Below are 137,461 nucleotides of genomic sequence, written 5' to 3'. Positions count from 1 at the left end.
GGCCAATCCCCGGTTTTGAAAGGATATTTAGGAAGCCACACTGCTCACTTTTAGCAATTCTTTTCTTTTAAATGCTTTCGTTTTAATTTTTTTTTTCCTTTACACCCTCTTCAATGTTTTTATTTGAAATGGGGAGAGCTCAGAGGGATTTGGGACACGGGATGGAGGGACAGGAGACAGGGAACAGGTTTGGGCTGGGTAAAGTCAGGATTAGGAGGGAAACTGGGAGGAAATTGTTCCTTTTGAGGGTGGATTTGGCAAAGCTGAGGGGGTGTATGAGGACAGGGAGAGCTCAGAGCCCTTCCAGGGCCTAAAAGAGCTTCGGGAGAGGGACTGGGACAAGGAATAACACAGTGGGAAAGGTCTGGTGTGGACAAGGTCAGGTTCAGATGGAATATTCAAAGGAAACGGGGGGAAATTGGGAGGAAATTGTTCCTTGTGAGGGCAGCGAGGCTTTGGAGAGGATTTGGGAAAGTTTAAGGGGTGCAGGAGGAGGGGGAGAGCTCAGAGCCTGAAGAGGCTCCAGGAGAGGCACTGGGGACTAGGAATAAAATAGTGGGAATGGTTTGGTGTGCAATGAGGGCAGGTTTAGGTGGGAAATTGGGATGAAATTTTTCCTTATGAGGCCAGTGAGGCCTCAGCCTGAGAATCTGGAAGTGTCCATGGCCGGTTTGGAGCACCCTGAGGTGGTGGAAGGTGCCCCCCACATCCTGGGCTGTCCCTGGATCTCCAATGTCCCTTCCAGGGAATGGTTTGGTGTGGGATGAGGCTGGGATTACATGAGAAATAGGGAGGAAATTGGGAAGAAAATGAAGGTGGGATTACATGAGAAATCGGGAGGAAATTGGGAAGAAAATGAGGGTGGTATTACATGAGAAATTGGGAGGAAATTGGGAAGAAAATGAGGGTGGTATTACATGAGAAATTGTGAGGAAATTGGGAAGAAAATGAGGGTGGGATTACATGAGAAACTGGGAGGAAATTGGGAAGAAAATGAGGGTGGGATTACATGAGAAATCAGGAGGAAATTGAGGGCGGCAAGGTCTCCAGCTGCAGATCTGGAGGTGCCCAAGGCCACTGGGAGCAGCCCGGGCCGGCGGGAGCTCCGTCCCCACCCCGGGGTGACCCCGGGTCCCCAAGGTGCGTTCCACGCCCGCAGCGGGGACCAGCCGCCCTTTGTTAGGCCGGGCGCCGCTCCCCGGGCAGGACACACCTGTCGGCCGCGGGCGCGGGATTGGCTGGCGCCGGTGCACCTGCGCGGGGAGGGCCCAGGCTCCACGTAAGACGAGCCTTGGCCTCGCTCCCCAACCATCCCTCCTCGATTCCAGCTCCAACACGCAGCTCCCGCGAGCGCCCGGCCGCCCAGCCCTCCCGGGCCTGCTTGTGTCCCATTGAAAGCTGGGTTTATTGGTTTCTTAAGCTCCGTTTCAGCTGCCTAACGAGGTGTAGCCGTGTTGTTTTTCCAGGTCTGCCTGAGGTTTTGTCACCGTTGGCTCCGGCTCCCGGTTCCTCGAGAAACCCAAGGTCGCCTTTTCCGGCACGCGGAAAACTCTCCTGGGCTCCTCATCCTCCCGAAACTCCTTCCCCACCTGGAGGCCGAGCTGGATTTGGGAGAAGCTCCCAGCACTGAAGTTTTTCCCTGGATTTCGTGCTGGTCCTGGTAAGATCCAAAGTATCCAGGTAGAGCGGGTAGGGAGAAAAAATGGGATTGACGGCGCACGAGAACAACTCCTTGGAGGGCTTTCCCCACTTTTTCCATGGATATTCCCTCTCTCCGCTCCACTTTCTCCGGGATTCCGCCCTTTTTTCTCTTCCTCCTTCTCCCCCTGGGTGGATTGGAGAGGGTTTTGTTGGACAGATCAGGTTTTGTGTGCGCTGGGGGAGGGGAGGGCAGCGCATGAATCCAAACGTTCATTTTACAACCAGTCCAACCAGTCAGGGCAGCTCCGAGCAGATCCAGGGCCAGGAGGAGGAGGAGGAGGAGGAGGGAGACGAGGGGGAAAAGCTGCCGGCAGCCAGGTGTCAGGGAGAGGTGGGGACAAAGGGAAATCCCATTCAAATCCCAGTAAAATCCATAGGGAACCAGCGCGGGACTGAAGAAGGCTCTTCCAATATTCCTGGATTTTGGAATCCTTGGCTGTAAGGGAGGGTTTCCCAGTTTTCGACGAAGAGTGAGGATTCAAAATCTGGGTTTGCTGCTCGCTCTGAAAAAAAAAAAGAGCTATTGGGAAAATCCCATTAATATCCCAATAAAATCCCAATACAATCCAGGAAACCAGCGCGGAATTGAAGGAGGTTCTTCCAATATTCCTGGATTTCGGAATCTTTGGGTTTAAGGGAGGATTCCCCAGTTTTCGACTTAGAGTGAGGATTCAAAATCTGGGTTTGCTGCTGACTCTGAAAAAAAAAAAAGAATATTGGGATAATCTCATTAAAATCCCAATAAAATCCATAGGAAACCAGCATGGAATTGAAGGAAGTTCTTCCAATATTCCTGGATTTCGGCATCTTTGGGTTTAAGGCAGGATCTCCCAGTTTTGGGAGTTAAAGGCGCAATTCGAGTTTGCTGCTGGCTCTGAAGAAACAGGAATATTGGGAAAATCCCATTTCAATCCCAACAAAATTTATATAAAACAGGGACAGAATTGAAGGGGGTTCTTCCAATATCTTTGGATTTTGGAATATTTGGATTTTAGGGAGGATTCCCCAGTTTTGGGAGTTAAAGTCACGATTCAGGTTTGCTGCTGCCCCTGAAAGAAAGGAATATTGGGAAAATTCCATTAAAATTCAATTCATATCCCAGTAAAATTTCTATCAAAGGAGCATGAAATGGAAGGGCGCTCTTCCAACGCTTGGAGTATTTTGGAATATTTGGATTTCAGGCAGGAATTCCCAGTTTTGGACTCAGAGGGAGGATTCCAATCCCGGCTCGAGTAACGAGTGCCACGTTTTAATGAGCTCTTTAATTACGCAGCGCTTTAATGAGCTCGTCTGCCCCTCCTGGAGCCCCGGGCTCGTTCTCCCTCGTCCCAGCCGAGCTCCTGGGCTCGGAGGGGATGGGACTGGCGATTCGGGCAGCAGAGGAAAAGTTGGGAATTGCGCTCGGATCCGAGCGGAGCCGCAGAGAATTCCGGCTGCGGCGGGAGGAGCCGGGAGCCATTTTGGGTTGGGCTCCGCAGCCCTTCCGCACCTCGGCCTTCCCTGCCTTCTCCTGGAAAACCCAAAGATTCCCAGCTGGAATCCCCTGCTGGAGCCAACCGGGATTGGCTTCTCCTCAGCTTTGAGTTTTCCTGAATTTTACAGGAATTTCCTGGTTTTCCCTGAATTTTCGAGGAATTTCCTGAATCTTGGAGAAATCTCCTGGTTTCTCCTGAATTTTAGAGGAATTTCCTGGTTTCTCCTGAATTTTGGAGAAATTTCCTGGCATTTCCTGAATCTTGGAGAAATTTATTGAATTTTAGAGAAATTTCCTGGTTTCTCCAGAATCTTGGAGAAATTTCCTGGTTTCTCCAGAATCTTGGAGGAATTTCCTGGTTTCTCCTGAATTTTACAGGAATTTCCTGGTTTCTCCTGAATTTTACAGGAATTTCCTGGTTTTCCCTGAATTTTCAAGGAATTTCCTGAATCTTGGAGAAATCTCCTGGTTTCTCCTGAATTTTAGAGAAATTTCCTGGTTTTCCCTGAACCTTGGAGAAATCTCCTGGTTTCTCCCAAATTTTGGACAAATTTCCTGGTTTCTCCTGAATTTTCAAGGAATTTCCTGGTTTTCCCTGAATCTTGGAGAAATTTCCTGGTTTCTCCTGAACTTTGGAGAATTTTCCTGCTTTCTCCTGAATTTTGGAGAAATTTCCTGGCTTTTCCTGAATCTTGGAGAAATTTATTGAATTTTAGAGAAATTTCCTGGTTTCTCCAGAATCTTGGAGAAATTTCCTGGTTTCTCCAGAATCTTGGAGGAATTTCCTGGTTTCTCCTGAATTTTACAGGAATTTCCTGGTTTTCCCTGAATTTTCGAGGAATTTCCTGAATCTTGGAGAAATTTCCTGGTTTCTCCTGAATTTTCAAGGAATTTCCTGGTTTCTCCTGAATTTTAGAGGAATTTCCTGGTAACATTACTGTTACTACTACATTTATTCTTATTTTATTTTTTATCACATTATTTTTACTCTATCATTTTTTATTCTATTTTATTTTTTTATCACATTTAAATATTCTATGTATTTTTGGAAATAGATTAGTGTTAGTATTATTTTCATTATTATTATTCATTATTATTATTCAGTATCATAATTATTATATTTTTTCTTTTCATTATTAATATTTTAATTGCCAATTATTTGTTCCTATCACTACTAAATTTATTCTTGTTTTATATCATTAGTTCTACTCTATTATTTTTATTTATTCTTCTATTTTTATCACATTAATCTATTTTATTTTTTTTATTCTATTATTTTCAGCCATAACCCACAGACACCAGAGCTGGGCCCCGCTTAACGCAGCTGCGTTTAAACCTTCCGGAATCCTTTTGGAAGCAGACCACGGAATTCGGGGCTGATTTTTTCACATTTCGCACCAAAACCCGACAGAAAACCATTCCGGGCTGGATTTTTCCCCAAATTTTTTTGTTTTTTGGTCGAAAAGATTCCGAATTTGGGCCGTGCTGAGATGTCCTCAGCATCTTACTGGGCAGCATTGGATGATCCACGCCGCTCTAATACTGCCTGGTAATGATGATGAAGGCTCTTCCCGAGCGCCGCGCCCGCAGCCGCCCCGCCCGCCCAAGCCCGGCCTAAACCCGGCTAAACCTGGGCTAAACCCGGGCTAAACCCACCTAAACCCGGCCTAAACCCGCCTAAACCCGGGCTAAACCCAGCTAAACCCGGGCTAAACCCGCCTAAACCCAGGCTAAACCCGGCCTAAACCCAGGCTAAACTCGGGCTAAACTAAACCCGGGCTAAACCCGGCCTAAACCCACCTAAACCCGGGCTAAACTAAACCCGGGCTAAACCCGCCTAAACCCAGGTTAAACCCGGGCTAAACTAAACCCGGGCTAAACCCGCCTAAACCCGCCTAAGCAACCCCGCCTTGCACTGCCGAGGTGAGCCCGGATCAACGCCCGAGCTCTGAGCTCCAGGCCGGGTTTAACATTGGGACATCCGAGTTCTCACGGAGGAAATCCCCGCCTGGGATAAGCCCGGTTTAGGAAAAAGCCTGCGGGTGGGGTGCAGCAAAAAATGCAAAAATCGTCCCAAAAATCCGATAATATCCCATGGGAAGAGGCTTTGGGAGCGAGGGAAATGCGGGAATTCTGTCCCAAAAATGGGGTTTTGTGCCTTTAACGCACCGGGAATTCCCAGGGAAGATTTGATTGGAATGGGATTGCCTTGGTCGTTTGTGTTAAGTCAGGCTTTCATGTCTTAAATCAGGCTTAACCTCCTGTTTCTCTTCATGCCTTAAACCAGCCTACCTTCAGGTTTCATTCTGGATGCGTATTAGAGCAGGCTTCCTTTCATCCTTCTCTTTTAGAGCTCTATTAAGCCAAGTTTAACCTCATCTGTCTCTTTCTGATTTTTCTTAAGTAAGGCTGAACCTCCTGGTTCTCATTTAGACCTGTCTTAGCCCCTTGCTAAATCAGGCTTGACTGCAGATTTCTTTTTTAAATCGGTATTAAATCAGGCTTAACTTTCACTTTCTCTTGTAGACCCGTATTAAGTCAGATTTAACCTCCTATTTCTTTTTTAAATCTGCCTTAAACCAGGCTTGACCTCTCTGTTTCAAGCTCTCCTAAACCAGTTTTAACCTCCCATTCCTCTTCTTGTCCTGCCTCAAGCCCTTATTTCCACTTTAAACCTCAACTAAATCCCTTTTTATGCTCTGTTCCCCCCAAACCCGCCACAATTTCAATCCCTCCTTCCCCAGAGCCCGTTTTTTTTGTGTACCCGTGGCAAATTCCCGGGGAATTTGGGTTTTTCCTGGAATTCCGGCCCCGCGAAGAGCCCGGAATTGCCGATTCCCGCCGCTGCCGGACTCGCTGGTCCTCTGTGGGCATCTTACTAGACAGTGCTGGATTTGCTGCCTCTACTCTAACACTGTCTGGTAACGATGTTTAAAGGGTGATCCAAACCGCTCCGGCCCGAAATTCCAGCCAGGCCGGGATTCTCTGGGATTTGCCGGCATTTTCCACAGGGTAAGGATGGAGCTGGGGACAACGGGGAGGGCCCAGCCAGGGAAAATCGGAATTAAAATCAAAATATTCCCTGGGAATTGGTGGAGGCGATGCTGGGTATTAGACTGGGTCTAACGTCCCAAATCCAGAATTTTCCCATCACAATTCCAGGGTTTTTCCCATCCCAAATCCAGGGGTTTTTCCAGAATTTCTGGGATTTTCCACAGGGTACAGATGGATTTGGGGACAATGAGGAGGGCCCAGCCAGGGAAAATTGGAACTGGAATCAAAATATTCCCTGGGAATTTCCATCCCAAAATTCCTTCTGATTCCCATTTTCCATCCCCAAATTCCTCCTGATTCCCATTTGCCATGCCAAAATTCCCCCCAGTTCCTTTCTGGCAGTTCCCACATTCTGGAGCCCGGAACTTTCTGTGGCATTCCAAGGATTTGTTCTGGGATTAAATCTGGGATTAAATCCCAGCCCCATGAGCTTTTCCCTTCCCTCACTCCAAATTCCAAATTAAGCTGGGTCTAGCGCCCCAAAAATGTTGGGAATTAAAGGATTTTCCAAATCCCTCCCAACCCAAACCAGTCTGGAATTCTTCTCCCTCATCCCTGGAAAACTTCAACCCCTTTCCCTGCTAAAGCCAGTGGATAATCAAGGGAAAATGGAATTAATTGCTCCGTAATTAAAACTAAAAATGGCTCATCCTTAAAAATATTCCAAATTAAAATGGTAATTCCAAAAGAATTCCCCCAATGTGGAGAGCTTGGGAGGAGCTGCCCCACATCCGCCTGGAGCGAGCCTGGGAGGATGAAATTCCCAGGAAAAGGAGGAAGCAGAGTGGGGATTAATTAAAACTCGGTGATTAATTAAGGCTTGGTGTTAATGAGTGACTACTCCAGGAGGCCCAGGAGGAAATGGGGGAGGAATTCTGGGAATTGGACTGGAACAAGGCCATAAATCCCTGGAATTGGGCCCATCCCCCCCATAATTCCCTGGAATTGGGGCCCATCTTTTGGTTGGAAGTAAAGCTGATCTTTAGATGGAAATAAAGCTGAGATTTGGGTGGAAATTGAGCCCAGCTTTGGGTGGAATAAAGCCGAGCTTTGGTGGAATTCCGTGGCTTTTTTTGGGGTGTTTTTCCCATTCCCAGATCCGGATCTCTGCTCCTGGAGGGAGGAATTTCAATTCCCCAAAACCAGGATTCCCTTTTTTTCCTTTCCCAGTCGTTGTCCAGGGGAACATTCCCAGAACTCCCAGCCCAAAATCCAGGGATCATCCAGGAGAGGTTGAAATCCATGGGCAATTCCTCTGAAATTCCGGGAATTTCTACAGATTTCCAGGAGCAGCCGTCCTGGATTATCCACAATTATCCATAATTATCAATAAGATGTTGGCACTGCCATCTCCACAGGGGGTCAGCCCAAAAAACTTCCCAAACCTGCTGGAATTCCATTAAAAATCTTGGAATATCTGAAGCGGGAAGGGCCCCAGAGGGATCAAAAGTGCCCAAATCCCACCTCAGAGCCTTCTCCAGGATTTTTGCCCATTCCCTTCATTTTCCCAGAGCTCTGAGCATTCCCTGGATGAGCTTCCCTCCCTTTTTCCCCCGATTTTCCTCGGAAGGAAAATCCCTGCTGGCACAGCAGGAGCTTCCCAAGGGAATCTTGGGGTGGGAGCAGGAATGGGGTTGGGAGAGGCTGGGATGGGGTCGGGAATGACCCAAGCGGGGCTGCTGGAAAATCCAGGGAAAAGCAGGAATGTGGGAAAAGCAGGAACATGGGAAAAGCAAATGTGGGAAAAGGAAACGTGGGAAAAACAGGAAATCTGGGAAAAGGAGATGTGGGGAAAGCAGGAATGTGGGAAAAGGAGCTGAGGAAAAGCAAATGTGGGAAAAGCAGGAATGTGGGAAATCTGGAGATTTGGGAATTCAGGAGCTCTGGGAAAAGAAAATGTGGGAAATCAGGAGCTGTGGGAAATTCAGGAAATGTGGGAATTCAGGAGTTGTGCTCACCACTCCCACTCCTGGAAATCAGGATATCCCAGGAAATCCCTGCTCCCGTCCTCCTGCAGCTACACCAGCAGGATTTATCCCGAAATCCCAGCTTTGTTTAGAGAAAACCAAATCCAGGGGCGTTCCTCGGGAGGAACGCCGCCGCCCCATCCGTGGTTTTTTGGGAATTCCAGCCCCGCATTACCGGCGATCCCGGAGCCGCTATCGGAGCTCGCTATAGATTTTCAGGGAGAGGATGGAAAGCTTTTCCTGGGATTTGTCACCGTGCTCCTCCTCCGGGAATTGGATGCTGTAGGATTCCTCCCCCTGGGGCCGCAGGAACGTGGGGTCGGGATCGGCGTCTGGGAATGAGGAAAACTCAGGAAAACTCAGCCGGGAATTCCGGGAATTCCGGCCAGAGGGTGGGGAAACCCCCCTTCCCCCCCCACCCCAGGCTGTGGGATTTAGGGATGATCCCGTTCTGCCCCATCCCAATTCCCACCATTCCAGCGAGCTCCAAGGATAATTCCAGGGGTCCAGAACCACTCTGGGAAAGCCATTCCAGGAATTCCATCCCAAATCCCACTGCACCCTGCCCTGGGCCAGGAATGTAGGCCGGGATGTGATCCCAGGAACCTGCCCCAAATCCCGCAGGAAATCCGGATTGATCCCACCGATCCCCTCCTTTATCCCACTCAGATTTTATCCCATCATTCCCAGACTTTATCCTATACACTCCCAGATTTTATCCCATCCACTCCCAGATTTTATCCCACCCACTCCCAGATTTTTCCCAACCAATCTCGGATTTTTCCCCAGCCATTGCCAGATTGTATCCCGTCCATGGCCAGGTTTCTCCCGCCCAGCTGCCGTGTTTCTCCCACCCAATCCTGGATTTTTTATGCCAGCCATGCCCAGGTTTCTCCCGCCCAGCTCCCGTGTTTCTCCCATCCAATCCCGGATTTTTTATGCCAGCCATGCCCAGGTTTCTCCCGCCCAGCTCCCGTGTTTCTCCCATCCAATCCCGGATTTTTTATGCCAGCCATGCCCAGGTTTCTCCCACCCAGCTGCCGTGTTTCTCCCATCCAATCCCGGGTTTTTTATGCCAGCCATGCCCAGGTTTCTCCCGCCCAGCTGCCGTATTTCTCCCATCCAATCCCGGATTTTTTATGCCAGCCATGCCCAGGTTTCTCCCGCCCAGCTGCCGTGTTTCTCCCATCCAATCCCGGGTTTTTCCCACCTGCGGGCGGGCGCTTCCCGCGTCCGTGCAGGCTCCAGATGCAGAAGTGCAGCAGCAGCGTCAGCAGCAGCAGCGCGAACACGGCCGCGGCCGCCAGCGCCGCCAGCGCCGGGCTGGAGCGCGGCCCCGGGCCCGGCCCGCCTGCAATTAACGGGGTGCCATTCGTTGGCGTTAATTAAAACCGAGCCAGGCCGCGGCTGGGGTCCACAGCCGGGGAGGGCAGGAGGGATTTTGGGCTTCTGCGGGAAACACGGGAGGTGGGAGAGGCCCGGAGGGGAGGGAATTGGGGAGCGGGGTGGGAACAGGGGAATGGGAAAAGGGAAAGGGAGAAGGAAAAGGGAAAAGGGAAAAGGGAGGAGGGAAAGGGGAGAGGGAAAATGGAAGAGGGAAAGGGGGAAAGGGAAAACGTTAGAGGGAAAGGGAGGAGGGAAAGGGGAAAAGGGGAAATGGGAAAGGGAAGAAGGGACAAGGGAAAAGGGGGAAAGGGGAAAAGGGAGGAGGGAAAAGGAGAAAAGGGAAAAGAAAGGGAGCAGGGAAGGAACTGAAAAGAGAGGAGGAGGAGAAGAAGGTAAAGGAGGAAAAGGAAAAGAGAGGGAAGAGGAAAAGGAAAGAGGAAATGGGATGAGGAAGAGGAAAGGGAAGATGGATGGGAAAGAGGAAAAGGAGAAAAGAGGGAAGAGAGAAAAGGAAATGGGAAAGGAAGGGAAAGGGAAGACGAAAAGGAAGAGGAAACAGAAGGAGAAGGAAAAGGAGAAAGCAACAATGTTTTTGGGAGCAGCCCCCACTTCCCAGGCGGATTTCCTGGGCAGGCAGGGAGGGTGAGGAAGGTGAGGAGGAGCAGGAGAAGGGAATTTTGGGGACTGGGGTACCTGGCTGCGGGGCCGTGCCCGGGACGCTGCACTCGGAGTCCTGGCTGCTGTTCCCCAGCCGCAGCGTGACGAGGCCTCTGCTCCCACAGCTGCAAGGGACAGAGTTCGGAATTCCTGCAATTCCCGCAATTCCAGGAATTTCCACCTGCCTTCCTCCCTCTCCTCCCCCTGAGGTTTTGCCCCTCTCATGGGAGCTTTGCGGGCTTTGAGTCCTTTAGGTTTTCCATGGATTTCCCTGCTTGGAATAATTTTTCCAGCACTTTAGGCAAGTTTAAGGTGGGCTTAAACTCTGCCTCAAGACTGAGAAATGCCAGGTTTTGCTCAATTAAAAACTCATCAATTAATCTCATGGTGATCCTCTTGGATTCAAGTTGAATTTTAATGGCAGTATTGAATATCTTCACTGATATTTCAATATTAATTGGTTCATTATTATTATTGTTATTATTATCATAATTATTATATGCTTCTTCATTTTATTCCTAATTTAAAATGGGGAAAACAAACCCAAATTTTATTACTATTATTATTATTATTATTATTATTATTATTATTATTATTATTATTTTCAAATTAGGGGAATACCAATAAACCCATATTCAGGCTATTATTATTCTTAGTAGTAGTAGTAGTAGTATTATCATCATGTCTGTTTTCAAAGCAGGGAAGCACATTCCCAACAATAATTACTGATAATTGGTTATTGATTACTGATGAGTGATTATTGGTTATTGATGATCGGTTATTGGCTGCTCCGTACTCAGTCCAGCTGCGGCACCAGCCGCCCCTGCTGCTGGAGTAGGTGCCGTTCTCGCAGGGTTTGCACTCAAAGTGGAAATTCACGGATCCTGCGGGAAAAGGGATGGGAATGGCTGAGATCCCAAATTCCGGGACAGCTGCTGGCAGCAGGGCCAGGGCCGCTCCCGTTCCCTGCCCCATTCCATGTCCTGTTCCCTGCCCCATTCCGTGTCCTGTTCCCTGCCCCATTCCCGTTCCCTGCCCCATTCCTGTTCCCTGCCTCATTCCATGTCCTGTTCCCTGCCCCATTCCCATTCCCTGCCCCATTCCGTGTCCTGTTCCCTGTTCCCTGCCCCATTCCCGTTCCCTGCCCCATTCCCATTCCCTGCCCCAATCCCATTCCCTGCCCCAATCCCATTCCCTGCCCCATTCCCGATCCCAAATCCCAAATCCCGATCCCGAATCCCGGTTACCGATGCGGGCGGGCTCGCGGCCGGGCGGGCAGCGTGGCAGTGCCCGGCAGAACTGGCAGTGCCTGCCCCAGTCCCATTCCCTGCCCCAATCCCATTCCCTGCCCCATTCCCGATCCCAAATCCCAAATCCCGATCCCAAATCCCGGTTACCGATGCGGGCGGGCTCGCGGCCGGGCGGGCAGCGTGGCAGTGCCCGGCAGAACTGGCAGTGCCTGCCCCAATCCCATTCCCTGCCCCATTCCCTGCCCCATTCCCGATCCCAAATCCCAAATCCCGATCCCGAATCCCGGTTACCGATGCGGGCGGGCTCGCGGCCGGGCGGGCAGCGTGGCAGTGCCCGGCAGAACTGGCAGGGCTCGCCGGCACAGCCGTGCCCCGGGGGACATTTGCAGTCGGGGTCCTGCGCCGCCCCGCAGGGCGCCGGGCTTCCTGTGGGAATTCCAGAGGGGTTCCCGTTCCAGAGGGGTTCCCGTTCCAGAGGGACTCCCCTTCCAAAGGGATTCCCATTCCAAAGAGATTCCAGTTCCAAAGGGATTCCCCTTCCCCTTCCAAAGGGATTCCTGTTCCCCCTTCCAGAGGGATTCCTCTTCCAAAGGGATTCCCCTTCCCCTTCCAAAGGGATTCCCCTTCCCCTTCCAGAGGGATTCCCGTTCCCCAGGAATTCCCATTCCCAGGGAAAGGCAGAGCAGGAGGTGGTGCTTCCAGACACGGGGAAGGTTCTGGAGTAGCGGGATCCCAAAATTCTCCCTCCCATCCCCAGGAACAAGAGCCTTCCTGGAAAAGGGATCCCAAAATTCTCCCATCTCCAGGAAAGAGAGACACAATTTACACTCAATTTACACTCAATTTATACACATTTACACACAGTTTGCACAGAATTCACTCCCATTTACACTCAAGTTACACAGAATTACCCACATTTACACACAATCCCCCCCTATTTACACACAATTATCTCCATTTACACACAATTATCTCCATTTACCCACAATTTACACACATCACATACCATTACACACAATTCACCCCCATTTCCACACAGGTTGCAAACAGGTTACCCACAATTTGCACACAGCACATACCATTACACACAATTCACCCCATTTCCCTACACTTGACTCTCAATTTCCACACATCACGTACAATTACACAGAAGTTACACACAATTCACACACATCAGACACAACTACATACGATTACCCACACTTTACACACAATTTACCCCCATTTACCCACAGCACACACAATTACCCACACTTTACACACAATTTGCCCCCATTTACCCACAGCACACACAATTACCCACACTTTACACACAATTTACCCACATCCCATACAATTTACCCCCACTTACCCCCACTTTGCCCACACCACACAGAATTACCCACACTTTACACACAAATTACCCACAATTTACACACGTCACATACAATTACCCACACTTTACACACAAATTACCCACATCTCATACAATTTACCCCCATTTGCCCACACCACACACAATTACCCACACTTTACACACTATTTGCCCCCATTTACCCACACCACACACAATTACCCACACTTTACACACAATTTACCCACATCCCATACAATTTGCCCCCACTTACCCCCACTTTGCCCACAGCACACACAATTACTCACACTTTACCCCACGTCACCCCCGCTGCCCCGTTCCCGCACTCACGTCCCTTCCAGGTGCACCTGGGGCAGCACTTGGTGCCACCTCCCCACGCGGGCCGGAGCTCCCCGTCCTGGCAGCGCCCGGCGGCGCCCGGCGGCGCCCAGCGCCCGGCCAGCAGCGCCAGCAGCGCCAGCAGCCACGGCCGGGGCATGGCCGGGCAGGGCCGCCTCAGCTGGCGGTCACCTCAGCTGGCACTGCCAGCAGGGTGGCAGTGCCACCTTGTCCTTACAGTGCCACCCCCCTGGCACTGCCACCTCAGCTGGCTGTGACAACTCTGTCCTGGCACTGCCACCCCCCTGGCACTGCCACCCTCCTGGCACTGCCACCCCTCTGGCACTGCCACCCCGTCCCCGTCCCCGTCCCCGTCCCCGTCCCGTCCCCGCTGAGGCCCCAGAGGAGCCGCCGGGGTTTTTGTGGCCGAGCTCTTCCTGTGCTGAGCTGGGAGGAGCCGGGCTCAAAGGGCAGCGGGGGGCAGGGCAGGGGACCCCAAAAATGGGTTTGGGGTGGGGGAGACCCCAAAAATGGGTTTGGGGTGTGGGGGGGGACCCCAAAAATGGGGTTTGGGGTGGGGGGAGTTCAAGGGGGGAAATTTGGGGAGTGCTGGGAGGGAGGTGGAAAATTGGCTCCAGGCAGAGATTCCTGCTGGGCCCGGGCACCTCCTGGGAATTCCATCCCAGCCACAAATTCCCTGGGAATTCCATCCCAGCTGAAGTTCCCTGGGAATTCCATCCATGGATCCATCATCATCCCTCCCTAAAATCCATCCCAACTTCCCTCTGGCAAGAACCTTTCCTAAACCCATCCCAGCCTTCCCTAAACCCATCCCAGCCATTCCTAAACCCACCCTAACCTTCCCCCATGCCCTGCCCCCGTTTTCTTTCTTTCTTTCTTCCGCCCTTTGGGGATTTTTTGCCGCTCTCGCCCTTTGGGGCCCCGGCAGGTGACGGAATTTTCCGCCCAGCGCTCCCGGAGCCGGAGTCAGGCTGACCTTTGGCGCTGCGGGCCGGTTTTATCGGATCGATCGGCTTTATCTCCGGCTCCATCGCCTCGCCGGCTCTTCTCGGCAGCTCCGCCGACACTTCCCCGCCTGCCGGCCCCGCTTGCTGCCCGCCCCGCTAAAATCCTTCCCACGGAGAAGGATGCTCTTGGGCTCCACATTTCAGGGAATCCCCCAAAAATCGGACATTCCCCAAAATCTGGAGTGAAACCTCACCCTAAATCCATCAAAATCTCTGCATCCTTCCCAAAAATTCACTCCATGGAAAGGTTCTGCTCTTCGGGCTCCAAATTTGGGGGAATTCCCCCATAAAATCTGACATTCCCCAGAAATCTGGAGTGAAATCCTCACACCAAATCCATCAAAATCTCTGCATCCTTCCCAAAAAATTCACTCCATGGGAAGATTTCCCTCTTTGGGCTTCAAATTTGGGGGAAATCCCAAAAATTCTGACATTCCCAGAAATCTGGAGTGAAATCCTCACCCAAATTCAAAAAAAGAACACACCACCCCCCAAAAAAAAATCCCCAAAAAATGAAAACCACCCCAAAAAAAGAAAACACCCAAAGAAAAGGAAAATACTGTCAAAAAAAGGAAAGCACCCAAAAAATAAAAAAGAGAAAGCCATCCCAAAAAATCACACCCCCCAAAAAAATGAAAAGAACCCCAAAAAAAGGAAAACATCCTAAAAAAATGAAATCACCCTAAATAAAAAGGAAATCACCCCAAAAAAGGGAACCCACGCCGGGGCCTCACGTCAGCAGCGCGGGGCTGCGCCAGCCGCGGTTTCGGTTTCCTGACGCTGAATTTTGGCTGATTTTTTGCTGATTTTTTGCTGATTAGGGGAGAAAAGGAACCCCTGGCACAAAAAACTCACTCACAGGAGGACTTCAGAGCGGTTAGGCCCGGCTTCAACCCAGCTTAAACCCAGCTTAAACCTGGCTAGGCCCGGCTTCGAGATGATTTTCGCCTCCCAGGTGGAATTTCCGTTCCCAGAGGGGAAATCCCGGGATGCTCCAGGATTTCTGAGGGAAGTCCCCAGGGCTCCTGCGGGAAAGAAATGTCCTTTAGGCTGGGCTTAAAACCTTCAGGCCCGGCCTAAACAGGATGTTGCTCATGGCACAGAGGAGGTTGGAAAGGTTGGGGTGGGAGGAGCAGTGGAGGGAAAGGGGGAAGGGCTGGAGAATTCCTGAGGGAGATTTCCATGGGAAAAATGGGAATTTCCCCCTCAGGAATAGAACTCTTATCCAAGGAAAAATGGGATTTTTTCCACTCAGAAATACAGTTTTTATCCAGGGAAGGATTTTTTCCCTCAGAAATGTGATTGTTATCCAAGGAAAAATGGGATTTTCCCCCTCAGAAATAGAATTCTTATCCAAGGACTTTTTCCCTCAGAAATGCAATTGTTATCCAAGGAAAAATGGGATATTTCTCCTCAGGAATGTGATTATTATCCAGGGAAAAAAATGGGAATTTCCCCCCTCAGGAATAGAATTGTTATCCAGGGAAAATGGGATTTCTTCCCTCAGAAATACAAATAAACCCATCCCAACGTCTCCCAAACCCATCCCAACCTTTCCCTCCTCCCTCCCGAGGCCATCCCAGCTTCCTGCTGGAATTTTCCCGTTTTTCCCGCTGCACACAGACCAGGATTGGTTTTTTCCAGAGTTTTATTCCCCAAATCCCACTTTGTACACGATACAAACATTCCTATACACCGTATAAACCCCTCTGGATATGTATAACATATCAAAATTCCCAAATCTTCCAAATCCGTGGATTTAAACACCTCTTGGATCCCTGCACCCATTCCCTGATGGATTTTTGGGCATATTCTCACTGCCGTGGGCTCCAAATTCACGTTTTTGTGGAGTTTTCTGTTGATATTTGGCAGGAAAATCATTCCCGAATACTTCATAAAATCCATTTTTATGGAATTTTCAAGGGTATGTTCCAAATTCAGCCAAAGGAGGCTTCGGGCTCCCCCCAGACATTCCAGAGTTTGGGACTTCCTCCCGAAAAATTCCCTTGCCAAATTTGTGGAAAAGCAATTAGAGAGGGAAAATTCATTTCAGGAAGTGTGGATTGAGTTAATCCTGATTTTAGAGCTCAGATCTGTCACTTAATCCCAATTTTAGAGCTCAGTTTTGCCACTTAATCCTGGTTTTAGAGCTCAAAGATTTTCCCAAAGGGAAAAAAACCCCCACAAAATTCCCTCAGGAATTCTCCCGAATTCCAAAGGGAGCTGTTGAGTTAATGAAGGAGTTAAAGCAGCCTCCAATTAGCTCCTAACTAATCCCTGATTAGTCCCAGGATGGGATGCAGGAGAACCAAAAGCCGAGTCAGTTTTTGATGAGGCTGGAGTTGGAGTCGATCTGCTCTTCCTGGATGGGGATCCGGCAGCTGCTCCCCTCTGGAAAACAGGGAATTGTTCGGGATCAGGGAACAATCAGGGAACGGGGCTCCCCCGGCCTTCGGCCTCGCCGCGGGCTCCTTTTGCCACTTAATCCCAATTTCAGGCTCAGTTCGGTCACTTAAACCTGGCTTTAAACTCTGTCTTCCCACTTGATCCTGATTTTAGAGCTCAGTTTTGCCATTGGATTAATTTTTTTCCAAGATTTTGATCCCAGAAAAAGGGAATCTCTGGATTTACTTTTCCAGGATTTTGATCCCAGAAAAAGGAACTCACTGGATCAAATTTTCCAGGATTTTTATCCCAGAAAAAGGGGAACTCACTGGATTAAATTTTCCAAGATTTTGATCCCAGAAAAAGGGAATCTCTGGATTGTTTTTTCCAGGATTTTGATCCCAGAAAAAGGCACTCACTGTGCTGGCCGCTCCTGGCAGGCCCATTCCGGGATTTTTTCCGTACTGCCTGGACGATCAGGAGCAGGATGGAAATTCCACTCACCAGCAGCAGGAGCAGGCACAGCAGGAGCAGGGATAAAGAGCCTGGAATGGGAAGGGAAAAATTCCCTAAAAAACAAAGATTCCTGGTGCTGCATGGAGCTCCCAGATTCCAGAGGGAGAATCCAGAACTCTGGGAATGCCAGGGAGATGTGGGATCCTGGAATGTGGGAAATACAGAAAGGATTTCTGAGAAAATGGGAATTCTGAGAAAATGGGAATTCCCAGGAATCTGGGATCCTGGAATGTTGTGTGAAATGCAGAAAAGGATTCAGACAAAACGGGAATTCCCATCCCAGCTGGTTCCCTGCCCGTCCTTACCCCATCCCGGCTCCGTGGGAACGCCGGGATCCCGACAGACCACGGGGATCTCCCTAGGGCTGGAAGCTCTAGAGCCGTTTTCTGGGAATTCCGTGGGAAAGGGATCCCTGTTTTCTGGGAATTCCGTGGCAGAGGAAGCCCTTTTTCCTGGGAATTCCGTGGGAGAGGGAGCCCTGTTTTCCGGGAATTCCGTGGGAAAGGGCCTCCTGTTTTCCGGGAATTCCGTGCCGCACTGGGCATCCTCTTCGCCCGTGCCAGCCCGGAACGTGCTCTTCCCCAAAGTGCTGCAGCTGGAAAAGAAATTCCAGAGGTTTTTCCAACATGGAATGTGTTTCTAAATCCCATCCCTGCAATCCCAATCTGTGCTTTATCCCCTTGGGATTTTATCCCTACAAATGTAGGATTTTATCCCTGCAAATGTAGGATTTTATCCCTACAAAAACCGATTTTTTTTCCTCCCCCAGAGGGGATTTTTTTCCCCAAAACCCCGATTTTTTTCCTCACCCAGAAGAGATTTTTCCCAAAAAATGAGTTTTTTCCCCCAAAAAGGAATTCCTACTTGGTCCAAGGCTGGCAGTTCTCGTTCTTTCCCCTGGAGAAAGTCCCTGCAGGACATCGGGAACACTCTGGGAGAAAAAAAGGGATTTTCCAGCAGAATTCCCAGATTTATCCACTGGGAATTATCAGGGATTATCAATTATGGAAATTCTGGGAATTATCAGTTATGGAAATTATCCAAGGAAGTGACAAGAATTCCCAGATATATCCACTGGGAATTCTGGATTATCCAAGATTCTGGATGTTATCTGGGAGGATTCCACAGTTCCAGCCAGGAATTCCTGCCACGTGGGAGGCAGGATTTTGGGAAGGCTGGCACATCCCAGAATTCCAAAGGGAATTCCAGTTGGCACATCCCAGACTCACTGCTTCCCAAGGGAATTTCAGATCCCAACTCTCCCCCACGGGAATTCCAGACCCAACCCTTCCCAAGGGAATTCCAAATCCCAACTTCTCCCATGGGAATTCCCGATCCCCGCTCACCCTTTCCCTTTGGAATTCCCGATCCCCGCTCACCCTTTCCCAGGGGAATTCCGGGAGTGCCCCGGGCCGGCTGGAATCCCGCCCGGCAGGCGCAGATCCTGTCCGAGGTTTTCTCGCAGGGCTTCACCTCCACGCTGCCCTTCCCTGGCCAGGCCGAGATTCATTCATTAATTCCCTCATTAATTCCCTCATTAACAGCACCAATTAACACCTCAGGGCACTGCCTGTCTGTGTGCAGGACCTGCACCATTCAGCAATTTAACTATTCATAATTAGTAATTAATTTAATGACTTAGTTGAGGACAGTGGTTTGCAGGCAGGCCCTCTGGAGCAGGCCAAAAGAGGGATTTTTTACCCCAAAATGGATTTTTTCTCCACCAAAATAACCCAAAAAGGGGATTTTTTCCCCCAAAAAATGCCCCAAGAAAGGGATCTCCCCCCCAAATTAGGATTTTTTGCTCAAAAAAGGGATTTTTCGCCCAAAATAGGATTTTTCCCTCAAAAATGCCCCAAAAGGTATTTCCCCACAAAAGTGATTTTCCTGTCCAAAAAGGCATTTTTCCCCCCAAAATGGGATTTTTTCCCCTCAAAAATTGGATTTTTCTCCCAAAAAAAGGATCTTTTCCTCCAAAAGTGATTTTCCCAACCAAAAAGGGATTTTTCCCCCAAAATACCCCAAACCAAGCATTTTTTCCCTACAAAATGGGAATTTTCCCTCAGAAATGAGATTTTTTCCAAAAAAAGAGGGATTTTTTCCTTCAAAAATGGATTTTTCCCCAAAAAAGTCTTTTTTTTTCCCCCAAATGTGATTTTTCCCTCAGAAATGGGATTTTTTCAAAAAAAAGGGGGATTTTTTCCCTCAAAAATTGGATTTTTTTCCCATCAAAAATTGGATTTTTTCCCCAGAAAAAGGCGATTTTTTTCCCCATCAAAAATTGGATTTTTTCCCCAAAAAAGGGATCTTTTCCCCCATCCCAGCACTCACAGGCGTTGCAGACGGTGCAGCTGTGGCAGAAGCCGTGGTGGTGCTGGGAGCTGAAATATCCGTCCTGGCAGGGCGAGCAGATGGTGTCAGCCGAGGCCGTGCAGCGGCTCCGCATCCTCTCCCCTAAAAACACCCAAAAATCGGGATTCAGCGGGGTCCTGAGGGGGAAAATCCTAAATTTCATCCTTTGGGAACGAACAGTGTGTCACTGGCCTGGGGAGCACACGGGGTCAGCTGATTCCACATCCTCTCCCCTAAAAAACACCCCAAAATCAGGATTCAGTGGGGTCCTGAGGGGAAAAATCCTAATTTTATCCTTTGGGAATAAATCAGGACTGGCGGGGATGGTGAGGGGAAAAATCCTAATTTTATCCTTTGGGAATAAAGCAGGATTGGCTGGGATCGTGACAGGAAAAATCCTAATTTTATGCTTTGGGAATTAATCAGGATTGGTTGGGATGGTGAGGGTAAAAATCCTAAATTTCACCCTTTGGGATCAAACAGTGCCCAGAATTTGGCAGTTCCTGGTTAGTAGAAAAATCCCTGGAAGTTTGGCCGGGGGAAAAAAAATCAACATTTAATGGAGTGGCTGAAAAGGGCTGGAGAGGGCTGAAGTTGGAGAAAATGCCCAAAATGTTTGTCCTAGTGGATCCCAAACATCCCTTCCAGAGTGTAGGAAATTCCCCTAACTGAGGCATTTAGGAAGAAAAAAACATTAAAACGAAGTCACAAATCACTCTCAGAAAGGAAGATTTTCCCGGTTTTTTTTTTTTTTTAAACTTGTTATCAGTCTAAAAACGTAGGTATTACATTAAGAAATAGGTATTGCACTAAAATCTATATTCCACTACGGAAAAGATGAGGTATTGCATTAGAGCCGGGTATTTGGGTAAGAAACGTGCCCGCTGGCGAGACGCGGTCGCGAAGCGCGGCTCTCACCGGGGGCGCAGTCGCTGCAGCAGCGCTCGTGGAAGCGGTACTGGCGCTCCGGGCACGCCGAGCCCAGCCAGGCGGGAGCGGGCACGGCCAGCAGCCAGCAGAACGCGGGCAGGCTCCAGGCCATCCTTGCGGGCGCCATGCCGCCCTTCCCTCAGGGCGCCGTTTCTCGCACGGCACGGAGACGAACCTTCACCGAGCTTTTCTTCTCACGGAGCCTTTCCCCTCACAGCACCGTCCCTTTCACGGCTCTGCTCCCCTCAGGACACCTGTCCCTCCCCTCACGGCACCGACCCCTCAAAGCGCCTTCCCCTTTCCCCTCACTGCCCCGTTCCCCTCACGGCTCCGCTCCCCTCACGGCTCCGTTCCCTCAGGACACCTTTCCCTCCCCTCACGGCCCCGTTCCCCTCACGGCTCCGTTCCCTCAGGACCTTTCCCTCCCCTCACGGCTCCGCTCCCTCAGGGCGCTGTGAAAGCCCCGAGCGCAGGAACGGCTCCGGGCGGGGACACTTGAGGGAAATTCCCACTTTTCTCCACGCCCCTTCCCGCTCCCGGTTTGGGGTTTTTGGGCAGGAAAAGGAAATGCTGAGTTTGAAAAGGGTTGAAGGGGTAAAAGGAGCCCTCAGAGGAGGGGAATCCCGATGGGAATGGCTGGAAAAGCAGCGATGGAGGAGCGCTGGGGAGACGCCCTGGCTGAGCCGGAATTCGGGAATTCCGTTTTCCAGGAACTCATTCACTTCTAGGAGAGCTCCCTGCCATCACTGAATCCACAAAACAGTGGGAATTACGGGAATTTCATTTTCCAGCCTATTAGAATTGGATCCAGGATCCCAATTTTCCAGCTGCTTGGAATCCAGCTTTACTTTCACCGACTCTAGAAAATACTGAGAACTTAGAGATTCCATGCTCATGTTATCCCAAAATCAAATTAGGATGGTGTCCTAAAAATCTCTTAATAGATAAATTACAATTATCAGCTGATTTTACTGGAATTTTTGTGTTTAAATTCATTTTATTGGAGATTATCCATGGAATTTATTCCTCTTATTTCCCCCCACCCCCCCTGCCCCCCGCCAAACTTTAAAAGCAGCAGAATTTCCAAAGCATGGAGAGAAATATTAAATGGAAAACAAAACAAACAAAAAAAGTATATAAAACATTTTATCCAAGGAATTTAATAAAAACATCAAATAAAGCAGGAAAAGAGAAAGAGGGATAGCAATTCCTGTATTTACATTATATTAAGAATAAATTTAATCAAATAAAACATCTCATTCATTTCAGGAATTCTTTACCAAAGAGGGTTTTTTCCCAGGAAAGTTGGAAGCAGAGGAAAAAATCAATTTTATTTGGGACAGAGTTGCTTTTTTAGAGCTCACCTAAAGCCTGGAATTTCCCCCATATCATCATCAGCAGCTCATTAACAGCATTAAATAGCACAGAGCTCATTAATTTTAGCAATGAATTTTAATTAAGCAGCCATAAAACTCCATGGGAATTCCCACTGCTCTGTCCAACGGCTTAAATTACAAAAAAAACTTCCCAATTGTTTGATTTTCGGCCAAAATCTGATTTTATAAATCCAGAATCTCCCATTGCCAGTGCGGATGTTAACAACAAAAAAAGTAATTTTATAATAATTTAATTTTAAATAATGTTATTTTATTTATTTAATTCCAGAAAGTTTTTCTGTAACGTTTCAAATAAATTCTTCCCTACAGCTCCCTGAAAAAATTCCATTTAATTCCCAACAACTCTTCAGGTAGTTGAGAAAAACACTGGAATTGAGTGTGGATATTCCCAGGAGGGCAAACATTCCTTGGAACCACCAAAATTCCCAAAATCCAAGTTTTAATAGGCACCCCCTGTATGAGCAGCTGTGAGGGCAACAAGGGAATAAATGTCAGGAATTTCTCTAAACTTAAGGAATTTCTCAAATGGAATTGGGTGTGGAGGACAAACATTCCTTGGAACCACCAAAATTCCCCAAATCCAAGTTTTATTTGGGATTCCCTGCATCAGCATCTGTGGGGGCAACAAGGGAATATAATTTAAGGAATTTCTCTAAATTGAAGGAAATTCTCAAATGGAATTGGGCGTGGAGGACAAACATTCCTCCACCCAAAACCAAGTTTTATTTGGGATCCCCTGGATGAGCAGCCGAAGGAAACCAGGGAATATTCCAGAATCCTCCCCCACCCAGAATTCCAGCTGCCTTCAACCCCAAACCGAACAGGGAAATTACCCGAATGCAGGAATTCCCAGCGTTTTTCCAGCAGGGAGCTCCCCGCGAGGAGCCGCGGAGCACAGCGCCAGGAGCGACTCCCGCCGCCGCCCCGGGATTTTCGGGTTTGGGCGGCGGGCGGAGCGGTAGAGAGTTCCGGAAGGGGAGGAAGGTCAGAACTCCTCGTGGACGTTGCGCGCGTAGTCCATGAGCTTGCTGCCCGTGAAGTACTCGCTGTACTTGAGGACCTCCTCCAGCTCCAGCTGGTGGTCCTGGTTCTCGTCGGCCACGGCGATCATCTGCCGTGCCTCGTTCAGCGCGTTGTGCTCGTTCATCGGGTCCATGTACTCCTGCGAAAACACGGGGATTTCACCACAAATTCAGCTGTCACGGCGCTTCTGAGGGGTTTAACACTGCATTTGGAATGAGACCAATGTGAAATTGAAAATAAATCAAAATCCTCCGTTTTTAAATCAAATACTTATAAAAAATTGAGCTGTAACTCAACTTCTGAGGCTTTCAAAGCTGTATTTTAAATAAAACTAATGTGAAATTAAAATAAAATTAAATATTCCAAATATTAAATCAAATCTTAAATGAAGTATATCAAACATATAAAATATAAGATATATTATAAATAATATATATGATATATAATGTATAACATGTATATTATATATATTTAAATAATATATACAATATATAATATATATTTAAATATATAATATAGATAACATATAATACATAGTATATATCATATATCACATATATTTAAATAATATATATATATAATATGCATACATATATATAATATATATACATATACATAATATACAATACTTATTTAAATATATATTATATATTATGTACTTTTATTTATGCAAATATATAATATGTATATAATATGCATACATATATATAACATATATACATATACATAATATACAATACTTATTTAAATACATATTATATATTATATACTTTTATTTATGCAAATAATATATAATATGTATAAAACATATATATATTATATCAAATATTAAATGAAATATATCCAAAATGAAATTAAAAATATTCCATATTTTCATTAAAAAATTGAACTGCAAGCGACTTAATGCCGCTTTTAAAGGCGGATTTTAAATGAAATTAACGTGAAATGAAAATTAAGTTTAAATACTCCATTATGGAATAGAAAACGGAGCTGTGAGTGAATTATTGACATGTGCAAAGCCAAGGCGCGCACCGACCTCCAGCTCCTCCATGGTGACGATGCCGTCGCGGTTGGCATCGATGACCTCCTGGAACTCCTTCCTCCTGTCCCTCACCCAGTCGTCGTCGACGTCCTGCGCCTGCTGGTTCTCCACCGTGCCCACGGGCAGCGAGATGAACTCGGGCAGGGTCAGCCTCTTATCCCCGTCCTGGTCTGGGCGCCGCGGTCCCGGGAACACGGAAATTCAAATCAGTGAGCTCGGAAAAACAGCGATTTCCTCCCAACTGGTGCCAAAAATTCACTTAATTCCCTTCATTATATTTCCTTAATTCCCATTAAAAAGTACAAGAAATTAAAATGGGTTTGCTTAACTCCCATCAAAATAGGAATTTCCTACTCATCTGTGCAAAAATTTATAATAGATTTATTTAATTCCTGTAAAAATGGGAATTTCCTCCTGATCTGTGCAAAAAATTCAAATATATTCACTTAATTCATGTAGAAATGGGAATTTCCTACTGAGCTGCGCAAAAAACCAAACCCCTCCCAATACCCACAGAAAAATGGGAATCCATGGATGCAATTCCCAGGAAATCCTGGATTACCCAGGTCCCAGCCGTGGCTGTGCAAATATCCACATAAATTCGAATCCATGGAACTCCACCAGACTATTCCATGCAAAACCCTTCCAAAATCCACATAAAAAATGAGAATCCATGGACACAATTCCTCCACCTAACCATTCCCTCCCAAAATTCACATAAAAAATGGGAATCCATGGATGCAATTCCCAGAACTCCCGGCTTACCCAGATCCCAGACGATCTCCTGCACCATGAAGTGCAGCAGCTGCGGCTTGCTCGGGGTGCAGGAAGGACAGGAACTCCAGCAGACCATTCCCTCCCAACACCCACATAAAAAACCCCGGGAATCCATGGATACAATGGGAATCCATGGAACCCATGGACACAATTCCCAGAACTCCCAGTTTACCCAGATCCCGGACGATCTCCTGCACCATGAAGTGCAGCAGCCGCGGCTGTGTGAATATCCACATAAAATGGGAATCCATGGAACTCCACCTGACCATTCCCTCCCCACAAGGCACACCAAGAGCAGGAATCCACGGACACAATTCCCAGGGAATCCCAGTTTACCCAGATCCCGGACGATCTCCTGCACCATGAAGTGCAGCATGCCGCGGCTGTGCTCGGGGTGCAGGAAGGACAGGAACTCCTGCTCGCTCAGCAGCAGGTCCGGGGGGGGATTGTCCGCCTGGTACCAGCGATCCTTCAGGTTGTCCAGCACCTCCTGCGCTGCAACGGCACCGGCGGCTCAGCGCGCAGCGCGGCCCACAGCCTGCAGCTGCACCCGTGCAGCTTGGCATGCAGCTCGGCCCACAGGCTGCAGCTGCGCCCGTGCAGCTTGGCATGCAGCTCGGCCCAAATGTGCCCGTGCAGCTTGGCATGCAGCGCGGCCCACAGGCTGCAGCTGCACCCGTGCAGCTTGGCATGCAGCTCGGCCCACAGGCTGCAGCTGCACCGTGCAGCTTGGCATGCAGCTCGGCCCACAGGCTGCAGCTGCACCCGTGCAGCTTGGCATGCAGCTCGGCCCACAGCCTGCAGCTGCACCGTGCAGCTTGGCATGCAGCTCGGCCCACAGGCTGCAGCTGCACCCGTGCAGCTTGGCATGCAGCTCGGCCCACAGGCTGCAGCTGCAGCTGTGCAGTTTGGGATGCAGCTCAGCCCAAGGGCTGGAACTGTTCCCATCTGTCTGTAGGATTTGGCACAATTCATCCCAAATTCTGGAACTGCCCCCATCCCTTTTTGGGATTTGGCTCAATTCATCCCAAATTCTGGAACTGCCCCCATCCCTTTTTGGGATTTGGCTCAATTAATCCCAAATTCTGGAACTGCCCCCATCCCTTTTTGGGATTTGGCTCAATTCATCCCAAATTCTCTGGGATTTGGCACAATTCATCCCAAATTCTGGAATTGCCCCATCCCTTTTTTGGGATTTGGCAGAATCCCTCTGTAGGATTTCAGTTCATCCCAAATCTTGGGATTGCCCCAATCCATTTTTAGGATTTGGCACAACCGAGTTTTAGGAATTTCAGTTCTCCCAACCCATGTTTAGCATTTAAATTGTCTCAATCCAATTTTTAGGATTTCAGTTGTCCCAATCCAATTTTTAATACTTTGTCCCAATCCATTTTTAGGGTTTAATCTGTCACAACCCCTTCATTTCAAGCTCTTGGTTGTTTAATCAATTATTTTTTTAAGCCTAAACCCTGCAGATATTTAGTTCTATTTGTATTTTATTTATTTATTTATATTTAATTCCATATTTTTGCTGCAAGAAAAATTAAATTTAGTGACGTAGGAACAGAAAAATCAGCACCAGAATCCCATGGAACTCCTCCATTTCATCCCACAATCCAATTATCCACCAACATCCATCAATTAAATAAAATAAAATCTTAATTAAAATAAACCCTTAACCCGAAATCCAAATTTCTACAGAAAGCACCTTGAACTCCACACCCCCGAGGTGCTTTTGATTTAAAATAAAAACCCTTAAAAATCTCTTTTGGAGGAGGAAAAAAAAAGAAAGAAGAACCCAGAGGAAGTGGAGGCTGAATAATTTGATTTTCCTGCAGATTTTGGGGCTCAGGTGCAGCGGCGCTGACTCAGCAGTTCCTGGAACCACCCCAGGTGATTTCCCTGCAATTCTCAGCTCCTTTTTTGTTGCATTTCAGCCGTTTTATTTTTTATTTCAGTTTTTTCACCGCTGGAAAATGCCACCCAAGCGATTTGGAAATGACTCAGCTCTGCAGGGAAAGGGAAAGGTGCAGGGGGGGTTTACAGGAAAGGTAAATGGTGTTTTTAGGGGGAAAAAAAAAGGAAAATTCCTTGTAAAAATCAAAGTTTTTGTGGCGGGAGCAATGTGGGACTGCTGGATTTTGGCTTCGGTTTTTGGGGGATTTTTGAGGAAATTCTGATTTTTTTAAGGAGGAAAATGCCCTCAAAAATTGCAATTTTCATGGCAGATTCCCCTTAAAAATTGCAACTTTAATGGCTGATTCTGGTCAGGATGAATGAAGGAATTTTGTCTTTTGACTTAATTCTTGGGGGATTTTAGAATAAATTATTTAAGGGAAAAACAAGAAGATTCCTCTTAAAAATGTCATTTTCACAGCAAATTTTTGGTGAAAAAAATATAGAATTTTTGTTTTATTAAGGAGGAAAACAAGAAAATTCCTCTTAAAAATTTCAATTTCCACAGCAAATCTTAGGTGGAAAAATTAATATTTTTTTTTTTAATTAAGGAGGAAAACCAGGAAAATTCCTCTAAAAAATTCTCATTTTCCCAGCAGATTTTTGATGGAAAAACGCAGAATTTTTGGGTTTCTTTTAACTCCTCCTCAAGCAGCACAACCCAAATATTTCCCTCCCATTTTTCTTTTCACCCCCAGGTTTTAAGAATAAGAATCCCATTTTACACTTACTTTCTTCATCTATTTTTAATTCCTCGTTGTTTTTGATTTTCTCTGCAATTTCCTTCTCATTGAAGCCTTTGCTGGCCAAGAATTTAATTTTATATTCATCCCATGAAACGTGACCTGAAATTGAGAAAATTTCAACTTGAAATAATCAATTTTGGATTTAATTCTTTTAAAATCAGCAAAATTTTAAGATTTTTACTCCAACATCACAACCCCACACTGAATTTTAGGAATGAGAACATAAAAGCTGTCATTTTTTGTGGTTTTTTAACCATAAAATTTGGTGAAAAAATTCAATTTATTCCAATTTTTTTTTCATTTCTTTACATCCTTTCCCACAAAAATCCAAATTTGCCATTCCCAATGGAAATTTGATGCCAGAAATAAATTCAAGATCCCAAAACCGATTTAAAAAGTGATTTTTTTCAGGGGAAAAAAGGGGATTTTACCATCCCCATCAGGATCCACAGCCCTGAAGTGCATTTTGTTCTCCTGCACGGCCTCCTGGAAATGCTCCTCTGTTTTCTCCATGATCCAACGCTGCATCTCCTTGGCGCTGATTTTTTGATCATTATTTCGATCCACTCTAAAAATAGTAAAATAAAATTAATTTTTGAATCAATTTAAATAAATAGAATTTTAATTTGGGGTTTAAGAGGGAAAGATTTGCTTGGGTTTTAATTAATAAATTGTTTTTTTCAGCTGAAATTTACCAAAAAAAAATAGTATTTTGGATTCTCTCTGAGAAACAAGCAACAGATCAGCCTTTAATTCAGAATTAAATAAATATAATTTAATTAATTTCATTTAATTTAGCAAGATTTAGCTTATTAATCAGTGAAATTATTATTTTTCCTAGAATTAAATCATGTTTTTGAGGGAATTTTTCTCACAAATTATGGAATTTTGGGTCACTGCAAGTTCAGAATTGGAAAAATTTTCTTCCAGATTTTGAATTTTCTCTCAAATTTCTCTTTCCAAGCCACTTAAAAAAAAAAAAAAATTTTTATTTTTTAACACATTTGAACGTTGCATTTGCTCTCCATGAGTTTCCCCCATGGAATTTCTTGGATTTGGAGCTGCAAAATTCAATTTTTCCTGATTAAAGTGATCAGGAAAACCCAATCAGATGAATCCTTATTTCATTGAGAAATTAATTTAAAAATTACACTTCCAAATAAAAAATAAATCAAATTTTCTACCACTTTGAGGTTTTTTTTGAGCATTAAATAAATATTCAAAATATTACTTAAATTTCATTTTGTTACCATTTCAAATTCTATTGAAAGCACCTCATACCACACCTTGTAATTCAAAATATCACTAAAAACTCAGATTTTTTTTTTTGTTAAATTCTGTTTAAAGCACCTCATAACATACCTTGTAGCTCAAAATATCACTAAAAATCAGATTTTGTTACTATTTTAAATTCTATTTAAAGTACCTCCAACCCACTCAGTTTTGGAGAAAAAACCCAAAACTCGAATTAAACCCAGAATTAAAAAGCCCCAGTTTGCCTTTGAGTTGTTTTGATTGAAACTCAAATTATTCAAGATATGATTGGCCTTAAAATGTCAACTAAATGTGAAAAAAGAGACAAAAAAACCCCAAAAAATGCAAATTTTGGGGGTTTCAATATCACTTTCCACCAGGGAGACGCTTTTTAAAAATTTGTTATTTATTCATTAATTACTTGAATTAATTTTTTTTTGTTATTTATTCATGAATTATTTTAATTAAATTCGATTTATTCAGGGTCATTTTGCAGCAAATGAAGCTTTGAAAGTTTCTCCCCCTCGTGGGATTAATTGGAGGTGTTTTCATTCAAAAATGCAAATTAAATGCCAATCAACTCTGCCACCTGGTGTCTGAAATGATGAAAAAAGCCAAAAAAAGGGAATTTTAGTAAAGAAAATGCTGGAATGTGTTAAAATGAAATATTTTTCCACCGAGTAAAGAAATTAATTCACTTAAAAAGAAAAGGCATTAATGGAAAATATTCTCTTTTTATTGTCTAAAATTTCTAATTTTGAAACACTAAACCTCCCTATTTTTAAATTAAAATTAAAAGTCCCCATTTTAAGAACATGACTTCAAATTCCCGATTTTTAAATTCTAAAATTAGCAATTTTTAAGTATTAATTAAAATTCCCAATTTTAAACATTAATTCAAATCCCCAATTTTGAACCATTAAAATCCCTATTTTAAAAACATTCATTGAAATTCTCAATTTGGAACTATTAAAATCCCCAATTTTTAAACACTCATTTCAATTCCCAATTTTAAAATATTAATTCAAATTTTCAATTTTGAACTCTTAATATTTCCAATTCAATCTCAGCAAAATTCCCTTTTATTTTTTGGTTTTTGGGTTTTTTGTTTTGTTTGTTTGGTTTTTTTTTAATTATTTTTTGGGGTTTTTTTTGGGGTGTTTTGGGTTTGGCTTTTTTTGGCGGGGAGGCTTTGGGGTATTTTGGGGGATTTTTTGGAGTTTTTTTTTGTTCATTTTTTTGTTGTTTTTTGTTTTTTGGGGGGGGTTAGGGTTTTTGTAGGGTTTTTTTGTTTGTTTTTTGGGATTTTTTGGGGGGATTCTTTGGGGGATTTTAAAATATTTTTGGGATTCTTTTGTGGGGTTTTTTAACCCTTCCCTCCCCGACTCACTTGGCGAAGATGCCCACCAGCTTCCTCCTGTTGCGGCGGGGCTGGGAGTCCTCCCCTCATTGAAATCCCCAATTTTTATACATTCATTCCAAATTCAAACCCACCAAAAGTCTCTTTTTGTGTTTTTTTAACCCTTCCCTCCGCGACTGACTTGGCGAAGATGCCCACCAGCTTCCTCCTGTTCTGGCGGGGCTGGGAGTCCTCCTCCCCTCATTGAAATCCCCAATTTTTATACATTCATTCCAATTTCAAACCCACCAAAAGTCTATATTTTCGGGGTTTTTTTGGGGTTTTCTTTGTGTTGTTTTGATTTTTGGAGTTTTTTTGGTTTTTTTAACCCTCCCCGACTCACTTGGCGAAGATGCCCACCAGCTTCCTCCTGTTGCGGCGCAGCTGGGAGTCCTCCCCTCATTGAAATCCCCAATTTTTATACATTCATTCCAAATTCAAACCCACCAAAAGTCTCTTTTTGTGTTTTTTTAACCCTTCCCTCCGCGACTGACTTGGCGAAGATGCCCACCAGCTTCCTCCTGTTCTGGCGGGGCTGGGAGTCCTCCTCCCCTCATTGAAATCCCCAATTTTTATACATTCATCCCAATTTCAAACCCACCAAAAGTCTATATTTTCGGGGTTTTTTTGGGGTTTTCTTTGTGTTGTTTTGATTTTTGGAGTTTTTTTGGTTTTTTTAACCCTCCCCGACTCACTTGGCGAAGATGCCCACCAGCTTCCTCCTGTTGCGGCGCGGCTGGGAGTCCTCCTCGAAGCGCTCGCGCTCGCGGCCCAGGAAGAGCTCCTGGGGCAGCTCCCGGTTGAGGTGCCCGTCGCGCTCCAGCCGGACGCCGTTCAGGTGCTCGGGGGGCAGCAGCTCCTCCCGGCCCCGCAGCGCCGACAGGTTGGCAGGCCGGGCACAGGCGGCCGGCAGCAGCAGCGGCAGCAGCGCCAGGGAGAGCCAGCCCGGGCTGCGCCGCACAGCCCGGCCCCGCTGCATCCCGGGCTTTGGGGGCTCTGGAATTTATGGCTGCTCCCAGTCCCTGGGAGCCAACAGCGACAGGGGGGAGAAGAACTGAGTCGTGAGGGAAAAGGTCGCTTTTCCTTCAAGTGCGGTAAAGGATCTAGAAGGGAAAGGAGAGGAAAAATAAGTTAAGTTTTGAAGAAAAAGGTTGCTTTTCCTTCAAGTGGGTTAAAGGATCTAAAAGGAAAAATAAATTAAGTTTTGAAGGAAAGCTCACCTTTCCTTAAAGTGGGTTAAAGGATCTAGAAGGGAAAACAAATTAAGTTTTGAAGGAAAGCTCACCTCCCCTTAAAGTGAGTTGAAGGATCTAAAAGGAAAAATAAATTAAGTTTTGAAGGAAAAGCTCACCTTTCCTTAAAGTGGGTTAAAGGATCTAGAAGGGAAAGGAGAGGAAAAATAAGTTAAGTCTTGAAGGAAAAGGTCGCTTTTCCTTAAAGTGGGTTAAACGATCTAAAAGGAAAAATAAATTAAGTTTTGAAGGAAAGCTCACCTTTCCTTAAAGTGGGTTAAAGGATCTAAAAGGGAAAACAAATTAAGTTTTGAAGGAAAGCTCACCTTTCCTTAAAGTGGGTTAAAGGATCTAAAAGGGAAAACAAATTAAGTTTTGAGGGAAAAGCTCACCTCTCCTTAAAGTGGGTTAAAGGATCTAAAAGGAAAAACAAATAAAGTTTTGAAGGAAAGCTCACCTTTCCTTAAAGTGGGTTAAAGGATCTAGAAGGGAAAGGAGAGGAAAAATAAGTTAAGTTTTGAAGGAAAAGGTAGCTTTTCCTTAAAGTGGGTTAAAGGATCTAAAAGGAAAAACAAATTAAAATTTGAAGCAAGATGTCACTGTGGGTTAAATGATCTAAAAGGGAAAGAAGAGGAAAAATAAGTTAAACTTTGAAGGAAAAGGTCACTGTGGGTTAAATGATCTAAAAGGAAAAGTATAGGAAAAACAAATTAAACTTGGAAGCAAGTGGTGATTAATGAACATATAGAAATTAAAATAATCGATATAAAGTATTAATAATTTACTTATATACATACAGTTATATGTGCTTATTTATAGACACATAAATATATGTATATAACTTAATAATATACATTTAAATATATACTTGTATACATATACATATTTATATACATATGTTTATATATTTATATATGTGTATATATACATGTATTTATATGTTATAGAGATATACATGTATATATATGTAAATATATATATTTATATGTATACAAACATACATATGTGCATATATTAAAGTGTATCTATAGAAGCGTAAAAAACCTACACACAACAATAAATTCAGAGGACCCTACACAAAAATAGAAAGTTTTTGATGGCAGACATTTTAAAAGCCTGTTAAATAATAAATATATGGAAGTTATAGGGGCAGATCCAAGAGAAAGGGGAGTTGCAAACACGCAGAAAACAGCATCAAGGAGGAGCTGTCCCAAAAAATTGAAATATCCTGTCCTGGAAGTGACCACAGGGGCCATTCCAGGGAAAAATAATCCCAGATTCTGTCCCAGAGCCATCAAATCTGAATATCCTGCCCTGGATGTGGCACAGGGGCCATTCCAGGGAAAAATAATCCCAGATTCTGTCCCAGAGCCATCAAATCCGAGTATCCCACCCCATTCCAGGTGAAAAATAATCCCAAATCCAACAGATAGCGCACCAAGGAACCCAAACCCCTCAGTGCCCCCAGTAACACCAAAACCCCAAAAACCTCTCAGACCCCCCAAAATCCTTCAAAGGCCCCAAAACCTCAGGACCCCTCAGAGCCCACAGACCTTTCAGAGCCCCAAAACCCCTCAGAGCCCCCAAAACCCCTCAGAGCCCTCAGAGCCCCAAAACCCCTCAAACCCCTCAGAGCCCACAGACCTTTCAGAGCCCCAAAACCCCTCAGAGCCCCAAAACTCCTCAGAGCCCCCAAAACCCCTCAGAGCCCCCAAAACCCCTCAAACCCCTCAGAGCCCCAAAACCCCTCAAACCCCTCAGAGCCCACAGACCTTTCAGAGCCCCAAAACCCCTCAGAGCCCCAAAACTCCTCAGAGCCCCAAAACTCCTCAGAGCCCCCAAAACCCCTCAGAGCCCCCAAAGCCCTCAGAGCCCCCAAAACCCCTCAGAATCTCCCACAGCCCCCGAAACCCCTCAGAGCACTCAGGGCCCCAGAACCCCTCAGAGCCCCAGAACCCCTCAGAGCCCCTCGGAGCCCCCAAGACCCCTCAGAGTCTCTCAGCCCCCAGAACCCCTCAGAGCGCCTCGGAGCCTCTCAGAGCTCTTCACGGTCCCCGCGGGGGTGCGGGAGGAGCCGCCCGCACTCACCGGGAGCCGCCAGGCAGGGAGCGGACGCTGCCCCGAGCGCCGCCCGGCCGCGGGGAGGCTCAGCCCGGGCCCGGCCGCCGCTGAGCCCCGCACGGCCCCTCACGGAGCCCGGCGCTGCCAGGGCGGAGGGAGGGGGCGGAAGTTTAGTCACTGCGCCGCGCAGCCGCCATCTTCGGTGAGGGCAGCCGCCATTTCCGGCAGGGAGGGGGCAAAGGGGCGTTTTCCTGGCGGCCCTATCGTTTTTTTCCTTGTTAACATCTTGATCCCCTCCTACTTCCCGTTTGTGTGTACGTGGCTGTTTTTATTGAAGCATGGAATGGTTTGCGTTGGAAGGGAACTCAAATAGCATCTAATGCAAAGCCCTGGCCCAGCTGTGGCTGCCCTGGCAGTGCCCGAGGCCAGGTTGGACATGGAGGCTTGGAGCAGCCTGGGATGGTGGAAGGTGCCCCTGCCCACGGCGGGGAGTGGCACGGGGTGGGTTTTGAGCCCATCCCAGGCACGGGCACGGCGCAGTGCCCGAGCCCAGGATGGCCGCTCCTCGGCCTCAGTGCCCTACTCAAAGATGGCAGCCGCCGCGTCAAGCGCCGCGGCCTGCGCTCCTCCTCCCTCCCCTTTCCCCGGTGCGGGACCCGCCGGAACCGCGGCAGGAGCAGCAGGGACGGAACCGCCGCGTCCCGGAGGAGAAGGCGAAAGTCTCGGGAGAGCCATGAAACCACCGCAGCGCGGCAGCGTCTCCCGGTGAGCGCTCCCGCACGAAGCTTGTCCCCTCCGGGCGGCCGTACCGCCGTTCCCGCCTCACCGCGGCGGCCGTGAGGGACCGGCGGCCATGAGGGCGCTGCGGCGGCTGAGCCGGCACCGCACCGCGCTGGGGCTGGGCGGGCTCTCCCTCTGCGCCGCCGTGCTGCTCTACCTCGCCAAGTGCACCTCGGAGGGGCTGCGCCCGCCGCCCTCCCCGCCCGGCCGGGCTGCCCGCGGCGCGGAGGGCGGCAGCGCCGTGCTGGCCGCGGTGGTGATGAGCGGCCCCAAGTCCAGCGAGCGGCGCAGCATCATCCGCAGCACCTGGATGGCGGCGGCGCCTCCCGGCCGCGTCTGGAGCCGCTTCGTGGTGGGCACGGCGGGGCTGGGCGCCGAGGAGCTGCGGAGCCTGCAGCTGGAGCAGCGGCGCCACCGGGACCTGCTGCTGCTGCCGGAGCTGCGCGACTCCTACGAGAACCTGACGGCCAAGGTGCTGGCCACCTACGTGTGGCTGGACGCGCACCTGGACTTCCAGTTCGCCCTCAAGGCGGACGACGACACCTTCGTGCGCTTGGACGTGCTGCTGGAGGAGCTGAGCGCCAAGGAGCCGCGGCGCCTCTACTGGGGCTTCTTCTCGGGCCGCGGGCGGGTGAAATCCGGGGGAAAGTGGAAGGAGAGCGCCTGGCTGCTGTGCGATTATTACCTGCCCTACGCGCTGGGCGGTGGATATGTGATCTCCGCCGACCTGGTGCGCTACCTGAGCCTCAGCAGGGACTACCTGAACCTGTGGCAGAGCGAGGACGTGTCCCTGGGCGTGTGGCTGGCGCCCGTCGATGTCAAGAGGGTGCACGACCCCCGCTTCGACACCGAGTACAAATCGCGCGGCTGCAGCAACAAGTACATCGTGACCCACAAGCAGAGCATCGAGGACATGCTGGAGAAGCAGCAGACGCTGGCCAGGGAGGGGAAGCTGTGCAAGGAGGAGGTGAAACTGCGCCTCTCCTACATGTACGACTGGGGAGTGCCGCCCTCGCAGTGCTGCCAGAGGAAGGACGGCATCCCCTGAACTCGGCGTGCTGGGCTCTGCTTGCTGCTGCGCGGGAGAATCCCGTCCACATGAGATTCCTGCCTCAGTTTCCCCCTCAGAACATTGGGCCCAAGGCTTTGGGATGCAGGCATGGCTGGACTTAGGGAGGAGCACAATCCTGGACTCTCCCACTCCGTATCCAAGGACAGACCGAGCGGGAAGAGATGATAAAATGGGATTCTTGCCTCAGTTTCCCCCTCGGAACACTGGGACAAAAGGCTTTGGGATGCAGGCATGGCTGGATTTAGGGAGGAGCAGAATCTTGGAATCTCCCTCTCCATATCCAAGGAGAAACCTCCCGAATGCCAGCCCAGAGCTGTGGATCTGTAATTCCAAAGGAATTGGGTGGGAAGAGCTGATAAAATGGAATTCTTGCCTCAGTTTCCCCCTCAGAACACTGGGAACAAATCCTTCCCCTCAGGTGCTGATCCCAGTGGGATGCAGCCTGGCTGGATTTCGGGAAGAACCGTTAATTGGAGTCGGGGATTAATGAACTCCTCTTTTAAAAAGCTTTTGCAGGACTCGTTATCACCCCGGGAGTGCTGACGTGGCGTGGTTAAAGACGCTTAAAAAACAAAATAAAACAGCTGCCAGGAATCACAGAAAAAGCCAAAATGCCAGAACGGAAGGCAAATAAAAGGTGGCAAAACCCAAAAAGCAGAGAAAAAAACTGGAAGGAGAAGTTTGAACAGATTTCAGGGTGATTTGCTAAAGGTCACGCTGAGTTTTTATGCTAATAAGATTAAAATGAAGCTGCTGTTTATTCCTTGGCAAGGAAATTCCAGCGGAAGAGCCCAAATTGGGACCAGATTATTCCAGAGGGCAGGAAAAGGGATCAGCTTTTCCAGGGATAGCTGAGAATGGAATAATTAAATCTCTTTATTTCTCTTTTTTTTTGCCCTGTGAAAGGCAGAAATTAAATTTATTCTTATTTTCAGGAGAAGACTTTTTAAATTTTTAAATTTTTTTTTAGCATTTTTTTTTTGCAAAGGCAGGTGTTGTTTTCAGCTCATTTCCCTCCACCACTCACTCAAGAACTCTCTGGCTGCTCCAAGACTTCAAATTTAGATTTATTTTTAATCCAAATGAGCAAAAATTGATCAGTGGGAGTTCAAAAATAATTTGCCCAAAGGTGAGGATTTAAGGTAAAAAAGTGAAATTTGTGTAGTCAAGAGAAGAAGGTCCCCCCCACCCCAAAATTTAATTTGGAGAATTTTATTTCTCTTTTCAGCACACTAAAAAATCACATTTAGGTGCTGAAAGTTGGGGGAATTCCCTCCTTCAATCCAAAAATGCCTTAAAATTGAATTAATTATCAGTGACACATCCAGAATTTGGGTTTTTTCCCTCATTCCTGCCTTCACCAAAATAACCACAGCTCACACAGGACTCAGACATTTCTTTATTTCTATTATTTCTTTTTATTTCTTTTCTTTCATTTTTTATTTCATTTTGGAGATAAATTTATCTCCAAACCTGGAATTCCAACATTTTCCAGTGGCAGCTGCTCCAAATTTTTCCCAGTTCCCTGTGCCAGCTGCAGCTCTCGCAGCGTGAGGTGATTTTACCTCGGAAATACAAAATTCCATTTTTTAAATGTTTTTTTTGTTGCAGTTTTGGGGTTTTTTTGGGTGTTTGTTGCACTCTGCACTTTCATTCCCATTCCCTTCTCAACTCGGGCTGGAAGAGACAAACAGCCCAGGAAAATTGAAAATTCAAGAAGTGCCAAGTCCTCTTTTTCTCCTCAGCAAAATTAGGAATTTCAGGAATTAGGAATACCAAAGGGATGGATTACGTTGTAATTTTATTTTTTTGTTATTCTTGTATTAATTAATTACTGCAAATCAAAAATGTTCAGATTTTATTTTGAAACTTTCGAGGCTTTTTTCCTGAAACAAAACTAAAACCCTGCAAAAACTCGATTATTTTAGCATGTTCAACTCAATTATTATAATTATTATAATAATTATTAGTATAATGCATGCACAGGGATTACCAGGGAGTGTTTTTTCCCGAAATATCCTCTTCCAAAGCAGGAATTTTCCAAGATGTCAGCAAAATTCCAGGTTTTTAAACACGCATTTGCCATCTGAGGTTCACCAATGTTGTCTGTATTGTGATCAATTACCTGTAATGTGAATATTTATTTATAATTATATTTATTTCTAATTCTTGCTTGTGTAGTCTCTTTATTTCCCCAGGAAAAAATGACAAATAAATCCATTTATTCCCAGAATTACATCCATTTCATCATTGTTTTATCCACCTTTACGCTTTTTTCCCAGGAAAATACCAAATAAATCCATTTATTCCCAGAATAACATCAAGATTCCCAGTATTTTATCCACCTTCCCCCTTTATTTTCCCTGGAAAATTCCACCTGGGAAGCAAAATCAGCGGAGGACGAGGCCAAATTATTTTAAAGGGAATTTTTTCCCTCCCTGATTTCCTTGGAATCTTTAATCCCCAGCATTCCAATATTTTTTAAATTGATTTCCCTCCAAATTTCAAAGATTCCATGCTCAAACAAAGAACTCAAACTTCCCTCAAAACTGAAAATAATCCGATTTTTCCCCCTAAATAATTCGGGATAACTTTGGGATTTTGCTGTTGAAGCAAAGGGAATTTATTCCCTTCATTGTTTTTGTTTTTTTGGAATTTATTCCCAGATTTTCCTGCCTGTCGCTAGATGTCACTCCAAGCCTTTGGAAGTCTTAATTCCTTAAAAAAAAAAAGGGAATTTAACTGTCCAAACCCAGGTATTTCTGACTAAAATCGAGTGGTGGTTGCCGATTTTAAGATAAAAAAAATTGGGGGAAAAAGGAAAGGAGTTTTCCAATTAAAAAATGGAATTTCTGAGGATGGAGCCACCGTGTTTCTCTGTGGAATCCATGGAAAATTGATGTGGAAACCCTTTGAAAAAGTCCCTAAAATAGAGGTGAAATGAATAAAATTATTAAAATCTAATTAATTAAAAACATTCTGGGATTTTTTTTTAATGCAGAACAACCCAAAAACGAATAAAATTGTTTAAATCTAATTATTTTTTTTTAATTTGGGATTTTTTTAATATGGAACAAAAAATCCCTGTGTCCCCTTTTAATCAAGAAATTTTGGGGTTTCCTCAGCTGAAAATTCCATGGATTTGAGCTGAGAAATTTCATTTTCCAAAGGAATTTCCAAAGGATTTCAATTCCTGATCCTGCTCCAATTTTTGGGGTGATTAAAAACTGTAGGAATTAAAACTGCTTATTAAAAATTCCTCACACTCCAGGAGCTTCCCAGGGGATTTTTTTCTGGGATTGGGAAATGATTCCTCGTTTCAATGGGAAGATTCACCTGGATGAGGTGCTGGAACTGAGGGGAAAATTGGAATTTTGTTATATTTGAGGAACATTTCCTTATGGAAAATGTAGAAGAACTTGGGAAAATGTGGAAAAATCAGGATACTGCTCCAAATTTGGAGGAAAACTCAGAAATCCAAGATCCCACAAATCCAAAGGGCTCTGGGGGTGCCAAGGAATGCCCAGGACGGTGGGAATGAGGCTGAAGAACCTCTAATCTCGGAAAACGGAAGAAAAATCTGGGCTCCGATCCAAATTTTGAGGAAAACCCAGAAATCCACAATTCCACAAATCCAAAAAGCTCTGGAGATGCCAAGGCCACCACCAAGATGTCCCCGAAAAGTTGGGAATGAGGCTGAAGAACCTCTGATCATGACAAACATGGAAAAATTGAGGAAAAATCTAGCTACCCATCCAAGTTTTTTAGGAGAACTCAGAAATCCACGATCCCGGAAATCCAAAGAGCTCTGGGGGTGCCAAGGGATGCCCAGGAAGGCGGGCAGGAACTTCTCCTCATGGAAAAGCCCAATTCCCACTTCCCGGAGGTCCCCAGCATTCCCTGCTTCCCCTGACAGCCGAAATCCCGGGAACGTGGGCCCTGTTTCCGCTCCCCAGCTCCGGCCGAGCCGAGCGGCTCCCACCGAGCGCCGGCTCCGCGAGGAGCAAGAGGCCGGAAAAGGAATAAGATTCCCAGATTCCGAACGCGAGGAAAGCGCCGCTGACGCTGAGCGATGGAGCTGGGGCCGTTCCAAAGGGCCTGGAATCATCCCAGCAGAAACCACTGGAAAAAAACCATTTGTCCAGAGCTGCTGCCGGCCGCGACAATTCCAAATATTTACTTTAGGTGTTGATTTTAGGGAAGGACTCGAGCCAGGTTTCTGGATCTGCCAAAATCCCGACGCTTGAGGTGCTTGGAGATGGAAGTTGCGGTCAGTCCAGGGGGTTTTGGGATTGTGATCCACGGGATTTTGGGATGGTGATCCATGGGTTTTGGGATTGTGATCCACGGGATTTTGGGATGGTGATCCATGGGTTTTGGGATTGTGATCCACGGGTTTTTGGGATGGTGATCCTCAGGTTTTTGGGATTGTGATCCACGGGTTTTGGGATGGTGATCCATGGGTTTTTGGGATTGTGATCCACGGGTTTTTGGGATTGTGATCCATGGGTTTTGGGATTGTGATCCACGGGTTTTTGGGATGGTGATCCATGGGTTTTTGGGATTGTGATCCACGGGTTTTTGGGATTGTGATCCACGGGATTTTGGGATGGTGATCCACAGGTTTTTGGGATGGTGATCCTCAGGTTTTTGGGATTGTGATCCACGGGTTTTTGGGATTGTGATCCATGGGTTTTGGGATTGTGATCCACGGGTTTTTGGGATGGTGATCCTCGGGTTTTTGGGATGGTGATCCTCAGGTTTTTGGGATGGTGATCCTCAGGTTTTTGGGATGGTGATCCTCAGGTTTTTGGGATGGTGATCCTCAAGTTTTTGGGATTGTGATCCACGGGATTTTGGGATGGTGATCCTCAGGTTTTTGGGATGGTGATCCACAGGTTTTTGGGATTGTGATCCTCAGGTTTTTGGGACACTTCCGGGGATGGGGACTCCACTGGGCAGCCCATTCCAGTGGCTGGGCACCCTTTCAGGGAGGAAGTATTCCCAAATATCCAACCTAATCCTGGCCTGGTGCTGTGGACCCATAATTCCAAGGGAATTGGGTGAGAAAAGCTGCTAAAATGGAATTTTTGCCTCAGTTTCTTTCTCAGAACATTGGGAACAAAGGCTTTGGGACGAAGGCATGGCTGGATTTAGGGACGAGCAGAAACCTGGAATCTCTGACTCCAGATCCATGGATAAACTTCCCAAATCACGGCCTGATGCCATAAATCCGTAATTCCAGGGGAATTGAGTGGGAACGGCTGCTAGAATGGAATTTTTGCCTCAGTTTCCCCCCCAGAACACTGGGAACAAACCGTTGCCCTGAGGCACTGACCCCAAAGGCTTTGGGATGCAGGCCTGGCTGGATTTTGGGAATTCTGCTTATCTCCCACTCTAAAATTCCAGCGTGGCTCCTGGAGAGCTCCACGGCCGCGGCCGGGAGGATTCTGAGGACAGGGAGCAGGATAAGAAAACAATAACCGGGGTCCGATTTCTGCGGAGCCGCGGAGGAGATAATTGGAGTCTCCAAGAGCTGCTGATAAGATCAGCCTGGGTTGCTATTTTCAGGCTCAGACAGCAGGGCTGGAGACACCGAAATAAATCCTAAAACCTGAGCTGCAGGCTCCCAAAGAGTTCTGGCTCCAAGGAAATCCATAAATATTCCAAGGTGTGGGATGCCGGCATTGGCCTGGCCTGGCTTTCCTTGGGGGCGCCTCAGGGGAAGGACTGGGGGCAAAAGGAGGAATTAGGGGGGAAATGACTTTTTTAATTCCAAGAGGGAATTAAAAAAACTGCAATTCTTGCTGGGAAAGAAGCAGGGAATAAACAGAGCCGGGGGCAGGAGGCTGGAAAAGGAATTCCTGAGTGGAATCAGCATCCCCTGATCCTGGCAGTGGCTCCAGATGGGACCTCAGGCATCATCTGGATAAAAAGAAAATAAACCTGGAGTAGAAAACTTGGAGAAGGACTAATTCCAAGCTCAGGCTATTCCCTAGTTCCCTAATTCCATAATTCTGGGTGTCCCAGTGTCCCCATTCCTTGAATGATCCCTGATTTCCCTCATGGAGGACACACAACCTCTTCCCTGTTTTGGACAATGCTCCCAGGTGGGATTTTGGGGTGTCCCAGGTGAGATTTTGGGATGTCTACAGGGCTGGGATGGGATTTCATGATCCCACGGCTCCTCCCAGCCCCGAGTATTCCCCATTCCTTGAATTGTCCTGACAAATGGGATTAAAATTCCAGGGAAACGTCCCCAATCCCTGAACAATCCCCGATTTCCTTCCTGGCCCAGCACGGGGTGATCCCCTGATTCCCCCCAGCCCCTTCCCCGCAATCAGGGACTGTTTATCCCACCGCTTCCCTTTCCATGGGAACTTTTCCATGGCTCGTCCATGCCTTTGCAGACATCAAACATCTCATTTCCCTTGGATTTTGTCCGTGCAATGGGCTGGAACAGCTGCTCGTAAACAACTGCAGCAGCAACGCTGAGGCTGATTTAAAACCCAGCAATTCCCTTTTTTTCTTTTCCCCTTCCCTGTCCTTTTTTTAACGCTTTAAATCCAACATTTTTCCACAGCTTTGCTCATTCCCCTCTCTGGCTTTGCAGAGCAGGAAAGGGAAGACGAGGAAAAGATAAAATTCGGGATGGAAATTGGGATGAAATGATCCTGAAAGGATTCTTGGGATGACCCTGCAGTGGAGGATCCTGCCCTGGTTGTGAACGAGGGGATCCAGGTTAAATGGAAATAGGAAGAAATTTTTTCCCTGTTTTTTCCTTTTTCTGGGCAAACCCAGAACAATCCAGGGAAAGGGGCTTAGGCAAGGAGAATTTAATTGTAGCTGCCCTGGGGAACAATGGCATGCATGTGGTTCATGGCTGGATTTAAGGATCCTAAAGGGCTTTTCCAACCCTTAATTCCCAAATTTGGCAGGGATTGGGACCCTCAAGAGCACAGCCAGGAACCCTCTGGATTTCCAGCCAGATCTGGGGGGAATTTTAACATCCCTGTGCTTCCCCTTGGACATTTTGGGACTCAGAACTACCCATCGGAGCTTTTTTCCTCTCATTCCCACAAAGAAGTGGGAATTCAGAGGGAAAATCCTGTGTTCGGGGGTTTGGGCAGGATAAGGAGTGTGAATTAATTAATTCTATATATTTTATTAATAGAAAGAATTTTGCTGGGTACATTGATTCGAGTTCAGATCCAGCCTCTTCTCCTTTACTGTTTGCAAACCAGAGTCCCAAAATTCCATTTTTCCATCCCTCTGAGGCGGGAGCTTCAGGCTGGGGAAGTGGATTTTACCTCACGTGTAGCCACATCATCCCTAAAAATCATCTCTGCAGCATCCTCCTCCTGCTGCCTCCCTCCCTGCTCCAGGGAGCGACTCGGGGAATGTTGGAGAGGGACCAGCTCATTGTCGCTAATTGCGAATTGCACTAATTGGGATATTTGGGATATTTAATAGCTGCTGCTGAAACCCTCCGGGCTGCTCCGTCAAAGGCCCCAGTGTCAGAGCACAGAGGCGTTTTTCATGCCAGGGGCTGCTGCGGGCGACGGCTCCAGCCTGGCTGGGGGGAGAAGCTGCTCCTCGGGAATGAAAGCGCGCGGCCGCCGGTCCAGCGGGGCTCCGGCCAACCCGCGCGGCGCTGGCGGCGGGGAATCGCATCCCGGGGCTTCGGCCTTCCCGGGAACGCGGGCAGGGAGCGGGGCCCGGCCTGCGCCCCGGGCTGGGAACCGGCATTGCTGCCCCCAGAGCGGCCCAGAAGGGATCGGAGCTCAGGGGCGCTGGGGAACGGGGCTGGGATCCACTGGGAAAGGGATCCACTGGGAACGGGGCTGGGATCCACTGGGAAAGGATCCACTGGGAACAGGATCCACTGGGAACGGGGCTGAGATCCACTGGGAAAGGGATCCACTGGGAACGGGATCCACTGGGAAAGGGATCCACTGGGAATGGGACTGGGATCCACTGGGAAAGGGACCCACTGGGAAAGGGATCCACTGGGAACGGGGCTGGGATTCACTGGGAAAGGGATCCACTGGGAACGGGGCTGGGATCCACTGGGAACGGGGCTGGGATTCACTGGGAAAGGGATCCACTGGGAACGGGGCTGGGATTCACTAGGAGCAGGACTGGGATCCACTGGGAAAGGGATCCACTGGGAACGGGGCTGGGATCCACTGGGAACGGGGCTGGGATCCACTGGGAAATGGGACTGGGATCCACTGGGAACGGGGCTGGGATCCACTGGGAAAGGGATCCACTGGGAACGGGGCTGGGATCCACTGGGGAAAAGGATCCATTGGGAAAGGGGCTGGGATCCACTGGGAAAGGGATCCACTGGGAACGGGGCTGGGATCCACTGGGGAAAGGGATTCACTGGGAAAGGGATCCACTGGGAACAGGACTGGGATCCACTGGGAACGGGGCTGGGATCCACTGGGAAAGGGATCCATTGGTAACGGGGCTGGGATCCACTGGGAAAGGGGCTGGGATCCATTGGGAAAGGGACTGGGATCCATTGGGAAATGGGGCTGGGATCCACTGGGGAATGGGGCTGAAATCCATTGGGAAAAGGCTCCAAGATCCGTTAGGAGAAGGATCCATGATCCACTGGGAAAAGGTTCCATGATCCCCTAGGAAAAAGCTCTAAGATCATTTGGGAAAAAGCTCCAAGGTCCATTCCCAGGGGTGGCACATCCCTCTTGGATTTGGGATTTGGGAGGGAATTTTTGGGATTTTGCCTGCGTAAGACGAGGCTGGAGCATCTGGAAGGTGCTGGTGAGTGGGAACATCTGCCGCGGGTGTCGGCATTCCAGACGGGAGGAAACAGCTCGGAATTCCATCCAGGAAATCCAGGAAAACCAGGACATGTGGGAATGAGGGACTGGGGGAATGAGGGATTCAGGGAATGACGGATTCAGAGATTCAGGGACTGAGGGATTTAGGGATTCAGAGATTCAGGGATTCAGGGATTGGGGAAATGAAGGAATGAGGGAAAGATTTGCAGCAGAAGAATCCAAAAATCCACTTCAGGACATTGTCAGGTCCTGGGTTCCCTGGAGAAGCCCCAGACAGGGATTTCAATCCCTCCTGGCCACTTTTCCAAGGATTCTCAGCTGCTTCCCTGAGGAAGGGAAGGAGGAACCCTGGCCCTCCACCCCTTTGGGAATTCCATGAGTGATCCCAGAGCATCCCAGCACAATTCCAGCCTGATCCCAGCAGGGAGCGAGGGAATGGGGGCAGGATAAATCCCAAATCCCCCTTCATTCCCTGGTGACGGCCGAGCAGGGATTTGCAGACAAAATAAATACCCAGCAGGGAATATTTATTTTAGGCACATTCCAGACTCTCCATTCCTGGCAGTTCCCACTTCTCCTGGAATTTCACTCGACAGATCCCTTCATCTCCCTGCCCTGGGAGCTGCCGGCTCCTTCCCCGAGGGGAATTTTTCCACCTGGGGATTTGCACAGGCACGGGTCGAGAGTTGGGAATTCACGCCTGGATTTCGGGTGGATCCACCCCGGATTTGGGAGCATATCCCGGCCTTGCCCTGGGGTGGGGATCGGTAAAACCGAAGGGAAAAAACATCCCTAAAAGGTGACTTGGAATTAAAAATGGATTTTTCAGGTGCAGAGGGAATGTTTGGGCTGGATGAGGAAAAAGGGGAAAGGGGAAAAGGGAAAAGAGAAGGGAAAAAAGGAAGAGAGAAAAGGAAAGGGAAAAAAGGAAAAGGAAAACCCCACAATTTTACCCCCAGCTCCTCCTGCTCCCCCCAATCTCATTCCCAAATCCCAGTTTGCTCATTCCCAAATCCCAATTTGCCCATTCCCAAATCTCTCCCCCACCTTCCCTTTCCAAAGAAAAAAAAGCCCTGGAAGTTTGGAAAAGGGGGGGTTCATCCCTGGTTTTTAATTTTTTTTTTTCCCACCCCTGCCCACAGGTTTGAATGCAAAAAAAATGGGAGTTTTTGCTGGGAGTCAGGAAAAAAATTCTGGGGGAAAGGGAAAAGCTCCCAGGCAGGCGCTGAGAGAATTCCAGGCGGAAGAAACTCATTGGAAATTCCTGGGTTTGACAGGTGGGGAAAGGGGGGAAAAGGGGGAAAAAGAAGGAGGAAAAAGTAGGAAATAGGGAGGGGGAAACGGATGAGAAAAGGAGGAGAAAAGGAGGGTAAAAAAGGAGGGAAAAAAAGGAGGAGAAAAGGAGGAACAAAGGAGAAAAAACAGGGGAAAAGTGGGGGGGGGGAAAGAAAGGGAAGAGGAGGAAAGAGGGAAAAAGGGAGGAAAAAGGAAGGGGGGGAAAATGAGGATAAAAGAGGGAAAAAATGAGGATAAAAGAGGGAAAAAAGGAGGATAAAAGAGGGGGAAAAAGGAGGGAGTTCCCGGCTCCAGCCCAGCAGGACTCCATCCATCCCCGGGAGCCGCCGAGCCGGGACGATTCCCTGGCGCCTGCCGGGAATTCCAGCCCTTCCCAGAGAAAATTTGGATTATTTCACTCCTGGCTCTGTGCCCAGGCTGGCGGCTTTTGGGTGGAAATGATGGAAAAGACGAGGAGATTCACAAAAGTTTCTCCAATCTGAGGTTCCCGAGGTTTGGGTTTGTCCCCGGGAGCAGCTCCTGCAGGGAGGGCAAGGGATGGAATCCAAATTGCCAAAATTCACCTGGACTGGGACTCAGAAAGATCCAAACTGCCCCAAAATCCACTCAGAAAGATCCAAATTGTCCCAAACGTGGGGAAAATGTGGGATAAAATTGGGATAAAATTGGGATAAATGTGGGATTCCAGCTCTGGAATGCCCCTGCTCAGATTCCCATTTTCCACTTTTCCTTTCCTGGTTTTTTCCCCTCTTCCCATGTTTTTTTTTTTTGAGGGTTTTTTGGGAATCCAATCTCCCGTGACCGCCCCTCCTCTCGCACTCTGCAGATCAAAGTCCCAAAAAGAAACCAAAACCCGGGAGGAAAAGACAACAGCTGGAAAAAAAGAGAGAGAAAAAAAAAAAAAGGAATTTTGGGAGAATTCCTGCACTTCTGAGGGCCCCACACAGCTCCAAGCCCAGATTCCCGGAAAATATTTGAGATGAAAAGGAGAATTTGGGATGAAAAGGAGGATTCTGGGATTGAGGGAGGGTTTGGGATTTTGGGATTGGGGGAGACTTTGGGATTTTTGGTTTGGGGAAAACTTTAGAGTTCTTGGGTTTGAGGGGGATTTTGGGATTAAGGGAGGGTTTGGGATTCTTGGGTTTGGGATTCCAGGATTGAGAGGGAGTTTGGGATTTTGGGATTCAGAAGGAGTTTGGGATTCCAGGATTTGGGGGAGAATTTGGGATTCCAGGATTCCTGGTTTGAGGGAGAATTTGGGATTCCAGGATTTGAGGGAGAATTTGGGATTCCAGGATTCCTGGTTTGAGGGAGAATTTGGGATCTTGGGTTTCAGGAGAAGCTCAGGATTCCAGGATTCGAGGGAGAGTGAATCAAACTGGGAAAACTCTCCATAAAAACTACAGAAAACCATGTAGATCCATATAATTCTCTATATTATATATTTTAAATATAATATATAGAATTATATCAAATTATAAAAGATATCATTAGAGATGCAAGGATATAAATACAATATATATAATTTTATTTTGCTATAAATGACCCCAAATGAAGAGTTCAAGCCTGGGATTGTAGGAAAATCCAGCATTTTCTTGGTCAAACACACCCAATTCTGAGGATCCAAACCCTTTCCAACCCTCTGGAAAAAGGAATTTTGCTGGAAAATCCTCATCCCCTTCCTCCCCAGCCCACAGAAAAGAGTCACAGATTTATTTCTGATATTTCCCATCTCAATCCTTCATTTCCAACCCAAATCAATTCCCCCCCCAAAAAAACCCCAAAACTGTGCTGGTTCCAAGTGAAATCCGGTGAAAGAATGGAATATAGAATATATGAAATGGAATATATTAAATAATTAAATATTCCAGGGTGATTTTTTTGTTTGTTTTTTTGGGTTTTTTTTCATCATTTGGAATTCTGCAGGGACAGGGCCAAGGTTCAAGGTCAAAGGGAGGAGATTTTTTTGGTTTTTTAATTATTTGGAATTCTGCAGGGACAGGGCCAAGGTTCAAGGTCAAAGTGGGTGTTTTTTTGGTTTTTTTCAGTCCAAATTCTGGGAATTGGGGATTTTTGGGATGGCTGCTACGCTCCCAGCAGCATTCCCATGAAGTCGGAGCCGCTCTGGACGGTGACGGCGGCGCCGGCGCCGTTGTCCACGAAGACGGAGGCGTACTGGCCAGCCTGCAGGGAAAACGGGGGGAAACGGGAATTTCAGGCACATTCCGGGGGAAAATCCCAGGGAAAATCCCCTTCCAGCGGGATTTCTGGCGAGTTCAGCTCCACGCGCGCCAGGCTCGGGGCGAAAGGCGCGAGATGGAATTTCGTGTTTGGGCTCCGATGTTTATGGGTTTTATCTGCGTTAGGGTTTTATAAACTCCGACCAAAAACGGAGCCGTGTCTTGCTCCCCGCACGGCCTTTTAGGGATAAACTGTCCAATTAACAAATGACACCTAATTGCTTTCAGTTTTAACCCAATAACCAGCCACCCACGGGCTGCAGTGCGGAGTTTTTTATCCAAGGGCACAAAATCAGCCAAAGCCATGGGGAAGGAGGGGAAGGAAAAGAAAAAGGAGAAAAAGGAGAAGAAGGAGGAGAAAAAGAAGGAGAAAAGGAGAAAAAGAAGGAGAAAAAGGAGTAGGAGGAGAAAAAGGAGGAGAAAAAGGAGAAGGAGGGAAAGAAGGAAAAGAAGAAGAAGGAGAAGGAAAAGGTGAAGAAGGCGAAGGAGGAGAAGGAGGAGAGAAGAAGGGGAAGAAGAAGAAAGTGAAGAAGATTTGGGGCAGAAATTCCCAATTTCCAGACAGAAATCCCCAATTTCAAGCAGAAATTCCCAATTTCAAGCAGGAATTCCTGATTTCAAACAGGAATTTCCTATTTTCAGGCAGAAATTCAGGCAGAAATTCCCAATTTTCAAGCAGAAATACCCAATTTCCAGCAGAAATTCCCCATTTCCAGACAGAAATTCCTGATTTTCTGGCAGAAATTCCCCATTTCCAGAGCCTCACCTGCAGCTGCAGCAAGCCCTGGACACAAATGGTGAAGGTTTTGCTGTTGCTCTCCAGGCCAGCGATGACTTCCAAGGATCTGAAAACGGGAAATGAACAGAATAAATCCCCACAGGTGGGAGGCAAGGAGGAGTCTCCCTCCCTTTCCCTGGAATTCCCTGGAATTCGGAGCGGTTGGAGCAGGAAAGGGGAACTGAGGCAGGATTTGGGATGCTGGGAAGGGTTCAAGGCCAGGTGGGGATGGTGGAAGTTTGGGGGCCCTGGCCAGGGGAGTTGGAAGATCTTAAAGGTCCTTTCCATAATTCCATAATTCCATAATTCCAAAAATCCATAATTCCACAATTCCATAAATCCATAACCCCACGATTCCATAAACCCATAATTCCATTATTCCATGATGAACTGATTCCATAATTCCATGATTACCTGATTCCGTAATTCCACAATTCCATGATCCCACAATTCCATGATTCCCTGATTCCACGATTCCATAATTCCATGATCCCACATTTCCATGATCCCACAATTCCACGATTCCATGATTCTCTGATTCCATGATCCCACAACTCCACAATTCCATGATTCCCTGATTCCACAACTCCATAATTCCATGATCCCACAAAAACAAATGATCCACAAACAAAAAAAAAACAAAACAAAAACCCCGCCACCCAGCACAAGCCAAGTTAAACTCCGTTTTAAGCCTGGCTTTTCCTTGTTTTCCCACTTAAACCAACCCCTTTCCTCCGTGTTATATCTTTTTAAAATTCTTTTTTCCCAGTGGTGAATCCCTGCAAGTCCCAACGAGTTTTACAACCAACCCCTTTCCTTGGAGAAGCTCCCAAAATCCCGCCGAGGGAAGGAATTGCCCAGGTTGGCCGGAATTTGGGGAAAGAGGCAAAGGGCAGGAGGGAGCGCGGGAGGCGCGCGACTCACACGTGCCGGTGGCACAGGGACTCGACGCACACCAGCACCCGCACGCTGTCCCGTGCCCGCAGCGCCGCGCGGCCCCGCAGCTCGCTGTGCTCTGGGAAGAACAGCGGGAAAACCTCAGCATTCCCACAAATCCCGGCCTCCGGGACCCCCAGGGACACCACCAGCGCTGGGGGGCTGCAGGAGGTGCCAGAGGTTCCTGCATGGCTGATGGAGCCAGAGGCAATGGGCCCGAGGTGGATCCATCAGGGAGAGAACATCTGGGATGATGGATTTAAAATGGGATCTAGCAGGGTGGATCCATCAGGGAGAGAACATCTGGGATATCAGATTTAAACAGGGGATCTGAGATGGATCCATCAGGGATGGAACCTCTGGAATATCAGATTTAAAATGGGATCTAGCAGGGTGGATGCATCAGGGAGAGAACATCTGGGATGCTGGGATCTGAGATGGATCCATCAGGGATAGAAGCTCTGGAATATCAGACTTAAGAAGGAGATCCCAGGTGGATTAATCTGTGGCAGAACCTCTGGAATATCTGGGGGTTCTCTGGGATTTTGGGCTCTCCGGGTTTTGGGGTCCCTGGGGTTTGGGTTCTCTGGGTTTTGGGCTCTCCAGGGTTTGGGCTCTCTGGGGTTTGGGCTCTCCATGGTTTGGGGTCTCCGGGGTTTGGGTTCTCTGGGATTTTGGGCTCTCCGGGGTTTGGGCTCTCCGCGGTTTGGGGTCTCCAGGGTTTGGGTTCTCTGGGTTTTGGGGTCTCCGGGTTTCGGGGTCCCTGGGGTTTGGGGTCTCCGGGGTTTGGGGTCTCCGGGGTTTGGGTTCTCTGGGACTTTGGGCTCTCCGGGTTTCGGGGTCCCTGGGGTTTGGGTTCTCTGGGATTTTGGGCTCTCCAGGGTTTGGGGTCTCCGGGATTTGGGTTCTCTGGGGTTTGGGGTCTCCGGGGTTTGGGCTCTCCAGGTTTCGGGGTCCCTGGGGCGGCACTCACCGAGGTGCACGTTGGCTGAGAACTGGTAGATGCCGCCCACGGGGGCGGTGAAGCGCCCGGTGGCCACGTCCAGGCCCGAGCCCCGCAGGAACGCGCCCCTGGCCACGGGCTGGGGAGAGAGCAGAGCTGCAGCCCGGCCGAGCCCGGATCCATCCCCGGGCTGAGCCCAGATCCCTGGGCTGATCCCAAATCCATCCCCCAGGTGATCCCAGATCCATCCCCGGGCTGAGCCCAGATCCCTGGGCTGATCCCAGATCCATCCCCCAGGTGATCCCAGATCCATCCCTGGGCTGATCCCAAATCCATCCCTGGGCTGAGCCCGGATCCATCCCCGGGCTGAGCCCAGATCCCTGTGCTGATCCCAGATCCATCCCCCAGATGATCCCAGATCCATCCCCGGGCTGAGCCCAAATCCATCCCCCGGCTGATCCCAAATCCATCCCCGGGCTGAGCCCAGATCCCTGGGCTGATCCCAGATCCATCCCTGGGCTGAGCCCAAATCCCTGTGCTGATCCCAGATCCATCCCCCAGGTGATCCCAGATCCATCCCCGGGCTGAGCCCAAATCCCTGTGCTGATCCCAGATCCATCCCCGGGCTGATCCCAAATCCATCCCCGTGCTGATTCCAAATCCATCCCGGGCTGATCCCAAATCCATCCCCGGGCTGATCCCAAATCCATCCCCGGGCTGATCCCAGATCCATCCTCCTCTCCAGAGGGCACAAGCCCAAACCCGACTCTCCCTGTCCTGGCACCCGGCGCCTCCCACAGCTGCTCCGAGCCAGGAAACCTGGGAATGAGTTGGGCACCTCAGCCCTGAGGCACTGGAAGCAGCAGCCTGGGATGGGATGCCTTAATTAGTGCCATTTTCCTGCTAATTAATGAGGCAGCGGCTCTGCTTGCAGCCCTGCCCATGCCTCAGGGCTGATTCTACCTGGCTGCCAAGGCAGGCTGCCAAAATTTGGGAAATAATGGAAAAACGGATTGAAAAAGGGGATCTGAAGTAGATCCATCAGGGATAGAACATCTGGGATAATGGATTTTAAAAGGGGAACCCAGGTGGATCCATCAGGGATAGAACCTGTGGAATATCAGATTTTAAAAGGGATCTGAGGTGGATCCGTCAGGGATAGAATCTGTGGAATATCAGATTTTAAAGGGATCTGAGGTGGATCCGTCAGGGATAGAACCTCTGGAATATCAGATTTTAAAAGGGATCTGAGGTGGATCCGTCAGGGATAGAATCTGTGGAATATCAGATTTTAAAGGGATCTGAGGTGGATCCGTCAGGGATAGAACCTCTGGAATATCAGATTTTAAAAGGGATCTGAGATGGATCCGTCAGGGATAGAACCTCTGGAATATCAGATTTAAGAGGAATCCAAGGTGGATCCACCCCTGGCCCTCCTTTGGACACCTTCCCGTGGATTTCTCTCTTCCTTTCAGCCCCAGAGAAGCCCCGCGGAGCCCGGCAGGAGCAGATCCCCACCAGGAGGAGCCGGGAATTCCTCACCAGCTGGAAATTCTGGAGTTCCACCAAGGTCTTCTTGTCCACCAGCACGTGGCCCTTGAGCTTGCAGTGGAACGCCTCCAGCAGCCGCCGCTGGGACCCGGCCTCGGCCAGGGCCAGCGGCAGCGGGGGCAGCGGGCTGGGCTGCGCTGGGAGGGCCAGGGAGGCCCGCTGCTCCATGGCTTCTGAGGGAAAAGGGAATTAAAGTAAATAAAATGAAAGAAAAGCTCAATTTAAGGGCCTGGCCGGTGAATGGAACCTCCTCCAGGGGTGCAGGAGCTGGCTGAGGTGAGCTGAGATGGCCAGGGAGGCCCCGTGCTCAATGGTTTCTGAGGGAAAAAGGGAATAAAATGAAATAAAAGGGAATAAAATTGAATAATATGGAATTAAATGAAATAAAATTGAATAAAATCTTCATTTAAGGGCCTGGCCATTCCTTATTCTGTGATGGAACCTCCTCCATGGACAGCAGGGGCTGGCTGGGCTGGGCTGACATGGCCAGGGAGGCTCAGTGCTCAATGGTTTCTGAGGGGAAAATGGGAATAAAATGGAATAAAATGGAATACAATGAAATAAAATGGAATAAAATCTAAATTTAAGGGCCTAGCTGGTCAATGGAACCTCCTCCAGGGGCTGCAGGAGCTGGCTGGGCTGAGCTGGAATGGCCGGGGAGGCTCGGTGCTCCATGGCTTCTGAGGGGAAAACTGGAATGAAATGAAATCAAATATTAATTGAAGGGCCTGGCCTATGAAACCCTGAATGTGTGCTTGAATTCTGCACTTGGCTCCTCAGCTGAAGCCCAGCAGCACTAGGGGAATGTTTTTGGCTGCCAGGGGAATGCCTGAGGGTGAAGATTTGTCCTGAAAGACAGAACTCCTCCAGCCTTTAACGCCTCTCACCTTTAACATCCCTGGAAAATCTTTGACTTTTTAACATCTTTTACCTTTTAAGATCTCCTTGAACTCCTGCAGAAGAACTTCCTTGGTGACTTCAGCCCCAGGAGCTCCTGGAGGTCCCTGAGGTCCAGGAGGCCCTGGAGGTCCAACCAGACCTCGCTGAGGGAACAAAGAAAGGAAAAATTTGGGATTAAAACCCAAAAAATCGTCCAGGGACATCAGCAACATCAGGGGGTTCATTCCCAGAAAATTCCTGATCATTTCTGGAGGGCACTGAAGGATCAGGAAGAGCCAAAATCTCTGAGAGTCTGTCAGAGATCTTTTTCCAGTTGTTGGAATTCCCATTCTTCCAATAATTCTCTAAAATTCCATGGATAACCTGCCCAGATTGCTCAGAAGATGCAAACAATTCCTCAAATAACGAAATTACTGAAAAGAATCAAAGAGTGTCCAAGCAGCAGATGAAAAGTGGCACATGATTAATGAGCTGTCCCTCAGCTCATTAATTTGAAATAAACCACTTGTCCACACCTTGATTAATTTATCCTTTGGGATGCTTGGGCGTTATCTCTTGGAAGGAGAAAAAAATTGGATTTTCTTTTTAATGTGCGGGTAAATAACCCCAAAAAAAGACTCAATTTGAGAGTGGCTGGTTCAAAATTCTGCCAAAGCAAGAAGCGTCAAACTTCTCCAAAAATGGAGAAATTGAAGCCCCAAAAATGGAAAGGATGCGAAAAAGGAAGGGAAATACGGAGAGGAAGTCGCACCAGTTTTTTGTCTCTGCCTTTGCACCTCCTCTTGGAGCCGCTGCCGTCGTCGGGGCGGTGCACGAAGGAGATCCAGGTCCTGCGCGGGTCCGCGCCGCGCGGCGCCGCGCGCTCCGGCAGCTGCGGACACGCCGGGACAAGGTCACGGACTGGCCGCCCCCGAGGGTCCAAAATCCCAGCCCGGGCCGATCCCGCTGCTCCGGAGCGTGTCCTTCAGGGATCCAGAGCTCCACAAGTCCCTCAGAGATCTTTAAATTCCATGGAGAACCCACCCAGATGTTCAAGGGATGGAAAAAAGCCAGCCCAGGCAGATCCCAGAGCCCACCTTGGGAATTCTCTGCTGTTCCCAACATGAGGAACCATCAAAATTAAACATAAAAACCAAAGGGAATGAAAGAAACGAGCACGGAATCAACTCAGAAAAGGCAGGAAAATCCCAATAAATCCAGGAATAAATCCAGGAATGATGCCTAAATGATCCCAGAACCCACCTTGGGAGTTCTTGGCTGTTCCCAACATGAGGAACCTTGAAAATGAAATAATAAACCAAAGGAAATTGAAGAAAGGAGCATGGAATCAACTCAGAAAAGGCCGGAAATTCCCAATAAATCCAGGAATAAATCCGGGAATGATCCCAGCACCCACCTGGGGCTGCTCCTCACTGTTGCCCAGGGAGGCGCCGGGCGGCTCCGGGAGCTCCTTCCGACCCTTCCCGTCCCTCCTGGCCGTGGCCACCGAGCGGGGCCACAGCAGCGCCAGCAGCAGCCACCAAAATCCCCCCGGCATGGCGGCAGCCGCAGGGTCCGGAGCGCGGCCCAGAAACTCCAAATCAGCCAGCTCGGGGGCGAGGAGCCGGGGGGAAATGCTTCAGGACCAAAACAATTGGATTTGTGTCCCAAAAATTCCAAATCAGCCAGCTCAGGGGCAAGGAGCCGGGGGGAAATGCTTCAGGACCAAAAAATTGGATTTGTGTCCCAAAAATTCCAAATCAGCCAGCTCGGGGGCAAGGAGCCGGGGGGAAATGCTTCAGGACCAAAAAATTGGATTTGTGTCCCAAAAATTCCAAATCAGCCAGCTCGGGGGCAAGGAGCCGGGGGGAAATGCTTCAGGACCAAAACAATTGGATTTGTGTCCCAAAAACTCCAAATCAGCCAGCTCGGGGGCAAGGAGCCAGGAGGAAATGCTTCAGGACCAAAACAATTGGATTTGTGTCCCAAAAAATCAAAATCAGCCAGCTCGGGGGCGAGGAGCCGGGGGGAAATGCTTCAGGACCAAAACAATTGGATTTGTGTCCCAAAAATTCCAAATCAGCCAGCTCGGGGGCAAGGAGCCGGGGGGAAATGCTTCAGGACCAAACAATTGGATTTGTGGCCCAAAAACTCAAAATTAGCCGGTTTGGGGTCAAGGAGCCAGCGTCAAAAAACCTGGATTTTTATCCCAAAAATCCAAATTAGCCGGGTTGGGGTCAAGGAGCCAGGGTCAAAAAACCTGGATTTGTGTCCCAAAAAATCCAGATTAGCCTGGGAGGGGTCAAGGAGACAGGTAGAAAATGCTTCAGGACCAAAGAAATTGGATTTGTGTCCCAAAAATCAGAAGTAATCAGGTCAGATTCAAGGAGCCAGCGGGGAAATGATCCACAACCAAAAAAAACTGGATTTGTGTCCCAAAAAATCCAAATTAGCTGGGTTGGGGTCAAGGAGCCAGAGGAGGAATTATCCAGGACCAAAAAACACCTGGATTTGTATCAAAAAAATCTGAATTAACCAGGTCTGGGTCAAGGAGCCAGGGGGGAAATGCTTCAGCACCAAAAAAATTGGATTTGTGTCCCAAAAATCCGAATTAACCAGGTCAGGATCAACAAGCCAGGTATAAAAATGCTACAGGACAAAATAAAATCGGATTTGTATCGCAAAAAGTCCAAATTAACCAGGTCTGGGTCAAGGAGCCAGGGAGAAAATTATCCAGGAAGGAGGAAAAATCAGATTTGTGTCCCCAAAATCAGAAGTAATCAGGTCAGGTTCAAGGAGCCACAAGGGAAATGATCCAGGAGGAAGCAAAATCTGATTCATGTCCCAAAAAATCCAAATTAGCTGGGTCTGGGTCAAGGAGCCAGGGAGAAATGATCCAGGACCAACAAATAATTGGATTTGTGTCCCAGAAATCTGAATTAGCCAGGAAGGGGACAAGGAGCCAGGGGGGAAATGCTTCAGGACCAAAACAATCCAGATTTGTATTAAAAAAAAATCCAAATTTATTAGGTCAGGATTAAGGAGCCAGGTGCAAAATCCAAATTTCAGGAGCAATAAAAACCAGATTTGAAAATAAAACCAGAATTAAGCAGGAGAGAAGGATCCAAGCAGATTTGTGTCCAAAAATTTGAAATTTCAGGAGGATCCAACCGGATTTATGTCCAAAAAATCCAAATTTCAGACAGATCCAACTGGATTTGTGTCCAAAAAATCCAAATTTCAGAGGTATCCAAGCAGCCAGGTGCAAAATCCCTCAGGATCAAAAAAAAACCCAAAAAAAACAAAAAAAAAAAACCAAAAACAACCCGGATTTTTGTCCCAAAAAATTCAAATTCAGAAGGTTCCAAGCAGCTCCTTGGGATGGAAAAGCCGGAGATGAATTTGTTTGGAATTTCTTTGGAATTTGTGTTGAATTTATTTGGAGTTTTTTTTTTAATTTCTTTGGAATTCTGGATCCCTGAGAGGAGCTTCCCAGAAATCCCAGAGGAGATCTCTGCTCTGCCCTAAACCCAGCCTAAAACTGGTTTTAAGGGCATTCAGCGCCCCCAAAATCCAGTTTAAAACTGAGCCCAGATGGGATTTGAAGCCCAAACGGGGCTTGGTCCGGCTCCAAAGCTCCCGGCGCCCCGGTCGGGCTCAAGGCCGGGCTTAGGAGAGCTCAGGCGGGGCTCAGCCAGGCGCGGCTCAGCGCCCGCAACCCGCCCCGTCCGTTCCCGGCAGGAGCCCTCGAGCTTCCCGCGGATTCCCGGGATTAATCCCGGGAATCGCCGGCATTGGAAGGACAAAGCCCAGCCCTCACCCCCCAAAAATCCCTCACCACCAAAAAATGCCTCACCCCCCAAAAAATCCCTTACACCCCAAAAAAATCCCTTACACCCCAGAAGAATTCCTTACGCCCCAAAAGAATTCCTTACGCCCCAAAAAACAGATCCCTCACATCTCAAAAGAATTCCTTACACCCCAAAAAAATTCCTTACACCCTAAAAAAATGCCTCACACCCCCCAAAAAAACCCCTCACATTCCAAAAAATGTCTCACGCCCCAAGAAACAAACCCCAGAAAACAACTGTCACACCCCAAAATACAACCTCCCAAGAAGGAAACTCTTCACACCCCAAAAAACAAATCCCAAAAAACAAACGCCCAAAAAAACAAATCCCAAAACCCAAACCTCTCACACCCCAAAATACAAACCCCAAAACCCAGGTCTCTCACACCCCAAACCCCAAATTCCTCACACTGCAAAAAACAAACCCCAAGATGTGGAGACGCAGCACCAAGAAACAATCTCAAACCCCAAACGACTCACATCCTAAAAAACAACCCCCCCAAAAAACATCCCCAAACCCAAACCTCTCACACCCCAAAAAACAAACCCCAAATTCCTCACGCTGGGAAAAAACAAACCCCAAAACACAAACCCCAAAAAAGAAACCCAAAAACCAGATCAGTCACACCCCAAAAACCAAATTCCTCACACCCCAAGAAACAAATCCCAAAACACGAATCGCAAAAACAAATCCTTCACAAACCAAAACCAATCCCAAACCCCAAACCCCAAAAACCAAACCCCAAAAACCAGATCAGCCACACTCCAAACCCCCAAATTCCTCGCACTGCAAAAAACAAACCCCAAAAACAAACCCCAAAACCAAACCCCAAACCCCAGACCCCAAAAACCAAACCCCAAACCCCAGACCCCAAAGAACAAACCCCAAAAACAAACCCCAAAGAACAAACCCCAAAACCAAACCCCAAACCCCAGACCCCAAAGGCTCCGGGGGCAGCGAACCCCCGCGGGTCTCCCGGCTGCGGGAGGAGCAGGTGAAGTTTTCCCCAAGTTTTCCCCAAGTTTTCCCAAGTTTTCCCAGAGTTTCGCTCAAGTTTTTCCCGAGGTTTTCCCCGAAGTTTTCCGAAAGTTTTCCCCGAAGTTTCCCCCAAGTTTTTCCTCTTTTTTTCTCGTTTTTCCCTAAAAACCCCCGCAGGTCCCGGCGCGCTCACGGGGCAGGAGGGCGCGGCTTTCCCACGGCAACCCCGACCCCAAATCCCAAACCCCGAACCCCAAATCCCGAACCCCAAACCCCAAATCCCGAACCCCGAATCCCAAATCCCGAAGCCCGAAGTCCAAATGCTAAATGCCAAATCCCGAACCCCAAATCCCGAATCCCGAAGCCCGAATCCTAAAAGCCAAATCCCGAATCCCGGGGGGAATTCCAGCCCTGCCGAGCTCCGGCTCCTCCGCCCGCCCGGAGGAGTTTCCATCGGCTCCGGGAGGCGGAGGAGGGAAAAAAACAGGGAAAAAAGGGAAAAAAGGAGGAGCCGGCAGCGCCTCTCGGCACAAGCCCAGAAATTCCCGCACCCGCCCCTGCTTATCCCAGGAAATCGGATTTTTTTTTTAATTTTAAATTGTATCCCAGGAAAATCGGCTTTTTTTGGGGGGAATTTATCCCAGAAAAATCAGATTTTGGGGGGATTTTATTCCAGGAAAATCCTATTTTTAATTTTTTTTTTTTCCCGGGAAAATCAGGGTTTTTTTGGGGGATTTTATCTCAGCAAATCAGATTTTCTTGGGAATTTGGAGCACCCAGCAGGGCTGGACAATCCTGCCTTGGGATAAAGCCCATTTTGGATGGGGCAGAATTCCCAGTTTGGATGTATCAGAATTCCCAGTTCATTCCCAGTTTGGATGTGTCAGAATTCCCAGTCCATTCCCAGTTTGGGATGATTCATTCCCAGTGGATGTGTCAGAATTCCCAGTTCATTCCCAGTTTGGATGGGTCAGAATTCCCAGTTCATTCCCAGTTTGGGATGATTTTGTGGCAATCCATAAACATTCCCAGAGCCCCGAAATTCCCGGATTTTGGGATTTCTGGGATTTGGGATCATTCCCAGCTGAGATTTTCCAGGATTTTCCCCATTCCCGACCCCGCGGCGCCACCTCGTGGTGGATCCCAAAAAAACCCCCGAAATTCCCGGGGAAAATTTCCAAATTTCTTCCCTTAACAATTCCCAATTAATGCTAATGAGCCGCTGGCGTTCCCAAAAGAAATTCCGGGAATTTGGGAATTCCGGGAGTTTTAATAGAATTAATTCCCTTTTTTAAAGTGATTTTTCTGCTGGAAAAGGGATTTAAAAATCCAATTTTTTCTCCATGAAAAGGGCAGAGTTGATCTCCCTGATTAATTAATTATTAATTGCCTGTAATTATAAATTAAATTAATAGGAATAAAATTATTAAGTAATAATGAATTATAAATTAGATCAATAGCCCAAAATTCCCAGGAATATTTGGAATTATGAACAACGAAGGAAAAACATCAAGACCTCCATGAAAAGCTGGAAAGTCCACTCGGAAAAAGGGAAAAAATCAGGAAAAAACCAAATTTTTTCACTATTTTATTCAGCAACAGAAAAATTCCCAATCCCATTTGTTCCCCCCATGGAATTTTATTCCCCAAAAAAACCCCCACAAAGTCGATTTTGATGGAATTTTATTCTGAATAAATCACTTTACACCATTCCCACTCCTGGGGAAATTCAGGAATCTCCAAGAAAAAATCCCCCCAAAAATTCAGGAATTTTTATGAAATGGAAGAATCTGTGGAAAAATTCCCAAATTTTTAAATCCATGGAATGACAACGTGGAATTTAAAGGGTTTATTCCAAGATTTTCTCCTGAGGGAGAGGCTGAAATTTTTTTTTTTTTGGGATTTTTTGAGATGAGGAAAAATTGAATTCCCAGGAAAACACAAATCAACCCCAAAAAAGGGGAATTAAAAATTCCATTCCCAAGTCCTGGAATCCCAAGTCTTCCCCCAAATCCAGGGAATCCCAACAAATTTTGGAATTCTCGAAGTTTTGGGGTTTAAATGCAACACATTTTTAGGGATTTTTTTTTTTTTAAATGGGGTTTTGATGATTTGAAAGAATTTAATAAAATTGAAGGGTTGAATTTTGGGATTTTGAGATTTGGGGCAAAATATTTTTGGAATCCCAAAAGAATTTTGAGGTTTTATTAAAGAATTGAAGGAAAAGGAACCAAATCTGGGGTTTTACCTCAAAAATTCCCAAAGGAATTTTGGGGTTGGGATTTTGGCAGTTGGAATTTGGGGTGAAATACTCTCAGAATCCCAAAGGAATTTTGGTTTTTTTTTTTTTAAAGAATTGAAGGAAAAGGGAGCAAATTTGGGGTTTTGCCTCAAAAATTCCCAATGGAATTTTGGGGTTGGGATTTGGGGACAAAAATATTTCCTGGATACCAAAGAAAATTTGGGGTTTTTTTAAAAAAAGAACTGAAGGAAAAGGGCGAAGGCCATGATGAGCAGCAGAACCCAAAACCCCAAAACAACCCAGGAAGGACAAAAAAATCCCAAATTTTCTACCCAAAAAGTCCCACTCATCCTGGACTGAAAACTCAACCGAGTCAAAATTGGCTGAAGATCTTCAATGTTCAAACCACAGCTGGAGGAGAACTCTACAAACCAAGGTGGTTCCCCAAAAATCCTTTTGACTTCCCAACCCAAAAAAACCCAGGAGGGCTAAATCCCAAATTTTCCACCCCAAAAGTCCCACTCCAAAGTGTCCCATCATCTTGGATTGAAAACTCAACGAGTCAAAATTTGCTGAAGATCTTCGATGTTCAAACCACAGATGGAGGAACTCTAGAAACCAAGGTGGTTCCCCGAGTCCCACCACAACCCAGGCAGGGCAAAACGCCCAGAATCCCCCCAAAAAACCCCCAAATCCCCCCAAAACCCCAGTAAAATTCGGTCTCCTGCGGGACGTCACTCCTGGACTCTGCTCTTCAGCACTTCCTTGACTGTGCAGGCGAAGGCGGCGAAGCCCACGATGAGCAGCAGAACCCAAAGCCCCACAAGAACCCAAAAAGGGCAAAGCCCCCAAATTCTCCACCCAAAGCGTGCCATTCCGAAGTGTCCCACTCCTCTTGGAGAGAAAACTCAACGAGTCAAAATTTGCTGGAGATCTTCGATGTTCAAACCACAGATGGAGGAGAACTCTACAAACCAAGGTGGATCCCGAAGAACGCTTTGATTCCCAACCCACAATTCCACCACAATTCCACCCGGGAAGGCCAAAACCACCCCAGAACCGCCCCCGAAGAGCCCGAATCCCCCCCAGACCCCAGTAGAATTTGGTCTCCTGCGGGACGTCACTCCTGGGCTATGCTCCTCAGCACGTACTTGACTGTGTAGGCGAAGGCGGCGAAGCCCACGATGACAAACAAGTTCGCCAGGGCCCCCCCCAAGAGTCCGTGGTTCCTGGGGGGCTGCTGCAGCCCCCCGGCGTGGCCGGGCGGCGCGGCCGCGGGCCCGGCGCCCAGGGGGTGCCCGTTGTGCCCCAGGAGCGCGTCCCCGTCCGGCACCACGTCGGGCAGGGGCAGCGCCGCAGGTCTGGAGCTCAGCTCCTCCTGGGCTTTCTGCTTCTGCTTCATCTCCTGGAAACACAGAGGGAATGCCGTGGGCAACGGGAGCCCGGGGGCACCGGCGGCTTTTGTTTGATTCCCTGCAAAGGGGGAGAGGGAATTCCGTGGGAAATGGAATTTTGGGGGGGTTTGTTTGAGTTTCTGCACGGGGGGAACAGAAAGTTCCATGGAACCTGGCATGGTTTGTGTGCTTCTGCTTCATTTCCTAGAAAAGGGGAGAGGAAATCGGGTGGGAAAGTGGAAATTTGGGGGCTTTTGCTTCCTTTCCTGGAAAAGAGAGAGGAAATTGGGTGGGAAATGGAATTTTGGAGGGATTTGGGTGGTTTTTGTTCGAATTCCTGCACAGGAGAAGATAAAAAGTTTGGATTATCTGGGGGTTTTTGCTTCATTTCCTGGAAAAGCGGAGAGGAAATTCAGTGGGAAAACAGAATGTATGGTGATTTGGGAAATTTTGTTTCACCAAAACTCAATTTTTTAGGAAAAACAAACAATGAATGAAGATTTTCTTACCTCCACCACTTCAGGGAAGAGCTCACAGAAGACTTTATCTTTTAAATTAAATGCTAAGCTCTGTGCAGCCAGCTGCCTTTTCTGGGGAGAAAAATCAGATTTTTCAGCTATTCCTTGAAAATTAAATCCATTTCTTCCAATCCCATGCCTCATGTCCCAAAAGAAGGGTGCAAAACCAAGTGGTTTTTCACATTTAAAACTTCACTTTTGGGAGGATTTTTGACTAAAATTGAGGTTTATAGGCAGAAAATTATCTTAATTTTTGATCCTGTGGGATCAGGGTTTTGTGGGAATCTCAGCCGGGATTTAATTCCCGGGATCTCCCAAATCATCCCAAATTCCCAATGCTTCCCAAGTGGATTTTGGCTCTTTAAAACTGAGCATTTTTCACTAAAATTTACCCCCTGAGATATCCCAAATTTCCTGGGATTTCCCCCCAAGAAATCCTGAATTTCCTGGGACTGTCGCCCAGAGATATCCCGAATTTTCTGGAATTTTTCCCCTCGGCTATCCTGAATTTCCTGGGATTTACCCCAGAGACATCCCAAATTTTGTGGGATTTCCCCCCCTGAGATAGCCCAAATTTCCTGGGATTTTCCTCCAAGAAATTCTGAATTTTCTGGGATTTCACACCCCGCCCCGCCCCGCGATGTCCCAAATTTCCTGGGGTTTCCCCCGGCCATCCCGGGTTTCCCGGCGCTCACGGTGAACTCGGAGGTCTCGATGCTGCCCAGGGTGGGCCCCTTCTCCACCATGAAGCTCAGCAGCCCCGTCAGGATGGTGGACACGGACCACGCTGGGTTCCAGGTGTCCGGGTGGAAATCCGTGATGGACAGACACAGCCTGCCGGGGAAACCGAGGCAGCAGCGGGGTCGGGGTGGGAACGGCTGGGGTGTTGGGATGGGAATGGCTGGGATTCTGGGAATGAGGCCTTGATTTGGGATGGGAATGGATGGGACGGGAATGGATGGAATTCTGGGAATGAGTCCTGGATTTGGGATGGGAATGGCTGGGATGGGAATGGCTGGGATTCTGGGAATGAGTCCTGGATTTGGGATGGGAATGGCTGGGATGGGAATGGCTGGGATTCTGGGAAGAAGTCCTGGATTTGGGATGGGAATGGCTGGAATTCTGGGAATGAGTCCTTGATTTGGGATGGGAATGGCTGGGATGGGAATGGCTGGGATTCTGGGAAGAAGTCCTGGATTTGGGATGGGAATGGCTGGGATTCTGGGAATGAGTCCTCACCTCGTGTTGCACTTGAACCTTCCATTGGGGGTGATCATATAAATACTGGGGGGCTTGAACGGGAATTCTCGAGGGAATATTAATTTTCCGTGGTAATATCCACCTGCAAACCAGCCCAAAATGGGTTAAATGAGTTTAATTAAAAAGTCTCATCCCCAATTCCAGGTCCTATCTTCAATTCCCCTGATTTATTCCTTCTCCCAAACTACCCAAAAATGGGTTAAATAAATTACACTTAATTAATAATTAATTCCCATCCCAATTCCCCTTGCTTTATTTCTTCTAAACTACCCATAAAATGGGCTAAATAAATTATATTTAATTAATAATTCCCACCCCAATTCCCAATTTCCCTGCTTTATTTCTTCTTCTACCCAAAAATGGGTCAAATAAATTTGAATCCCATATCACTCAGGACATTTCTGCTGTAAAAATGGGAATTTTTGGTATTATCTTTGTCATAAATTAGAGAATATTTCTGTAAAACATGAAGAAATTTGGTATTTGCTTTAACCTAAATTTTATTTTATTAAAGCTCTTAATAAGAGAAAAACGATTGACAGCAGCACCTCAGTTTCTTCACCTCTTCCCCAGTTTTTAGTGGGATTACTTTGCCTTTTCCCACCCTCTGGAATTCCTGAATTTCCATGCCAACCCCCAGGTAGGGATTTACCTTCATATGGGGTCAGCTCAGGCCCTCGCACCACGTAGTGCCTGGAAAAGAGGGGAATGGAACACTGGGAATCCACAGAAACCCAAAAAAATTCAGGATCAGCCTCAGTTTCCCTCCCCGCCTGCCCCAGCTCCAGGAGAGGGAGTCGGAGCTGAAAGCCTGGGAAATTCCTTCTGTCCAGGAGTGAGGAATTCCCCCTGGGAATTCCAGCTGAATTCCAGGAGTGAGGAACAGCCCACCCCAGTTCCAGGAGTGAGGAACAGCCCACCCCAGTTCCAGGAGTGAGGAACAGCCCACCCCAGTTCCAGGAGTGAGGAACAGCCCACCCCAATTCCAGGAGTGAGGAACAGCCCACCCCAATTCCCATCCCAGTTCCCAGGGGTGAGACACAATCCACCCCAATTCCAACCCCAATTCCCAGGAGTAAGAAACAGCCTGCCCCAATTCCCATTCCCAAATCCGAATTCCCACCCCAATTCCCATTCCCATTTCCCAATCTCCACCATTCCAGGATGTTGGAGGGCAAGGGCTCAGCGCAGATGTAAGGCACGGGATCCTTTTTGATCCTCAGGTAATCCTGCTTCAGCCGCTGCGTGGCCGTGGTGGGAGCCCTCTTAGCGCTGCTGCCGCTCATCTGCGCCAATTACACCACAATTAACCCAGCCTGCTAATTAACGGCGGCAACGCAGCCCGGCCAGCGCGGGGCTTCACAAAACCCGCTCTGTGGGCTGGATCTGGGACAGAAACTGAATTATTTGCGTTTTTACAGAGCAACAATCATGGAAAATCTCAATAATTAAATCCCTTGGGATCTTAACATAAATTATTTTATCTATGCAAATTAATTTAGTCATACAAGTTAATTTATATATCAAAAAAGGGGGGGTAAAAGCAGGGGGAAGGACTAAAACAGAAAGGAGAAAAAGAGAAAAGGAAAAAGGGAAAGAGGAAGGGAGGGAATGAAAGGGAGAGGAGAAAAGGAGAAAACAAGGAGGAAGAACAAGGGGGAAATGGAGAAAAAAGGGGGAAAGGAGAAAGAAAGGGGGGGAAAGGGAGAGGTAAAGAGGAAGGGGCTGGAAGGAAAAGGGGAAAGAGGGAAAAGGAAAGGAGGGACTCGAAGGAGAGGGGGAGAGGGAGGCAGCCAAGGAAAGGAAGGACTGAACAGTGGAAAAGGGAGGGAAGAAAAAAGAGGGAAAAACGGAGGGAGAAGAAGAACGGCAGAGAGGAGCAAGGGAGACAGGAAGGCAGCCCAGGAAAGGGAGGACTGAAAGGCAGAAGGGAAAGGTGGAAAAGGGAGGGAGGGAAGAAAATGGAAAAACGTTGGGGAAAACAGAACGGCAGACACGATTGGGAGCCAGGAAGGCAGCCGAAGAAAGGAAGGACTGAAAGGCGGAAAAGGGAGGGATGGAAGAGAGAAAAACGGACAGAGAAAGAGAACGGCAGAGAAGAGGAGGGGGATAACAGGAAGACAGCTCCGGAAAGGAAGGACTGAAAGAGAGAAGGGAAAGGGAGGGAATAGGAGGGAAAAACGGAGGGAGAAGCAGAAGGGCAGAAGGAGGAGAGACAGGAAGGCAGCCGAGGAAAGGAAGGACTGAAAGAGAGAAGGGAAAGGTGGGAAAGGGAGGGAGGGAGGGAAGAAGAGCGAAAACAGAGGAAGAAGCGGAAGGGCAGAGAGGAGCTGCGGGAGCCGCGGAGGCAGCCCGCCCGTCCCCCCCGCTCACCTCTCCGCGGCCGCCGGGCCCCGGGCGGCCCCTCCCGGACCGGGGACAGGCGGGGAGCGGCGGCCGGGCCGCGGGGGCGGCGGGGAGCGGCGGCCGCGGCTCCGCGGGGCTCCGTCAGGCCCCGCACGGCTCTGCCAAGATGGCGGCGCGGGCGGCGCTTCCGGGGCTGCTTCCGCTTCCGGGGCCGCTTCCGCGTCCGGGGCCGCTTCCGCTTCCGGGGAGGCGCGGCGGAGCGTGAGGGGAGCCGGGCGCGGGCCGGGCGCGGGCATGGCGCGGGTATGGCGCGGGCCGGGCGCGGGCATGGCGCGGGCCGGGCGCGGGCATGGCGCGGGTATGGCGCGGGCCGGGCGCGGACAGGGTGCGGGCCGGGCGCGGGTATGGCGCGGACATGGCGCGGGCCGGGCGCGGGCATGGCGCGGACAGGGCGCGGGTATGGCGCGGGCCCGGCGCGGGCCGGGCGCGGGCCGGGCGCCGGGGCGCCACACGGCCCCGGCGGGACGGGGCGTCTGGGCACGCAGCTGAGCGAAACGGCGCTCGGGATGCAGAAACTTAAACAGAGTTAACAAGGGATAAAAGGGGCCATACCCAGCGCGGAGGTGCTTGGCAGTTTCTTAAAAGCGCGCCCTGAGCTTGAAATATTTTAAAATATGTTAATATATCTGTAATATATCATGTTAACATAATTCGTATATTTAATATATTGCGTTAATGTGTTTACGATATTTTGTATATATTATATTAAAGAATCTAATTTGTATTCCAGGGAGCCGTGGCGGAGGGGAGCCGAGGGCTGCGCTCTCCATATCGCGACATAACGCGACCAAAGGCCCAGCGGGAAAGGTGATCCTGGGAGAAACAGGGCTCAGAATGTAAAGAACAGTTTTTAATCGGGATGAAAGGGGCGATACCCATCGCTGAGGTGCTTGGCAATTTGTAAAAGCACGCCCTGAGCTTAAAATAATTTAAAAAATATTTTTATTGTATTGTGTTAATAAATTTAATACATTTTAAATATATTTTTGATGTATGTAAATTATATAAGTCTATCTAAAACTATAGAAGAAGTATATGCAAATATATATACTATACTGTATCTTATATTGACTATATACTATAGATGCAACATATATATTTTTTACACAAAGATATATTTACATCTACTTTTAATATAATTTTACATGGGTTAAATGCATTTTTATGAGAATCTATAGATATTCATCATTCTTGTGAGTTTAAATAATATAAATATATAAAGGGATCTAGTGTAAAAAATCACTGTGGGTTTCAATAAAATATAAAATATATAAAGGACATAATATAAAAATAATTTGGGGTTTGAGGTTCCAAACATTCCCTTCAGGAGGAACTCCTGGAAAAACTGGGAGCCAAAATATTTGGAATTTTCCCTTGGAAAGCACAAAATAACCCAAAATTCCAGCTGAGATCCCATAACTATCTTATATCCCTGAAGGATACCTCATAAAAACTCCTTTTTACTGAGGAAAATCCAATAAAACCTAATTTTTTAACAAGGAATAACCCAAAAAACATACTTTTTAACAAAAAATATCTCAAAACCCCTCTTTTTTAAGGAGGAATATCCACTAAAAACTCCTTTTTACTGAGGATTATCCCAAAACCCTCATTTTTAAGGAGGAATATGCCCTAAAACCTCATTTTTAAGCAGGAATATCCCAAAAAGACTCATTTTTACTCAGGAGTATCTCCAAAAAAATCTCATTTTTAACGAGGACTATCCCATTAAAACTCATTTTTAGTGAGGAGCATCCCCAAAAAAACCTGCTTTTTAATGAGGAATATTCCACAAAAACCTAATTTCTAATGAGGAATAGCTCAAAAAAACTATTTTTAAACAATGAATGCGCCACAAAATCTAATTTTTAATGAGGAATATCCATTAAAACTTCATTTTTAAGGAGGGTGGAGCCATGGAGGGGAGGTGACCTCACCGGGGTCAATTGCACAAACAGCAATTAACAACTTAATTAATGCTTTCATTAAGGATTAACCCCTGACATCAGAGCTGCCTGGCAGGTGAAGCACCAGGGGTGCAGAAAAATTATTTTTTTATTTCTATTGTTTATGTTTATGGGAATTAAATGGGATTTTTAATGTAGAAAATGGGTTTTTAATGTAAAAAATTACGTAATATGTAATATAATGTAATATAACATGATATTACATTATAATAGTAATAATATAATGTTATATCATATCATATTAATAAATATTAATATTTAATTACAACCCTACAACCCCACAGGACTTTCTCAGGGTTTTATCTCCACAATTTCTGCATTTTAAACAAAAAAACAACAACAACGACAACAAAAAAAAAATCACATTTTTAAGCACCGAAGGAATTTTTTCCCCCCATTCTCTCCCACTTCAGCATCCACAGAAATCACCCAACAGATCCAGGATATTTTCTGAGCGATTCCGGGTTCTTTTATCCCGATTTTCCAGGAAAAATGAATTCCTGGAGGGAATTTTAAAGGGATTTTTCCACTGTGAGGCAACAGGAGAAGAATTTTTCCCTCTGGTGCCTGCTCCTTGTGCAATAATTGCAATAATTGTTGCATTTTTCCCTTGCGCAACGTGGGGTGAGGAGAGACACGAACACAAAGTTCCTGGTGCCAGGAGCTTTTTAATGAGATTTTAGTTAATTAACTCTTCACCTGCCTCTGCTGCAGCTCTTCGTTCAGGTGGGTTTCTTTTTTCATTAAAAATTAAAACGGTTAAAAGATCAGAAAATTAAATTTTTTTAATTAGGAGTTTCTAAAATAATGTTGGGGGTTTTTAAAAATTTAATTTAAATCAGGTTTCAGGTATGTTTTGTGAAATGTCAATATTTTAATATCAAAGCTGGTTAATAGGGATTGTGTATTTTAAATATTTTTAAAAGTTAAAAATTATTTTAAGGAGGAAAATCCCCAAAAAACCCTCATTTTCAATGAGGAATATCCCAAACCCCCTCAATTTAATGAGTAATATAAAAAAAAAAAAACTCTTTTTTACTGAGGAACATCCCAAAACATCTCAATTAAAAAATTTCCATGTGTCTTGGGGTTTCCAGAAAAAAAATCCAGCATAAATCAAGTGTAAAAAGGATTAAAATCAGTCAAAATCAGGGGAGTTTATTTCCCTCCACCTTTGTCCTTTCTCCCATCTTTCTGAACCAAATTTCACAAGAAATTTCAATTTTTTTTTTTTTTTTTTTTTGCAAACACTGATATTTCACAGCTTCCAGTGGGAAAAAAAAATCCAATTTGGAAAGGTAGGTTCTAAATTTATCTGGATCCCAAATATTTCTATTTTCACCTTAAAAAAAAAAAAATCCTGCAGCACTGTTTTTTACATGGGAAAGGATCAGAAATAATCCTGGAAGTTCTCCCAGGTGCCCCAAATCCGTTTTTCCATAATTTCTGCTGCTCTTTAACTGAACCACGGCCCCAAAACCGGATTTGAATGGGGTTGGTCTGGTTCTGTTTCCATCTCGGCACCTGCATCTGGGATTGGGATTGGAATTGGGATAGGGATTTGGAATTGGATTGGGGATGGGGATGGGACTGGAATTGGGACTGGAATTGGATTTGGGATGGGATTGGAATTGGAGCTGGGATTGGGGATGGGATTGGAACTGGAACTGGGATGGGATTGGGATAGGATTGGGATTGGGGTTGGATATTCTTGGAGAAGCAGGAGGAAATCCATGCTGATTCCGCCGAGGAATGTAATTCCTCGAGGCTTGATGGCTTAAATTCCCTGGGATCCTGCCAAGCTCTAGGAATTGAAAACAAGGAAAGAAGGCAGAAAGGTCCTCCATAAATGGGAAAATCCAGAGCAGGAAGAACAAAAATGGGAAGATCCTGCGTGGGAAGGACAAAAAAGGGAAAAACCAGAGTGGAAAGAATAAAGATCCTCCTTAGGTGGGAAAATCCAGGGCAGGAACAATAAAGATGGAAAAATCCAGAGTGGGAAGAATGAATATCCTCCCTAGGTGGGAAAATCCAGGGCAGGAACAATAAAGATGGAAAAATCCAGAGTGGGAAGAATGAAGATCCTTCCTAGGTGGGAAAATCCAGAGTGGCATGAACAAAGATGGGAAAATCTAGGCCAGGAAGAACAAAGATGGGAAAATCCAGAACAGGAACAAACAAAATTTGGAAAATCCAGAGTGGGAAGAATGAAGAGCCTCCCTAGATGGGGAAATCCAGAATAGAAAGAACAAAGATGGGAAAGTCCAGAGCAGGAAGAACAAAACAGGAAAAATCCAGGGTAGGAAGGACTAAGATCCTCCGTTGGTGGGAAAATCCAGAGCAGGAACAACAAAGACTGAAAAATCCAGAGTGGGAAGATCAGAAACGGAAGATCCAGAGCAGGAAGCACATTCTGGAACGCGTGGTTATTTCCCAAAAATGATGAGTGATCACCAGGGGTGGAACAAAGCCCCAGGGCCAAGCCAGCAGCGCTGGGACCCAGCCGCGCCGGCGTGCCCTCCCCGCTACCCGCCTGGCCAGCTGATTCACTTCCTATTGCTATTCCCTGGGTCGAGCTTCGGGCGCTGCCGTGAGCTCTCCTCCAGCCCTGCCCCTCTGGATGTGGGAATTCCCTCCGGAAAGGCTGGACAGCCCTGCGCTCCCCAAGCGCCGCTCGGCCGTAGCCCAAGGCTGCCTGGGGTGTTCTCCCAGCGCCCCGAGCTCCTGCCGAGGTACAGTGCCTGTCACTTGCTTATCGTTTGATTTATTTAATGTGTGGGTTTATATTTGTAATATATATATATTGTAAGATCTATTTATATATATTTATATTTGTTATTTTTATAATATAAAATATATATAATTTAAAATATATACATAAACAGCACTTGGGTTGTGCTGTTTCTTCAGATTGTTTCTGAGTTATTTTGCTTTGTTAAATGGGTTTTTTTTTCATTCTTTTAATTTGAACAAAGCAGATTTAAGCAGGGTGAATTCACCATAAATTTAAAATCCCACTCAGAATGGCTGAAAACTGAATTATCTGGGGGTTTTAAGAGTCAAAATTAGAGATTAAATCTGTGTTTGATAAATTCTTTAAGCATTCATTTTGGGTAATTTTTGCCTTTTATTTCACATTTCCTCCTGAGCAAGGGGTGGATTCTTTCAGCATTGATGTTGGGTAATTATTTTTTTTTATTCCATGTTTCCTCATGGCTAAAAACTCAAAGTTTAAATTTCATTAAATTAAATTAATTTCATTCATTTCTTCATCACAGAACCTCTCCCAAGAATCCTTCAGCTGCTCTGCTCTGCTCAGTTTCAACCTCTATCCCTGTATTTTAAATTTTTTATTTTACTATTATTTTTTATTTTATTAGTTTATTATTTTATGAGAAAGTTTATTATTTTTATTATTTTTATTAATTTTTGGTTTTCATTTTTTATTATAAATTTTATTATTTTTAGAAACTTTAATTTTTTTATTTTAATCTTTTTTTAATGAGTATGTATTTTATATATTTTTATATATATATATATATTTTTTTTTTTTTTAATTTGGAGCAAAGGTTGTCCCTAAGTTTGGACTCAGTAAACTCATTTTAATAACATAATGAGCAGGTGATTCACGGGCTGCTGTCACGTTGGGAATTCTTACCACATCATTTTCAGGGCACGGAAATGTCCCGGCGTCACTCCGACGTCCCAGACTGCCAGCAGAGCCATAGAGCACAGGACATGTTTTAATTACTGTCAGAAATTTAAAAAAAAAAAAAAAAAAAAGATTTTTGATCATATTTCTTTTGATTTTTTTTTTGTATTTATTTTTTCATGATTATATATTTTGAATGGTTTTCAATTTGTGTTCTGCCTTTTCACTGCTGTAAAATACAAAGACTTAAATTCCTATTTATGTGGCAAAATTGCTGTTCATAACATTAATTCATATTAATAATGTATTAATATTGTAATATAATATAATTACTTATCTAATATAACACAATATAGCACAATATGACAATGTAATGTAATGTAATGTAATGTAATGTAATGTAATGTAATAATATAATATAATATAATATAATATAATATAATATAATATAATATAATATAATATAATATAATATAATATAATATAATATAATATAATATAATATAATATAATATAATATAATATAAATCTCTTTGGAGAACACCTTTTTGGAGAAGACCTCTTTGGACCAAGCCTGTTTGATAAAGCCTTTCTGGAAGATTCTTTCCCTCAGATTAATAAAAATTTTCCATTTGTTCCCAGAAAGCCGCGTAGAGGATGGAACCAGAGCCACCAGGAGGAGAAGAAGGAGGAGGAGAAGAACCAGGGGAGGAAGGGCTGATCGAGTTCTACGGCTCCTTCAAGGAGATGTTTGAGTTCTTCTGCAAGAACACGACGATCCACGGCACCGTCCGGCTGGTGTGCTCGGGCAGGAACCGCGCCAAGACCGTGTTCTGGACGCTGCTGCTGCTGGCCAGCCTCGCCATGCTCTACTGGCAGTTTGCCCTCATGTTCAGCCAGTTCTGGGCCTACCCCGTGGTGCTCACCATGTCCATGGACTCCGAGCCCAAAATGTTCCCGGCCGTCACCGTCTGCAACCTGGATCCCTACAGGTGAGCCAGGCTTTGGGCATGGGCTGGGATGCGTCCCGAAGGTTTGGGAATGGGCTGGGATTGGCACTAAAGGTTTGGGAATGCGTCCCAAAGGTTTGGGAATGGTCTGGGATTGGCACTAAAGGTTTGGGAATGCGTCACGAAGGTTTGGGAATGGTCTGGGATTGGCACTAAAGGTTTGGGAATGCGTCCCAAAGGTTTGGGAATGCGTCCCAAAGGTTTGGGAATGGGCTGGGATGTGGCATTAAAGGTTTGGGAATGCGTCCCGAAGGTTTGGGAATGGTCTGGGATTGGCACTAAAGGTTTGGGAATGCGTCCCAAAGGTTTGGGAATGCATCCCAAAGGTTTGGGAATGGGCTGGGATTGGCACTAAAGGTTTGGGAGTGCGTCCCGAAGGTTTGGGAATGGGCTGGGATGTGGCATTAAAGGTTTGGGAATGCGTCCCGAAGGTTTGGGTATGGGCCGGGATTGGCACTAAAGGTTTGGGAATGCGTCCCAAAGGTTTGGGATGTGTCCCAAGGATTTTCCTCCTGAAATGTGGATTTTCCCCAATCCCTGCAGGTTTGAGCCGATCAGTGAGCAGCTGGAGCAGCTGGAGCGCATGGCCGAGGAGTCGCTGACCTTCCTGTATGGCCCCACAGCCTCAGCCAGGCTGTCCCACCGGAGGGACAGGGACAGGGATAGGGACAGGGACAAGGACAAGGACAGAGACAAGGAGAAGGACAAGGACAGGGACAAGAACAAGGACAGGGACAGGGACAAAGGCAGGGACAGGGACAAAGGCAGGGACAGGGACAAGGCCATCCCTGTTCAGCCCCGGGCCAACCTCAGCACCAACTTCAGGCTCAGCCAGAACTTCTCCCTGGTGCGGATGTGGGAGCCCGGGGAAGGCAGGAAACATTCCAGAGTGGGATTCCAGCTGGTGAGCACAGCCGGGGAGCGACGGGCATGGGAAGGGCAGCGGGGGGACCTCAGGGTGGGGGTGCACCCCAAAGAAACAGCGGGTTCACCCCAAAATACAGAAACTGGGGATTGGGATTTATCCCAAAGAAACTGGGGGTTCAACCCAAAATACATGGGAATTGGGATTGGGATTCATCCCAAACTAACTGGGGGTTCACCCCAAAGAAACTGGAAATTGGGATTTATCACAAAGAAACTGGGAGTTCACCCCAATATACATGGAGGTTCACCCCAAAGAAACTGGGGATTGGGATTTATCCTAGAGAAACTGGGGATTCACTCCAAAATAGATGGGGATTGGGATGGAGTTCATGCCAAAATGCCTGGTTGGGATTTGTGCAAAAATAATCTATAACTATAGGAAATAATAATAGTTCCCATATAATAAAATAATTTTTATATATATATATATATATATATATATATATATATACATATATATTAAAAAAATATATAATATGTTATGTTATGTTATAATGTTATATTTTCCCACATAATATTATAATTTATATATAAAATATTATATATTATTTATAATAATATATCATTCATATACTATTACATCTATATGTATATTTTGAGATGTTTATATATATTGTTATATATTTATAAATAGATATATTTTTTAATATATGCTATAGATTAAAATAATGTATTATAATGTATTTCATATATATTGAAATAATAGAACATGATATAACATAACATAATATATAATGTAATGTAATGCATAATTAATATAATATAATATAATATAATGTAATGTAATGTAATATAATGTAATGTAATGTAATGTAATATAATATAATATGTAGCATAACATAACATAATTAACATAACACAGCCTAAGAACCCAATCCTTCCCCTCCACCCCACAACTCCCCCCAGCTCACGTCCCCTTTTCCCCGCCGCCCTTCCCCAGTGCAACTCCACGGGTGGGGATTGCTTCTACAGCTCGCACGTGTCGGGCACGGCCGCGCTGCAGGAGTGGTTCCGCTTCCACTTCATCAACCTGCTGGCCCAGCTGCCCCCGGCGCTGGCCCGGCACCCGCAGCGCTTCCAGGACCTGGTCTACTCCTGCCAGTACGACGGCGAGCCCTGCCGGCCCAGGTGGGCACGCGGGAGGTGTGCCGAGGGGAGTCGGGGAGGGTACGGGAAAGGGGCTGTGGAAAGGGAGTCCAAAAAAGGGGCTGTGGAAAGGGAGTCCAAAAAGGGGGTTGTGGAAAGGGAGTCCCAAAAGGGGTTGTGGAAAGGGTGTCCCAAAAGGGGGTTGTGGAAAGGGTGTCCAGAAAAGGGGTTCTGGAAAGGGAGTCCAAAAAGGGGGTTGTGGAAAGGGAGTCCCAAAAGGGGTTGTGGAAAGGGAGTCCAAAAAGGGGGTTGTGGAAAGGGTGTCCAGAAAAGGGGTTCTGGAAAGGGAGTCCAAAAAGGGGGTTGTGGAAAGGGAGTCCCAAAAGGGGTTGTGGAAAGGGTGTCCCAAAAGGGGTTGTGGAAAGGGAGTCCAAAAAGGGGGTTGTGGAAAGGGAGTCCAAAAAAGGGGTTGTGGAAAGGGAGTCCAAAAAAGGGGTTGTGGAAAGGGAGTCCAAAAAAGGGGTTGTGGAAAGGGAGTCCAAAAAAGGGGTTGTGGAAAGGGAGTCCAAAAAAGGGGTTGTGGAAAGGGAGTCCCAAAAGGGGTTGTGGAAAGGGAGTCCAAAAAAGGGGGTTGTGGAAAGGGTGTCGCGCTGCGAGACAAACTAACTCACAGGCGTGTGTTATGTCAAAGATGGAAGGGAAACCAGAAAAGCCTAACTTTATTTTCTAACTCTACTGTGTATAGTATGTATATAGTATATATACTAAATATAGTATATATACTATATATATATGTAGGAAAGGGTGTTGTGCTGCGAGACGAAATAACTCACAGATGTGTGTCAAAGAGGGGAGGGAAAACAGAAAAAACTAACTTGATTTTCTAACTCTGTATACTATATATGGCATAGTGTGTATATATATATATATATATACTCTTGATTTTCCAGTGATTCCCATTTTCCCAAACACATCCAGCTTTAAATTACAGTCATAAATTAAATAATTAAAATTCCAGTAAAACTCTCAAATCTCTTTTGATTTTCTAGTGATTCCCATTTTTCCAAACACAACCATCTTGGAATTATGGTAATAAACCAAATAATTAAAATTCCATCCAATCTCTCTTGATTTCCCAGCGATTCCCATTTCCCCAAACACACCCAGCTTGGAATCAAAATCACAAATTAAATAATTAACCCCACGAAGTCTCTGATTTTCCAGTGATTACATTCCCTTCCACCACCCAGTTTTTGGGAGCTGCTACACTTTCAACAGCAAGGGGACAGATCCCTTCTGGAGAGCCACAAAGCCAGGAATTCCTTATGGTGAGTGATCTCTAAAATGGGGGAAAAGAGCCAAAATTGAGAAAATTCAATTTGGAGAGCCACAAAATCAGGAATTCAAAGTGAGGGATCCCAGAACCGAAATCTGGGCCTTACAGGAGGGATTTGCCCAGAGCTGGGCACTCCAGCTGTTCTCCTGTGCCCCCGTGTGTCCCCAGGGCTGTCCCTGATCCTGCGGGCCGAGCAGCAGGAGCACATCCCGCTGCTCTCCACCGTGGCTGGGGTGAAGGTGATGATCCACAGCCACAACCAGACCCCGTTCCTGGAGCACGAGGGCTTCCATATCCGCCCGGGCATCGCCACCACAATCGGCATCCGCCAGGTGGGCACAGGGGAACCAAAATCCAGCCATGCCCAACCGTCCCAAACCATCCCAAATCATCCTAAATCATCCCAAACCATCCCAAATGATCCCCAACCATGCCAAACCATCCCCAAACCGTCCCAAACCATCCCAAATCATCCTAAATCATCCCAAACCATCCCAAATGATCCCCAACCATCCCCAAACCATCCCCAAACTGTCCCAAACCATCCCAAATCATCCCAAATTATCCCCAACCATGCCAAACCATCCCCAAACCATCCCAAACCATCCCAAATTATCCTAAATCATCCCAAACCATCCCAAACCGTCTCTTCCTGCAGTGAAGTTCAGTGAGTGATGGCTGGCTTTAATTAATCCTGCTAATCACCCAGAGCTCCAATTAACACTGCCCATCACTCGGGGCACTAATTAATTAACCCTGCTAATGAATCACCCCAGGCTCCTTCATGTCCCCGCAGGACCAGGTCAATCGCCTGGGTGGCAACTATGGCAAGTGCACCACAGATGGGGCCGACGTGGCTGTGGAGCTGCTCTACAACAGCTCCTACACCCTGCAGGTACTGAGCCTGACCTAGCTAAACCCAGCTTAGCTAGGATGGAGCTGCTCTACAACAGCTCCTACACCCTGCAGGTACTGAGCCTGGCCTAGCTAAACCCAGCTTAGCTAGGATGGAGCTGCTCTACAGCTTCCACACTGTACAGGTACTGAGCCTGGCCTAGCTAAACCCAGCTTGGTCAGGATGGAGCTGCACTACAACAGCTCCTGCACCCTGCAGGTACTGAGCCTGGCTTAGCTAAACCCGGCTTAGCCAGGCTGCAGCTGCTCTACAACGACAACTCCAATTTTTTTTGCCCTTGTCTCCTAAGAGCTCCATCCTAGAGATTTGGATTTTTTTAAAAAATGTATTCAAATTATTTTTTCCCTTTTCTCCTAAAAGCTGCATTCAGATTTTTCTTTTATTTATCCAGTTTTCCCCCCTTTTTCTCCTACCAGCTCCATCCTACCAATTAATATTTTTCTTTTATTTATCCAATTTTTCTCCCTTTTTCTCCTACCAGCTCCACCTTACAGATTCCAATTTTTTTTCATTTTTAATGCAATTTTTCTCTCCCCGTTTTCTCCTGCCAGCTCCCCGCTAGAGCCCAGAACGTTTTTGTTTATCCCGTGTTTCCCTGTCCCAGGCCTGCCTGCACTCGTGCTTCCAGCGGGCCATGCTGCGCCACTGCGGCTGCGGCCACATCTACTACCCGCTGCCCGCCGGCGCGCGCTACTGCGACTACCGCCGCCAGCCCGCCTGGGGTAATTAGTGTTGTTGTTATATTATTATTATTATTATTATTATTATTATTATTATTATTATTATTCCCGGGAATTCAATGGATCCTGGGAAACAATCACTGAGATTGCCTGGGAAATAATCCCCAGGGATTGTGACTAGAGCCTCCAGCCCGCGTGGGGTAAGCCACCGGGGTGGGGAATAAATAATAATAATAGTAATAAAAATAATAATAATAATACACTTCCAGAGGGAGTGGGAATTCCCAGGAATTCCTGGGAATTCCCAAGTTCCTTCCATGGGTTTCCCAGGGCACTGCTTTTACCAGCTGCACTGGCGGCTCCGGAGTCACCGCTTGGATTGCTTCCAGCACTGCCCCAAGCCCTGCAGGTGAGCCCCAAATCCCAATTTAATCGGAATTTATTCCTCTTTTAGTTAGAATTTAAATATCTTTTAATTGGAATTTAATCCTCTTTTAATTGGAATTTAATCTAAATTAAATTGAGTTTAAATTGAATGGAAGTTAAAATTAAATTTCAATTTATGTTCCCATCTTTGTTAGGTTCAATTCACTTTTTATTTGAATTGAAATTAAATTTGGTTTAAATTGAATGTAAGTTAAAATTAAATTGCAATTTAATGCTCCAATATTTTTCTCGTTTAATTATTTTTATTTAATCTATAGCTTAATAAAGAGGTATATTAATATATATAATATTTAATAGGGATTTATTTATATTATTTGTAGTTATTCTAGTTAATTTAACAAATGCATTTATTTCTATTATTTGTAGTTATTATATTTAATAAATATATTTATTTATAATATCTGTATGCATTCGATTTAATTATTCAGGCTTTATTTTGTGAGCTGAATTGGGAAGCTATTCTCAAAGTTCTGAAGAGAAATTAATAATTAATTAATATTAGGATAGAAATAAGGATATAAATAAATAAAATATTATAAATTAATACATGTAATTATAGATAATATAAAAATAAATCAAAATAATTAATTTATATGAATTAATAATTAGTATTATCATAGAAATATAATATATAATATAACATAACATAATATAATCATTTCTCTGAATAAATCATGAATATTTTCATAGAAATAAATAGATATATTTACATATATAAAAATAGACAGAAATAATTAAATTCTAGGAATGAATCCCTCTGAAACGCTCAGGAATTCCCATTTTTCTCAGCATTCCCTCTTTTCTCTCCCTAGGGAATCCCTGTACAAGGTCTCAGCTGGCACAGCCAAGTGGCCGTCGGTGAAATCCCAGGTACGGCAAAATTCCAGGAATTAACATTCCAGGAATTAATATTCCAGTAATGAATATTCTGTCATGAATATTCCAATAGAAACATTCCAGTAATGAACTTTCCAATAATGAATCTTCCATCACGAATATTCCAATAATGAATATTCCAGTTGTGAATATTCCAATAACAAAAATTCCAATAATGAACATTCCAGTAATTAATATTCCATCATGAATATTCTAACAGAAACATTTCAGTCATGAATATTCCAGTAGAAACATTCCAATAATGAATATTCCAGTCATGAATATTCCAATAATGAATATTCCAGTCATTACTATTCCAACAGAAACATTCCAGTAGTGAATATTCCAATAACAAATATTCCAATGCCAAAATTCCATTAACAATATCCCATTAACAAACATTCCAGTGCCAGTGTTCCATTAACAAATATTCCAATACCAACATTCCATTAACAACATTCCCAATGCCAACATTCCCATGCCAGGACTGGGTGCGCCAGGCTCTGCGGCACCAGAACAGCTACAGCTCCAGCAGCAGCAGGTAAATCCTGGGATGTTCCCGATTTGTGGGGTTATCCCAATCTGTGGGATTATCCCGATCCGTGGGGTCTAGGATGGGGGAGGGAGGGCAGTGGGAAAACCCCTCAAAAATTCCCAAAAAACCCCTCAAAACTGCCCAGAAAACTCCCAATAAATCCCCAGTATACTACCAAATAAACCCTCCATAAATTCCCAGTAAATCCCCAATAAATTCCCAGTAAATGCCCAATAAGTCCCCAAAAAATATTCCCCTAGTCTCAGCTGGGAATGTCTCAATGCCCAGTGGGATATCCCAGTGTCAATTGGAATGTCCCAGTCACAACTGGGACTGTGCCAGTGCCCATTGGAATGTCCCGATGCCCACTGGGATCTCATGGTGTCCACTGGGAATTCCGACCTGGGAATGTCCCAGTCCCAAATGGGAATGTCCCTGTGGTGCCCACTGGAATGTTCCCAGTGCCCATTGGGAATGTCCCAGTCCCAGCTAGGAATGTCCCTGGTGCCCAGTGGGAATTCCCAACTGGGAATGTCCCCGTGCCCTCTGGGATGTCCCCGTGCCCTCTGGGAATTCCCGACTGGGATGTCCCAGTCCCAGCTGGGATGTCCCTGTGCCCTCTGGGAGTTCCCGACTGGGATGTCCCTGTGCCCTCTGGGAATTCCCGACTGGGATGTCCCAGTCCCAGCTGGGATGTCCCTGTGCCCTCTGGGAGTTCCCGACTGGGATGTCCCCGTGCCCTCTGGAACGTCCCGTGCCCTCTGGAACGTCCCGTGCCCTCTGGAACGTCCCGTGCCCGGCGCGCTGTTCCCGCAGGAGGGACGTGGCCAAGGTCACCATCTTCTACCGCCAGCTGAGCTCCCAGGCCGTGCGCGAGGCCCCGCTGCTCTCTGTAGGTGACTTTTCCTGCAAAATTCTGGTTTTATTCCCTTTCCATGGAGTTCCTCAGAGCTTCAGGAGGGGTGAATTCCCAGAATTTCATTATTTTTGTGGCATTTGATATGATATGCAAATATATTGACTTATTTCTGTGATAGTGTTAATTCTTAATTAGTAGAAATTAATTTTCATATATCATATCATATAATATCATAATATAATATGATATTATACATTATTATATTATACATTGTTATATGATCATATTATATGGTATTGTATTATATTATATTACTAAAATATATATTTTTGATTATATTATATTATATTATAAACTATTATAATATATTATATATAATATTTATAATATATTCTAATATTATATTATAATTACAATCTACTATGTTAATATAATTTATATATTTGTATTATATATTTATATGTTTATATAATTTATATTATTATATTTATATAATCTATATCAATACATTTATATAATTTCTATATCATATCTTTGTATTAGATATAAAAACATCTGTTTATATGATAATATAAATTATTGTATTTTATATATTAATATTATGTATAAAATAATATATATTATAGCATTAAATATTAATATATTATATAATATTATATATTGATATTATATTAATATAAACTTATTATTTCTTTTTATCTTATATAAAAATATACTTATTTCCATTATAATATTAACCACTAACTAATATATATTTTTTGTTATATTTTATATCATATGTATATGCATCTATTTGTTTATATGATAATATTAATAGAAGTAAATTTTTTCTTCTTTTTATATTATATAAAAATATATTTATTTATATTAAAATACTAACTGTTAATATGGTATTAATATAAGTAAATTATTTATTTTTATATGATATATAAATATATTTATTTATATTATAACATTAATTAGTAATATGACACTATTAATGGAAGTAAATTACTTATTTTTATATTATATATAAATATATTTATTTATAAGATAATATTGTTCCCACTGCCCATCCCTGACTACTGCATCTAGAATTTGGCAAATAATGGAAATTATTGGGAAATTGATCCACTGATCCCAAAATAAAACCCCAAACCCTGCCCTGACTGACCCTTTTTGGGGTTTTTACAGGAGATTTTGGGATTGGCTTTGGGATTTTTTTTTACTAATCCCATAGGCTCCAAATATGGGTGTGTGGAATAGAAAAAAACATTTAAAAAATCAAAATAAACTCCCAAACCTTTCTCTTTTTGGCTTTTTTAGGAGATTTTAGGATTGGTTTTGGGGTTTTATTTAGGGAAAAATGAGTTACTGATCCCATAGGCTCCAAATATGGGTGTGAGGAATAGAAAAAACATTTAAAAAGGAAAATAAGACCCCAAGCCTTTCCCTTTTTGTTTTTTTTAGGAGAACCTGCTGCTGTCCAGCATGGGCAGCCAGTGGAGCCTCTGGTTTGGCTCCTCGGTGCTCTCGGTGGTGGAGATGCTGGAGCTGCTCCTGGATACCCTGGTCCTGTCACTGCTCTTCTGCTTCCAGAGGTTCCATGCTGGCAGGAGCCCCAGGCCCATCCCAAATTCCCGGGAGAATTCCCGGGAATCACGGGAGGAGCCCGGGAAGGGGCAGGAGTGGGATTTGGGACAGCCCTGAGGGTGAGAGGGGTGGAATTCCCAAATTCTGGGGGAAAAGTCACAGGGATGTCTTGGAACCACATCTGAACATGGCAATGCTTGGAATTCCCAAATTCTGGGGGAAAAGTCACAGGGATCCACAGCTGAGGGGGCTGGAATTCCCAAATCTTGGGGGAAAGTCACAGGGATCCACAGCTGAGAGGGCTGGAATTCCCAAATCCTGGGGAACAGTTACAGGGATGTCCTGGATCCACAGCTGAGCATGGAAATGGTTGGAATTCTCCTGAATTCCCAAACCCCTTCTGAATTCCCAAACCCCTGATTCCCTCCTGAAATTCCCAAACACCTCCTGGAATTCCTAAACACTTCTTGGGTCTGATCCCTCCTGGAATTCCCAAAAACCTCCTTCCCTCTGGAATTCCCAGAAACATCCTGGAATTCCTGCTGCTCTGGGGCCAGGCTCAGCATTTCTGCTGCTTTTGGATTTTGCCAGGAAATTCCCAGACTCTTCCAGAGGGCATAAAGAAGAAAAAAAATGGGACTGGGAATTCTTTAGGTCCCAGAAAGCCTCTGGTGATTCCTGTGGAATGCTGCAATTTTATTGCAGAGATAATGCTAATTTCTGTTAATTTTTGTTAATTTCTGCTAATTTCTGTTAATACCTCTGTTAATTTTTGTTAATATTTCTATTAATATTCCTATTAATTTTTGTTAATATTTTGGTTAATGTCTAATTTTTGTTAATGTCTGTTAATTTGTTAATATTTCTGTTAATTTGTTAATTTTTGTTAATTTCTGTTAGTATTTCTGTTAATATTTCTATTAATATTTGTTATTTTCTGTTAATTTCTGTAATATCTGTTAATTTACCTGTACATAAAACAGAATAAACTTTATTTTTGATGGGGATGCTTGCACAGGAGCATTTTATTACCTTCCCTGCAAGCAGCAGGAGTTCAGATTCACGGTGCTTTGTGCTCAGGAGGGGCATTGAAGCTCTGTAGGTGCTTCTGCCCTTTTTCCCTGACCCTGAAGAGAAGGGACACTGTCCCTGCATGGACAGTCTTGGTCTGGAAGTAGCTGGCCTCAGTAACAGCGTTTTAAGGGCAGAGCGTGGCGATCAGGAGAGGAAGGTGGTTCCCGTGCCTGTGGGCAGCTCTTCCTGAGAGCAGGGAGAGGGGACTGCCTTGTTAAGTAGGAAATGGGTGCGTTTCCCAAGGAAAACTTCAGAAATTGAGCTCCAGGGGCAAACACTGTGAGGTTCTACCACCTCCTTGAGGACATCCTTAAAACCACAGGGGCATCAGCAGGGCTTGGAGCAGGACTGGCCAACCCCAGAGCACCTCACAAAGCCCTCTGTGTGTCTGTGGCAGTCGAGTAGCACCTGGGGGGTGCTGAAAGTCCCAGTTCTGAGAGAAAATTCTGTTTAACTCGTACACGTTGGCTGGGTGTGTCCCCCCAGTACAGCTCGGTTCTTCTCTGAGGCGGTGCCTGGCAGGGTCTCTCCCTGTTAAGGGCTGGGCGTGTGTTTAGCACAACACGGTGAAGGTGGATTATTTGCTTAAGCAAGAGCTGATGATGTCTGGAGGGTTTTTCAGGTACCTCAGCGGCCAGGAGCACCTGTCTAGGTCACTAGGAACACTTTTTGATCTCGATCAGTTCTTTTCTGCGTGAGGCTCTGTCGGCTGCTGGCAAGGCCCAAAGTAAGGAAGGTTGCCCCAGTGTCCGTGCTCATGTCAATAGTTTAATTTATTTGGCTTTTCTAGGAGCAGACATCGTGGAGGACCTTGGTGCTGTTTTCACTGGCCTCCTGCACTCTCTGAGAGAACCCCTTGCTCCCTGCGTGGCGTTCCAGCTCTCTGACAAAGCTGCTAAGTATCCTCAGCTCTACCAGTTTAACCAATACTATAGACTCTGGATGCCCAAGCAGTCCCAGGCACCTGTGGTATGGAATCCCTGAAGTCACTGAATTCTTGAGCCAGTATTCCTATAAAATCCTCGCAGTCGACAGAGGTAACATTTCCATCAGAAACAGCGTTTTTATTGAGGAGGTAATTCTGCATCTCTTGTTGATCGTGCTGGGGACACATGTTTGCTCCAGGGCTTTTCTCTGATGGCACAAGAGGTCTCTGTGGTGTTTGGGAGGCGATGCCAGGGCTCAGGACTCATACAGAGACTCCTCACCGGGCACAGCAGAGCCTGGTGTGTGCTGTGGCCTCTATTTACAGCGCCCGGAGTTCCCCCGGGTGGGTGGAGGATCACAGGCCCCTGGGCTGGGTTTGGTGAGTTTTTCTCAGCTCAGCAGTGTGAACACTCCAGATGCCCCTGGGGACACTGCTGGACAGCATCCATCCACTCCCTCCATCCACTCATTTGTACCCAGGAATGTAGGAAACTCTGACTGGGGACGGGCAGTAGTTTTGAAAATCATGCCCTAGCCTTTTTCTTCAGGAACGAACTAAGCGAGTGCCCTGAAACCAGCGGAGCAGCTGCAGGGGCTGAAGGGAACAGAAAGGGCTCCCCGGCACCTTTTGCCTCCGTTCTCTGCCATTCCCCAAAAGGCGTCGCAGTCCCTGAAGAGGTGTCTGTCATGCAGCCTGCCAAAATAAAGACCTGTAAAATCCTAGCTCTGCCTTTTGTTTAACGTGTTCTTACTTCCTATTTATGTCATCACAGAAAGCAAGGAAAGAAGAAATGTGTCTGGTTCCCACTATTGCTCCGTGCAGGCATTTTTAAAGGCTGCTGTACTTCTGTCCTCTTTTTCCACTCCAAGCTTGACTTTTGCCCTCCTTTTTTGAGGTCTGCTGCTTTGGGTGTCCCAGGCAGGGCTGGGTTCCTCTGCAGGGGTCTTAGGAGTTGGTGCAGATTCTGCGTTTTCCGAAGGTGTATCAAAGTGTGCCGGCAAAAGGACTGTTTTCTCCAGGGGAAAGCTTTCTCTCAAAGACCATCAATGCATGTATGTGTTTTAATCGTGTAACCAGGTGGATTAAGAAAAGCCGACACCTGTAGCAGATTTTTGTTGGATCTGTGTCTGTGAGAAGTCGAATGTGTGCTGGAGAGGGAGAGACCAAGAGACGCTGTTGGAGAGTGGATACAGTGCCAGGTGTGAGCTGTTAGCAGGATGAGGGCTCAGAGCAGCCACAGGTGTGAGCTGTTAAGTTGATGAGGCCTCAGAGCAGCCACAGGTGTGAGCTGTCAGGATGATGACGAGGGGCGGGGTCCCTCCGGGGGGAGGTTAATTAAGGGCGAGGCTTTGCCCCAGCCCGTTTTCGCATGGAGCTGCTGGAGAAGAGGAGTTTATGGGGAGCTCCCGGGACTGTCTCATGGAAGGACGGTGAGTGCTTTGGACTGGGTCCGGCGGATCACCTGGACATATCCTTTGCCACTTTCCCAGGGAAAGAAAACTCAGCAGTCCAGGTTCCTGATGTCAGTTTGTAGGGCTCCCTTGGGACTATCAAGGCAGCACAAGGTTGAGGTGAGGACAACTTAGGTGTGGGGACCATCATTTGATATAAGGACTTTTTGCTGTCAGTCCCAGCCCAGTGTGGGGGGCCTCTGGGCACATCCTTTTTCCATTTTCCCTGGGAAAGAAAACTCAGCAGTCCATGTTCCTGATGTCAGTTTGTAGGTCTCCCTTGGGTGTATCAGGGCAGCACAAGTTTGAGGTGGGGACAACTTCGGTGTGGGGTCCATCCTACGATATAAGGATTTCTTGTAGTGAGGTCCCTGCCCAGGGCCAGGGGCCCCTGGGCACATCCTTTTTCCATTTTCCCTGGGAAAGAAAACTCAGCAGTCCAGGTTCCTGATGTCAGTTTGTAGGGCTCCCTTGGGTCTATGAGGGCAGCACAAGTTTGAGGTGGGGACAACTTTGGTGTGGGGTCCATCCTTCGATATATGGATTTTTTGTAGTGAGGCCCCAGCCCAGGGCCAGGGACCCTGGGCACATCCTTTTTCCATTTTCCCTGGGAAAGAAAACTCAGCAGTCCAGGTTCCTGATGTCAGTTTGTAGGGCTCCCTTGGGTCTATCAGGGCAGCACAAGTTTGAGGTGGGGACAACTTTGGTGTGGCGTCCATCCTTCAATATAAGGATTTTTTGCAGTCAGGGCCAGGGGCCAAGGGCCAGGGGCCCCTGGGCACATCCTTTTTCCATTTTCCCTGGGAAAGAAAACTCAGCAGTCCAGGTTCCTGATGTCAGTTTGTAGGGCTCCCTTGGGTCTATCAGGGCAGCACAAATTTGAGGTGGGGACAACTTTGATGTGGGGTCCATCCTTCGATATAAGGATTTTTTGCAGTCAGGGCCAGGGGCCCCTGGGCACATCCTTTGGCCATTTTCCCTGGGAAAGAAAACTCAGCAGTCCAGGTTCCTGATGTCAGTTTGTAGGGCTCCCTTGGGTCTATCAGGGCAGCACAAGTTTGAGGTGGGGACAACTTTGGTGTGGGGTCCATCCTTCGATATAAGGATTTTTTGCAGTCAGGGCCAAGGGCCTCTGGGCACATTCTTTTTCCATTTTCCCTGGGAAAGAAAACTCAGCAGTCCAGGTTCCTGATGTCAGTTTGTAGGGTTCCCTTGGGTCTATCAGGGCAGCACAAGTTTAAGGTGGGGACAACTTCGGTGTGGGGTCCATCCTTTGATATAAGGATTTTTTGCAGTCAGGGCATAGGGCACAGGGCCAGGGGCCCCTGGGCACATCCTTTTTCCATTTTCCCTGGGAAAGAAAACTCAGCAGTCCAGGTTCCTGATGTCAGTTTGTAGGGCTCCCTTGGGTCTATGAGGGCAGCACAAGTTTGAGGTGGGGACAACTTTGGTGTGGGGTCCATCCTTCGATATATGGATTTTTTGTAGTGAGGCCCCAGCCCAGGGCCAGGGACCCTGGGCACATCCTTTTTCCATTTTCCCTGGGAAAGAAAACTCAGCAGTCCAGGTTCCTGATGTCAGTTTGTAGGGCTCCCTTGGGTCTATCAGGGCAGCACAAGTTTGAGGTGGGGACAACTTTGGTGTGGGGTCCATCCTTCGATATAAGTATTTTTTGCAGCCAGGGCCAGGGGCCCCTGGGCACATCCTTTTTCCATTTTCCCTGGGAAAGAAAACTCAGCAGTCCAGGTTCCTGATGTCAGTTTGTAGGGCTCCCTTGGGTCTATCAGGGCAGCACAAGTTTAAGGTGGGGACAACTTTGGTGTGGGGTCCATCCTTCGATATAAGGATTTTTTGCAGTCAGGGCCAGGGGCCCCTGGGCACATCCTTTTTCCATTTTCCCTGGGAAAGAAAACTCAGCAGTCCAGGTTCCTGATGTCAGTTTGTAGGGCTCCCTTGGGTCTGTCAGGGCAGCACAAGTTTAAGGTGGGGACAACTTCGGTGTGGGGTCCATCCTTCGATATAAGGATTTTTTGCAGTCAGGGCCAGGGGCCTCTGGGCACATCCTTTGGCCATTTTCCCTGGGAAAGAAAACTCAGCAGTCCAGGTTCCTGATGTCAGTTTGTAGGGCTCCCTTGGGTCTATGAGGGCAGCACAAGTTTGAGGTGGGGACATCTTCGGTGTGGGGTCCATCCTTCGATATAAGGATTTTTTGCAGTCAGGGCCAAGGGCCCCTGGGCACATCCTTTTTCTATTTTCCCTGCGAAAGAAAACTCAGCAGTCCAGGTTCCTGATGTCAGTTTGTAGGGCTCCTTTGGGTCTATCAGGGCAGCACAAGTTTGAGGTGGGGACAACTTTGGTGTGGGGTCCATCCTTCGATATAAGGATTCTTTGTAGTGAGGCCCCAGCCCAGGTTCAGGGGCCCCTGGGCACATCCTTTTTCCATTTTCCCTGGGAAAGAAAACTCAGCAGTCCAGGTTCCTGATGTCAGTTTGTAGGGCTCCCTTGGGTCTATCAGGGCAGCACAAGTTTGAGGTGGGGACAACTTTGATGTGGGGTCCATCCTTCGATATAAGGATTTTTTGCAGTCAGGGCCAGGGGCCAAGGGCCAGGGGCCCCTGGGCACATCCTTTGGCCATTTTCCCTGGGAAAGAAAACTCAGCAGTCCAGGTTCCTGATGTCAGTTTGTAGGGCTCCCTTGGGTCTATCAGGGCAGCACAAGTTTGAGGTGGGGACAACTTTGGTGTGGGGTCCATCCTTCGATATAAGGATTCTTTGTAGTGAGGCCCCAGCCCAGGTTCAGGGGCCCCTGGGCACATCCTTTTTCCATTTTCCCTGGGAAAGAAAACTCAGCAGTCCAGGTTCCTGATGTCAGTTTGTAGGGCTCCCTTGGGTCTATCAGGGCAGCACAAGTTTGAGGTGGGGACAACTTTGATGTGGGGTCCATCCTTCGATATAAGGATTTTTTGCAGTCAGGGCCAGGGGCCAAGGGCCAGGGGCCCCTGGGCACATCCTTTGGCCATTTTCCCTGGGAAAGAAAACTCAGCAGTCCAGGTTCCTGTTGTCAGTTTGTAGGGCTCCCTTGGGTCTATGAGGGCAGCACAAGTTTGAGGTGGGGACAACTTTGGTGTGGGGTCCATCCTTCGATATATGGATTTTTTGTAGTGAGGCCCCAGCCCAGGGCCAGGGACCCTGGGCACATCCTTTTTCCATTTTCCCTGGGAAAGAAAACTCAGCAGTCCAGGTTCCTGATGTCAGTTTGTAGGGCTCCCTTGGGTCTATCAGGGCAGCACAAGTTTGAGGTGGGGACAACTTTGGTGTGGGGTCCATCCTTCGATATAAGGATTTTTTGCAGTCAGGGCCAGGGGCCCCTGGGCACATCCTTTTTCCATTTTCCCTGGGAAAGAAAACTCAGCAGTCCAGGTTCCTGATGTCAGTTTGTAGGGCTCCCTTGGGTCTATCAGGGCAGCACAAGTTTAAGGTGGGGACAACTTCGGTGTGGGGTCCATCCTTCGATATAAGGATTTTTTGCAGTCAGGGCCAGGGGCCCCTGGGCACATCCTTTTTCCATTTTCCCTGGGAAAGAAAACTCAGCAGTCCAGGTTCCTGATGTCAGTTTGTAGGGCTCCCTTGGGTCTGTCAGGGCAGCACAAGTTTAAGGTGGGGACAACTTCGGTGTGGGGTCCATCCTTCGATATAAGGATTTTTTGCAGTCAGGGCCAGGGGCCCCTGGGCACATCCTTTGGCCATTTTCCCTGGGAAAGAAAACTCAGCAGTCCAGGTTCCTGATGTCAGTTTGTAGGGCTCCCTTGGGTCTATCAGGGCAGCACAAGTTTGAGGTGGGGACAACTTTGGTGTGGGGTCCATCCTTCGATATAAGTATTTTTTGCAGTCAGGGCCAAGGGCCTCTGGGCACATTCTTTTTCCATTTTCCCTGGGAAAGAAAACTCAGCAGTCCAGGTTCCTGATGTCAGTTTGTAGGGCTCCCTTGGGTCTATGAGGGCAGCACAAGTTTGAGGTGGGGACAACTTTGGTGTGGGGTCCATCCTTCGATATATGGATTTTTTGTAGTGAGGCCCCAGCCCAGGGCCAGGGACCCTGGGCACATCCTTTTTCCATTTTCCCTGGGAAAGAAAACTCAGCAGTCCAGGTTCCTGATGTCAGTTTGTAGGGCTCCCTTGGGTCTATCAGGGCAGCACAAGTTTGAGGTGGGGACAACTTTGGTGTTGCGTCCACCCTTCGATATATGGATTTTTTGCAGACAGGGCCAGGGGCCCCTGGGCACATCCTTTTTCCATTTTCCCTGGGAAAGAAAACTCAGCAGTCCAGGTTCCTGATGTCAGTTTGTAGGGCTCCCTTGGGTCTATGAGGGCAGCACAAGTTTGAGGTGGGGACAACTTTGGTGTGGGGTCCATCCTTCGATATAAGGATTTTTTGCAGTCAGGGCCAGGGGCCCCAGGGCACATCCTTTTTCCATTTTCCCTGGGAAAGAAAACTCAGCAGTCCAGGTTCCTGATGTCAGTTTGTAGGGCTCCCTTGGGTCTATCAGGGCAGCACAATTTTGAGGAGGGGACAACTTCGGTGTGGGGTCCATCCTTCAATATAAGGATTCTTTGTAGTGAGGCCCCAGCTGAGGGCCAGGGGCCCCTGGGCACATCCTTTTTCCATTTTCCCTGGGAAAGAAAACTCAGCAGTCCATGTTCCTGATGTCAGTTTGTAGGGCTCCCTTGGGTGTATCAGGGCAGCACAAGTTTGAGGTGGGGACAACTTCGGTGTGGGGTCCATCCTTCGATATAAGGATTTTTTGCAGTCAGGGCCAAGGGCCCCTGGGCACATCCTTTTTCCATTTTCCCTGGGAAAGAAAACTCAGCAGTCCAGGTTCCTGATGTCAGTTTGTAGGGCTCCCTTGGGTCTATCAGGGCAGCACAAGTTTGAGGTGGGGACAACTTCGGTGTGGGGTCCATCCTTCGATATAAGGATTTTTTGCAATTAGGGGCCCCAGCCCAGGGCCAGGGACCCCTGGACACATCCTTTGGCCATTTTCCCTGGGAAAGAAAACTCAGCAGTCCAGGTTCCTGATGTCAGTTTGTAGGGCTCCCTTGGGTCTATCAGGGCAGCACAAGTTTGAGGTGGGGACATCTTCGGTGTGGGGTCCATCCTTCGATATAAGGATTTTTTGGAGTCAGGTCATGGGGCCCAGGGCCAGGGGCCCCTGGGCACATCCTTTTTCCATTTTCCCTGGGAAAGAAAACTCAGCAGTCCAGGTTCCTGATGTCAGTTTGTAGGGCTCCCTTGGGTCTATCAGGGCAGCACAAGTTTAAGGTGGGGACAACTTCGGTGTGGGGTCCATCCTTCGATATAAGGATTTTTTGCAGTCAGGGCCAGGGGCCCCTGGGCACATCCTTTTTCCATTTTCCCTGGGAAAGAAAACTCAGCAGTCCAGGTTCCTGATGTCAGTTTGTAGGGCTCCCTTGGGTCTATCAGGGCAGCACAAGTTTGAGGTGGGGACAACTTCGGTGTGGGGTCCATCCTTCGATATATGGATTTTTTGCAGTGAGGCCCCAGCCCAGGGTCAGTGGCCCCTGGGCACATCCTTTTTCCATTTTCCCTGGGAAAGAAAACTCAGCAGTCCAGGTTCCTGATGTCAGTTTGTAGGGCTCCCTTGGGTCTATCAGGGCAGCACAAGTTTGAGGTGGGGACAACTTCGGTGTGGGGTCCATCCTTCGATATATGGATTTTTTGCAGTGAGGCCCCAGCCCAGGGTCAGTGGCCCCTGGGCACATCCTTTTTCCATTTTCCCTGGGAAAGAAAACTCAGCAGTCCAGGTTCCTGATGTCAGTTTGTAGGGCTCCCTTGGGTCTATCAGGGCAGCACAAGTTTGAGGTGGGGACAACTTCGGTGTGGGGTCCATCCTTCGATATAAGGATTTTTTGCAGACAGGGCTAGGGGCCCCTGGGCACATCCTTTTTCCATTTTCCCTGGGAAAGAAAACTCAGCAGTCCAGGTTCCTGATGTCAGTTTGTAGGGCTCCCTTGGGTCTATCAGGGCAGCACAAGTTTGAGGTGTGGACAACTTTGGTGTGGGGTCCATCCTTCGATATAAGGATTTTTTGCAGTTAGGGGCCCCAACCCAGGGCCAGGGGCCCCATGGCACATCCTTTTTCCATTTTCCCTGGGAAAGAAAACTCAGCAGTCCAGGTTCCTGATGTCAGTTTGTAGGGCTCCCTTGGGTGTATCAGGGCAGCACAAGTTTGAGGTGGGGACAACTTCGGTGTGGGATCCATCCTTCGATATATGGATTTTTTGCAGTGAGGCCCCAGCCCAGGGTCAGTGGCCCCTGGGCACATCCTTTTTCCATTTTCCCTGGGAAAGAAAACTCAGCAGTCCAGGTTCCTGATGTCAGTTTGTAGGGCTCCCTTGGATCTATCAGGACAGCACAAGTTTGAGGTGGGGACAACTTCGGTGTGGGGTCCATCCTTCGATATAAGGATTTTTTGCAGTCAGGGCCAGGGGCCTCTGGGCACATCCTTTGGCCATTTTCCCTGGGAAAGAAAACTCAGCAGTCCAGGTTCCTGATGTCAGTTTGTAGGGCTCACTTGGGTCTATCAGGGCAGCACAAGTTTGAGGTGGGGACATCTTCGGTGTGGGGTCCATCCTTCGATATAAGGATTTTTTGAAGTCAGGGCATAGGGCACAGGGCCAGGGGCCCCTGGGCACATCCTTTTTCCATTTTCCCTGGGAAAGAAAACTCAGCAGTCCAGGTTCCTGATGTCAGTTTGTAGGGCTCCCTTGGATCTATCAGGACAGCACAAGTTTGAGGTGGGGACAACTTCGGTGTGGGGTCCATCCTTCGATATAAGGATTTTTTGCAGTCAGGGCCAAGGGCCCCTGGGCACATCCTTTTTCTATTTTCCCTGCGAAAGAAAACTCAGCAGTCCAGGTTCCTGATGTCAGTTTGTAGGGCTCCCTTGGGTCTATCAGGGCAGCACAAGTTTGAGGTGGGGACAACTTTGGTGTGGGGTCCATCCTTCGATATAAGGACTTTTTGCAGTCAGGGCCAAGGCCCTCTGGGCACATTCTTTTTCCATTTTCCCTGGGAAAGAAAACTCAGCAGTCCAGGTTCCTGATGTCAGTTTGTAGGGTTCCCTTGGGTCTATCAGGGCAGCACAAGTTTAAGGTGGGGACAACTTCGGTGTGGGGTCCATCCTTTGATATAAGGATTTTTTGCAGTCAGGGCATAGGGCACAGGGCCAGGGGCCCCTGGGCACAACCTTTTTCCATTTTCCCTGGGAAAGAAAACTCAGCAGTCCAGGTTCCTGATGTCAGTTTGTAGGGCTCCCTTGGGTCTATGAGGGCAGCACAAGTTTGAGGTGGGGACAACTTTGGTGTGGGGTCCATCCTTCGATATAAGGATTTTTTGCAGTCAGGGCCAGGGGCCTCTGGGCACATCCTTTTTCCATTTTCCCTGGGAAAGAAAACTCAGCAGTCCAGGTTCCTGATGTCAGTTTGTAGGGCTCCCTTGGGTCTATCAGGGCAGCACAAGTTTGAGGTGGGGACAACTTTGGTGTGGGGTCCATCCTTCGATATAAGTATTTTTTGCAGTCAGGGCCAAGGGCCTCTGGGCACATTCTTTTTCCATTTTCCCTGGGAAAGAAAACTCAGCAGTCCAGGTTCCTGATGTCAGTTTGTAGGGTTCCCTTGGGTCTATCAGGGCAGCACAAGTTTAAGGTGGGGACAACTTCGGTGTGGGGTCCATCCTTTGATATAAGGATTTTTTGCAGTCAGGGCATAGGGCACAGGGCCAGGGGCCCCTGGGCACATCCTTTGGCCATTTTCCCTGGGAAAGAAAACTCAGCAGTCCAGGTTCCTGATGTCAGTTTGTAGGGCTCCCTTGGGTCTATCAGGGCAGCACAAGTTTGAGGTGGGGACAACTTTGATGTGGGGTCCATCCTTCGATATAAGGATTTTTTGCAGTCAGGGCCAGGGGCCAAGGGCCAGGGGCCCCTGGGCACATCCTTTGGCCATTTTCCCTGGGAAAGAAAACTCAGCAGTCCAGGTTCCTGATGTCAGTTTGTAGGGCTCCCTTGGGTCTATCAGGGCAGCACAAGTTTGAGGTGGGGACAACTTTGGTGTGGGGTCCATCCTTCGATATAAGTATTTTTTGCAGTCAGGGCCAAGGGCCTCTGGGCACATTGTTTTTCCATTTTCCCTGGGAAAGAAAACTCAGCAGTCCAGGTTCCTGATGTCAGTTTGTAGGGCTCCCTTGGGTCTATCAGGGCAGCACAAGTTTGAGGTGGGGACAACTTTGGTGTTGCGTCCACCCTTCGATATATGGATTTTTTGCAGACAGGGCCAGGGGCCCCTGGGCACATCCTTTTTCCATTTTCCCTGGGAAAGTAAACTCAGCAGTCCAGGTTCCTGATGTCAGTTTGTAGGGCTCCCTTGGGTCTATCAGGGCAGCACAAGTTTGAGGTGGGGACATCTTCGGTGTGGGGTCCATCCTTCGATATAAGGATTTTTTGGAGTCAGGTCATGGGGCCCAGGGCCAGGGGCGCCTGGGCACATCCTTTTTCCATTTTCCCTGGGAAAGAAAACTCAGCAGTCCAGGTTCCTGATGTCAGTTTGTAGGGCTCCCTTGGGTCTATCAGGGCAGCACAAGTTTGAGGTGGGGACAACTTCGGTGTGGGGTCCATCCTTCGATATAAGGATTTTTTGCAGTCAGGGCCAGGGGCCCCTGGGCACATCCTTTTTCCATTTTCCCTGGGAAAGAAAACTCAGCAGTCCAGGTTCCTGATGTCAGTTTGTAGGGCTCCCTTGGGTCTATCAGGGCAGCACAAGTTTGAGGTGGGGACAACTTCGGTGTGGGGTCCATCCTTCGATATATGGATTTTTTGCAGTGAGGCCCCAGCCCAGGGTCAGTGGCCCCTGGGCACATCCTTTTTCCATTTTCCCTGGGAAAGAAAACTCAGCAGTCCAGGTTCCTGATGTCAGTTTGTAGGGCTCCCTTGGGTCTATCAGGGCAGCACAAGTTTAAGGTGGGGACAACTTCGGTGTGGGGTCCATCCTTCGATATAAGGATTTTTTGCAGTCAGTGCCAAGGGCCCCTGGGCACATCCTTTTTCCATTTTCCCTGGGAAAGAAAACTCAGCAGTCCAGGTTCCTGATGTCAGTTTGTAGGGCTCCCTTGGGTCTATCAGGGCAGCACAAGTTTGAGGTGGGGACAACTTCGGTGTGGGGTCCATCCTTCGATATAAGGATTTTTTGCAGACAGGGCTAGGGGCCCCAGGGCACATCCTTTTTCCATTTTCCCTGGGAAAGAAAACTCAGCAGTCCAGGTTCCTGATGTCAGTTTGTAGGGCTCCCTTGGGTCTATCAGGGCAGCACAAGTTTGAGGTGTGGACAACTTTGGTGTGGGGTCCATCCTTCGATATAAGGATTTTTTGCAGTTAGGGGCCCCAACCCAGGGCCAGGGGCCCCATGGCACATCCTTTTTCCATTTTCCCTGGGAAAGAAAACTCAGCAGTCCAGGTTCCTGATGTCAGTTTGTAGGGCTCCCTTGGGTCTATCAGGGCAGCACAAGTTTGAGGTGGGGACAACTTCGGTGTGGGGTCCATCCTTCGATATATGGATTTTTTGCAGTGAGGCCCCAGCCCAGGGTCAGTGGCCCCTGGGCACATCCTTTTTCCATTTTCCCTGGGAAAGAAAACTCAGCAGTCCAGGTTCCTGATGTCAGTTTGTAGGGCTCCCTTGGGTCTATCAGGGCAGCACAAGTTTGAGGTGGGGACAACTTCGGTGTGGGGTCCATCCTTCGATATAAGGATTTTTTGCAGTCAGCGCCAGGGGCCCAAATCCAGGGGCCCCATGGCACATCCTTTTTCCATTTTCCCTGGGAAAGAAAACTCAGCAGTCCAGGTTCCTGATGTCAGTTTGTAGGGCTCCCTTGGGTCTATCAGGGCAGCACAAGTTTGAGGTGGGGACATCTTCGATGTGGGGTCCATCCTTCGATATAAGGATTTTTTGCAGTCAGGGCCAGGGGCCCAGGGCCAGGGGCCCCTGGGCACATCCTTTTTCCATTTTCCCTGGGAAAGAAAACTCAGCAGTCCAGGTTCCTGATGTCAGTTTGTAGGGCTCCCTTGGGTCTATCAGGGCAGCACAAGTTTGAGGTGGGGACAACTTTGGTGTGGCGTCCATCCTTCAATATAAGGATTTTTTGCAATCAGGGCCAGGGGCCAAGGGCCAGGGGCCCCTGGGCACATCCTTTTTCCATTTTCCCTGGGAAAGAAAACTCAGCAGTCCAGGTTCCTGATGTCAGTTTGTAGGGCTCCCTTGGGTCTATGAGGGCAGCACAAGTTTGAGGTGGGGACAACTTTGGTGTGGGGTCCATCCTTCGATATAAGGATTTTTTGCAGTCAGGGCCAGGGGCCTCTGGGCACATCCTTTGGCCATTTTCCCTGGGAAAGAAAACTCAGCAGTCCAGGTTCCTGATGTCAGTTTGTAGGGCTCCCTTGGGTCTATCAGGGCAGCACAATTTTGAGGAGGGGACAACTTCGGTGTGGGGTCCATCCTTCAATATAAGGATTCTTTGTAGTGAGGCCCCAGCCGAGGGCCAGGGGCCCCTGGGCACATCCTTTTTCCATTTTCCCTGGGAAAGAAAACTCAGCAGTCCAGGTTCCTGATGTCAGTTTGTAGGGCTCCCTTGGGTGTATCAGGGCAGCACAAGTTTGAGGTGGGGACAACTTCGGTGTGGGGTCCATCCTTCGATATAAGGATTTTTTGCAGTCAGGGCCAAGGGCCCCTGGGCACATCCTTTTTCCATTTTCCCTGGGAAAGAAAACTCAGCAGTCCAGGTTCCTGATGTCAGTTTGTAGGGCTCCCTTGGGTCTATCAGGGCAGCACAAGTTTGAGGTGGGGACAACTTCGGTGTGGGGTCCATCCTTCGATATAAGGATTTTTTGCAATTAGGGGCCCCAGCCCAGGGCCAGGGACCCCTGGACACATCCTTTGGCCATTTTCCCTGGGAAAGAAAACTCAGCAGTCCAGGTTCCTGATGTCAGTTTGTAGGGCTCCCTTGGGTCTATCAGGGCAGCACAATTTTGAGGTGGGGACAACTTTGGTGTGGGGTCCATCCTTCGATATAAGGATTTTTTGCAGTCAGGGCCAGGGGCCCAAGTCCAGGGGCCCCATGGCACATCCTTTTTCCATTTTCCCTGGGAAAGAAAACTCAGCAGTCCAGGTTCCTGATGTCAGTTTGTAGGGCTCCCTTGGGTCTATCAGGGCAGCACAAGTTTGAGGTGGGGACATCTTCGGTGTGGGGTCCATCCTTCGATATAAGGATTTTTTGGAGTCAGGTCATGGGGCCCAGGGCCAGGGGCCCCTGGGCACATCCTTTTTCCATTTTCCCTGGGAAAGAAAACTCAGCAGTCCAGGTTCCTGATGTCAGTTTGTAGGGCTCCCTTGGGTCTATCAGGGCAGCACAAGTTTAAGGTGGGGACAACTTCGGTGTGGGGTCCATCCTTCGATATAAGGATTTTTTGCAGTCAGGGCCAGGGGCCCCTGGGCACATCCTTTTTCCATTTTCCCTGGGAAAGAAAACTCAGCAGTCCAGGTTCCTGATGTCAGTTTGTAGGGCTCCCTTGGGTGTATCAGGGCAGCACAAGTTTGAGGTGGGGACAACTTCGGTGTGGGGTCCATCCTTCGATATATGGATTTTTTGCAGTGAGGCCCCAGCCCAGGGTCAGTGGCCCCTGGGCACATCCTTTTTCCATTTTCCCTGGGAAAGAAAACTCAGCAGTCCAGGTTCCTGATGTCAGTTTGTAGGGCTCCCTTGGGTCTATCAGGGCAGCACAAGTTTGAGGTGGGGACAACTTTGGTGTGGGGTCCATCCTTCGATATAAGGATTTTTTGCAGTCAGCGCCAGGGGCCCAAATCCAGGGGCCCCATGGCACATCCTTTTTCCATTTTCCCTGGGAAAGAAAACTCAGCAGTCCAGGTTCCTGATGTCAGTTTGTAGGGCTCCCTTGGGTCTATCAGGGCAGCACAAGTTTGAGGTGGGGACAACTTTGGTGTGGGGTCCATCCTTCGATATAAGGATTTTTTGCAGTCAGGGCCAAGGGCCCCTGGGCACATCCTTTTTCTATTTTCCCTGCGAAAGAAAACTCAGCAGTCCAGGTTCCTGATGTCAGTTTGTAGGGTTCCCTTGGGTCTATCAGGGCAGCACAAGTTTAAGGTGGGGACAACTTCGGTGTGGGGTCCATCCTTTGATATAAGGATTTTTTGCAGTCAGGGCATAGGGCACAGGGCCAGGGGCCCCTGGGCACATCCTTTTTCCATTTTCCCTGGGAAAGAAAACTCAGCAGTCCAGGTTCCTGATGTCAGTTTGTAGGGCTCCCTTGGGTCTATCAGGGCAGCACAAGTTTGAGGTGGGGACACCTTTGGTGTGGGGTCCATCCTTCGATATATGGATTTTTTGTAGTGAGGCCCCAGCCCAGGGCCAGGGACCCTGGGCACATCCTTTTTCCATTTTCCCTGGGAAAGAAAACTCAGCAGTCCAGGTTCCTGATGTCAGTTTGTAGGGCTCCCTTGGGTCTATCAGGGCAGCACAAGTTTGAGGTGGGGACAACTTTGGTGTGGGGTCCATCCTTCGATATAAGGATTTTTTTCAGTCAGGGCCAGGGGCCCCTGGGCACATCCTTTTTCCATTTTCCCTGGGAAAGAAAACTCAGCAGTCCAGGTTCCTGATGTCAGTTTGTAGGGCTCCCTTGGGTCTATCAGGGCAGCACAAGTTTAAGGTGGGGACAACTTCGGTGTGGGGTCCATCCTTCGATATAAGGATTTTTTGCAGTCAGGGCATAGGGCACAGGGCCAGGGGCCCCTGGGCACATCCTTTTTCCATTTTCCCTGGGAAAGAAAACTCAGCAGTCCAGGTTCCTGATGTCAGTTTGTAGGGCTCCCTTGGGTCTATGAGGGCAGCACAAGTTTGAGGTGGGGACAACTTTGGTGTGGGGTCCATCCTTCGATATAAGGATTTTTTATAGTGAGGCCCCAGCCCAGGGCCAGGGACCCTGGGCACATCCTTTTTCCATTTTCCCTGGGAAAGAAAACTCAGCAGTCCAGGTTCCTGATGTCAGTTTGTAGGGCTCCCTTGGGTCTATCAGGGCAGCACAAGTTTGAGGTGGGGACAACTTTGGTGTTGCGTCCACCCTTCGATATATGGATTTTTTGCAGGCAGGGCCAGGGGCCCCTGGGCACATCCTTTTTCCATTTTCCCTGGGAAAGAAAACTCAGCAGTCCAGGTTCCTGATGTCAGTTTGTAGGGCTCCCTTGGGTCTATCAGGGCAGCACAAGTTTGAGGTGGGGACAACTTCGGTGTGGGGTCCATCCTTCGATATAAGGATTTTTTGCAATTAGGGGCCCCAGACCAGGGCCAGGGACCCCTGGGCACATCCTTCTTCCATTTTCCCTGGGAAAGAAAACTCAGCAGTCCAGGTTCCTGATGTCAGTTTGTAGGGCTCCCTTGGGTCTATCAGGGCAGCACAATTTTGAGGTGGGGACAACTTTGGTGTGGGGTCCATCCTTCGATATAAGGATTTTTTGCAGTCAGGGCCAGGGGCCCAAGTTCAGGGGCCCCATGGCACATCCTTTTTCCATTTTCCCTGGGAAAGAAAACTCAGCAGTCCAGGTTCCTGATGTCAGTTTGTAGGGCTCCCTTGGGTCTGTCAGGGCAGCACAAGTTTAAGGTGGGGACAACTTCGGTGTGGGGTCCATCCTTCGATATAAGGATTTTTTGCAGTCAGGGCCAGGGGCCCCTGGGCACATCCTTTGGCCATTTTCCCTGGGAAAGAAAACTCAGCAGTCCAGGTTCCTGATGTCAGTTTGTAGGGCTCCCTTGGGTCTATCAGGGCAGCACAAGTTTGAGGTGGGGACAACTTTGGTGTGGGGTCCATCCTTCGATATAAGTATTTTTTGCAGTCAGGGCCAAGGGCCTCTGGGCACATTCTTTTTCCATTTTCCCTGGGAAAGAAAACTCAGCAGTCCAGGTTCCTGATGTCAGTTTGTAGGGCTCCCTTGGGTCTATGAGGGCAGCACAAGTTTGAGGTGGGGACAACTTTGGTGTGGGGTCCATCCTTCGATATATGGATTTTTTGTAGTGAGGCCCCAGCCCAGGGCCAGGGACCCTGGGCACATCCTTTTTCCATTTTCCCTGGGAAAGAAAACTCAGCAGTCCAGGTTCCTGATGTCAGTTTGTAGGGCTCCCTTGGGTCTATCAGGGCAGCACAAGTTTGAGGTGGGGACAACTTTGGTGTTGCGTCCACCCTTCGATATATGGATTTTTTGCAGACAGGGCCAGGGGCCCCTGGGCACATCCTTTTTCCATTTTCCCTGGGAAAGAAAACTCAGCAGTCCAGGTTCCTGATGTCAGTTTGTAGGGCTCCCTTGGGTCTATGAGGGCAGCACAAGTTTGAGGTGGGGACAACTTTGGTGTGGGGTCCATCCTTCGATATAAGGATTTTTTGCAGTCAGGGCCAGGGGCCCCAGGGCACATCCTTTTTCCATTTTCCCTGGGAAAGAAAACTCAGCAGTCCAGGTTCCTGATGTCAGTTTGTAGGGCTCCCTTGGGTCTATCAGGGCAGCACAATTTTGAGGAGGGGACAACTTCGGTGTGGGGTCCATCCTTCAATATAAGGATTCTTTGTAGTGAGGCCCCAGCTGAGGGCCAGGGGCCCCTGGGCACATCCTTTTTCCATTTTCCCTGGGAAAGAAAACTCAGCAGTCCATGTTCCTGATGTCAGTTTGTAGGGCTCCCTTGGGTGTATCAGGGCAGCACAAGTTTGAGGTGGGGACAACTTCGGTGTGGGGTCCATCCTTCGATATAAGGATTTTTTGCAGTCAGGGCCAAGGGCCCCTGGGCACATCCTTTTTCCATTTTCCCTGGGAAAGAAAACTCAGCAGTCCAGGTTCCTGATGTCAGTTTGTAGGGCTCCCTTGGGTCTATCAGGGCAGCACAAGTTTGAGGTGGGGACAACTTCGGTGTGGGGTCCATCCTTCGATATAAGGATTTTTTGCAATTAGGGGCCCCAGCCCAGGGCCAGGGACCCCTGGACACATCCTTTGGCCATTTTCCCTGGGAAAGAAAACTCAGCAGTCCAGGTTCCTGATGTCAGTTTGTAGGGCTCCCTTGGGTCTATCAGGGCAGCACAAGTTTGAGGTGGGGACATCTTCGGTGTGGGGTCCATCCTTCGATATAAGGATTTTTTGGAGTCAGGTCATGGGGCCCAGGGCCAGGGGCCCCTGGGCACATCCTTTTTCCATTTTCCCTGGGAAAGAAAACTCAGCAGTCCAGGTTCCTGATGTCAGTTTGTAGGGCTCCCTTGGGTCTATCAGGGCAGCACAAGTTTAAGGTGGGGACAACTTCGGTGTGGGGTCCATCCTTCGATATAAGGATTTTTTGCAGTCAGGGCCAGGGGCCCCTGGGCACATCCTTTTTCCATTTTCCCTGGGAAAGAAAACTCAGCAGTCCAGGTTCCTGATGTCAGTTTGTAGGGCTCCCTTGGGTCTATCAGGGCAGCACAAGTTTGAGGTGGGGACAACTTCGGTGTGGGGTCCATCCTTCGATATATGGATTTTTTGCAGTGAGGCCCCAGCCCAGGGTCAGTGGCCCCTGGGCACATCCTTTTTCCATTTTCCCTGGGAAAGAAAACTCAGCAGTCCAGGTTCCTGATGTCAGTTTGTAGGGCTCCCTTGGGTCTATCAGGGCAGCACAAGTTTGAGGTGGGGACAACTTCGGTGTGGGGTCCATCCTTCGATATAAGGATTTTTTGCAGACAGGGCTAGGGGCCCCTGGGCACATCCTTTTTCCATTTTCCCTGGGAAAGAAAACTCAGCAGTCCAGGTTCCTGATGTCAGTTTGTAGGGCTCCCTTGGGTCTATCAGGGCAGCACAAGTTTGAGGTGTGGACAACTTTGGTGTGGGGTCCATCCTTCGATATAAGGATTTTTTGCAGTTAGGGGCCCCAACCCAGGGCCAGGGGCCCCATGGCACATCCTTTTTCCATTTTCCCTGGGAAAGAAAACTCAGCAGTCCAGGTTCCTGATGTCAGTTTGTAGGGCTCCCTTGGGTGTATCAGGGCAGCACAAGTTTGAGGTGGGGACAACTTCGGTGTGGGATCCATCCTTCGATATATGGATTTTTTGCAGTGAGGCCCCAGCCCAGGGTCAGTGGCCCCTGGGCACATCCTTTTTCCATTTTCCCTGGGAAAGAAAACTCAGCAGTCCAGGTTCCTGATGTCAGTTTGTAGGGCTCCCTTGGATCTATCAGGACAGCACAAGTTTGAGGTGGGGACAACTTCGGTGTGGGGTCCATCCTTCGATATAAGGATTTTTTGCAGTCAGGGCCAGGGGCCTCTGGGCACATCCTTTGGCCATTTTCCCTGGGAAAGAAAACTCAGCAGTCCAGGTTCCTGATGTCAGTTTGTAGGGCTCACTTGGGTCTATCAGGGCAGCACAAGTTTGAGGTGGGGACATCTTCGGTGTGGGGTCCATCCTTCGATATAAGGATTTTTTGAAGTCAGGGCATAGGGCACAGGGCCAGGGGCCCCTGGGCACATCCTTTTTCCATTTTCCCTGGGAAAGAAAACTCAGCAGTCCAGGTTCCTGATGTCAGTTTGTAGGGCTCCCTTGGATCTATCAGGACAGCACAAGTTTGAGGTGGGGACAACTTCGGTGTGGGGTCCATCCTTCGATATAAGGATTTTTTGCAGTCAGGGCCAAGGGCCCCTGGGCACATCCTTTTTCTATTTTCCCTGCGAAAGAAAACTCAGCAGTCCAGGTTCCTGATGTCAGTTTGTAGGGCTCCCTTGGGTCTATCAGGGCAGCACAAGTTTGAGGTGGGGACAACTTTGGTGTGGGGTCCATCCTTCGATATAAGGACTTTTTGCAGTCAGGGCCAAGGCCCTCTGGGCACATTCTTTTTCCATTTTCCCTGGGAAAGAAAACTCAGCAGTCCAGGTTCCTGATGTCAGTTTGTAGGGTTCCCTTGGGTCTATCAGGGCAGCACAAGTTTAAGGTGGGGACAACTTCGGTGTGGGGTCCATCCTTTGATATAAGGATTTTTTGCAGTCAGGGCATAGGGCACAGGGCCAGGGGCCCCTGGGCACAACCTTTTTCCATTTTCCCTGGGAAAGAAAACTCAGCAGTCCAGGTTCCTGATGTCAGTTTGTAGGGCTCCCTTGGGTCTATGAGGGCAGCACAAGTTTGAGGTGGGGACAACTTTGGTGTGGGGTCCATCCTTCGATATAAGGATTTTTTGCAGTCAGGGCCAGGGGCCTCTGGGCACATCCTTTTTCCATTTTCCCTGGGAAAGAAAACTCAGCAGTCCAGGTTCCTGATGTCAGTTTGTAGGGCTCCCTTGGGTCTATCAGGGCAGCACAAGTTTGAGGTGGGGACAACTTTGGTGTGGGGTCCATCCTTCGATATAAGTATTTTTTGCAGTCAGGGCCAAGGGCCTCTGGGCACATTCTTTTTCCATTTTCCCTGGGAAAGAAAACTCAGCAGTCCAGGTTCCTGATGTCAGTTTGTAGGGTTCCCTTGGGTCTATCAGGGCAGCACAAGTTTAAGGTGGGGACAACTTCGGTGTGGGGTCCATCCTTTGATATAAGGATTTTTTGCAGTCAGGGCATAGGGCACAGGGCCAGGGGCCCCTGGGCACATCCTTTGGCCATTTTCCCTGGGAAAGAAAACTCAGCAGTCCAGGTTCCTGATGTCAGTTTGTAGGGCTCCCTTGGGTCTATCAGGGCAGCACAAGTTTGAGGTGGGGACAACTTTGATGTGGGGTCCATCCTTCGATATAAGGATTTTTTGCAGTCAGGGCCAGGGGCCAAGGGCCAGGGGCCCCTGGGCACATCCTTTGGCCATTTTCCCTGGGAAAGAAAACTCAGCAGTCCAGGTTCCTGATGTCAGTTTGTAGGGCTCCCTTGGGTCTATCAGGGCAGCACAAGTTTGAGGTGGGGACAACTTTGGTGTGGGGTCCATCCTTCGATATAAGTATTTTTTGCAGTCAGGGCCAAGGGCCTCTGGGCACATTGTTTTTCCATTTTCCCTGGGAAAGAAAACTCAGCAGTCCAGGTTCCTGATGTCAGTTTGTAGGGCTCCCTTGGGTCTATCAGGGCAGCACAAGTTTGAGGTGGGGACAACTTTGGTGTTGCGTCCACCCTTCGATATATGGATTTTTTGCAGACAGGGCCAGGGGCCCCTGGGCACATCCTTTTTCCATTTTCCCTGGGAAAGTAAACTCAGCAGTCCAGGTTCCTGATGTCAGTTTGTAGGGCTCCCTTGGGTCTATCAGGGCAGCACAAGTTTGAGGTGGGGACATCTTCGGTGTGGGGTCCATCCTTCGATATAAGGATTTTTTGGAGTCAGGTCATGGGGCCCAGGGCCAGGGGCGCCTGGGCACATCCTTTTTCCATTTTCCCTGGGAAAGAAAACTCAGCAGTCCAGGTTCCTGATGTCAGTTTGTAGGGCTCCCTTGGGTCTATCAGGGCAGCACAAGTTTGAGGTGGGGACAACTTCGGTGTGGGGTCCATCCTTCGATATAAGGATTTTTTGCAGTCAGGGCCAGGGGCCCCTGGGCACATCCTTTTTCCATTTTCCCTGGGAAAGAAAACTCAGCAGTCCAGGTTCCTGATGTCAGTTTGTAGGGCTCCCTTGGGTCTATCAGGGCAGCACAAGTTTGAGGTGGGGACAACTTCGGTGTGGGGTCCATCCTTCGATATATGGATTTTTTGCAGTGAGGCCCCAGCCCAGGGTCAGTGGCCCCTGGGCACATCCTTTTTCCATTTTCCCTGGGAAAGAAAACTCAGCAGTCCAGGTTCCTGATGTCAGTTTGTAGGGCTCCCTTGGGTCTATCAGGGCAGCACAAGTTTAAGGTGGGGACAACTTCGGTGTGGGGTCCATCCTTCGATATAAGGATTTTTTGCAGTCAGTGCCAAGGGCCCCTGGGCACATCCTTTTTCCATTTTCCCTGGGAAAGAAAACTCAGCAGTCCAGGTTCCTGATGTCAGTTTGTAGGGCTCCCTTGGGTCTATCAGGGCAGCACAAGTTTGAGGTGGGGACAACTTCGGTGTGGGGTCCATCCTTCGATATAAGGATTTTTTGCAGACAGGGCTAGGGGCCCCAGGGCACATCCTTTTTCCATTTTCCCTGGGAAAGAAAACTCAGCAGTCCAGGTTCCTGATGTCAGTTTGTAGGGCTCCCTTGGGTCTATCAGGGCAGCACAAGTTTGAGGTGTGGACAACTTTGGTGTGGGGTCCATCCTTCGATATAAGGATTTTTTGCAGTTAGGGGCCCCAACCCAGGGCCAGGGGCCCCATGGCACATCCTTTTTCCATTTTCCCTGGGAAAGAAAACTCAGCAGTCCAGGTTCCTGATGTCAGTTTGTAGGGCTCCCTTGGGTCTATCAGGGCAGCACAAGTTTGAGGTGGGGACAACTTCGGTGTGGGGTCCATCCTTCGATATATGGATTTTTTGCAGTGAGGCCCCAGCCCAGGGTCAGTGGCCCCTGGGCACATCCTTTTTCCATTTTCCCTGGGAAAGAAAACTCAGCAGTCCAGGTTCCTGATGTCAGTTTGTAGGGCTCCCTTGGGTCTATCAGGGCAGCACAAGTTTGAGGTGGGGACAACTTCGGTGTGGGGTCCATCCTTCGATATAAGGATTTTTTGCAGTCAGCGCCAGGGGCCCAAATCCAGGGGCCCCATGGCACATCCTTTTTCCATTTTCCCTGGGAAAGAAAACTCAGCAGTCCAGGTTCCTGATGTCAGTTTGTAGGGCTCCCTTGGGTCTATCAGGGCAGCACAAGTTTGAGGTGGGGACATCTTCGATGTGGGGTCCATCCTTCGATATAAGGATTTTTTGCAGTCAGGGCCAGGGGCCCAGGGCCAGGGGCCCCTGGGCACATCCTTTTTCCATTTTCCCTGGGAAAGAAAACTCAGCAGTCCAGGTTCCTGATGTCAGTTTGTAGGGCTCCCTTGGGTCTATCAGGGCAGCACAAGTTTGAGGTGGGGACAACTTTGGTGTGGCGTCCATCCTTCAATATAAGGATTTTTTGCAATCAGGGCCAGGGGCCAAGGGCCAGGGGCCCCTGGGCACATCCTTTTTCCATTTTCCCTGGGAAAGAAAACTCAGCAGTCCAGGTTCCTGATGTCAGTTTGTAGGGCTCCCTTGGGTCTATGAGGGCAGCACAAGTTTGAGGTGGGGACAACTTTGGTGTGGGGTCCATCCTTCGATATAAGGATTTTTTGCAGTCAGGGCCAGGGGCCTCTGGGCACATCCTTTGGCCATTTTCCCTGGGAAAGAAAACTCAGCAGTCCAGGTTCCTGATGTCAGTTTGTAGGGCTCCCTTGGGTCTATCAGGGCAGCACAATTTTGAGGAGGGGACAACTTCGGTGTGGGGTCCATCCTTCAATATAAGGATTCTTTGTAGTGAGGCCCCAGCCGAGGGCCAGGGGCCCCTGGGCACATCCTTTTTCCATTTTCCCTGGGAAAGAAAACTCAGCAGTCCAGGTTCCTGATGTCAGTTTGTAGGGCTCCCTTGGGTGTATCAGGGCAGCACAAGTTTGAGGTGGGGACAACTTCGGTGTGGGGTCCATCCTTCGATATAAGGATTTTTTGCAGTCAGGGCCAAGGGCCCCTGGGCACATCCTTTTTCCATTTTCCCTGGGAAAGAAAACTCAGCAGTCCAGGTTCCTGATGTCAGTTTGTAGGGCTCCCTTGGGTCTATCAGGGCAGCACAAGTTTGAGGTGGGGACAACTTCGGTGTGGGGTCCATCCTTCGATATAAGGATTTTTTGCAATTAGGGGCCCCAGCCCAGGGCCAGGGACCCCTGGACACATCCTTTGGCCATTTTCCCTGGGAAAGAAAACTCAGCAGTCCAGGTTCCTGATGTCAGTTTGTAGGGCTCCCTTGGGTCTATCAGGGCAGCACAATTTTGAGGTGGGGACAACTTTGGTGTGGGGTCCATCCTTCGATATAAGGATTTTTTGCAGTCAGGGCCAGGGGCCCAAGTCCAGGGGCCCCATGGCACATCCTTTTTCCATTTTCCCTGGGAAAGAAAACTCAGCAGTCCAGGTTCCTGATGTCAGTTTGTAGGGCTCCCTTGGGTCTATCAGGGCAGCACAAGTTTGAGGTGGGGACATCTTCGGTGTGGGGTCCATCCTTCGATATAAGGATTTTTTGGAGTCAGGTCATGGGGCCCAGGGCCAGGGGCCCCTGGGCACATCCTTTTTCCATTTTCCCTGGGAAAGAAAACTCAGCAGTCCAGGTTCCTGATGTCAGTTTGTAGGGCTCCCTTGGGTCTATCAGGGCAGCACAAGTTTAAGGTGGGGACAACTTCGGTGTGGGGTCCATCCTTCGATATAAGGATTTTTTGCAGTCAGGGCCAGGGGCCCCTGGGCACATCCTTTTTCCATTTTCCCTGGGAAAGAAAACTCAGCAGTCCAGGTTCCTGATGTCAGTTTGTAGGGCTCCCTTGGGTGTATCAGGGCAGCACAAGTTTGAGGTGGGGACAACTTCGGTGTGGGGTCCATCCTTCGATATATGGATTTTTTGCAGTGAGGCCCCAGCCCAGGGTCAGTGGCCCCTGGGCACATCCTTTTTCCATTTTCCCTGGGAAAGAAAACTCAGCAGTCCAGGTTCCTGATGTCAGTTTGTAGGGCTCCCTTGGGTCTATCAGGGCAGCACAAGTTTGAGGTGGGGACAACTTTGGTGTGGGGTCCATCCTTCGATATAAGGATTTTTTGCAGTCAGCGCCAGGGGCCCAAATCCAGGGGCCCCATGGCACATCCTTTTTCCATTTTCCCTGGGAAAGAAAACTCAGCAGTCCAGGTTCCTGATGTCAGTTTGTAGGGCTCCCTTGGGTCTATCAGGGCAGCACAAGTTTGAGGTGGGGACAACTTTGGTGTGGGGTCCATCCTTCGATATAAGGATTTTTTGCAGTCAGGGCCAAGGGCCCCTGGGCACATCCTTTTTCTATTTTCCCTGCGAAAGAAAACTCAGCAGTCCAGGTTCCTGATGTCAGTTTGTAGGGTTCCCTTGGGTCTATCAGGGCAGCACAAGTTTAAGGTGGGGACAACTTCGGTGTGGGGTCCATCCTTTGATATAAGGATTTTTTGCAGTCAGGGCATAGGGCACAGGGCCAGGGGCCCCTGGGCACATCCTTTTTCCATTTTCCCTGGGAAAGAAAACTCAGCAGTCCAGGTTCCTGATGTCAGTTTGTAGGGCTCCCTTGGGTCTATCAGGGCAGCACAAGTTTGAGGTGGGGACACCTTTGGTGTGGGGTCCATCCTTCGATATATGGATTTTTTGTAGTGAGGCCCCAGCCCAGGGCCAGGGACCCTGGGCACATCCTTTTTCCATTTTCCCTGGGAAAGAAAACTCAGCAGTCCAGGTTCCTGATGTCAGTTTGTAGGGCTCCCTTGGGTCTATCAGGGCAGCACAAGTTTGAGGTGGGGACAACTTTGGTGTGGGGTCCATCCTTCGATATAAGGATTTTTTTCAGTCAGGGCCAGGGGCCCCTGGGCACATCCTTTTTCCATTTTCCCTGGGAAAGAAAACTCAGCAGTCCAGGTTCCTGATGTCAGTTTGTAGGGCTCCCTTGGGTCTATCAGGGCAGCACAAGTTTAAGGTGGGGACAACTTCGGTGTGGGGTCCATCCTTCGATATAAGGATTTTTTGCAGTCAGGGCATAGGGCACAGGGCCAGGGGCCCCTGGGCACATCCTTTTTCCATTTTCCCTGGGAAAGAAAACTCAGCAGTCCAGGTTCCTGATGTCAGTTTGTAGGGCTCCCTTGGGTCTATGAGGGCAGCACAAGTTTGAGGTGGGGACAACTTTGGTGTGGGGTCCATCCTTCGATATAAGGATTTTTTATAGTGAGGCCCCAGCCCAGGGCCAGGGACCCTGGGCACATCCTTTTTCCATTTTCCCTGGGAAAGAAAACTCAGCAGTCCAGGTTCCTGATGTCAGTTTGTAGGGCTCCCTTGGGTCTATCAGGGCAGCACAAGTTTGAGGTGGGGACAACTTTGGTGTTGCGTCCACCCTTCGATATATGGATTTTTTGCAGGCAGGGCCAGGGGCCCCTGGGCACATCCTTTTTCCATTTTCCCTGGGAAAGAAAACTCAGCAGTCCAGGTTCCTGATGTCAGTTTGTAGGGCTCCCTTGGGTCTATCAGGGCAGCACAAGTTTGAGGTGGGGACAACTTCGGTGTGGGGTCCATCCTTCGATATAAGGATTTTTTGCAATTAGGGGCCCCAGACCAGGGCCAGGGACCCCTGGGCACATCCTTCTTCCATTTTCCCTGGGAAAGAAAACTCAGCAGTCCAGGTTCCTGATGTCAGTTTGTAGGGCTCCCTTGGGTCTATCAGGGCAGCACAATTTTGAGGTGGGGACAACTTTGGTGTGGGGTCCATCCTTCGATATAAGGATTTTTTGCAGTCAGGGCCAGGGGCCCAAGTTCAGGGGCCCCATGGCACATCCTTTTTCCATTTTCCCTGGGAAAGAAAACTCAGCAGTCCAGGTTCCTGATGTCAGTTTGTAGGGCTCCCTTGGGTCTATCAGGGCAGCACAAGTTTAAGGTGGGGACAACTTCGGTGTGGGGTCCATCCTTCGATATAAGGATTTTTTGCAGTCAGGGCCAGGGGCCCCTGGGCACATCCTTTTTCCATTTTCCCTGGGAAAGAAAACTCAGCAGTCCAGGTTCCTGATGTCAGTTTGTAGGGCTCCCTTGGGTGTATCAGGGCAGCACAAGTTTGAGGTGGGGACAACTTCGGTGTGGGGTCCATCCTTCGATATATGGATTTTTTGCAGTGAGGCCCCAGCCCAGGGTCAGTGGCCCCTGGGCACATCCTTTTTCCATTTTCCCTGGGAAAGAAAACTCAGCAGTCCAGGTTCCTGATGTCAGTTTGTAGGGCTCCCTTGGGTCTATCAGGGCAGCACAAGTTTAAGGTGGGGACAACTTCGGTGTGGGGTCCATCCTTCGATATAAGGATTTTTTGCAGTCAGTGCCAAGGGCCCCTGGGCACATCCTTTTTCCATTTTCCCTGGGAAAGAAAACTCAGCAGTCCAGGTTCCTGATGTCAGTTTGTAGGGCTCCCTTGGGTCTATCAGGGCAGCACAAGTTTGAGGTGGGGACAACTTCGGTGTGGGGTCCATCCTTCGATATAAGGATTTTTTGCAGACAGGGCTAGGGGCCCCTGGGCACATCCTTTTTCCATTTTCCCTGGGAAAGAAAACTCAGCAGTCCAGGTTCCTGATGTCAGTTTGTAGGGCTCCCTTGGGTCTATCAGGGCAGCACAAGTTTGAGGTGTGGACAACTTTGGTGTGGGGTCCATCCTTCGATATAAGGATTTTTTGCAGTTAGGGGCCCCAACCCAGGGCCAGGGGCCCCATGGCACATCCTTTTTCCATTTTCCCTGGGAAAGAAAACTCAGCAGTCCAGGTTCCTGATGTCAGTTTGTAGGGCTCCCTTGGGTCTATCAGGACAGCACAAGTTTAAGGTGGGGACAACTTCGGTGTGGGGTCCATCCTTCGATATAAGGATTTTTTGTAGTAAGGGCCAGGGGCCCAGGGCCAGGGGCCCCTGGGCACATCCTTTTTCTATTTTCCCTGGGAAAGAAAACTCAGCTGTCCAGGTTCCTGATGTCAGTTTGTAGGGCTCCCTTGGGTCTATCAGGGCAGCACAAGTTTGAGGTGGGGACAACTTCGGTGTGGGCTCCATCCTTCGATATATGGATTTTTTGCAGACAGGGCTAGGGGCCCCTGGGCACATCCTTTTTCCATTTTCCCTGGGAAAGAAAACTCAGCAGTCCAGGTTCCTGATGTCAGTTTGTAGGGCTCCCTTGGGTCTATCAGGGCAGCACAAGTTTGAGGTGGGGACAACTTCGGTGTGGGCTCCATCCTTCGATATAAGGATTTTTTGTAGTGAGGCCCCAGCCCAGGGCCAGGGGCCCCTGGGCACATCCTTTTTCCATTTTCCCTGGGAAAGAAAACTCAGCAGTCCAGGTTCCTGATGTCAGTTTGTAGGGCTCCCTTGGGTCTATCAGGGCAGCACAAGTTTGAGGTGGGGACATCTTCGGTGTGGGGTCCATCCTTCGATATAAGGATTTTTTGCAGTCAGGGCATGGGGCCCCTGGGCATATCCTTTTTCCATTTTCCCTGGGAAAGAAAACTCAGCAGTCCAGGTTCCTGATGTCAGTTTGTAGGGCTCCCTTGGGTCTATCAGGGCAGCACAAGTTTAAGGTGGGGACAACTTTGGTGTGGGGTCCATCCTTCGATATAAGGATTTTTTGCAGTCAGGGCCAGGGGCCCCTGGGCACATCCTTTTTCCATTTTCCCTGGGAAAGAAAACTCAGCAGTCCAGGTTCCTGATGTCAGTTTGTAGGGCTCCCTTGGGTCTGTCAGGGCAGCACAAGTTTAAGGTGGGGACAACTTCGGTGTGGGGTCCATCCTTCGATATAAGGATTTTTTGCATTCAGGGCATAGGGCACAGGGCCAGGGGCCCCGGGCCACATCCTTTGGCCATTTTCCCTGGGAAAGAAAACTCAGCAGTCCAGGTTCCTGATGTCAGTTTGTAGGGCTCCCTTGGGTCTATCAGGACAGCACAAGTTTGAGGTGGGGACAACTTTGGTGTGGGGTCCATCCTTCGATATAAGGATTTTTTGCAGTCAGGGCCAGGGGCCCCTGGGCACATCCTTTTTCCATTTTCCCTGGGAAAGAAAACTCAGCAGTCCAGGTTCCTGATGTCAGTTTGTAGGGCTCCCTTGGGTCTATCAGGGCAGCACAAGTTTGAGGTGGGGACAACTTCGGTGTGGGCTCCATCCTTTGATATAAGGATTTTTTGTAGTGAGGCCCCAGCCCAGGGTCAGGGGCCCCTGGGCACATCCTTTTTCCATTTTCCCTGGGAAAGAAAACTCAGCAGTCCAGGTTCCTGATGTCAGTTTGTAGGGCTCCCTTGGGTCTATCAGGGCAGCACAAGTTTGAGGTGGGACAACTTCGGTGTGGGGTCCATCCTTCGATATAAAGATTTTTTGCAGTCAGGGCATGGGGCCCAGGGCCAGGGGCCCCTGGGCACATCCTTTTTCCATTTTCCCTGGGAAAGAAAACTCAGCAGTCCAGGTTCCTGATGTCAGTTTGTAGGGCTCCCTTGGGTCTATCAGGGCAGCACAAGTTTGAGGTGGGGACATCTTCGGTGTGGGGTCCATCCTTCGATATAAGGATTTTTTGTAGTCAGGGCCAGGGGCCCAGGGCCAGGGGCCCCTGGGCACATCCTTTTTCCATTTTCCCTGGGAAAGAAAACTCAGCAGTCCAGGTTCCTGATGTCAGTTTGTAGGGTTCCCTTGGGTCTATCAGGGCAGCACAAGTTTGAGGTGGGGACAACTTTGGTGTGGGGTCCATCCTTCGATATAAGGATTTTTTGCAGTCAGGGCCAGGGGCCCCTGGGCACATCCTTTTTCCATTTTCCCTGGGAAAGAAAACTCAGCAGTCCAGGTTCCTGATGTCAGTTTGTAGGGTTCCCTTGGGTCTATCAGGGCAGCAAAAGTTTGAGGTGAGGACAACTTTGGTGTGGGGTCCATCCTTCGATATAAGGATTCTTTGTAGTGAGGCCCCAGCCCAGCGCCAGGGGCCCCTGGGCACATCCTTTTTCCATTTTCCCTGGGAAAGAAAACTCAGCAGTCCAGGTTCCTGATGTCAGTTTGTAGGGCTCCCTTGGGTCTATCAGGGCAGCACAAGTTTGAGGTGGGGACAACTTCGGTGTGGGGTCCATACTTCGATATAAGGATTTTTTGCAGTCAGGGCCAGGGGCCCCTGGGCACATCCTTTTTCCATTTTCCCTGGGAAAGAAAACTCAGCAGTCCAGGTTCCTGATGTCAGTTTGTAGGGCTCCCTTGGGTCTATCAGGGCAGCACAAGTTTGAGGTTGGGACAACTTCGGTGTGGGGTCCATCCTTCGATATAAGGATTTTTTGCAATCAGGGTCAGGGGCCCCTGGGCATATCCTTTTTCCATTTTCCCTGGGAAAGAAAACTCAGCAGTCCAGGTTCCTGATGTCAGTTTGTGGGGCTCCCTTGGGTCTATCAGGGCAGCACAAGTTTGAGGTGGGGACATCTTCGGTGTGGGGTCCATCCTTCGATATAAGGATTTTTTGGAGTCAGGGCATGGGGCCCAGGGCCAGGGGCCCCTGGGCATATCCTTTTTCCATTTTCCCTGGGAAAGAAAACTCAGCAGTCCAGGTTCCTGATGTCAGTTTGTAGGGCTCCCTTGGGTCTATCAGGGCAGCACAAGTTTGAGGTGGGGACAACTTTGGTGTGGGGTCCATCCTTCGATATAAGGATTTTTTGCAGTCAGGGCATAGGGCACAGGGCCAGGGGCCCCTGGGCACATCCTTTTTCCATTTTCCCTGGGAAAGAAAACTCAGCAGTCCAGGTTCCTGATGTCAGTTTGTAGGGTTCCCTTGGGTCTATCAGGGCAGCACAAGTTTAAGGTGGGGACAACTTCGGTGTGGGGTCCATCCTTTGATATAAGGATTTTTTGCAGTCAGGGCATAGGGCACAGGGCCAGGGGCCCCTGGGCACATCCTTTTTCCATTTTCCCTGGGAAAGAAAACTCAGCAGTCCAGGTTCCTGATGTCAGTTTGTAGGGCTCCCTTGGGTCTATGAGGGCAGCACAAGTTTGAGGTGGGGACAACTTTGGTGTGGGGTCCATCCTTCGATATAAGGATTTTTTATAGTGAGGCCCCAGCCCAGGGCCAGGGACCCTGGGCACATCCTTTTTCCATTTTCCCTGGGAAAGAAAACTCAGCAGTCCAGGTTCCTGATGTCAGTTTGTAGGGCTCCCTTGGGTCTATCAGGGCAGCACAAGTTTGAGGTGGGGACAACTTTGGTGTTGCGTCCACCCTTCGATATATGGATTTTTTGCAGGCAGGGCCAGGGGCCCCTGGGCACATCCTTTTTCCATTTTCCCTGGGAAAGAAAACTCAGCAGTCCAGGTTCCTGATGTCAGTTTGTAGGGCTCCCTTGGGTCTATCAGGGCAGCACAAGTTTGAGGTGGGGACAACTTCGGTGTGGGGTCCATCCTTCGATATAAGGATTTTTTGCAATTAGGGGCCCCAGACCAGGGCCAGGGACCCCTGGGCACATCCTTCTTCCATTTTCCCTGGGAAAGAAAACTCAGCAGTCCAGGTTCCTGATGTCAGTTTGTAGGGCTCCCTTGGGTCTATCAGGGCAGCACAATTTTGAGGTGGGGACAACTTTGGTGTGGGGTCCATCCTTCGATATAAGGATTTTTTGCAGTCAGGGCCAGGGGCCCAAGTTCAGGGGCCCCATGGCACATCCTTTTTCCATTTTCCCTGGGAAAGAAAACTCAGCAGTCCAGGTTCCTGATGTCAGTTTGTAGGGCTCCCTTGGGTCTATCAGGGCAGCACAAGTTTGAGGTGGGACAACTTCGGTGTGGGGTCCATCCTTCGATATAAAGATTTTTTGCAGTCAGGGCATGGGGCCCAGGGCCAGGGGCCCCTGGGCACATCCTTTTTCCATTTTCCCTGGGAAAGAAAACTCAGCAGTCCAGGTTCCTGATGTCAGTTTGTAGGGCTCCCTTGGGTCTATCAGGGCAGCACAAGTTTGAGGTGGGGACATCTTCGGTGTGGGGTCCATCCTTCGATATAAGGATTTTTTGTAGTCAGGGCCAGGGGCCCAGGGCCAGGGGCCCCTGGGCACATCCTTTTTCCATTTTCCCTGGGAAAGAAAACTCAGCAGTCCAGGTTCCTGATGTCAGTTTGTAGGGTTCCCTTGGGTCTATCAGGGCAGCACAAGTTTGAGGTGGGGACAACTTTGGTGTGGGGTCCATCCTTCGATATAAGGATTTTTTGCAGTCAGGGCCAGGGGCCCCTGGGCACATCCTTTTTCCATTTTCCCTGGGAAAGAAAACTCAGCAGTCCAGGTTCCTGATGTCAGTTTGTAGGGTTCCCTTGGGTCTATCAGGGCAGCAAAAGTTTGAGGTGAGGACAACTTTGGTGTGGGGTCCATCCTTCGATATAAGGATTCTTTGTAGTGAGGCCCCAGCCCAGCGCCAGGGGCCCCTGGGCACATCCTTTTTCCATTTTCCCTGGGAAAGAAAACTCAGCAGTCCAGGTTCCTGATGTCAGTTTGTAGGGCTCCCTTGGGTCTATCAGGGCAGCACAAGTTTGAGGTGGGGACAACTTCGGTGTGGGGTCCATACTTCGATATAAGGATTTTTTGCAGTCAGGGCCAGGGGCCCCTGGGCACATCCTTTTTCCATTTTCCCTGGGAAAGAAAACTCAGCAGTCCAGGTTCCTGATGTCAGTTTGTAGGGCTCCCTTGGGTCTATCAGGGCAGCACAAGTTTGAGGTGGGGACAACTTCGGTGTGGGGTCCATCCTTCGATATAAGGATTTTTTGCAATCAGGGTCAGGGGCCCCTGGGCATATCCTTTTTCCATTTTCCCTGGGAAAGAAAACTCAGCAGTCCAGGTTCCTCATGTCAGTTTGTGGGGCTCCCTTGGGTCTATCAGGGCAGCACAAGTTTGAGGTGGGGACATCTTCGGTGTGGGGTCCATCCTTCGATATAAGGATTTTTTGGAGTCAGGGCATGGGGCCCAGGGCCAGGGGCCCCTGGGCATATCCTTTTTCCATTTTCCCTGGGAAAGAAAACTCAGCAGTCCAGGTTCCTGATGTCAGTTTGTAGGGCTCCCTTGGGTCTATCAGGGCAGCACAAGTTTGAGGTGGGGACAACTTTGGTGTGGGGTCCATCCTTCGATATAAGGATTTTTTGCAGTCAGGGCCAGGGGCCCAAGGCCAGGGGCCCCTGGGCACATGCTTTTTCCATTTTCCCTGGGAAAGAAAACTCAGCAGTCCAGGTTCCTGATGTCAGTTTGTAGGGCTCCCTTGGGTCTATCAGGGCAGCACAAGTTTAAGGTGGGGACATCTTCGGTGTGGGGTCCATCCTTCGATATAAGGATTTTTTGCAGTCAGGGCCAGGGGCCCCTGGGCACATCCTTTTTCCATTTTCCCTGGGAAAGAAAACTCAGCAGTCCAGGTTCCTGATGTCAGTTTGTAGGGCTCCCTTGGGTCTATCAGGGCAGCACAAGTTTAAGGTGGGGACAACTTCGGTGTGGGGTCCATCCTTCGATATAAGGATTTTTTGCAGTCAGGGCCAGGGCCCCCTGGGCACATCCTTTGGCCATTTTCCCTGGGAAAGAAAACTCAGCAGTCCAGGTTCCTGATGTCAGTTTGTAGGGCTCCCTTGGGTCTATCAGGGCAGCACAAGTTTGAGGTGAGGACATCTTCGGTGTGGGGTCCATCCTTCGATATAAGGATTTTTTGCAGTCAGGGCCAAGGGCCCCTGGGCACATCCTTTTTCCATTTTCCCTGGGAAAGAAAACTCAGCAGTCCAGGTTCCTGATGTCAGTTTGTAGGGTTCCCTTGGGTCTATCAGGGCAGCACAAGTTTAAGGTGGGGACAACTTCGGTGTGGGGTCCATCCTTTGATATAAGGATTTTTTGCAGTCAGGGCATAGGGCACAGGGCCAGGGGCCCCTGGGCACATCCTTTTTCCATTTTCCCTGGGAAAGAAAACTCAGCAGTCCAGGTTCCTGATGTCAGTTTGTAGGACTCCCTTGGGTCTATGAGGGCAGCACAAGTTTGAGGTGGGGACAACTTTGGTGTGGGGTCCATCCTTCGATATATGGATTTTTTGTAGTGAGGCCCCAGCCCAGGGCCAGGGACCCTGGGCACATCCTTTTTCCATTTTCCCTGGGAAAGAAAACTCAGCAGTCCAGGTTCCTGATGTCAGTTTGTAGGGCTCCCTTGGGTCTATCAGGGCAGCAAAGTTTGAGGTGGGGACAACTTTGGTGTTGCGTCCACCCTTCGATATATGGATTTTTTGCAGTCAGGGCCAGGGCCCCCTGGACACATCCTTTGGCCATTTTCCCTGGGAAAGAAAACTCAGCAGTCCAGGTTCCTGATGTCAGTTTGTAGGGCTCCCTTGGGTCTATCAGGGCAGCACAATTTTGAGGTGGGGACAACTTTGGTGTGGGGTCCATCCTTCGATATAAGGATTTTTTGCAGTCAGGGCCAGGGGCCCAAGTCCAGGGGCCCCATGGCACATCCTTTTTCCATTTTCCCTGGGAAAGAAAACTCAGCAGTCCAGGTTCCTGATGTCAGTTTGTAGGGCTCCCTTGGGTCTATCAGGGCAGCACAAGTTTGAGGTGGGGACATCTTCGGTGTGGGGTCCATCCTTCGATATAAGGATTTTTTGGAGTCAGGTCATGGGGCCCAGGGCCAGGGGCCCCTGGGCACATCCTTTTTCCATTTTCCCTGGGAAAGAAAACTCAGCAGTCCAGGTTCCTGATGTCAGTTTGTAGGGCTCCCTTGGGTCTATCAGGGCAGCACAAGTTTAAGGTGGGGACAAGTTCGGTGTGGGGTCCATCCTTCGATATAAGGATTTTTTGCAGTCAGGGCCAGGGGCCCCTGGGCACATCCTTTTTCCATTTTCCCTGGGAAAGAAAACTCAGCAGTCCAGGTTCCTGATGTCAGTTTGTAGGGCTCCCTTGGGTGTATCAGGGCAGCACAAGTTTGAGGTGGGGACAACTTCGGTGTGGGGTCCATCCTTCGATATATGGATTTTTTGCAGTGAGGCCCCAGCCCAGGGTCAGTGGCCCCTGGGCACATCCTTTTTCCATTTTCCCTGGGAAAGAAAACTCAGCAGTCCAGGTTCCTGATGTCAGTTTGTAGGGCTCCCTTGGGTCTATCAGGGCAGCACAAGTTTAAGGTGGGGACAACTTCGGTGTGGGGTCCATCCTTCGATATAAGGATTTTTTGCAGTCAGTGCCAAGGGCCCCTGGGCACATCCTTTTTCCATTTTCCCTGGGAAAGAAAACTCAGCAGTCCAGGTTCCTGATGTCAGTTTGTAGGGCTCCCTTGGGTCTATCAGGGCAGCACAAGTTTGAGGTGGGGACAACTTCGGTGTGGGGTCCATCCTTCGATATAAGGATTTTTTGCAGACAGGGCTAGGGGCCCCTGGGCACATCCTTTTTCCATTTTCCCTGGGAAAGAAAACTCAGCAGTCCAGGTTCCTGATGTCAGTTTGTAGGGCTCCCTTGGGTCTATCAGGGCAGCACAAGTTTGAGGTGTGGACAACTTTGGTGTGGGGTCCATCCTTCGATATAAGGATTTTTTGCAGTTAGGGGCCCCAACCCAGGGCCAGGGGCCCCATGGCACATCCTTTTTCCATTTTCCCTGGGAAAGAAAACTCAGCAGTCCAGGTTCCTGATGTCAGTTTGTAGGGCTCCCTTGGGTGTATCAGGGCAGCACAAGTTTGAGGTGGGGACAGCTTCGGTGTGGGGTCCATCCTTCGATATAAGGATTTTTTGCAGACAGGGCTAGGTGCCCCTGGGCACATCCTTTTTCCATTTTCCCTGGGAAAGAAAACTCAGCAGTCCAGGTTCCTGATGTCAGTTTGTAGGGCTCCCTTGGGTCTATCAGGCCAGCACAAGTTTAAGGTGGGGACAACTTCGGTGTGGGGTCCATCCTTCGATATAAGGATTTTTTGTAGTAAGGGCCAGGGGCCCAGGGCCAGGGGCCCCTGGGCACATCCTTTTTCTATTTTCCCTGGGAAAGAAAACTCAGCTGTCCAGGTTCCTGATGTCAGTTTGTAGGGCTCCCTTGGGTCTATCAGGGCAGCACAAGTTTGAGGTGGGGACAACTTTGGTGTGGGGTCCATCCTTCGATATAAGGATTTTTTGCAGTCAGGGCCAGGGGCCCCTGGGCACATCCTTTTTCCATTTTCCCTGGGAAAGAAAACTCAGCAGTCCAGGTTCCTGATGTCAGTTTGTAGGGCTCCCTTGGGTCTATCAGGGCAGCACAAGTTTGAGGTGGGGACATCTTCGGTGTGGGCTCCATCCTTTGATATAAGGATTTTTTGTAGTGAGGCCCCAGCCCAGGGTTAGGGGCCCCTGGGCACATCCTTTTTCCATTTTCCCTGGGAAAGAAAACTCAGCAGTCCAGGTTCCTGATGTCAGTTTGTAGGGCTCCCTTGGGTCTATCAGGGCAGCACAAGTTTGAGGTGGGACAACTTCGGTGTGGGGTCCATCCTTCGATATAAAGATTTTTTGCAGTCAGGGCATGGGGCCCAGGGCCAGGGGCCCCTGGGCACATCCTTTTTCCATTTTCCCTGGGAAAGAAAACTCAGCAGTCCAGGTTCCTGATGTCAGTTTGTAGGGCTCCCTTGGGTCTATCAGGGCAGCACAAGTTTGAGGTGGGGACATCTTCGGTGTGGGGTCCATCCTTCGATATAAGGATTTTTTGTAGTCAGGGCCAGGGGCCCAGGGCCAGGGGCCCCTGGGCACATCCTTTTTCCATTTTCCCTGGGAAAGAAAACTCAGCAGTCCAGGTTCCTGATGTCAGTTTGTAGGGTTCCCTTGGGTCTATCAGGGCAGCAAAAGTTTGAGGTGAGGACAACTTTGGTGTGGGGTCCATCCTTCGATATAAGGATTCTTTGTAGTGAGGCCCCAGCCCAGCGCCAGGGGCCCCTGGGCACATCCTTTTTCCATTTTCCCTGGGAAAGAAAACTCAGCAGTCCAGGTTCCTGATGTCAGTTTGTAGGGCTCCCTTGGGTCTATCAGGGCAGCACAAGTTTGAGGTGGGGACAACTTCGGTGTGGGGTCCATACTTCGATATAAGGATTTTTTGCAGTCAGGGCCAGGGGCCCCTGGGCACATCCTTTTTCCATTTTCCCTGGGAAAGAAAACTCAGCAGTCCAGGTTCCTGATGTCAGTTTGTAGGGCTCCCTTGGGTCTATCAGGGCAGCACAAGTTTGAGGTGGGGACAACTTCGGTGTGGGGTCCATCCTTCGATATAAGGATTTTTTGCAATCAGGGTCAGGGGCCCCTGGGCATATCCTTTTTCCATTTTCCCTGGGAAAGAAAACTCAGCAGTCCAGGTTCCTGATGTCAGTTTGTGGGGCTCCCTTGGGTCTATCAGGGCAGCACAAGTTTGAGGTGGGGACATCTTCGGTGTGGGGTCCATCCTTCGATATAAGGATTTTTTGGAGTCAGGGCATGGGGCCCAGGGCCAGGGGCCCCTGGGCATATCCTTTTTCCATTTTCCCTGGGAAAGAAAACTCAGCAGTCCAGGTTCCTGATGTCAGTTTGTAGGGCTCCCTTGGGTCTATCAGGGCAGCACAAGTTTGAGGTGGGGACAACTTTGGTGTGGGGTCCATCCTTCGATATAAGGATTTTTTGCAGTCAGGGCCAGGGGCCCAAGGCCAGGGGCCCCTGGGCACATGCTTTTTCCATTTTCCCTGGGAAAGAAAACTCAGCAGTCCAGGTTCCTGATGTCATTTTGTAGGGCTCCCTTGGGTCTATCAGGGCAGCACAAGTTTAAGGTGGGGACATCTTCGGTGTGGGGTCCATCCTTCGATATAAGGATTTTTTGCAGTCAGGGCCAGGGGCCCCTGGGCACATCCTTTTTCCATTTTCCCTGGGAAAGAAAACTCAGCAGTCCAGGTTCCTGATGTCAGTTTGTAGGGCTCCCTTGGGTCTATCAGGGCAGCACAAGTTTAAGGTGGGGACAACTTCGGTGTGGGGTCCATCCTTCGATATAAGGATTTTTTGCAGTCAGGGCCAGGGCCCCCTGGGCACATCCTTTGGCCATTTTCCCTGGGAAAGAAAACTCAGCAGTCCAGGTTCCTGATGTCAGTTTGTAGGGCTCCCTTGGGTCTATCAGGGCAGCACAAGTTTGAGGTGGGGACATCTTCGGTGTGGGGTCCATCCTTCGATATAAGGATTTTTTGCAGTCAGGGCATAGGGCACAGGGCCAGGGGCCCCTGGGCACATCCTTTTTCCATTTTCCCTGGGAAAGAAAACTCAGCAGTCCAGGTTCCTGATGTCAGTTTGTAGGGCTCCCTTGGATCTATCAGGGCAGCACAAGTTTGAGGTGGGGACAACTTCGGTGTGGGGTCCATCCTTCGATATAAGGATTTTTTGCAGTCAGGGCCAAGGGCCCCTGGGCACATCCTTTTTCCATTTTCCCTGGGAAAGAAAACTCAGCAGTCCAGGTTCCTGATGTCAGTTTGTAGGGTTCCCTTGGGTCTATCAGGGCAGCACAAGTTTAAGGTGGGGACAACTTCGGTGTGGGGTCCATCCTTTGATATAAGGATTTTTTGCAGTCAGGGCATAGGGCACAGGGCCAGGGGCCCCTGGGCACATCCTTTTTCCATTTTCCCTGGGAAAGAAAACTCAGCAGTCCAGGTTCCTGATGTCAGTTTGTAGGGCTCCCTTGGGTCTATGAGGGCAGCACAAGTTTGAGGTGGGGACAACTTTGGTGTGGGGTCCATCCTTCGATATATGGATTTTTTGTAGTGAGGCCCCAGCCCAGGGCCAGGGACCCTGGGCACATCCTTTTTCCATTTTCCCTGGGAAAGAAAACTCAGCAGTCCAGGTTCCTGATGTCAGTTTGTAGGGCTCCCTTGGGTCTATCAGGGCAGCAAAGTTTGAGGTGGGGACAACTTTGGTGTTGCGTCCACCCTTCGATATATGGATTTTTTGCAGACAGGGCCAGGGGCCCCTGGGCACATCCTTTTTCCATTTTCCCTGGGAAAGAAAACTCAGCAGTCCAGGTTCCTGATGTCAGTTTGTAGGGCTCCCTTGGGTCTATCAGGGCAGCACAAGTTTGAGGTGGGGACAACTTCGGTGTGGGGTCCATCCTTCGATATAAGGATTTTTTGCAATTAGGGGCCCCAGCCCAGGGCCAGGGACCCCTGGACACATCCTTTGGCCATTTTCCCTGGGAAAGAAAACTCAGCAGTCCAGGTTCCTGATGTCAGTTTGTAGGGCTCCCTTGGGTCTATCAGGGCAGCACAATTTTGAGGTGGGGACAACTTTGGTGTGGGGTCCATCCTTCGATATAAGGATTTTTTGCAGTCAGGGCCAGGGGCCCAAGTCCAGGGGCCCCATGGCACATCCTTTTTCCATTTTCCCTGGGAAAGAAAACTCAGCAGTCCAGGTTCCTGATGTCAGTTTGTAGGGCTCCCTTGGGTCTATCAGGGCAGCACAAGTTTGAGGTGGGGACATCTTCGGTGTGGGGTCCATCCTTCGATATAAGGATTTTTTGGAGTCAGGTCATGGGGCCCAGGGCCAGGGGCCCCTGGGCACATCCTTTTTCCATTTTCCCTGGGAAAGAAAACTCAGCAGTCCAGGTTCCTGATGTCAGTTTGTAGGGCTCCCTTGGGTCTATCAGGGCAGCACAAGTTTAAGGTGGGGACAAGTTCGGTGTGGGGTCCATCCTTCGATATAAGGATTTTTTGCAGTCAGGGCCAGGGGCCCCTGGGCACATCCTTTTTCCATTTTCCCTGGGAAAGAAAACTCAGCAGTCCAGGTTCCTGATGTCAGTTTGTAGGGCTCCCTTGGGTGTATCAGGGCAGCACAAGTTTGAGGTGGGGACAACTTCGGTGTGGGGTCCATCCTTCGATATATGGATTTTTTGCAGTGAGGCCCCAGCCCAGGGTCAGTGGCCCCTGGGCACATCCTTTTTCCATTTTCCCTGGGAAAGAAAACTCAGCAGTCCAGGTTCCTGATGTCAGTTTGTAGGGCTCCCTTGGGTCTATCAGGGCAGCACAAGTTTAAGGTGGGGACAACTTCGGTGTGGGGTCCATCCTTCGATATAAGGATTTTTTGCAGTCAGTGCCAAGGGCCCCTGGGCACATCCTTTTTCCATTTTCCCTGGGAAAGAAAACTCAGCAGTCCAGGTTCCTGATGTCAGTTTGTAGGGCTCCCTTGGGTCTATCAGGGCAGCACAAGTTTGAGGTGGGGACAACTTCGGTGTGGGGTCCATCCTTCGATATAAGGATTTTTTGTAGTAAGGGCCAGGGGCCCAGGGCCAGGGGCCCCTGGGCACATCCTTTGGCCATTTTCCCTGGGAAAGAAAACTCAGCTGTCCAGGTTCCTGATGTCAGTTTGTAGGGCTCCCTTGGGTCTATCAGGGCAGCACAAGTTTGAGGTGGGGACAACTTTGGTGTGGGGTCCATCCTTCGATATAAGGATTTTTTGCAGTTAGGGGCCCCAGCCCGGGGCCAGGCACCCCTGGGCACATCCTTTTTCCATTTTCCCTGGGAAAGAAAACTCAGCAGTCCAGGTTCCTGATGTCAGTTTGTAGGGCTCCCTTGGGTCTATCAGGGCAGCACAAGTTTGAGGTGGGGACATCTTCGGTGTGGGGTCCATCCTTCGATATAAGGATTTTTTGCAGTCAGGGCATGGGGCCCCTGGGCATATCCTTTTTCCATTTTCCCTGGGAAAGAAAACTCAGCAGTCCAGGTTCCTGATGTCAGTTTGTAGGGCTCCCTTGGGTCTATCAGGGCAGCACAAGTTTAAGGTGGGGACAACTTTGGTGTGGGGTCCATCCTTCGATATAAGGATTTTTTGCAGTCAGGGCCAGGGGCCCCTGGGCACATCCTTTTTCCATTTTCCCTGGGAAAGAAAACTCAGCAGTCCAGGTTCCTGATGTCAGTTTGTAGGGCTCCCTTGGGTCTATCAGGGCAGCACAAGTTTGAGGTGGGGACAACTTCGGTGTGGGCTCCATCCTTCGATATAAGGATTTTTTGCAGTCAGGGCATAGGGCACAGGGCCAGGGGCCCCGGGCCACATCCTTTGGCCATTTTCCCTGGGAAAGAAAACTCAGCAGTCCAGGTTCCTGATGTCAGTTTGTAGGGCTCCCTTGGGTCTATCAGGGCAGCACAAGTTTGAGGTGGGGACAACTTCGGTGTGGGGTCCATCCTTCGATATAAGGATTTTTTGCAATTAGGGGCCCCAGCCCAGGGCCAGGGACCCCTGGACACATCCTTTGGCCATTTTCCCTGGGAAAGAAAACTCAGCAGTCCAGGTTCCTGATGTCAGTTTGTAGGGCTCCCTTGGGTCTATCAGGGCAGCACAATTTTGAGGTGGGGACAACTTTGGTGTGGGGTCCATCCTTCGATATAAGGATTTTTTGCAGTCAGGGCCAGGGGCCCAAGTCCAGGGGCCCCATGGCACATCCTTTTTCCATTTTCCCTGGGAAAGAAAACTCAGCAGTCCAGGTTCCTGATGTCAGTTTGTAGGGCTCCCTTGGGTCTATCAGGGCAGCACAAGTTTGAGGTGGGGACATCTTCGGTGTGGGGTCCATCCTTCGATATAAGGATTTTTTGGAGTCAGGTCATGGGGCCCAGGGCCAGGGGCCCCTGGGCACATCCTTTTTCCATTTTCCCTGGGAAAGAAAACTCAGCAGTCCAGGTTCCTGATGTCAGTTTGTAGGGCTCCCTTGGGTCTATCAGGGCAGCACAAGTTTAAGGTGGGGACAAGTTCGGTGTGGGGTCCATCCTTCGATATAAGGATTTTTTGCAGTCAGGGCCAGGGGCCCCTGGGCACATCCTTTTTCCATTTTCCCTGGGAAAGAAAACTCAGCAGTCCAGGTTCCTGATGTCAGTTTGTAGGGCTCCCTTGGGTGTATCAGGGCAGCACAAGTTTGAGGTGGGGACAACTTCGGTGTGGGGTCCATCCTTCGATATATGGATTTTTTGCAGTGAGGCCCCAGCCCAGGGTCAGTGGCCCCTGGGCACATCCTTTTTCCATTTTCCCTGGGAAAGAAAACTCAGCAGTCCAGGTTCCTGATGTCAGTTTGTAGGGCTCCCTTGGGTCTATCAGGGCAGCACAAGTTTAAGGTGGGGACAACTTCGGTGTGGGGTCCATCCTTCGATATAAGGATTTTTTGCAGTCAGTGCCAAGGGCCCCTGGGCACATCCTTTTTCCATTTTCCCTGGGAAAGAAAACTCAGCAGTCCAGGTTCCTGATGTCAGTTTGTAGGGCTCCCTTGGGTCTATCAGGGCAGCACAAGTTTGAGGTGGGGACAACTTCGGTGTGGGGTCCATCCTTCGATATAAGGATTTTTTGCAGACAGGGCTAGGGGCCCCTGGGCACATCCTTTTTCCATTTTCCCTGGGAAAGAAAACTCAGCAGTCCAGGTTCCTGATGTCAGTTTGTAGGGCTCCCTTGGGTCTATCAGGGCAGCACAAGTTTGAGGTGTGGACAACTTTGGTGTGGGGTCCATCCTTCGATATAAGGATTTTTTGCAGTTAGGGGCCCCAACCCAGGGCCAGGGGCCCCATGGCACATCCTTTTTCCATTTTCCCTGGGAAAGAAAACTCAGCAGTCCAGGTTCCTGATGTCAGTTTGTAGGGCTCCCTTGGGTGTATCAGGGCAGCACAAGTTTGAGGTGGGGACAGCTTCGGTGTGGGGTCCATCCTTCGATATAAGGATTTTTTGCAGACAGGGCTAGGTGCCCCTGGGCACATCCTTTTTCCATTTTCCCTGGGAAAGAAAACTCAGCAGTCCAGGTTCCTGATGTCAGTTTGTAGGGCTCCCTTGGGTCTATCAGGCCAGCACAAGTTTAAGGTGGGGACAACTTCGGTGTGGGGTCCATCCTTCGATATAAGGATTTTTTGTAGTAAGGGCCAGGGGCCCAGGGCCAGGGGCCCCTGGGCACATCCTTTTTCTATTTTCCCTGGGAAAGAAAACTCAGCTGTCCAGGTTCCTGATGTCAGTTTGTAGGGCTCCCTTGGGTCTATCAGGGCAGCACAAGTTTGAGGTGGGGACAACTTTGGTGTGGGGTCCATCCTTCGATATAAGGATTTTTTGCAGTTAGGGGCCCCAGCCCGGGGCCAGGCACCCCTGGGCACATCCTTTTTCCATTTTCCCTGGGAAAGAAAACTCAGCAGTCCAGGTTCCTGATGTCAGTTTGTAGGGCTCCCTTGGGTCTATCAGGGCAGCACAAGTTTGAGGTGGGGACATCTTCGGTGTGGGGTCCATCCTTCGATATAAGGATTTTTTGCAGTCAGGGCATGGGGCCCCTGGGCATATCCTTTTTCCATTTTCCCTGGGAAAGAAAACTCAGCAGTCCAGGTTCCTGATGTCAGTTTGTAGGGCTCCCTTGGGTCTATCAGGGCAGCACAAGTTTAAGGTGGGGACAACTTTGGTGTGGGGTCCATCCTTCGATATAAGGATTTTTTGCAGTCAGGGCCAGGGGCCCCTGGGCACATCCTTTTTCCATTTTCCCTGGGAAAGAAAACTCAGCAGTCCAGGTTCCTGATGTCAGTTTGTAGGGCTCCCTTGGGTCTATCAGGGCAGCACAAGTTTGAGGTGGGGACAACTTCGGTGTGGGCTCCATCCTTCGATATAAGGATTTTTTGCAGTCAGGGCATAGGGCACAGGGCCAGGGGCCCCGGGCCACATCCTTTGGCCATTTTCCCTGGGAAAGAAAACTCAGCAGTCCAGGTTCCTGATGTCAGTTTGTAGGGCTCCCTTGGGTCTATCAGGACAGCACAAGTTTGAGGTGGGGACAACTTCGGTGTGGGGTCCATCCTTCGATATAAGGATTTTTTGCAGTCAGGGCCAGGGGCCCCTGGGCACATCCTTTTTCCATTTTCCCTGGGAAAGAAAACTCAGCAGTCCAGGTTCCTGATGTCAGTTTGTAGGGCTCCCTTGGGTCTATCAGGGCAGCACAAGTTTGAGGTGGAGACAACTTCGGTGTGGGCTCCATCCTTTGATATAAGGATTTTTTGTAGTGAGGCCCCAGCCCAGCGCCAGGGGCCCCTGGGCACATCCTTTTTCCATTTTCCCTGGGAAAGAAAACTCAGCAGTCCAGGTTCCTGATGTCAGTTTGTAGGGCTCCCTTGGGTCTATCAGGGCAGCACAAGTTTGAGGTGGGACAACTTCGGTGTGGGGTCCATCCTTCGATATAAAGATTTTTTGCAGTCAGGGCATGGGGCCCAGGGCCAGGGGCCCCTGGGCACATCCTTTTTCCATTTTCCCTGGGAAAGAAAACTCAGCAGTCCAGGTTCCTGATGTCAGTTTGTAGGGCTCCCTTGGGTCTATCAGGGCAGCACAAGTTTGAGGTGGGGACATCTTCGGTGTGGGGTCCATCCTTCGATATAAGGATTTTTTGTAGTCAGGGCCAGGGGCCCAGGGCCAGGGGCCCCTGGGCACATCCTTTTTCCATTTTCCCTGGGAAAGAAAACTCAGCAGTCCAGGTTCCTGATGTCAGTTTGTAGGGCTCCCTTGGGTCTATCAGGGCAGCACAAGTTTGAGGTGGGGACAACTTTGGTGTGGGGTCCATCCTTCGATATAAGGATTTTTTGCAGTCAGGGCCAGGGGCCCCTGGGCACATCCTTTTTCCATTTTCCCTGGGAAAGAAAACTCAGCAGTCCAGGTTCCTGATGTCAGTTTGTAGGGCTCCCTTGGGTCTATCAGGGCAGCAAAAGTTTGAGGTGAGGACAACTTTGGTGTGGGGTCCATCCTTCGATATAAGGATTCTTTGTAGTGAGGCCCCAGCCCAGCGCCAGGGGCCCCTGGGCACATCCTTTTTCCATTTTCCCTGGGAAAGAAAACTCAGCAGTCCAGGTTCCTGATGTCAGTTTGTAGGGCTCCCTTGGGTCTATCAGGGCAGCACAAGTTTGAGGTGGGGACAACTTCGGTGTGGGGTCCATCCTTCGATATAAGGATTTTTTGCAGTCAGGGCCAGGGGCCCCTGGGCACATCCTTTTTCCATTTTCCCTGGGAAAGAAAACTCAGCAGTCCAGGTTCCTGATGTCAGTTTGTAGGGCTCCCTTGGGTCTATCAGGGCAGCACAAGTTTGAGGTGGGGACAACTTCGGTGTGGGGTCCATCCTTCGATATAAGGATTTTTTGCAATCAGGGTCAGGGGCCCCTGGGCATATCCTTTTTCCATTTTCCCTGGGAAAGAAAACTCAGCAGTCCAGGTTCCTGATGTCAGTTTGTGGGGCTCCCTTGGGTCTATCAGGGCAGCACAAGTTTGAGGTGGGGACATCTTCGGTGTGGGGTCCATCCTTCGATATAAGGATTTTTTGCAGTCAGGGCATGGGGCCCAGGGCCAGGGGCCCCTGGGCATATCCTTTTTCCATTTTCCCTGGGAAAGAAAACTCAGCAGTCCAGGTTCCTGATGTCAGTTTGTAGGGCTCCCTTGGGTCTATCAGGGCAGCACAAGTTTGAGGTGGGGACAACTTTGGTGTGGGGTCCATCCTTCGATATAAGGATTTTTTGCAGTCAGGGCCAGGGGCCCAAGGCCAGGGGCCCCTGGGCACATGCTTTTTCCATTTTCCCTGGGAAAGAAAACTCAGCAGTCCAGGTTCCTGATGTCAGTTTGTAGGGCTCCCTTGGGTCTATCAGGGCAGCACAAGTTTAAGGTGGGGACATCTTCGGTGTGGGGTCCATCCTTCGATATAAGGATTTTTTGCAGTCAGGGCCAGGGGCCCCTGGGCACATGCTTTTTCCATTTTCCCTGGGAAAGAAAACTCAGCAGTCCAGGTTCCTGATGTCAGTTTGTAGGGCTCCCTTGGGTCTATCAGGGCAGCACAAGTTTAAGGTGGGGACAACTTCGGTGTGGGGTCCATCCTTCGATATAAGGATTTTTTGCAGTCAGGGCCAGGGCCCCCTGGGCACATCCTTTGGCCATTTTCCCTGGGAAAGAAAACTCAGCAGTCCAGGTTCCTGATGTCAGTTTGTAGGGCTCCCTTGGGTCTATCAGGGCAGCACAAGTTTGAGGTGGGGACATCTTCGGTGTGGGGTCCATCCTTCGATATAAGGATTTTTTGCAGTCAGGGCATAGGGCACAGGGCCAGGGGCCCCTGGGCACATCCTTTTTCCATTTTCCCTGGGAAAGAAAACTCAGCAGTCCAGGTTCCTGATGTCAGTTTGTAGGGCTCCCTTGGATCTATCAGGGCAGCACAAGTTTGAGGTGGGGACAACTTCGGTGTGGGGTCCATCCTTCGATATAAGGATTTTTTGCAGTCAGGGCCAAGGGCCCCTGGGCACATCCTTTTTCCATTTTCCCTGGGAAAGAAAACTCAGCAGTCCAGGTTCCTGATGTCAGTTTGTAGGGTTCCCTTGGGTCTATCAGGGCAGCACAAGTTTAAGGTGGGGACAACTTCGGTGTGGGGTCCATCCTTTGATATAAGGATTTTTTGCAGTCAGGGCATAGGGCACAGGGCCAGGGGCCCCTGGGCACATCCTTTTTCCATTTTCCCTGGGAAAGAAAACTCAGCAGTCCAGGTTCCTGATGTCAGTTTGTAGGGCTCCCTTGGGTCTATGAGGGCAGCACAAGTTTGAGGTGGGGACAACTTTGGTGTGGGGTCCATCCTTCGATATATGGATTTTTTGTAGTGAGGCCCCAGCCCAGGGCCAGGGACCCTGGGCACATCCTTTTTCCATTTTCCCTGGGAAAGAAAACTCAGCAGTCCAGGTTCCTGATGTCAGTTTGTAGGGCTCCCTTGGGTCTATCAGGGCAGCAAAGTTTGAGGTGGGGACAACTTTGGTGTTGCGTCCACCCTTCGATATATGGATTTTTTGCAGACAGGGCCAGGGGCCCCTGGGCACATCCTTTTTCCATTTTCCCTGGGAAAGAAAACTCAGCAGTCCAGGTTCCTGATGTCAGTTTGTAGGGCTCCCTTGGGTCTATCAGGGCAGCACAAGTTTGAGGTGGGGACAACTTCGGTGTGGGGTCCATCCTTCGATATAAGGATTTTTTGCAATTAGGGGCCCCAGCCCAGGGCCAGGGACCCCTGGACACATCCTTTGGCCATTTTCCCTGGGAAAGAAAACTCAGCAGTCCAGGTTCCTGATGTCAGTTTGTAGGGCTCCCTTGGGTCTATCAGGGCAGCACAAGTTTGAGGTGGGGACATCTTCGGTGTGGGGTCCATCCTTCGATATAAGGATTTTTTGGAGTCAGGTCATGGGGCCCAGGGCCAGGGGCCCCTGGGCACATCCTTTTTCCATTTTCCCTGGGAAAGAAAACTCAGCAGTCCAGGTTCCTGATGTCAGTTTGTAGGGCTCCCTTGGGTCTATCAGGGCAGCACAAGTTTAAGGTGGGGACAAGTTCGGTGTGGGGTCCATCCTTCGATATAAGGATTTTTTGCAGTCAGGGCCAGGGGCCCCTGGGCACATCCTTTTTCCATTTTCCCTGGGAAAGAAAACTCAGCAGTCCAGGTTCCTGATGTCAGTTTGTAGGGCTCCCTTGGGTGTATCAGGGCAGCACAAGTTTGAGGTGGGGACAACTTCGGTGTGGGGTCCATCCTTCGATATATGGATTTTTTGCAGTGAGGCCCCAGCCCAGGGTCAGTGGCCCCTGGGCACATCCTTTTTCCATTTTCCCTGGGAAAGAAAACTCAGCAGTCCAGGTTCCTGATGTCAGTTTGTAGGGCTCCCTTGGGTCTATCAGGGCAGCACAAGTTTAAGGTGGGGACAACTTCGGTGTGGGGTCCATCCTTCGATATAAGGATTTTTTGCAGTCAGTGCCAAGGGCCCCTGGGCACATCCTTTTTCCATTTTCCCTGGGAAAGAAAACTCAGCAGTCCAGGTTCCTGATGTCAGTTTGTAGGGCTCCCTTGGGTCTATCAGGGCAGCACAAGTTTGAGGTGGGGACAACTTCGGTGTGGGGTCCATCCTTCGATATAAGGATTTTTTGCAGACAGGGCTAGGGGCCCCAGGGCACATCCTTTTTCCATTTTCCCTGGGAAAGAAAACTCAGCAGTCCAGGTTCCTGATGTCAGTTTGTAGGGCTCCCTTGGGTCTATCAGGGCAGCACAAGTTTGAGGTGTGGACAACTTTGGTGTGGGGTCCATCCTTCGATATAAGGATTTTTTGCAGTTAGGGGCCCCAACCCAGGGCCAGGGGCCCCATGGCACATCCTTTTTCCATTTTCCCTGGGAAAGAAAACTCAGCAGTCCAGGTTCCTGATGTCAGTTTGTAGGGCTCCCTTGGGTGTATCAGGGCAGCACAAGTTTGAGGTGGGGACAGCTTCGGTGTGGGGTCCATCCTTCGATATAAGGATTTTTTGCAGACAGGGCTAGGTGCCCCTGGGCACATCCTTTTTCCATTTTCCCTGGGAAAGAAAACTCAGCAGTCCAGGTTCCTGATGTCAGTTTGTAGGGCTCCCTTGGGTCTATCAGGCCAGCACAAGTTTAAGGTGGGGACAACTTCGGTGTGGGGTCCATCCTTCGATATAAGGATTTTTTTCAGTAAGGGCCAGGGGCCCAGGGCCAGGGGCCCCTGGGCACATCCTTTTTCTATTTTCCCTGGGAAAGAAAACTCAGCTGTCCAGGTTCCTGATGTCAGTTTGTAGGGCTCCCTTGGGTCTATCAGGGCAGCACAAGTTTGAGGTGGGGACAACTTCGGTGTGGGCTCCATCCTTCGATATATGGATTTTTTGCAGACAGGGCTAGGGGCCCCTGGGCACATCCTTTTTCCATTTTCCCTGGGAAAGAAAACTCAGCAGTCCAGGTTCCTGATGTCAGTTTGTAGGGCTCCCTTGGGTCTATCAGGGCAGCACAAGTTTGAGGTGGGGACAACTTCGGTGTGGGCTCCATCATTCGATATAAGGATTTTTTGTAGTGAGGTCCCAGCCCAGGGCCAGGGGCCCCTGGGCACATCCTTTTTCCATTTTCCCTGGGAAAGAAAACTCAGCAGTCCAGGTTCCTGATGTCAGTTTGTAGGGCTCCCTTGGGTCTATCAGGGCAGCACAAGTTTGAGGTGGGGACATCTTCGGTGTGGGGTCCATCCTTCGATATAAGGATTTTTTGCAGTCAGGGCATGGGGCCCAGGGCCAGGGGCCCCTGGGCACATCCTTTTTCCATTTTCCCTGGGAAAGAAAACTCAGCAGTCCAGGTTCCTGATGTCAGTTTGTAGGGCTCCCTTGGGTCTATCAGGGCAGCACAAGTTTGAGGTGGGGACAACTTTGGTGTGGGGTCCATCCTTCGATATAAGGATTTTTTGCAGTTAGGGGCCCCAGCCCGGGGCCAGGGACCCCTGGGCACATCCTTTTTCCATTTTCCCTGGGAAAGAAAACTCAGCAGTCCAGGTTCCTGATGTCAGTTTGTAGGGCTCCCTTGGGTCTATCAGGGCAGCACAAGTTTGAGGTGGGGGACAACTTTGGTGTGGGGTCCATCCTTCGATATAAGGATTTTTTTCAGTCAGGGCCAGGGGCCCCTGGGCACATCCTTTTTCCATTTTCCCTGGGAAGGAAAACTCAGCAGTCCAGGTTCCTGATGTCAGTTTGTAGGGCTCCCTTGGGTCTATCAGGGCAGCACAAGTTTGAGGTGGGGACATCTTCGGTGTGGGGTCCATCCTTCGATATAAGGATTTTTTGCAGTCAGGGCATGGGGCCCCTGGGCATATCCTTTTTCCATTTTCCCTGGGAAAGAAAACTCAGCAGTCCAGGTTCCTGATGTCAGTTTGTAGGGTTCCCTTGGGTCTATCAGGGCAGCACAAGTTTGAGGTGGGGACAACTTCGGTGTGGGCTCCATCCTTTGATATAAGGATTTTTTGCAGTGAGGCCCCGGCCCAGGGCCAGGGGCCCCTGGGCACATCCTTCTTCCATTTTCCCTGGGAAAGAAAACTCAGCAGTCCAGGTTCCTGATGTCAGTTTGTAGGGCTCCCTTGGGTCTATCAGAGCAGGACAAGTTTGAGGTGGGGACAACTTTGGTGTGGGGTCCATCCTTAGATATAAGGATTTTTTGCAGTCAGGGCCAGGGGCCCAAGGCCAGGGGCCCCTGGGCACATCCTTTTTCCATTCTCCCTGGGAAAGAAAACTCAGCAGTCCAGGTTCCTGATGTCAGTTTGTAGGGCTCCCTTGGGTCTATCAGGGCAGCACAAGTTTGAGGTGGGGACATCTTCGATGTGGGGTCCATCCTTCGATATAAGGATTTTTTGCAGTGAGGCCCCAGCCCAGGGTCAGTGGCCCCTGGGCACATCCTTTTTCCATTTTCCCTGGGAAAGAAAACTCAGCAGTCCAGGTTCCTGATGTCAGTTTGTAGGGCTCCCTTGGGTCTATCAGGGCAGCACAAGTTTAAGGTGGGGACAACTTTGGTGTGGGGTCCATCCTTCGATATAAGGATTTTTTGCAGTCAGGGCCAGGGGCCCCTGGGCACATCCTTTTTCCATTTTCCCTGGGAAAGTAAACTCAGCAGTCCAGGTTCCTGATGTCAGTTTGTAGGGCTCCCTTGGGTCTATCAGGGCAGCACAAGTTTGAGGTGGGGACAACTTCGGTGTGGGGTCCATCCTTCAATATAAGGATTTTTTGCAGTCAGGGCCAGGGGCCCCTGGGCACATCCTTTTTCCATTTTCCCTGGGAAAGAAAACTCAGCAGTCCAGGTTCCTGATGTCAGTTTGTAGGGTTCCCTTGGGTCTATCAGGGCAGCACAAATTTGAGGTGGGGACAACTTTGGTGTGGGGTCCATCCTTCGATATAAGGATTCTTTGTAGTGAGGCCCCAGCCCAGCGCCAGGGGCCCCTGGGCACATGCTTTTTCCATTTTCCCTGGGAAAGAAAACTCAGCAGTCCAGGTTCCTGATGTCAGTTTGTAGGGCTCCCTTGGGTCTATCAGGGCAGCACAAGTTTAAGGTGGGGACAACTTCGGTGTGGGGTCCATCCTTCGATATAAGGATTTTTTGCAGTCAGGGCCAGGGGCCCCTGGGCACATCCTTTTTCCATTTTCCCTGGGAAAGAAAACTCAGCAGTCCAGGTTCCTGATGTCAGTTTGTAGGGCTCCCTTGGGTCTGTCAGGGCAGCACAAGTTTAAGGTGGGGACAACTTCGGTGTGGGGTCCATCCTTCGATATAAGGATTTTTTGCAGTCAGGGCATAGGGCACAGGGCCAGGGGCCCCTGGGCACATCCTTTGGCCATTTTCCCTGGGAAAGAAAACTCAGCAGTCCAGGTTCCTGATGTCAGTTTGTAGGGCTCCCTTGGGTCTATCAGGGCAGCACAAGTTTGAGGTGGGGACAACTTCGGTGTGGGCTCCATCCTTTGATATAAGGATTTTTTGTAGTGAGTCCCCAGCCCAGGGTCAGGGGCCCCTGGGCACATCCTTTTTCCATTTTCCCTGGGAAAGAAAACTCAGCAGTCCAGGTTCCTGATGTCAGTTTGTAGGGCTCCCTTGGGTCTATCAGGGCAGCACAAGTTTGAGGTGGGACAACTTCGGTGTGGGGTCCATCCTTCGATATAAAGATTTTTTGCAGTCAGGGCATGGGGCCCAGGGCCAGGGGCCCCTGGGCACATCCTTTTTCCATTTTCCCTGGGAAAGAAAACTCAGCAGTCCAGGTTCCTGATGTCAGTTTGTAGGGCTCCCTTGGGTCTATCAGGACAGCACAAGTTTAAGGTGGGGACAACTTCGGTGTGGGGTCCATCCTTCGATATAAGGATTTTTTGTAGTCAGGGCCAGGGGCCCAGGGCCAGGGGCCCCTGGGCACATCCTTTTTCCATTTTCCCTGGGAAAGAAAACTCAGCTGTCCAGGTTCCTGATGTCAGTTTGTAGGGCTCCCTTGGGTCTATCAGGGCAGCACAAGTTTGAGGTGGGGACAACTTTGGTGTGGGGTCCATCCTTCGATATAAGGATTTTTTGCAGTCAGGGCCAGGGGCCCCTGGGCACATCCTTTTTCCATTTTCCCTGGGAAAGAAAACTCAGCAGTCCAGGTTCCTGATGTCAGTTTGTAGGGTTCCCTTGGGTCTATCAGGGCAGCAAAAGTTTGAGGTGAGGACAACTTTGGTGTGGGGTCCATCCTTCGATATAAGGATTCTTTGTAGTAAGGCCCCAGCCCAGCGCCAGGGGCCCCTGGGCACATCCTTTTTCCATTTTCCCTGGGAAAGAAAACTCAGCAGTCCAGGTTCCTGATGTCAGTTTGTAGGGCTCCCTTGGGTCTATCAGGGCAGCACAAGTTTGAGGTGGGGACAACTTCGGTGTGGGCTCCATCCTTCGATATATGGATTTTTTGCAGACAGGGCTAGGGGCCCCTGGGCACATCCTTTTTCCATTTTCCCTGGGAAAGAAAACTCAGCAGTCCAGGTTCCTGATGTCAGTTTGTAGGGCTCCCTTGGGTCTATCAGGGCAGCACAAGTTTGAGGTGGGGACAACTTCGGTGTGGGCTCCATCATTCGATATAAGGATTTTTTGTAGTGAGGCCCCAGCCCAGGGCCAGGGGCCCCTGGGCACATCCTTTTTCCATTTTCCCTGGGAAAGAAAACTCAGCAGTCCAGGTTCCTGATGTCAGTTTGTAGGGCTCCCTTGGGTCTATCAGGGCAGCACAAGTTTGAGGTGGGGACATCTTCGGTGTGGGGTCCATCCTTCGATATAAGGATTTTTTGCAGTCAGGGCATGGGGCCCAGGGCCAGGGGCCCCTGGGCACATCCTTTTTCCATTTTCCCTGGGAAAGAAAACTCAGCAGTCCAGGTTCCTGATGTCAGTTTGTAGGGCTCCCTTGGGTCTATCAGGGCAGCACAAGTTTGAGGTAGGGACAACTTTGGTGTGGGGTCCATCCTTCGATATAAGGATTTTTTGCAGTTAGGGGCCCCAGCCCGGGGCCAGGGACCCCTGGGCACATCCTTTTTCCATTTTCCCTGGGAAAGAAAACTCAGCAGTCCAGGTTCCTGATGTCAGTTTGTAGGGCTCCCTTGGGTCTATCAGGGCAGCACAAGTTTGAGGTGGGGACATCTTCGATGTGGGGTCCATCCTTCGATATAAGGATTTTTTGCAGTGAGGCCCCAGCCCAGGGTCAGTGGCCCCTGGGCACATCCTTTTTCCATTTTCCCTGGGAAAGAAAACTCAGCAGTCCAGGTTCCTGATGTCAGTTTGTAGGGCTCCCTTGGGTCTATCAGGGCAGCACAAGTTTAAGGTGGGGACAACTTTGGTGTGGGGTCCATCCTTCGATATAAGGATTTTTTGCAGTCAGGGCCAGGGGCCCCTGGGCACATCCTTTTTCCATTTTCCCTGGGAAAGTAAACTCAGCAGTCCAGGTTCCTGATGTCAGTTTGTAGGGCTCCCTTGGGTCTATCAGGGCAGCACAAGTTTGAGGTGGGGACAACTTCGGTGTGGGGTCCATCCTTCAATATAAGGATTTTTTGCAGTCAGGGCCAGGGGCCCCTGGGCACATCCTTTTTCCATTTTCCCTGGGAAAGAAAACTCAGCAGTCCAGGTTCCTGATGTCAGTTTGTAGGGTTCCCTTGGGTCTATCAGGGCAGCACAAATTTGAGGTGGGGACAACTTTGGTGTGGGGTCCATCCTTCGATATAAGGATTCTTTGTAGTGAGGCCCCAGCCCAGCGCCAGGGGCCCCTGGGCACATGCTTTTTCCATTTTCCCTGGGAAAGAAAACTCAGCAGTCCAGGTTCCTGATGTCAGTTTGTAGGGCTCCCTTGGGTCTATCAGGGCAGCACAAGTTTAAGGTGGGGACAACTTCGGTGTGGGGTCCATCCTTCGATATAAGGATTTTTTGCAGTCAGGGCCAGGGGCCCCTGGGCACATCCTTTTTCCATTTTCCCTGGGAAAGAAAACTCAGCAGTCCAGGTTCCTGATGTCAGTTTGTAGGGCTCCCTTGGGTCTGTCAGGGCAGCACAAGTTTAAGGTGGGGACAACTTCGGTGTGGGGTCCATCCTTCGATATAAGGATTTTTTGCAGTCAGGGCATAGGGCACAGGGCCAGGGGCCCCTGGGCACATCCTTTGGCCATTTTCCCTGGGAAAGAAAACTCAGCAGTCCAGGTTCCTGATGTCAGTTTGTAGGGCTCCCTTGGGTCTATCAGGACAGCACAAGTTTGAGGTGGGGACAACTTCGGTGTGGGGTCCATCCTTCGATATAAGGATTTTTTGCAGTCAGGGCCAGGGGCCCCTGGGCACATCCTTTTTCCATTTTCCCTGGGAAAGAAAACTCAGCAGTCCAGGTTCCTGATGTCAGTTTGTAGGGCTCCCTTGGGTCTATCAGGGCAGCACAAGTTTGAGGTGGGGACAACTTCGGTGTGGGGTCCATCCTTCGATATAAGGATTTTTTGCAGTCAGGGCCAGGGGCCCCTGGGCACATCCTTTTTCCATTTTCCCTGGGAAAGAAAACTCAGCAGTCCAGGTTCCTGATGTCAGTTTGTAGGGCTCCCTTGGGTCTATCAGGGCAGCACAAGTTTGAGGTGGGGACAACTTCGGTGTGGGCTCCATCCTTTGATATAAGGATTTTTTGTAGTGAGGCCCCAGCCCAGGGTCAGGGGCCCCTGGGCACATCCTTTTTCCATTTTCCCTGGGAAAGAAAACTCAGCAGTCCAGGTTCCTGATGTCAGTTTGTAGGGCTCCCTTGGGTCTATCAGGGCAGCACAAGTTTGAGGTGGGACAACTTCGGTGTGGGGTCCATCCTTCGATATAAAGATTTTTTGCAGTCAGGGCATGGGGCCCAGGGCCAGGGGCCCCTGGGCACATCCTTTTTCCATTTTCCCTGGGAAAGAAAACTCAGCAGTCCAGGTTCCTGATGTCAGTTTGTGGGGCTCCCTTGGGTCTATCAGGGCAGCACAAGTTTGAGGTGGGGACATCTTCGGTGTGGGGTCCATCCTTCGATATAAGGATTTTTTGCAGTCAGGGCATGGGGCCCAGGGCCAGGGGACCCTGGGCATATCCTTTTTCCATTTTCCCTGGGAAAGAAAACTCAGCAGTCCAGGTTCCTGATGTCAGTTTGTAGGGCTCCCTTGGGTCTATCAGGGCAGCACAAGTTTGAGGTGGGGACAACTTTGGTGTGGGGTCCATCCTTCGATATAAGGATTTTTTGCAGTCAGGGCCAGGGGCCCAAGGCCAGGGGCCCCTGGGCACATCCTTTTTCCATTTTCCCTGGGAAAGAAAACTCAGCAGTCCAGGTTCCTGATGTCAGTTTGTAGGGCTCCCTTGGGTCTATCAGGGCAGCACAAGTTTAAGGTGGGGACATCTTCGGTGTGGGGTCCATCCTTCGATATAAGGATTTTTTGCAGTCAGGGCCAGGGGCCCCTGGGCACATCCTTTTTCCATTTTCCCTGGGAAAGAAAACTCAGCAGTCCAGGTTCCTGATGTCAGTTTGTAGGGCTCCCTTGGGTCTATCAGGGCAGCACAAGTTTGAGGTGGGGACAACTTTGGTGTGGGGTCCATCCTTCGATATAAGGATTTTTTGCAGTCAGGGCCAGGGGCCCCTGGGCACATCCTTTTTCCATTTTCCCTGGGAAAGAAAACTCAGCAGTCCAGGTTCCTGATGTCAGTTTGTAGGGCTCCCTTGGGTCTATCAGGGCAGCACAAGTTTGAGGTGGGGACAACATTGGTGTGAGGTCCATCCTTCGATATAAGGATTCTTTGTAGTGAGGCCCCAGCCCAGGGCCAGGGGCCCCTGGGCACATCCTTTTTCCATTTTCCCTGGGAAAGAAAACTCAGCAGTCCAGGTTCCTGATGTCAGTTTGTAGGGCTCCCTTGGGTCTATCAGGGCAGCACAAGTTTGAGGTGGGACAACTTCGGTGTGGGGTCCATCCTTCGATATAAGGATTTTTTGCAATCAGGGTCAGGGGCCCCTGGGCATATCCTTTTTCCATTTTCCCTGGGAAAGAAAACTCAGCAGTCCAGGTTCCTGATGTCAGTTTGTGGGGCTCCCTTGGGTCTATCAGGGCAGCACAAGTTTGAGGTGGGGACATCTTCGGTGTGGGGTCCATCCTTCGATATAAGGATTTTTTGCAGTCAGGGCATGGGGCCCAGGGCCAGGGGCCCCTGGGCATATCCTTTTTCCATTTTCCCTGGGAAAGAAAACTCAGCAGTCCAGGTTCCTGATGTCAGTTTGTAGGGCTCCCTTGGGTCTATCAGGGCAGCACAAGTTTGAGGTGGGGACAACTTTGGTGTGGGGTCCATCCTTCGATATAAGGATTTTTTGCAGTCAGGGCCAGGGGCCCAAGGCCAGGGGCCCCTGGGCACATGCTTTTTCCATTTTCCCTGGGAAAGAAAACTCAGCAGTCCAGGTTCCTGATGTCAGTTTGTAGGGCTCCCTTGGGTCTATCAGGGCAGCACAAGTTTGAGGTGGGGACAACTTTGGTGTGGGGTCCATCCTTCGATATAAGG

The 137,461-nt window shown here is 48.8% G+C and overlaps 7 protein-coding genes across 42 annotated transcripts; 2 read left to right on the top strand and 5 right to left on the bottom strand.

Moving 5' to 3' along the window:
* Positions 1–106: 106 nt before the first annotated feature.
* TNFRSF18 (TNF receptor superfamily member 18) lies at positions 107–15,094 on the bottom strand. Of its 7 annotated transcripts, none has more exons than XM_085558613.1 (7): positions 13,174–15,094; positions 11,781–11,915; positions 11,036–11,123; positions 10,276–10,364; positions 9,407–9,547; positions 8,372–8,528; positions 107–2,204 (listed from the first exon to the last, which is right to left on the bottom strand). In XM_085558613.1, exons 1-6 carry the CDS (start codon positions 13,319–13,321, stop codon positions 8,389–8,391), a joined length of 741 nt encoding a protein of 246 aa, XP_085414739.1. In that variant the 5' UTR covers positions 13,322–15,094; the 3' UTR covers positions 107–2,204; positions 8,372–8,388. The 7 variants fall into 7 exon arrangements, with proteins under 7 accessions (XP_085414739.1, XP_085414740.1, XP_085414737.1 ...); XM_085558614.1 differs by having other exon boundaries at positions 14,159–15,094; XM_085558611.1 differs by having other exon boundaries at positions 107–2,397; positions 11,781–13,310.
* A 725-nt stretch (positions 15,095–15,819) lies between these two features.
* On the bottom strand, positions 15,820–21,367 carry TNFRSF4 (TNF receptor superfamily member 4). Of its 2 annotated transcripts, XM_085558624.1 has the most exons (7): positions 20,361–21,367; positions 19,422–19,544; positions 18,470–18,580; positions 17,955–18,021; positions 17,396–17,685; positions 16,994–17,119; positions 15,820–16,580 (listed from the first exon to the last, which is right to left on the bottom strand). In XM_085558624.1, the coding sequence occupies exons 1-7, from the start codon at positions 20,497–20,499 to the stop codon at positions 16,510–16,512; spliced, it is 927 nt and encodes a 308-aa protein (XP_085414750.1). In that variant the 5' UTR covers positions 20,500–21,367; the 3' UTR covers positions 15,820–16,509. The 2 variants fall into 2 exon arrangements, with proteins under 2 accessions (XP_085414750.1, XP_085414749.1); XM_085558623.1 differs by having other exon boundaries at positions 15,820–17,119.
* Positions 21,368–21,504: 137 nt separating this feature from the next.
* Positions 21,505–33,458, bottom strand: SDF4 (stromal cell derived factor 4). Of its 7 annotated transcripts, XM_085558620.1 has the most exons (9): positions 33,287–33,443; positions 31,591–31,615; positions 31,187–31,211; positions 30,662–31,069; positions 27,745–27,881; positions 27,299–27,412; positions 24,948–25,106; positions 23,829–24,004; positions 21,505–22,931 (listed from the first exon to the last, which is right to left on the bottom strand). In XM_085558620.1, the coding sequence occupies exons 4-9, from the start codon at positions 30,943–30,945 to the stop codon at positions 22,755–22,757; spliced, it is 1,047 nt and encodes a 348-aa protein (XP_085414746.1). In that variant the 5' UTR covers positions 30,946–31,069; positions 31,187–31,211; positions 31,591–31,615; positions 33,287–33,443; the 3' UTR covers positions 21,505–22,754. The 7 variants fall into 7 exon arrangements, with proteins under 7 accessions (XP_085414746.1, XP_085414747.1, XP_085414745.1 ...); XM_085558621.1 differs by lacking the exons at positions 31,187–31,211; positions 31,591–31,615 and adding an exon at positions 31,252–31,276; XM_085558619.1 differs by lacking the exon at positions 31,591–31,615.
* Positions 33,459–33,578: 120 nt separating this feature from the next.
* On the top strand, positions 33,579–37,344 carry B3GALT6 (beta-1,3-galactosyltransferase 6). Its single transcript, XM_021537754.3, has one exon. The coding sequence runs from the start codon at positions 34,113–34,115 to the stop codon at positions 35,085–35,087; it is 975 nt and encodes a 324-aa protein (XP_021393429.1). The 5' UTR covers positions 33,579–34,112; the 3' UTR covers positions 35,088–37,344.
* Positions 37,345–46,728: 9,384 nt separating this feature from the next.
* On the bottom strand, positions 46,729–54,419 carry C1QTNF12 (C1q and TNF related 12). The gene is made up of 8 exons (XM_021537809.3): positions 53,962–54,419; positions 53,317–53,436; positions 52,597–52,708; positions 51,657–51,838; positions 50,145–50,253; positions 49,160–49,250; positions 48,224–48,302; positions 46,729–47,401 (listed from the first exon to the last, which is right to left on the bottom strand). The coding sequence occupies exons 1-8, from the start codon at positions 54,100–54,102 to the stop codon at positions 47,303–47,305; spliced, it is 933 nt and encodes a 310-aa protein (XP_021393484.3). The 5' UTR covers positions 54,103–54,419; the 3' UTR covers positions 46,729–47,302.
* Positions 54,420–59,039: 4,620 nt separating this feature from the next.
* Positions 59,040–65,318, bottom strand: UBE2J2 (ubiquitin conjugating enzyme E2 J2). Of its 2 annotated transcripts, XM_021537761.3 has the most exons (7): positions 65,161–65,318; positions 63,943–64,073; positions 63,440–63,480; positions 62,767–62,869; positions 62,223–62,361; positions 61,519–61,599; positions 59,040–61,020 (listed from the first exon to the last, which is right to left on the bottom strand). In XM_021537761.3, the coding sequence occupies exons 2-7, from the start codon at positions 64,071–64,073 to the stop codon at positions 60,736–60,738; spliced, it is 780 nt and encodes a 259-aa protein (XP_021393436.1). In that variant the 5' UTR covers positions 65,161–65,318; the 3' UTR covers positions 59,040–60,735. The 2 variants fall into 2 exon arrangements, with proteins under 2 accessions (XP_021393436.1, XP_085414733.1); XM_085558607.1 differs by lacking the exon at positions 65,161–65,318 and having other exon boundaries at positions 63,943–64,098.
* A 97-nt stretch (positions 65,319–65,415) lies between these two features.
* Positions 65,416–83,780, top strand: SCNN1D (sodium channel epithelial 1 subunit delta). 22 transcript variants are annotated; one of them, XM_085558596.1, is made up of 15 exons: positions 65,446–65,491; positions 65,924–67,886; positions 68,425–70,496; positions 71,455–71,804; positions 72,366–72,726; positions 73,690–73,877; positions 75,060–75,163; positions 75,340–75,503; positions 75,968–76,066; positions 76,692–76,809; positions 77,098–77,176; positions 78,027–78,084; positions 78,498–78,631; positions 79,442–79,517; positions 80,934–83,780. In XM_085558596.1, the coding sequence occupies exons 4-15, from the start codon at positions 71,470–71,472 to the stop codon at positions 81,171–81,173; spliced, it is 1,956 nt and encodes a 651-aa protein (XP_085414722.1). In that variant the 5' UTR covers positions 65,446–65,491; positions 65,924–67,886; positions 68,425–70,496; positions 71,455–71,469; the 3' UTR covers positions 81,174–83,780. The 22 variants fall into 22 exon arrangements, with proteins under 22 accessions (XP_085414719.1, XP_085414722.1, XP_085414721.1 ...); XM_085558595.1 differs by having other exon boundaries at positions 65,924–69,892; positions 70,439–70,496; XM_085558594.1 differs by having other exon boundaries at positions 65,924–69,892; positions 70,314–70,341.
* Positions 83,781–137,461: the final 53,681 nt, after the last annotated feature.

This window comes from Lonchura striata, chromosome 21, assembly GCF_050655825.1.
Source record: "Lonchura striata isolate lonStrDom1 chromosome 21, ASM5065582v1, whole genome shotgun sequence".
Taxonomy (NCBI): Eukaryota; Metazoa; Chordata; class Aves; order Passeriformes; family Estrildidae; genus Lonchura; species Lonchura striata.
Note: the sequence above shows the minus strand (reverse complement) of the source record. Positions and strands in the feature narration are given on the sequence as shown.

Coding starts and splice junctions, on each gene's coding strand:
- SCNN1D (XM_085558593.1), top strand. CDS start 71,470: ATGGAACCAGAGCCACCAGGAGGAGAAGAAGGAGGAGGAGAAGAACCA. Junction 75,504..75,967: donor CCACAATCGGCATCCGCCAG/GTGGGCACAGGG, acceptor ATGTCCCCGCAG/GACCAGGTCAATCGCCTGGG. Junction 76,067..76,691: donor ACAGCTCCTACACCCTGCAG/GTACTGAGCCTG, acceptor TCCCTGTCCCAG/GCCTGCCTGCACTCGTGCTT.
- C1QTNF12 (XM_021537809.3), bottom strand. CDS start 54,102: ATGCCGGGGGGATTTTGGTGGCTGCTGCTGGCGCTGCTGTGGCCCCGC. Junction 52,709..53,316: donor AAGGCAGAGACAAAAAACTG/GTGCGACTTCCT, acceptor TTGTTCCCTCAG/CGAGGTCTGGTTGGACCTCC. Junction 50,254..51,656: donor AACTCCAGAATTTCCAGCTG/GTGAGGAATTCC, acceptor CTCTCTCCCCAG/CCCGTGGCCAGGGGCGCGTT.
- SDF4 (XM_085558617.1), bottom strand. CDS start 30,945: ATGCAGCGGGGCCGGGCTGTGCGGCGCAGCCCGGGCTGGCTCTCCCTG. Junction 27,882..30,661: donor CTGGTGGGCATCTTCGCCAA/GTGAGTCGGGGA, acceptor TACTATTTTTAG/AGTGGATCGAAATAATGATC. Junction 27,413..27,744: donor TGTGGATCCTGATGGGGATG/GTAAAATCCCCT, acceptor TCTCAATTTCAG/GTCACGTTTCATGGGATGAA.
- UBE2J2 (XM_021537761.3), bottom strand. CDS start 64,073: ATGAGCGGCAGCAGCGCTAAGAGGGCTCCCACCACGGCCACGCAGCGG. Junction 63,481..63,942: donor CCCTCCAACATCCTGGAATG/GTGGAGATTGGG, acceptor CCTCTTTTCCAG/GCACTACGTGGTGCGAGGGC. Junction 61,600..62,222: donor TCGAGACCTCCGAGTTCACC/GTGAGCGCCGGG, acceptor TTTTCTCCCCAG/AAAAGGCAGCTGGCTGCACA.
- TNFRSF4 (XM_085558623.1), bottom strand. CDS start 20,499: ATGGCGCCCGCAAGGATGGCCTGGAGCCTGCCCGCGTTCTGCTGGCTG. Junction 18,022..18,469: donor CGGAATTCCCCTGGGAAAGG/GTGAGCGGGGAT, acceptor TTTTTCTCCCAG/AGTGTTCCCGATGTCCTGCA. Junction 17,686..17,954: donor AACTGCCAGCCTTGGACCAA/GTAGGAATTCCT, acceptor TTTCTTTTCCAG/CTGCAGCACTTTGGGGAAGA.
- TNFRSF18 (XM_085558608.1), bottom strand. CDS start 12,240: ATGGGAGGGAGAATTTTGGGATCCCGCTACTCCAGAACCTTCCCCGTG. Junction 11,124..11,780: donor CCGCGAGCCCGCCCGCATCG/GTAACCGGGATT, acceptor CTTTTCCCGCAG/GATCCGTGAATTTCCACTTT. Junction 10,365..11,035: donor TGGTGCCGCAGCTGGACTGA/GTACGGAGCAGC, acceptor TGTCCCTTGCAG/CTGTGGGAGCAGAGGCCTCG.
- B3GALT6 (XM_021537754.3), top strand. CDS start 34,113: ATGAGGGCGCTGCGGCGGCTGAGCCGGCACCGCACCGCGCTGGGGCTG.